The 144,179-nt window shown below is 46.0% G+C and overlaps 1 protein-coding gene across 1 annotated transcript; it reads right to left on the minus strand.

Annotated features, from left to right (window-relative positions):
- Nucleotides 1–24,648: 24,648 nt before the first annotated feature.
- LOC144727499 (uncharacterized) lies at nt 24,649–81,233 on the minus strand. The gene is made up of 4 exons (XM_078606375.1): nt 80,462–81,233; nt 47,899–48,162; nt 33,102–33,304; nt 24,649–25,191 (listed from the first exon to the last, which is right to left on the minus strand). Exons 1-4 carry the CDS (start codon nt 80,787–80,789, stop codon nt 24,730–24,732), a joined length of 1,257 nt encoding a protein of 418 aa, XP_078462501.1. The 5' UTR covers nt 80,790–81,233; the 3' UTR covers nt 24,649–24,729.
- Nucleotides 81,234–144,179: the final 62,946 nt, after the last annotated feature.

Below are 144,179 nucleotides of genomic sequence, written 5' to 3' on the forward strand. Positions count from 1 at the left end.
TAAATAGGGGACTCAGTGTGCACTAAACAGTGTGCGCACTTGTACAGGATATTAACGCAGCAATGAGCAGCTGTGCATCCTGGTGGACAATATGCTCTAACACGTTCTCACTCGGTCAGCAGTTACACAAAACATTTCTTGGAGGAAATTATCAAAAGTGTACGGACATGCGGTGGAGGTTACAGGGTCAATTCTTCAACTTTTCTGGCTCGTGCCACTGCTGGCGGAAAGGCTTCCACCTGGAGAGCGCCCCCACCGCCCCCCCCCCCCCCCATTGGTATTTTGGCCAAATATTCCAAGCTGTACAAACCTCTTGGGAGTGACGAGAGGACCCTCACCTTACCCCACCACCTGTGACCTGCCGCTCGGCTGTGGGGCTTATCCATTAATGCCACTAAACACATTTTTTTGGTATTTTTACCAGGTCAGGCCCACTGAGCTGTATAGCTCTTTTTCAGAAGCGACCTGGCTAGCACAAATTATATTTTAGCGACAACAAAGTGGCTTATCACGTGGAAATGTATCGTAGCAGAATACTCTTGAAGGCGCGTTGATGCTAAATGCGGAGGGAAAAACCGGAGCACCTAGAGAAAAATTAACGCGACCACGGGGAGAGAGACACACAGACTCGAAATATACAGCAGGCGTCAGGTTCGGGATCGAACCCACAACCTCCTCTATACCAGGCGAGGTAGTTAACATCTCGCCACCGTGGCGCCCTTTAGTGCTGAGATAAAAAAAACAACAGTTTTAACGTGTAAATCGTTGATGACTTTTCTGCGACAACCAAGGGCACTTTCCTCGGCAAAATCGATCAGTGGGCCTGACCTAGGAACACCTCGGATCTCAGCAATCCTTGCAACCCGTTATGGTCGAACCCACGACTGCCTTGGAAACCAGGCGAGCTAGTTAACAACTTATCACTACTGCTGGATGAATAAAGGCAGCTTTAGGGGGGGGGGGCGGTCCGGGGGGGATTTATGAAACTTGCCACCTGTGGTTCAACGGCCACGCCAAGAGATCGAAACGAAGCTGCGACCTCCGAATTGCAAGTCCGGCGCGCTTAACGTTCGCAAGGGGCGGACGCGTCCCTGCCTGCGCGAGTCGATCGGAGCAGCTCCATTTTTTTTGTTTAAAAAGGCTGCGTGTAAAAACGAAAAAAAAAAGTTTCCTCGTGTTCTCAGGGCTAAGGGGAAGTGTGCAACAACTGGGCCCGTGGTCACGACTCAATTATTGCAGCCTTTTTTCAACGTACCGCGAGCAAGCAACCGAATGCTTGGGCGATCTAAAAAAAAGACCCGGGTTGGTGAGTTGCCAAACAGCTGGAATAATGCTTTCATCACCCCCCCCCCCGCATTTCTTTTACTTTACAAGGAAAGAGAGATTGAATATTCTTTTCCTCTGAACCACGTGCGCTCCTTGGTGTTAAACGTGGTTGCGATATGCAATCGTGAGGAAAAGACAATTGTGAGGAGCGGCACTGAACTGGAATCCCCAAAAACTGTGATAGGACCGGTCACGTGACTGCCATCCGTGGTGTTTGCGGAGAAACGGACGGGCGACCGGCAGAGAGCTCCACGAGTCCGTGAGTGAGAGAGTCCGTGTGTGAGTGAGTCCGTGCGAGTGAGTGAGTCCATGTCAGTGAGTCCGTATGTGTCAGTGAGTCCGTGTGTGAGTGAGTCCGTGTGAGCGAGTCCGTGTGTGTCAGTGAGTCTGTGTGTGTGAGTGAGTCCGTCCAGAAAAAAAACAACCCCCTACCTCCTCGTGGTGCCGGACGGCAACGTTGTGGTGGGCAGTGCTGTGGGGGGAAGGCCAAATTAGATTGGCCTTTACCTTCATGGCGTTTGTAACCACCACAACGGCCAAATGGAGGCTCTGGACGGGTTTGAGGTGCTGGTAGCCCCTCCACCTTCAATTCACTACCACTAAACTACGATGTAAAAAAAATATTAAGCTTGTGCCGGAGGCTCCGGGGGAACAGGCATCGATGACGTCTCCTGGCCATACCCCATTTGGCGGAGCCAGGAGACTGAATCCTTACCCTCGGGGCTCCTCCAGAAACAACAAAAAGCCACTACGGAAGGCCACGTGGAATGTTCGAATGCTCACTGCGGAGGAGAGGCTGCCACTCCTCTGTCGAGAGCTGGACCAGTACCGTCTGGATCTCTGTGGTATTCAGGAGGTCCGGTGGACCGGCTCTGGCTGCTGCGACCATGAGGGGTGGACAGTCCTCTACTCCGGGCAGTAGTCTGCCAAACAACAAGGAGTGGCTCTTCTTCTGAACAAAAAAATGATCGGGACGTGGGAGCGTGGCGGTGAGGTGTGGGAAGCTGTAAGCCCCAGGCTACTTTGGGCTTGCCTTCCCATCAACCAGAGGTGATGAGTGGTAGTCATGGTTACCGAAGACGAACATCCGTGGAGGGATGCAGGCAAGGCCGATGAGTCAGATGCCTTCTATGACCTCCTGTCACAGGTGCTAGCTAAAGTGGCCCCTCGGGATAGAGTTATCTTGTTGCGTGACTTCAATGCCCGAGTTGGTCATGATACTCGCACCTGGTCTGTAGTAATTGGAAAACATGGGCCAGATCAGCTCAATAACAGTGGTAGGAGGCTGCAACAGCAACATGCTGTTCTGGCATCGGCGCATCCACACAATATCATGGATGCATGCCGGGTCCAAGCAAGAACATCTGCTGATGGAACAGCAGATGTGGGCTCATGTCCTTGACACCAGGACCTACCATGGAGCTGATCTGCCCACTGACCATTGACTTATCATCTGTAAGATGCGCTTGCCATTCTTCGACTCTGGTGGTGGGTATAGATCCAGGACCCCATTCAAACCCATAGTGGCATGGTCTCAGCTAGCTGATGAAAGTTGCAAACGAGAATTTCATCATCGCTTGCGGCTGGGGTCTGCATCGCCCCCCACTCCTCCTGAGGTCGAGGGGAAATGGGCGAGGTTTAGGACTGTGGCACGTGCAGCTGCAAATGCTGCTTTGGGTACGCGGTCCAGACCTCCTCAGAGGTCCTGGCGAGGGGAAATCCCTCAGCCAGGAAAACATTGTGGGACAAAGTGGGGAACACCCTGCCGAGGCTGCGGTGCCTCAAATATTGGAAGAAGTCACCCCCTGTGAGTGGCTGGCTGAGGTGCCATCTGTTGAGGAAGTACTGAAGGCGATCCAGAGCCTGAGACCAGGAAAAGCACCGGGCAGAGATGATCTCCCAAGCGAAAGGAGGGTGCGTTTGTGCACAGACTGCACTACATGACATCATAACAACTGTCTGGACCACTGGACAGGTTCCGCAGGATTGGAAGGATTACCTGGTGATCCCCTTCTTTAAGAAGGGGGACCGCACAGATTGTAACAACTATAGGGGAATCTCACTCCTGAGTGTGCCGGGAAAGGGTCCTGGCAATGATTAGTCAACATCGCCTTGCCAGGCACGCTGATGAGAGGCTTTGCGGAGCACTAATGTGGTTTCAGGAAAGGGTGATCCTGCACAGATGCCATATTTTCTGTCCGTCTGCTACAGCAGAGGTATATGGAATTCCAACAAGACCAACATCTCTGCTTTATTGACCTGATCAAGGCCTATAATACCATCAGTAGGCCTGGGCTCTGGGTTGTTCTTCGTGCTTTCGGAGTTCCTGATCCACTGCTCACGATCATTAAGGACCTTCATGATGGTGATTGGGCCCGGGTAAAACTACAAGGCCGGGAGTCGGAGCCATTCCCTATTCACTTTGGACTGCGACAGGGATGTCCTCTGGCTCCCACATTATTTAACATCTATTTCGACCACGTGGTTCATGAAGCCTTCAATAGCTGTGCCGCAGGAATATTCATCTGGTACAGATACATTGGGAGGCTGATCGATGCCTGGGTGCGGTCAAGGGATGGCTCCCTATTGCTTAACCATGTCATGTATGCCGTTTATCTGGTAATTGCTTCTCAGAGGACAAGTTAGAGGTGCTGCTGCTGAACTTGGAGCTTGCCACTAAGAGGTGGGGCCTTGCCATCAGCCCCTACAAAACTAAGCACCTGCCTGAGTATTTTGTACCATCAGACTCTCTATCCCCACAAATCCCAATTGATGATAGGGCAGTTGTGGAGAGAGTGAAGAGTTTCCCATACCTGGGCAGTGTGCTCATAACCGGTTCGACAGCAGACGTCTCACTCCGAATCAGTCGAGCGGCATTATATTTTTATTGGTTGCATAACTCTGTGTGGAAGCTACCTGGTCTGCCACTCCGCACGAAGCTTCAGGTCTTCTCGGCCACAGTCATTCCATCCCTTATCTAAGCTTGCAAAATGTGGACCCCCCTAATGGAATATCATTGCCGGTTAGAAACATTTCGGATGGCCTGCTTATGATCCATCCTGGGCTTAACCAGACTGGATTGTGTGAGGAGCTCACATATCCTTGAAAGATCTAGACAAAGTCCCATCGGTGAGCTCCTCCGGCAGGCAAGGCTGTGTTGGCTGGGTCATGTAGCCCACATGTCCAGCTACCGCATACCTAAACAACTTTTGCTTGGAAAATCAAGGGGGCTAAACGGGCATAGCACGGGCTAGAGCAGAGATGGAGTGATGTGGTACAGGAGGATGTGGAGCTGAGTGGACTTGCCGATGACTGGTACAAGCGGTGTCAAGATCAGCCTCTGTGGAGGGACTCGTGAAGGACGCTACTGGGCAGTTGGAGGCAGTCGCCCTCCAACATCAATGGAGGGGGGAGGAGCGACGCTCATAACAACGAGCGGAGCGCCGGGTGGCTAAAGCACAGCAAGTTGGCACAGTAGGGGGCACAGGTGGTGCATCAACTAGTCATCTCAGTCATCTCAGTCGACCCCCCGTGGCACCAGGGTCTGCCCCGTGACCTCCTGCCAGCGGGCATTCGACACTTCACGTGGCCTCAACGTGCACATAGCCTGGCACAAGCGTCGTGGTGACGTCAGTTATTGTTGTGCCTCAGTGAGTCCGTGTTTGAGTGAGTCCGTGTGTGTGAGTGAGTCCATGTGAGGTATCAGCGCTCTAGGTGTGCACATTGGGTCATTAGCTGCGACGCGTCAAAGGACAGCACACGTCCCTCAGAAGGAGCTTCTGAAATGGAAGCAGCGATGTGCCAGATGAACATTGAGCATCCTATCTGTGGGGCATTTGTGGCCGGTTTCAAAATGATGATGATGAAAAGAAGAATAGGCTTTACCCGTTCTTGCAACAACGCGGGAAGTATTAAGATGTTCAACACACCAAATAGACGCACCTATTGCAAGGCATCGTCTGCATTAACCACACATACTTTTGGTAAAACATGAAAACAAACATGCTCTGATAATATATGGCATTGTCTTTGAAACTGATTGGCCTACACCAGAGACAGCAGCCTTTTTTATGGCCTAGTCACACCAGTGTCAGACCAGAGCATGTCAAAAGACAAACAGTACAAAAGCAACGCAAGTTTCAAATAATTAATAGCATGGGAGGAGCAGTTATATATATGGGACCTTTTCAAAGACAATATTTCCATTCCCCTTTTAGGTGGGCTTGTTTTTATGATCGTCTTTTGCGATCTCGTTTAGTTCTTCTCACCGTGGCATTCTCGCGCGTGTTAACCATAACCCGTGTCGCGTGTAGCTGAGGGTGATCGTTCACTGCGGTGGTTCCCGACCGATATTTGGCCACTCACATCCCTTTGTGGGCAACTCTCTGTGGGTGACATCTCTAAGACACAATCACCCTGTACTCTACTGGTGGCGGTCACGTGGGGGTTGTGGTCACGCGGGGTCACAACTTGCAAGCATCTAATTGCTATTCAGGTTGTTTAGTGTTAACTAAATACCGTCAGTTTTAACTATTTGTAAATGTAATATTACAATTATATAATTAGGAGCGTTATATGATGGTTGGAGTACGCGGACAGTTGTTATTTTTGGTGGAAGGGGGTACAACAGGTCCCGACTTTAATACTCAAGAATCACAATGCAAGTGAGTAAAATACTAATATAATTGGTATTCAGATTATTGAGTGTTAACTCAATGTGGTAAGTGTTAATTACTTATAAACGTAATTTTACAATTTTTTAATTGGGAGCATTACATGCTGGTAGGGCTAAGCGGACAGCTGATATGTTTGGTAGTAGGGTACATGACAAGCAAAGGGTTGGAAACCACTGGTTAACTGCAAACAGGTCCCCGACTTAAACATTCAAGAAATCGCATTGCAAGTGAATAAAATGCTTAGTTTAAGTGTAAGCTGCAATAAGGCGAATACACAGATAGATTTCAAAGTGAAAAAAAAAACACTCTGGAGGCTCTGTTGTGGTAAGAGAAGAACAAGCAAGTTGAAAAAATCTATTCAGAGTTTGTTTTGATCCTGACGGGGAGGCTTTAGTTACAAATTGGCTTCAAGTTTTTAAAGCCCTCGCAGTCAAAACACGGCTCCTTAAATTGTGCAGATCTTTATTAAAGAAAGCCCGTAGATAGACTCTGCTCAAAGTGGACATCAAAGCAACCTTTTAAGATTTCCACTCTGCTGCGTCTGCTGCATGTTGGCCACTCGACACCATCGCATATCAGATCACCATTTATCTGCCTCAGGTATTTTAAGACACTGGGACAAACACGCATTCATTTAACTCTCCCCGCGAGGCCCACTTCCCATTGGCTGAGAGTCTGGAGGGGCGCCCACATTTGACCTCTGCCAACTCCTGTTTGGCACATCACCGCCAAGCGGCGGACACCAAAAATAAATACGCGCAGGCAATTGCGGAGCCTAAATCCTGTTCGAATGTGTTTAGTATGCGTTTTTAATGGCCTCTCTTTTTTTTACATTTGGGTAGAGAAAATCGCGGGTTGATTTGTTTAATTTAGACGTCTATTCGTAGGCGTTTTCCAGTTACATTCAGTTCAGCGCACTTTTCGTGACGAGCAAGAGGCTGTTATGATGAGGCATTTTATAATGATCTAAACGCACGCTGTATATACTGAACTCTTTCTGCGAGCACAGTATTGCAGGATGTAGCGCGCTGCGCTACAAACCCGGTGTTCGAGTTCGATTCCCGCTCAAGGCCCAGTCCTGGGCCTCCCCTAGATCGACTCAGCCTCAAATGAGTACCTGGTGCCATGTCTAAACATCACCACTGGCAAAGGCGGCCCGGTGTGGTGCTGGCCACCCACCCCCTTAAGCGCCGTGCCGGCCTTCATATGTGCTCGCGAACAGCACTTGCCCCAACAGTCTGTTAAGGCTATATGGGGGATTTTTGTCTTTGTATTGTATACTGCCGATGACTGGTACCAATCGAGTCAATGCCGGCCTCTTTGAAGGAAGCTCGTGAAGGACAGAGGGCGGCAGGAGCGATGCTCACTACAACTAGCGGAGCGCCGGGCAGCTGAAATGCAGCAACAGGGGGTGCATCTGTCGTTCATCTCGGTCAGTCAGCCCATGACAGTTGGGTGTGTCCTGTGACCTCCTGCCAACGAACCGTCAACCCTTCACGTGGACTCAACGTGCACCTAGCCTGCCACAAGCGCAGTGGTGATGTCACCGCCAGTTTGTGGCGAATAGCGGCTGTTGTTGTCTACACGTGTGTGTGTGTAGTGGGGAGGAGTTGAAGTTTACTACACTGCTAAAAAGCCCCAAGAACATAATGGTATGCTTCTGCTGAAAGTACATCTTGATGTGCTTAATCGCTGGCATTGTACTGCAACGACATAACGCCCACCTCCACGCCGGGACATCTCGGAGCACATTACATCGTCGCATCTCATCTCAAGCCAACGTGACACGCCTGCAATTGGGTAATAGTCTGCCAATAGAGGGCGACGATGATCACTGTTGTGTGTGCGTGTGTGTAGACTGTAATCCCGACTGAGTAATTTGCGGTGTCATTAATCGAATTTGGCAAACTTTCGACCATGACGCCGACAGACAAAAAGGTGCCTCTTTTAACATCTGCCGTATTATGGTGAATACGCCAACGGCAGTAATGGGGGTGGCCGCTGGATTCGAACCGCGAACCTCTGCACCGCCCCATACGCTGCGCTCCGTACAACGCCTTCCGACTCGCTGCGAGACTCGCGGTGTCCGGTGTTGGTTCACCGGGGGTCATATGGCGGCATAAGGAGGCCCTTGCCATGGGTCTAAGAGAGGAGCCGGGAGTCACGTGATGGAGTCAAGGTTGCCTCGTGTGTTTTTTTCTTTCGCCAACGAGGAATTTAATTGACAGCGGCCGTCTGGGGAGTCTTGAGAGTTGTTCACAGGCGGCGTTGGTGAAACTCACAGAAATTAAAGTGTAAATATAAGCATGGGGGGGAAATAAAAAAAAATCCATCTCAGATTCGCTCTTGGGCGTGGAGCGATGCATGCTTGGAATTGCAAAGATAGGCAGAAAGAGGACGGCCGGCGACGTATGGTGAGAAAGAAGATCAACGTCAAGTCTGTTCTCTTATAACGCGTGTTTTCATAACGCGAATTGGATGTAAACGCGATTGAATGTGTTAGAGAACACATTTTTTTTTATAACGCAGATGCGAATTGGATATAACGCGATTGAGCGAACATAACTACGTCACGCAAGTAAAAATAAGCAGTTGTGCGGCTGCATCACACAATGCAGTGGGATGCTGCTGGATGCTTCTAGATGCTACCCACAAGCCTCGGTCTTTGTTCGGCCTGCGTTACGCATCACACGTGTTATCGCGGACTGTGCTTTACCCCCCCCCCCCCCCCATATTATATATTTTTGGCATAACGCGATTTTTCTATAACGCGGTGTTCTTCAGGAACCCAACTACTACCGCGTTATAGGAGATCAGACTGTAGTAGACTCTACGCAAGTTAGAGACGTCATGTAGACATGGTGCTTCGCAAACCGGTGTGACGCCGTCGCCTTGACAAGAATGCCCACGTGCCCGCAGTAGTTTTTGGAATTATGGGAAAGGAAAGAACCTCACTGTTCGCAAGTGGAAGACAGACAAACTCTCTTCCGTGCCGTTCAGTGGCCGATCCAATCACAATAATAAACTAGATTTGTAAGGCGCATTTTAACCGTAGATCCCAATGCATCCACCCTCCACCCTGCCCTCTCCATTAAACTATAAACTACCAAACTATATTTTTATTTTACAAGATAAGGCCCACTAAGCTTTGTAGTTCTTTTTCAGAAGCGACCTTGCCACAACGAAGCGGCTTATCCCGTGGAAATGTATGTGTTGCACACTCGAAATTAAGGACGTGGGGCAGGTGCTCCAAATCGAGGGCAAACACATTTATTGTGGTCAATCTGTAAAATGCAACAGCACGTGTGTCACACACAGCAGTCCTCAACCGAGTCGCCATTAACCACGTGACTGGTGTACAAGTCCGGTTAATTCAATAACCCTGCCAGCCACCCACAGGCCCAACTCAGTCATCGCATGCTGGTGTACACACGTGCATTAATGTACTGCACAGCACATCAGGACTTTCACAAAACCACACTTTACTCCCTTGCTGCACTAGGAAATAATGAAAAGAGTGGTCCATTCCTAATGTGTCACATATGGTAGCCAAATACTCGAAACGCGTGACGTTGATTCTAAATGTGGAGGTCAAAACCGGAGGACCCGGATAAAAATCCACGCGACCACGAGTAGAACGAGAGAACACGCAAACTCCAACTATATAGGCATCTCGATTTAAAGCTTTCGTGACTGCAGGGATTCATCTTCTTGGTTCTTTCGGTAAAGTCACGTAGAAGGGAAGTAATAAAATAATAAAAATAAAATAATATAATAAAATAATATAATATAATAATTCTCAATTATTTTATTATGTTTTATTTTTATTATTTTATTACTTCCCTTCTCCGTGACTTTACCGAAAGAACCAAGAAGATATACAGGCATCATCAGAGTCGTGGTCGAACCCACGAAACCTCCTGCATACCAGGCGAGGGAGATAACATCTCCTTAGCACACCACGGCGCTCGGCATCTTCGGTCGCGCGTGCGCAGTGGGGCGGTAGACGTCCGTCAGCCCCCACCCCCCGCCCTCTCAACTCCCTCGGCCGTGCACACGCAGTTTGGCAAGCGTTGTGCCACGAAAGAGTTGTAAAAGCGAGCGTCGTGGAGTACCAAAGAAACGGGTTGAGCAGCGCGGGCGTAGACCGTTTAAGAGATGCACGTGGGCTTGTCAGCGGGGGCATGTTCAGAAATGTTTTGAATGCTGGTCGTCGAGACTAAAGAGTCGAGTAGTCGCCAAAGGAAGGGATCACGCGTCGAAGAGGATGCCCAATGTGGGCATGGCACAATGAGGTCAGCTCGTTCGCAAGAGCTATAGATGGGAGTATTGCAACATAGGACCGCGAGTGGTGGCGCCAGTGTTGGGGAGGCCTTCGTCCAGCAGGGGATAGATCATGGCTGATGATGAGGATGTGGTCATGTTATGTTTAAGCTCATCAAGCAAATAACCGGACAGACGAATCACGAAAGAAAGTGTGGCACAGTACAAACGAGATGGTCAAAATTAGACGAACAAAAAATTGAAATGATTTAAAGCTTTCGTGACTGCAGGGATTCATCTTCTTGGTTCTTACGGTAAAGTCACGCAACGCAAGCAGCCGTGAGGGCGACTGCTTGCGTTGTGGCCGAAACGTCGTTTTATTTTTATTATTTTATTATTTCCCTTCTACGTGACTTTACCGAAAGAACCAAGAAGATGACTGCAGGAAATCAGACTCTTTGGGTCTTTTGGTAAAGTCACCGAGATAGAAAAATAATAGATCACGACGTTTCGATCGCAACACAAGCAATCGTCTCCACCTGAAGACGATTCTTCACCTGAAGACGATTGCTTGTGTTGCGATCGAAACCTCGTGATCTATTTATTTTCTATCTACGTGACTTTACCGAAAGACCTAAAGAGTATACAAAATGAAATGTTGATTTGAATCGCAGCCTAAACCCGACACTAGCCCCAGTTCGTTCGAATGGCTGTGATCGCTTTCGATTGTCACGATTCTCACGTAGATCAAGAGCAATTATATATACACACGGAGTACATTGACATTGTTCGTAATGTATAAATAAATTGACGTGCAACGTTTGAACGAATATTATTGTATTGTGTTTTTACGATCAGTGCTGGCCACACCATCTCATTTGCACTGCCAATCCTCGCAAACAACACGGGCCCAACAGTCTGTTGAAACCAATGGTTGTGAGGAGCGGTGGCGCAGCGGTTAGAGCGACGCGAGTTCAATTCCCGCTCACTTGCCAACACCAGTGACGATTATCTGAAACCGGTCCTGGGCCTCCCCAAGATTGACTGGACACTAGGGAGACAAAGGCGGCCTTGCGTGGTGCTGACCAACCAACCCATCTTCGCGTGACATGCCCGGCCTTCACCGATGCTCGCTATAACTGCACTTTCCCCCCAAAAGCACGTTAAGGCTATACGGAGGATCTTTGTCTTTGTGCATTTGGTTGTCTTCACGCAGCTATGGCCTACGGTTATGAAAAAAAAGCAGGCTTGCGTGGATTGCTTTATACTTCTGGACAAGCAATATTGGTTTTGGACACAGCGCAATGTAAACCAATTGGTTGAGATCAACACCACATTGTTCTAATGGCCCGTGAATGATGAATGCTCTAATCTAAAAAAAAAAACGCAACATTTTGCGTGTTTTTTAAATGTTATTTTTATTCCCCAGAGGGAGGAAACATTGGTTTGCGCTCATGGATGTAATGTAAGTATATATGTAATCATGTATGTGTGCACATTCAAGTATCTGTGTATAAATTCAAGTGTGGATGTGTGTGTGTGTATGTAAAAAAGTATGTTAGTTTCATCAATGCAATACACACACACACGGACGTATATGCGGCACTTTCATTTCTTGCTCACGCCACTGCTGGGAGAACGGCCTCCACCAGGGGGAGTTCCACCACTCGAGAAGGTAATTGGCCTACTCTTCCACATTGGCCACATATCGTGGGAGAGGTACACACGCCTTTCATTTTTGTTCACGGCTTCCACTCTAGAAGGTATTTCACCTCCTCTTCCACGTTGGTCAGATATTGTGGGAGAGGTGGAAGTTGCCCACACTTTACCCTATCGTGTACTACCTCCGGTTGTCAACGTAGGGTGCGAAAGAACTTCAAGATGCAGTACGTGTGTACCCATGCAAACACTTGCCCATTGTTTCAACTGCCGCGCCAGGAGATGGGATCTAACCGCTGACCTCTGGATTGCAAGTCCAATGTGCTGACCACTACACCACGGCAGCATCCGCATGCATGAAGTACAATACAACTAATCATTTAGGTCAGTGTTTAGCCACCCCTTATATGTTGCCCATTATAGTGTATTTTATTATGGGCCGTAATTAAAACATTTTTGGTTTTTCCCAGAATTAGCACCTTTGATCTGTTGGTAGCGAACGCGAAAAAAAAAGTTTTCATGTGGGAACAGTTACATATTTGACATTGCGAAGTCGTTCTGCAATGCAGGATAATGTGCCGGGTGTGCACAAAGCCAAATGTACGGCATCACAGTAATGTGTTGTTGTGAGCTTGACCGGTTGATTCTCCACGTGAATTCTATGCATCTCATTAGGGGTCACTTTGCTTGGCTCTCCGAGTCCTTGCATCGAGGCATTTCCTCCATGTGGCAGAAATTCCAAGAATCCCTAAAACAAAAACAACAAAAAAACTCGTAAAAAATTATTCTTCCTCGCAGTTTAAAGGTTACTGGGAAGTGAGGTGACAAGGCGTTTGTGGGGCTTGGCAAAGGTTGCGCTGCTGCTTCTGCTAACGGGGACATAATTCCTGCTAATTGGACAGGTGTGTGGTGTCGGGTGTTGGGTCAGAGGGGTCACACGCCCGCTAATTCCCCATCCCCAAGCCCACTCACCGCCACTCTCCCACTGGAGCCCTCCACCCACGCCCCCGCCCCTCTGCCCCCTTCCTTCTCTCTTCTCTCTCGTCCCTCCAGGACGACAGCAACTTCAAAACAAAAGATCCGCGGAAGCCAAGGTACAACCGATGGCATCTGCAGACGTTGGGTGAATCCGAAGCGTGTAACTCGAATGCGCGCAGCGGTGCCTCGTGGGCTCCGGACGGGCGTTTTGCGTGTGTGTGCTCGTCCCTGGGCGTAAAAGTTCCAAAGTCGATCTTGGTTTTGACCAGCCGGGGGACCCGCGGGTTACAAGGGGAGAGGCTCGCTCGTTTCGCAAGGGTCGACCTTCGTCACCAAAAAATAAACAAACAAAAGCAATGAAGCAACACAAAGCGGCACGATTGAGCGAATATAAATCGGAGCAAGAAAAAACAGCATTGCAGGAGAAATTGTGAATACTGCGCGAACATAAACCAACATTAAATCAGTGGTAGATATTGTAATATATTTTAAAAGTAAGGTTTACTTTCTCGAGTGAATAACTACAGTTGACCCCCCCCCCCCCCACCAAATGCTACTAATTTTATGAATCCCAAAGGGAGAATGGAGCAGAGTTGACCCTCCAAACACTTGGCTGGATTACGAAGGATTTAAGACCTTATGCTGTTTAAGATCTCTGTGGATGGCCGGATAGGCGAGTGTTCGGCACACTTGCCACTTAGCAAGTTAGAGTAGATGTCCATCGCTCAATTCCTCAGGCTGTCCAATTAAAGCCTAGAATTGCCTAAGCGTGCCTTAACGCTGCGTAGGGAATTTAATTCAAGATTCTGTTTCCTCATTGCTAAGTATAGGCTCTGGCGGGCTGAGGTCATCAGCCAAGCTCTCCACTCGGCGACGGTGACCCAGATTTGTCTTGCATAAGCTTCAAACAATCTAGCGCAGTTTTCACCCAGGTTAAATAATGGACGTTTAACCACTGGTCCTTGCGCGGAGTGATCATTCCAGCGGTGGTTCAAGTCTGAGCCCCAACAAGTTGCTTGCCCTCCACCAACTGGCGGCAGCACGCCCCTGCTGCTTGGTGAGTGGTGTTTGGCCTACTCCTCCAGGCTCGCCAGACCTCTTGGACGAGGTGTGAGCACAAAAACGTCACTCCGTCGTTCTGCCGATCGACGAACTGTGGCATACTTAGACTGCTGCGTCTGCAGATGTCCCTTCTGCATAGAACGCCCGATGTGTTATGAAGAACTATTTAACAAACAACTTTTATTTTACCAGGTAAGGCCCACTGAGCTTTTTAGCTCTTTTTCAGAAACGACACTGGCCACAATTGATAGCTCAACGAAATGGCTCATTATGTGGAAGTTTAAAGCAGCCATATACTCTAAACACATGTTTATAAACGTGGAGGGTAAAACCGGAGTATCCGGAGACAAACCCACGCGACCACGGGGAGAGAGACATGCAAACACGCCAAAATATTCAAACTTGATTTGAAGCTTTCGTGACTGCAGGGATTACTCTGGTTCTTCTCGGTAAAGCCAAGTAGAAAAAATAAATATTCAACAGGCGTCAGGGTCGAGATCGAACCCACGACCATCCTGTATGCCAGGCGAGGTAGTTCACATCTCGCCACCGTGGCGAAGGACCAACGTGCCTGAAAAGGCACGCGCGTTATTTATACCGTATACAGTATATGTTTACCTATTAAGGCAGCGTTATTGGCAAACGCATGGCGTATGTACACTTACAGGGTGGATCGCTTCCCTCGTTGACAGGAAAATTGCCAAAGATGCTGATACGATTCTTTAAACTTGTTAGAGGAGATAGATAGACTGTTTTTTTTTCCGCCATAGCAACGTGGAATTGGCAATTTCTCATCAGCGGCTGGAGACAAGCCAACTCGGCGGGGCGGCAACACGGCGCTCAGTCGCGGCACGGATCGCTTTGCTTATTAATAGGCAAGTATTAATTGTTGGGAACATGAGTGTTTAAACGTGGCGGGGTGTGGTGGGGGGGGGGCAGCGGGGGGTGGTGGGGGATCGCGTTATAAGCTGGTGCTCAGGGCACCGAAGAGGAGGCGGATGGCGAAGGGGACGTTCAGAAACGGCGTGCGGCAGGCAGGCAGTGCCGTCGAAGAAAAGAAAACAAACAACAACAACAACCTTGTGTGTGTGTGCGTGACTGCTGTTGTTAACCAACGCTGCCCTATGATTGAACGCGCGGAGGCTTTCGCGAGCAAGCTTTGCGGGTTAGATCGCGTGAATATGAATGTGATGATATAATCTTGCTCTATTTCAGAGGGGAAAGCAGGACGTCTTCTTTACAATCATGGGAAATCGCCTGATGAAGCTGGTTGTAATGACCAGCGAGCGAAACGTCGTTACTCAATTATTAATGTTGTGTGTTTACTCGCGATCACACCGATGTGCTGAAGGAACAGCTCATACTGGTAGGAACCTCCTGGTTACACCAACCCACAGGGGGTTATTGTGTCCGTCCGTCGAGAAGGGAGGGGCTAGGTGGGGAGGGAGGAGCTGGGTGGAGAGGTTGGGGTGGGGAAGGGCTGGGTGGGGGTGGGAGGGGTGGGGCTGGGTGGGGAGGGGCTGGTCACCCCGTGGTGCCCTTATAAAACTCAACGTTTAACCTACTCACGCCGGCTTGTGCCCACCCTCACAGTCGGCCATATTTGCAGAATACACCACGCCGCCGTTGACCCTGGCCATTGACCGAGCAACCCAACGTTCCTACCAGCTCCCTCCGCAGGAATGTGTTTTGCACGCTTTGTTCACGTGACAACCCTTAACGACCCTTTCCCGTTCCGAGACGTCTGCAAGTTGCGGGGTGGGTCCCGTTCACCACTGAATCTCGGAACGTGCAAGCGGTAACTTTTCTTTAGAGAGGCAGCTGCCTGATGACGACCCTGCTGATAACCAGCAGCGAAACGTCGCCTACACAATTGTGAAATGCGCGTGGATTGCTCTCCAGCAAACACGACGTTGTGCTGCAGCTATTTTTTTCACGTCGCAACTTTATTGATTGTCGGGTGGCGGAGGGCGTACAACACACGTTTCACTCACGCAATCTGACCCACGAATCAATTATCAATCATGATATTTGGTCTCGAAAGCCTTCGTGTTAATTTTTTTATTGTTGTTTGTAAATGTTTGTTTAGATATTGTTTTACATATAATCAGTTTCAATAATAGTAAATTGAAATTATTATTATTATATACTCCTTTTATCCTTATTTTCATCATTCAGATGCAATTCATATTATTTTAAGAAGCAGTATCTGAAAAAAAATCGCTTGTATTTTACTGACACATCGTTCCACATTGTGTATGTTCGTGTTTTGACTGAATATAATTTCGGAGTTGTAGCAGTCAGACATTGGTTCACACACACACACACCGCACTACGAACCCGGTGACTCGAGTTGTATTCCCTAGCCACAGCTGACATCAGCGGTGAGCTCCACTGCGTCACTTTTGTTTACGATTGTGCGCAATAAGCTCTGCATGCAGTTGCTGAACACAGGATCGCAGCACGTGGCAGCGAAACGTCGGACACCGTGCCCAACAAACAGCACGAGGCCCAAGGCTGAAAAGAAACAGGTCAGCCATCACCTTGGAGTAGTTTTAGCTCCAACCGGTCACTAACCCCGCACTGACCAGCATGCGAAAGTACGGTCAAAGTGTGGTCAAACAACCCCCCCCCGCCACGACTAACGGGGCATGGAGAGGGTTGATCTTCATCCACAGCGGAGGAATATTTTTTCTTTCTTAATATTTTTGTTAAAGATCTCCATATTATTGTTATTATAAATACAATTGTGCAATGGTAGGCGCAAGAATGTATAATTACTAATTCGGGACTGATGCCAGCGAAGCCTCCCCCCCCCCCCCGAATCAGTTGAGTAAATTCCGAGTGATTACGCTCAAGCACTTTATAATGATTTACAAATGTTTAGCAGCCAAAGGATTTGCGCGCAATTATACAAGAGACCCTCAGAGACAACCGGAGTGCAGTAATTACGGCTACGCTCACGCGAAGGAAATCTGTCACTTTTATTATTTTTTAAATAGTGTAATGTCTTACATAAATCATTACGTGTTTCGTTGTTCGTTGTTGTAGCGTCAGCACATTTAAATATATATCTTAACGCATGCGCACACACACACACGCACAAAAACCCGATTACAAGATAGTTTAAAGTTGCGGTGAACATTCTTGAGCGAGACGCGGGGTTACGTCCGTGGACACGAAGCTGTCATGTTGATTACACTGGTCAACAAAAAAAAAGTATTTTTCTGGCCTGGACTTTTGCAGCAGTTTTAGACTAATTTCAGGGTGCTGATTCCAAATCTGATCTCATATTTGCTCTATCACATCTAATCTTTTATGCTATCGGCATACCCCATTTTCATTGATTTTACCCGAAATTAACTGTCACTTATGATTGCAAGTTGTTGCGAGTCAGTGACTGCTTTAGTGTTAAAATATGGTGCTGTATTTTTAGGATAGTGTGTTTATAATATCATTTTATGTAGATATCCACATTTATTTAATATTTTTCAACTGCAGTTTTGATTGAAAATGCAATATTTGATATCTCAAAAACCTGATGTGATAGACAAAAACTGATGCCAGATTTGGAATCAGCACCACAAAATTACCTTAAACCCGTTAGAATACCTTATGCCAGAAAAAGTGTGCTGACCAGTGTTATCCCTGCTGGCGGGGTGACTCCAACAGTGGAAGCTCAAAGTTCAGAATTGCACCTGACCTCAATCGGGTGACTGGGCCCAATGGCGGAGCCAGGATTTTCAGGTAGGGGGGACGGGCAACCCCTCCAGCAGTGAAAAATGATAGAGGAGTTGTTAGGAAGTAAAGACTTGTCCCTTGCTTTTTCTTCGACGCGTGTGCGGCGATGGCGCAGCCATCGATCGAGGGTCCAAATCGAACTGTGTGTGATCGGCATCGCGCTCGCTGAAGGTGAATGCCTTCAGGGAAGTCGTGTCCTGTATACGCAACTGCACACAATTCTGTGAGTCACTTATAATTGCTTTGCCGTTACTTATTGCCAATTATGGTCTCAGACTATTGTCCTATCATCTCATAGAGTCCCTGGCACGTAATAATATGCTACACAGTTGCAGTGGGGTTCGCAAAATGCCGAAATATTACTAATAAACCCCAATGATCCGATCGAAATTAGGGATTTCTATCGGCTCATTGGGGGGGGGGGGGCACGTACCACCCCCCCCTCCCCACTGGCTCCGCCAGTGACTGGGCTTGTTGAGGGCATCGGGGGCGCTGCTACGGCGTCGGCTCTTGCGGTCGCGCCTGTCGCGGCTGCCCGATTTTGCTCCGCTGGGTTGGGCCTCGCGACGTTCGGCACGCCGCCTGACGTTTCTGGCTCCGTAGCTCCTGAACAAGGTGCCAGCGCATGCGGTGGAACGTCGGGCACCGTGCGGCACAACGGCCCAGCGCTGTGCCTGAGTTCGTGGCTTGGGATTTGGGATCCCCACCAACCAATGAAGTCAGGATCAGGCTCGTTGCCAACCGATGGCCATGGACAAACAATAAGTCCATCATTTACGGTTTGCTTTTGCGCTTAGCTTGGCTTTGTCCAGCTCTGCCTGCTATATATTGGACAGTCAGCATCTTTGAATTTGCTTTGTGCAGAATGGTTGCATAATATAGAGCCATAAAAGAGACCGGCTTAAGGCGCATGCGTGGTACTTCAGAGTCACTTTTGAATGAGATATGTGTAATAGCAATACCTTGGAGGCTGGATAACACATCTAATAGAAGCACAGTTCTGAGAATAACAACACATGTTTACATTGTATGTTGTATGTATGTTGAACTTCTTTCGCATCGTGCAAATCGGAGATGCGGGGGAAGGAAAACAAACGGAACACAAAAAAGTGCATAGCACCAGTGGTTTCTTGATATTGGAAGGAAGAGCGTTCCAGACGGCCCCAGAAGCGTATCTGCAAGCGCTGCGATACGGTGGCCATCTTTGTTCGATAGTTAGCCAATGTTTCCCCAATCCACCCCTTGGCAGCAAGATCCGGAGTAGTATGCCCATATCAGAAGTCGCCCCTCACCTCCCCACCCCACACTGGTGGGAGGTAAGGGGCGGCTGCCCAGATTGATACAGGCACACTGCTTCGGATATAAGCACAGCCGGCCTTGCTCCCAAGGGGGTGGCTTTATATCCAGCCTCTTGCGTATCACAAGTAACGACTATCATCAACCCAGGAATGTCTGTCCTTAATGATCGTGACGTCACTGCACATCGACCAGCCCCCCTCATGAATAATCATGAGCAGGTGACGTCCTCCAAACGGACACCCCCTCACCCCTCCTCATTAATAATCGTGAGCATTGTGACGTCACTCCACATTGAACAGCCCCTCTCATGCATAATCATGAACAGGTTACGTCCTCCACATTGACCCCCCCCCCTCATTAAAAATCATGAGCAGGTGACGTCACTCCACATGGAGCACCCTCCCCCCTCATTAATAATCATGAGAAGGTGACGTCGCTCCACATCGAACAGCCCCCTCATTAATAATCATTATAAGGTGACGTTCTCCAAATGGACACCCCCCCCATTCATAATAATTAGCGGCTGACGTCACTCCACATGGGGGGCCGAGGCGCCTCCTACCCCCTCCTCAGCGTCAACTTACAACCCTCACTACAAAGGCAGAACCCTCACGTCACGCAATCTCCGTAACGCTGTTGAGACATCAAAGTAAAAAGGACGTCGTGATGAACAAGGGATTATAACCTTAAAATGAAATAGGTCTGTGTCACCGTGCCCTTACAAATTGCACACGCATTAATGCAGTGAATATCACATCGCGGTCTGCTTTTCGCTTGCAAGTTTCAGATTTACTGCAATCCACCCGTCCTTGGACGGGCAAAAGGAGAGTTGTACATAACAGTGAATAACATAATGGCAAAATAGCACAGAGGGTTTACTTACATTTCAAAAATATACCTGAATCTAATTTAAACCTGTTCAACAATTGCAAATAATAGTTTACCTTGATGGCTGTAAATGCGGTTGGAATGTAATTGTTAAAAGAGGACTAAACTCTAATGTGATATAATTAAATCGAATTAATTATACCGCAGCAAAAACATGGATGGCAAAATGTCCGCCTTTGTAGTGTGGTTTGTGTTTTTCTGGAGGAAGTTGATATTTTTCTCTTATTCTTAGGTTTTTTCGGTAAAGTCACGTAGGTAAAAAATTAAAATTAATAAAAGTAAAATAAAAATAAAATAAAATAGAAATCACGACGTTTCGGAGGCAACAGAAGCCTCCGTCTTCAGGTGGAACCGTCACAGCACGATTGCTGTATCAAGTAAGCGAAATTCCAAGAAAACCGTCCTTGTATATATACTGGTTGAGGGTGGAAGGAGCCAAGGCAGCCTCCTGGATATTATTATTGTGAGGTTCGTGCGGCTGAAGCCGCTGCTAGGAATGAGCCTTTGTTGTGTAGACTGGTTGAACTGGGAGGTTCCAAGAGTTGTTAAGGTGCGGCTGCTGTAATTTTTTTTTACCTACGTGACTCTTGTGATGACGCCTTCCATGGGCCACGTGCTCCTGCATTGCTCACTTCCAAGATGCTCTATGTAAATGTATTTGATATGAACAACACCCACGTGACCTCTCCACGTTGATTACATGCGCACCTGCGCGTGTGTGTGCGTAATCATATGCAGTATTGTGCATCCCAATGTAATGTCTGTTATTTAATAGGATGACAACCCATTGATTTATAATATATCTTTCAAGAGGAGACCTTAAAAACCGTACACACATGAGATCACTTCACTTGTGTTTTTGTTTTTTTATTTGCAGGCCGTTTTCAGATGTTGGATTTGGCCAGTAACACACACTCTTCACCGTCTACTTTACAGCAGCCGCTTCCGCATACACAGTCTCGCTTTCTTACGACGAAAAAATGAAAATATCGCTCGCTGCAAACGCAGACCCACTGCGTCCGAGTGGTTTGAGGATTTTAAATGACCTGGCAGACACACGAAGTGAAAGGCCTCTTTGGGTGAAATTCCTCGTTTGTTTTTTTTCTCCCCCGCCCCCTCTTTAATTCACACCGCGATGCAGAGAGGTTGTGAGTAGCCCCGTTAACCACGCGCGATATGCATCAGTCAGGCAAGCCTACCACCGTCGTTACACGCGAGTGTCAGCATGCCATTATGGAAACACAGGTGGTGGTAATGTTGGAACACATTCCAGGACATTTCCATGTTGTGGTTCGTGGGTGGAAGTGTGCACCCGAAATAATTTTTTTATAAGTGCCCAAGCATTCCCATCATTTTTTATTATTATTTTATTTTGAAACGTAAGTTTTTGTTCGGAAAGTTGCATGCAATGTTTTCGGGATCTGTCAATGTTGTGCTGTAGGCAACTCTGGTTACAGTAATTCAACATTTCTGAATGTTAATATATTGCAGTCGATTACAAATTATTTTCACAATTTCTAGAAACTCAGGGTCCCTTTTTGTACGTATACCCCTTCCCCACTGATACTACCAAGCCATCGCAGTACAGTTGGGTTTCCACTGGCTATTTGTCGTACCGAGCCTAAACCAAACCGTGGTACGCTGGGCTCACAAGAACCCGTCTAAATCTGACTCGGGGCCAAACAGGGCCAGCGTTAATGATGTGTTCATTGCATGTAGACCGTCAGAACAGAGCATCACCGCGACTGTGTGCTTGTTATGCTTTTCATTATACTTTTAGTTCATCACAATGTTACGTCTTTTTTACGTATCAATCTTCTTGCTGTTTAAATTGTGTCAGTCGCTTTGAATGTGCCTTGTAAAGCACTTTGTATTGCATTTCATGCACGAATTGTGCTAAAAAGTAAAGTTTGTTTTGATTTGACAAGAAAATACAGCAGTTGAGGCATTACACAAGTTTTAACAAAAAAACAAGGCCCGAAATGTGAAATATTTAAGGATGCGTTTTCCAACTCAATACAATCAAATTAAACAAATTTACGTCCCAGCATACAATTTTCAATATTCGTTTTTTTTTGTCATAGCATAGGTGCTGCCCTTGACAAACCCACATGACCTCACGCCAACCAATCGCAGGGATGTTCCACATGTAGGGGCAGCAGTTCCGGCATGTTCCACAGACGTGAGCGACGTTGCTGCCACAATTGTATTTCCCCCACAATGTTGCAGCCCGTGTTGAAAACGAGGGCTGTTTTTTTGACAGTTGCGCTCCTGGCATTTCGTCCACCAGCTATAATGGAACAAGAGACATATTCAAAGTGTTGTTGCTTGCTGTAGATTGACTTAAGGCACGAACATACGAATACACTGACATGATTGTGACACACTAGTGCATTTTGTAAAATTGGGGAGAAAAAAAAAAATCTCAAAATAAAAAAAAATGCACTCGCACACAACATCTGCGCATGCACGGGGCTGTGAAAACACTAAACGCAGGAATTAACGTCTTAACACATGCGGCGCTAGCGTTTCCTCTCATAAATAACTCTCTTTATGTTTGTCTGCATGCGCCATTCACGGGGTGAATGTTTATGACTTTAAATACACTCGACAATTCATCGCGTCTAAGGCTCCCCATTGACGCCTTTACAACACACCGACCACGTGTCGCCCTGTTGTTGCGTAACGGCTTGTACGGGAACGTCGTCGGAACGCGACCCGTGAAAACTTCCCAATGCACGGATGCAGCTTCGATCTCTCGACGGAATAATCAGACCGACCGGGCGACCATCGACGCATAGTTTTCAACAACAACAACAACAATTTTAACTTATTTCGTCGCCTTTCACAACGTCTCAAGGCGCCACACAAAAGGGATCCGTGGCGATGTCCGTGGGAAATTCAGCGAATGTAATGAAAGGCCGTCGGTTGACAACATCGTTCGCGAAGGAACAGCCACCCATTGCTGTGCCTCGGTACTTTGAGAGAAATTTCGCGCAACTGCAAGAAAGAAACGAAACAAAAGGAAGATCGCAATCGTTGCCACACGTAACTGCGGTTTCCCGGGGCTCCCTTGCGCACGTGTAGTGAATGTGAACGGGTTCTCACTTGGTTAAATAAAGGACGATGACTAGAATATAAAGGATATATATATATCGCTTGCCTTATGCTTGTTTACGATCATCAAAAAGCCAATTAAAGGTTAGTAGGGTAGGGTAGCCACTTGTGGGGAGCGGTGGCACAGCGGTTAGCGCACTGCACTATGAACCCGGTGCCCCAAGTTCGATTACCGGTCACGCCAAAACCAGCGACTATTATCGTAACCGATGCCGGGCCTCCCCTGGGTCGACTCAGCCTCAAATGAGTGTGTAAATATCGCCACTAGGAAGAGACAAAGGCGGTCGGGCGTGGTGCTGGCCACCCACTCCCTCGTTTACCGTTCCGACCTTCATAGGCAGTCTGTGAAGGTTGTGATGATGAGGGGGATTTTTCTATTTGTCTTTTGTGGCCACTTGATATGCGTATGGAAAAAGGTGACGTGTCAGTCCGCTGGGATCACTCCCTCTTCTCGGCTTGTTAGTTTTTGGTTGTAAAACTCAACAGCGGAGGATGTAAAATTCTCCTCGGTTCACACTTACACGTTGCTCGCTGCCCCCTCCCCCACCTCCTCCTCCTCTCTTTCTCCTTCTCTTACGAGCCGATGCTTCTACTGCGTGACTCCACTCGCAAGGTGCATCCATTCCAAACTTCCGTTGAGCCGGCCGGTAGATACTGAGGCATCGTCGTCGCCACACTGATGGCGGCTTCCGTTTAACAGGCAAATGGAGATACGCCACGGGAGGTCGGGCTTGAGAATAAGCAAACGTGAATTTGTGTTGAGTGGCAGCTGTTAAAGGTCAGTTGGTTTTTTTTGCACGCCGATGTCATGACCAATTTTTGCAACATTACCACGAGAAACGTTTTATTTGTGTAATGGCCAGGACGCTTCTGAAAAAATGACACATCGGTGGGCTTGGCCTGGTAGGATGGGGATGGTTTGGTTGTATCTGTGATTTGTTTATCTTTTAAATCATGTTTTTGCTTTGTTGTTGTAACGTTCTATGAAAAATAACTTTATAGCTCATCAGATTCCTCCAGTAGAAAAAAAATATCCTGATTCTTAATGCTAATGTGAGAAGAGACGGGCCTCTTGTACGTTACGGCGGTCGATTTGTTTCGTGTAAAAACCTCCTCGACATCACAGTCGGCTTGTGAATGATGGCGATCGTGATGATGATGATGATGGTGATAATGCTCACAAGATAGTTTGCGAAGTGGCTGGCCTGCTGAGGGACATCACGCTACGTCCGTGTTCGAGACACAGGAGCTGTGAGTGCTCCTCAGATCCCGCCTTCGAATTGCACTCGAGATTAAACCAGGCGACAAATTGTCATTGTGAAATACGTGGTCACAGTCGCCTTGATCGCGAACGAATAGACGCAAAAAAACGCGTAAATTTAGCTTTACACTTAAATCGACTTGACCCTGTTCCAAGGGCTACATTTGCACATATATATTTGTGATTACAGATACGTAGCAAGCAACTGTCGAGGGACTCCGGTCTTTGGGTTCTCGTAAGGCAGACGTAAAAACAGCGGGAGGGGGGGGGGAGAAAAAAAACAAAACACCTCCGTGGTCGCGTCACCTCACCGAGAGGCCATTCCTCGACATCACAACGTTGCCCTGCTCGCCACAGTTCATACGGCAATCGCCGCCACTTCCCCTTCTTCAGCTCCGTGTACGAACCCCCCCGCCCCCACCACCTCTCGGACTAAGCCATCGTATTCGTGTCGCGACCTCAAACTCCGGCGTGGCTTCTCTCGTCCGCTTTCGCTGGACACGCGAGGAGCGGCTCGGGGCGCCCGTGGACCGCGTCCTGCGGAGCGTCGTCGTCGCCGCCGCCGTCGCCGCCGCAGCTGCTGCTGCTGCTGCTCTCGTGCTCGTGGTCATCGGAGTTCAGGCCCTCGCTGTCTCCGTCATCTCGGCCATCGCAGTCATTGTCGCTGTCAGCCGTGTCTTCTTTCAGGTCGTTGTCGTCGTCCTTGTTGTTGTTGTTGTTGTCGTTGTCGTCGTCGCGATCACCGCGTACGACCACGTGGGCCGTGCCCCCAGCGAACGGCGCCTCGACGGAGCCGGCCACCTGGGCACTCTCCGCGGGGACGTCCTTCTCCTTCTCCTTGTCCTTCTCCTTGTCCTTCTGCGCCTCGGCCTCCTTGGAGTGACGCCACTTCATGCGCCGGTTCTGGAACCACACCTTGACCTGTGCGGAGAGAAATGTAGCGACGTCGAGGTTTGGCCGCGAGCATCGTTGCTTAACTTGACCGCCCAGCTGGAGCCACGGCGATTTGCACATTCAACGCTTGCACACGCGACGATTTAAAGTGGTTTGGGTATGTCGGATGGTGGACGGTAACAAGACGAAAATGTGGCCGTGTTGTTAAGAGTCCCGACCCAACGATTTTATTGTGAATTGTTATATTGGCTGCTTAACATATAAATGGTGCTATATATTCAATAATTGTATTGCAGAGTATTTTTTCCCAACTAAAGAGAGGCAATTCCTGCTCAGGCAATCGTAAATACGTTGAATATATTTGAGAGAAGTGGCAACTTTTATTGTTCATTCATTTATGCAATTAATCATTCATATTCCACCATTAAAGTTTGTACAATATTAACTTCATTATGCTCTAACATAGCACCATTTTTATTGTGTTCTCGGAGGTCTCTCTCACACCACTCAATAATGTGTCCCCTGACTGCATTTTCATTTTAGCGCGAATATTTTTTTATTTTTACGATTCCGAAGTGGCTTCAACAGCTTGGAATTCCTTGCGCAAAAATTACGCCTAGATAAATTGGCACCTACTTGCAAAAAAGTGCCACGGATTTACGGTGCACATTACGTTCACTTCAGGAGTAAACTTTTATATCCCTTCCCAGACACGAGCGCTACCAGGATCCAAAAAAAACGCGCCACATAAACATAACGCCCTACTGCACATTCACCCCCAGAGTAAGCACACTTTGTAATTATTATAATTAATTGCACTATTTCAAAAGGGTATAAATTCACTTGAACTTGATTCATAAACCTCTTGTCCAGCATTACATTCCGCATATTGGGAAACAACCACTTGTTATGTATATAAATGCTGAATTCTGTCGTGTGCGGTGCGTGTAAGTGTACACCTGCATTACATAAATAGATGCCGAGCAGTGCCTTGCTCTGACAGGCCAACACTGGGATTGTGCGATGTGTTTCAGAACGTGGCCACATCAATTAATGATGATTATTGACCTTATTCGACTTCAACTGCGTCGTTACGCGTGGTGCCTCCTAAAATAGATCCACCCTTAATCTCTGCAATAGCAGACGGAACTTTTTTTCTCTATTTTAATATGTTGTTGTTATTGTTGTTGTTGTTGCAAAAAGTTGGGAGGAGTGCATCTGATAATCCGCTAGCCGTGTGTGTGTGTGTCACCAGATTTGCATGACATTAACATTATTGGCAACCGGGCACAGGTATGGGGTGAGTATTACTTTACAGAGTGGTTTTTTTCTTTAGAATACGAAGAAAACGGTGCTTATACTGAGACACGGTTTTAAAATAAGTGCAATTTACTTGTGTAATTGCCGGTGAAACGTCACGGTACTCGAATTATAAATGTTACTCACCAACACACTGATCGGTGTGCTGAACCGGCATCTCATTGGCCACGTTGTGGTCACGTGACAAACCTTTACTTATTGGCTGTGTCAGGTGGTGACCGGTTTAACAACACATTTATATTTACGCGATTTAATCCCTCCCGCCCCGCCAAAAAAACCTATTATGGATAATACAGGGTGTTTCAAAAAATTGTTTAACACTTATATGGGACTATCGTTTTTAATGGAAAAATAACGAATAATACACTGTAACATGATAACAAATGTAATGCTAATAGCTTCAAAAAGTCAAAGAGTCTGCCACTCGTTCGCCATCGTTGTCAACGCGTGCCTGGAATCTTCTCCAGGTGGTCTCCAGAGCCCGGAGGCGGCACATTTCTCGTGATGTTGTTGCAAATTCTCGGAAGTGTTCACGTTTTTTTGAAGCACCCTGTATTGGTCGCGAAATCCTCCTGGTACATGTTAAACCGAAATAAGTACAGTTCGGTTAAATTACGCTTTATAGTGTACGTGACAGCACTCCATACACACACACACACGAGTGTGCTACGGCCATTACACGTACTTAGATAACTTACGGGGCTTTAAACTGTGGGTTGCATTGAGCTCTGAGCTATAGACATCAATTAGCCGTAGAGTGCGGCGGTAAATTACGAAGGGGCTAAAACCGCAAGCGAACAAGGGTGCATTGCTGCCAGCCCGCTTGGGCTCTCGCGCGGACGAACGGTGTGCACAATAGATCCGTATGTTGGGCCTGCCAACGGAATGATGTGGGGCTTTGGCGGAGTGGGGGGGGGACCGGAGCCTTTTACGCTGGTCAACACAGCCTTCGATCGGGCTGCTTGCCGCTTCATGGGGGACTGCTGTTGGTGGTGGTGGTGGTGTCCGTCGGTTCCACGTTCCGTTCTCTCCGCAAACAAAGGAAATATCGACTCGGTTTCGCATTCCTGGGGAGGTGACATCCAGACGTCGTTGTGCCCTCCTCTCACTTGTGGGTTTACAAATCTGCATGAGGTAGCTTCGTTCTTAGGGTATGCACTTTGCACCATTTTACGAAATCACGGCTCATCAATCAGCTGTAAAAGAAGATGGATTTGTAAAATAACACTGAATGAAACTATGAATGATAGGCGACGTTTCGGGCAAAACTCCTTCATCGCAAATTATATTATATAAAGAATGCCATGAAGCTTTACAGTAACATCTCAGCCAGCTTCTCGGTTGTGTATATATGCATGCACGTTGAAATTCTTTCGCACCGTACGTAGTCAACCGTGCTAACCGGAGGTGCTGGGGGAAGGACAATAAACTGAACACACAAAGCAGTTCTCAAGAAATGAGTGCGTAGCTCCAGTGGATTCCTAATATCGGGGAGAAGAACGTTCCAGACGGCCCGCAGAAGTGCATCTGAAAGCGTGCGATGCGGTGATCATCTCTGTTCGTTTACAGAGAACTGATAACGGAAATTCGTTCCATTCGTCTTGGGATTAAACACCCCATGAACAGTGGTGTGTGCTATGAAAAAGTACCATTGCCCGAAACGTCGCCTGATATGTATTTTTTTCGTTTAAGGTCACAGCGTCATTTATAAACGTTTTGAGGGTGTTTGTTTTGTTAATTATGCTTGCCCACCTCCGTCAACGCAGCAGCATCACCAAATAATTTTCCGAATCATTGGCCATTGCGTGCCGCGAGTAGTACAAAACCAATCCAAGCCTTTGCTGCAAAGAGGCAGAGTTGCAAATGGAATGTGTGTCTGTTTTAAAACCTTGTTAACCAAATAAAAGGTGTTCTTGTATTCTCTCAGGGAAATGTTTATTGACGTACAAAAATTAGGCGCCATATGAACTGCCGAGGAAACCCTCACCGCGCCCCAAGTAGTGTTTAAGGAGGCGGCCTACATTGGGACATTTGCCAAAATTCATTTTCAGTGTTTTGGATGTTTTCAATGAGAGCGTTTTTTAAATTTACAGTTTGTTTAACTGAGACAAAACACAGACGATACTCTTTATAGAGGTAGAGCTAACGAGTTCGGGGGTACTTATTCCGCATGTATTTCGGACGCGTAGGGTTTCCGTTTTTTTTATCTTCGTTAAATAGATATGACTGGGCAATCTCATCATGTTCGCAATGTCCGTGAAACCGCGTACGTCGTGCACACACGTTGCGTCAAAGCACTTGGGAATTTGCACGATAAGCCACTTCGTTGCGCTATCAATCGCGGCCAGGTCGCTTCCGAAAAAAGAAGCTAATTTCTCTCAACGGTCCGCTAGCTGTATTTGGTCACCTGAGGACGATCGCTTGTGTTTCTTTTATCTTTGTATTATTTTCTATTTAAGAAAAAACCAAAGAATATAACTCTACTCGTTCTTTACGCCGAGTGAACCTAGGGGACCTCCACGTCAGGTTTAGATCGTTCTACCGGTTGCTGGCACTGGTTTGGACATGTACTGTAGGGTGGACAACAACGGCAACATTAAAAGGGTGTTGTTCGGGCAAATGGAAGGAACCGGAAATGGAGGAAGACCTAACAGAGAATGGCTTCACGAGGACATAGTGAAGCCATTGGTGCCAGAAAAAAAATATTAAAAAATACTTTTAAAAAAAACCACGCTTTAATGAAATGTACTGTCCGAGCTGCCCCTCCCTCTGCCCCCTTCCCCTACGCCCCTTCCATCCTTCCACATCCCCCGCCCCTGGGCGTGGCTCCCCGAGGCTTGCCGTGACGTAAGGGACCACGTGGTGATTTACAGGCAACGTCAGTTGAGCGTGGACAAGTAGAGCCGTTAAAAAGATTGTTTAAAAAAATATATATTTTATTTTTAATGATAGAATATAGTATTGTCATCAGTATGACACAGCTATACGAAGTTTGCAGTTGATACGACATTGGGAATGCGGTTGAAATTGAGCTACACGATTTTTGGATACAACACATACAATAAGTTAAATAAAAGCGTGTAAAAAGTTTTTAAATATATGTTTTGGATTTTTTTATGATAGAACATCGTGTTGTCATCAGTATGACACACCTATACCAAGTTTGCAGTCGATAGCACATTGGGAAGTGTGTAAAAATTAAGTTACAAGATTTCTTTTTTGAGGATACAACAGACGAAGTGAGTTAAATAAAAGCGTGTAAAAACGTGGCAACTACTCGAGAATATTGGCACAAGGCAAAGAGGAATTTGGAAACAATTGACGAGATATGCAAGTGGACACTTACGGGGCTATTTCCCCATGAGTCGTGATGATGATGATGTTGACCGGTTGCTATCGGTGTCGTAATTAACGTAGAATTGTAACTTTACTGACTGTGGCTTATTATTAAAATCTCACACGAATGCTCTCTCTCATACGTGATTTTTTTTCTGATGGACGTAAAACACAACCAGCTCCCCAGTTTATTCGATGAGAAGACTGCATTGGGAAAGTGTTGTTAGCGAGCACCTATTTAAGACGGGGAGGGGTGGTGGTGTGGGGGAAAAAACCCATTCAGCCAAAATATTCCTTCCCAAGCGCTGCACACGTCCACAGATAGACAAAGATCCCCCGTATAGCCTTGACAGACTGTTGGGGCAAGTGCTGTTAGCGAGCACCTCTGAAGGTCGATAAAGCACAAGAAGGGGTGGCTGGCCAGCACCACGCCCGGCCGCCTTTGTCTCCTAGTGGCCATTTTTATACATTGCACACACACAAAATTAGATATTTTTGTTATTTTACCAGGAAAAGCCCACTGAGCCATATAGCTCTTTTTCAGACGCGACCACTGGTCCTTGCGAGCAATAACGGTAAAAGTTGAAGCCCCAACAAGTTGCTTGCCCTCCACCAACTACCGGCAGGACGCCCCTTCTGCTTGGTGAAAAATGTTGGCCTACTCCTCTAGGCTCGCCAGACCTCTTGGACGAGGCGTGAGCACCAACACTTCGCTCCGTCGTACGCGCCCTTCCGATCGAATAACTGTGGAGTAACCACCATTGGAACCTCATTTGCCAGTAAAAAATATGATAATTGTTTTTTTTACCCTTCTATCTGGCAACAAAACTGACACCTTTTTTTTACAAGGAGTCATGTTTGCATAGACCACAATACCTGCAGTCTTAATGCAAACAAAAAACATAACTCTGATAATGTATGCACTTTCCTTGAAGTTGATTGGTCCACACTCGAGACAGCTTTCCTAAGGACTTCAAGGACAGTGCATACATTATCAGAGTTATGTTTTTGTTTGCATTATGACTGCAGGTATTGTGGTCTATGCAAACATGACTCCTTGTAAAAAAAGGTGTCAGTTTTGTTGCCAGATAGAAGGGTAAAAAAACAATTATCATATTTTTACTGGCAAATGAGGTACCAATGATGTAAATGCTTTACCCCGAGCTCTCATACTCTGATGGTGCATTATCTTTGAGTTGTGCGCCTTTTGGGGTCATCTGGTCCAACACCATGTGAGACTAGGCTCTAAGGAAAGTTTTCTCGGGTGTGGACCAATCAACTCCAAGGACAGTGCATACATTATCAAAGTTATGATTTTTGTTTGCATTCCGACTGCAGGTATTGTGGTCTATGCAAACATGACTCCTTGTAAAAAAAGGTGTCAGTTTTGTTGCCAGATAGAAGGGTAAAAAAAACAATTATCATGTGGAGTAACCAGTTCAACTATATATGTTTTATTTCAGCAGGTAAGGCCCCACTGAGTCTATATAGCTATTTTTTCAGAAGCGACCTGGCGTTTCATTTGCTCAAATAATTGCCGTTTACTCAAATGTAAAATGTTTGCATATTAAATAAATTCTGTCATGAATATTAAACGTTATGCCACCTTAAAAAAAGTGTCCGTCTTAAGACCACGGTAATTAAATTGCAATTTCCTTCTTATGATGCGGTCACTTTGTATTTGTGCGAATGGAGTCGTTGTACTACTTTTATTTGAAGGAATGTTTTAATTTCAAAATTAAAATTAATTGAAATTAATCAAGTAATAAAATTCATCAACATTTGAAAAAAATAATAATATAAAAATTGGCCAAATATGCCTGTGCCAGCACCCTTCTTGACAAATGAGTCTTCAGACTTGGCTGAAATACATACGAATGAGTGGCGGTGTTAATTAGCTACCCTGTGATTAATGTCAGTGACCTGGGAATCAAACTCAGGTTTGCCAAGATCATGAGTGCAAGTGTGCAAAACACTGGACTCCCACGAGATACACACTGAGAGTATGAAATGTATATCTCTCACACACACACACAACGATCCCCCGTGTCGCCTAAATATCATTGGAACAAGTGCTGTTAGCGAGCACCTATTAAGGTACACGATTGTCGACTGGCCAAACCATATCCGACTCATTTTACTTCTCTATCGCTGATGTTTACACACTTAACCAGTTACTCATTTGAGGCTATGTATACATAGAGGATATCCAGGGTGTTTGTGCCACTCATGTTAGCTCTGGACAGGCATGAAACCCAGCCCTGCCGGGTGTGCAATGCAGTGCGCTAACCACTGCGCCACAGCTCCCAACCACACACGTACACACAATCCCCTGTTGTATAGCCCAGCGGTCCCCAACCTTTTTGTCACCAGGGACCGGTTTCGTGGAAGACAATTTTTTTCACGGACCGGGGGGGGCGGGGGGTCATCATTGGGTCCTTCTCCCTTTTCAAAGAAGCTCTCCAGCGACGTTTGTTTTTTTACTCATGTTGCCTACTAGAGGTTAGAGCTTGTGGGCTGACCAACACTGTGACTGAGCCAAGAGTGCAGTGCGGGAAAGAGGCGCGGATGGAAGTGGTCAATAATAAAACAATGGGGGCGGGCCACTCGCGGACTCACCGCTCTCACCTCCTGCTGCTGTGCGGCCCGGTTCCTAACAGGCCACGGACCGGTACCGGTCTGCGGCCCGCGGGTTGGGAACCCCTGTTGTATAGCCTACATAGACTATCGGGGTCAAGTGCCATTCGCAAGCACATGTGAGTGGTGTAGCAAGTACTGTACCACACTCGGCTACCTTAATCTCCCCATAGCAGAGGTCGACACACTGCATCAGATACTCAATTGAGGCTGAGCCGACTTAAAGGAAGCCCAGGACCCGTTCAGATATTCGCCACTGATGTTGATAGTGAGCGGGAATGGATCTTGGGTCCCCTGGGTTCATAGCGCAGTGCGTGGACCACTAACCACGACCATGCCCCAATACACTTGCATACTACATCAGCCGCCATTCACTACGAAGTGGCGGTGATGTCACCACAGCGATTGTGCCAGGATAGGTGCACTTCGAGTCTATCACGTGAAGTGTCAAAGGCTCGCTGACAAGAGGACAGACCCAGGCGCCATGGGTCGAATGAAAAATGAGACGACCGCCAGATGCACCAGCTGTTGCCCCCTTACCGTGCCAACATTTTCGCCACCCAGCGCTCCGCTCGTTCCTCTGCCCGCACACCCACACGTGCACACACGGAGCGAGAAGCCCCGCTCGCCCCCCCCTTCCTCACCTGCGCGTCCGTGAGCCCCAGCATGGCCGCGAGCTGCCGGCGGTCGGGCTTGGTCACGTACTTCTGCACCTGGAAGCGCTTCTCGAGTCCCTTGCGCTGCAGGCTTGAGAAGACGGCCCGGGACCAGGCGCGCTTGCGCTTGAACGCGGCGCCCTGCAGGCACGGCCCGCCCGCGTCCCCGCGGCACAGCGCCGCGTACGGACCTGCGCGGACGTCGCCACGGGTTTCGCCACGGGGGTTTAGCGGGCCGGCAAGAATGTGCGGGTACGGCGCAAGGCGTGTGGGACTCGTGCCGTCCTGTCCCCCTTCCGCGTGGGAGAAAGGTGTTGGGGACGTTCGCGTGCGTGTGGGAGGGGGGGCCGGGGGTGTTTACTCTGGGTTCATCGGTGTCTTTCTGCCACGCGTATAATGAACACCACACGAGTTGGCCGAAAACATCTTGATGTGTAGAGAATTACAGATCATATTCTTAGGTTTTTTCGGTAAAGTCACGTAGGTAAAACATTAAAAAATAAAAGTTAAATAAAAAATAAAATAAAAATCACGACGTTTCGGAGGCAACACAAGCTTCCGTCTTCAGGGGAATCGTCACAGCACGATTGCTGTGTCAACCTGAAGACGGAAGCTTGTGTTGCCTCCGAAACGTCGTGATTTTTATTTTATTTTTTATTTAACTTTTATTAATTTTAATGTTTTACCTACGTGACTTTACCGAAAAAACCTAAGAATATGAATCCTTGCAGTCACGAAAGCTTCAAATCTAGAATTACAGATCAATTGTTGGTGCGGGCTCACCCGCCTGGCATCCTTCCAGCTTATCCCTCAGCGATTGTGAGATGCAATTTGCATGAACGACGCAAGATAAAATTCGTCACTTGGCGGTGTATTATATAAACCTTTTATTTTTGAACTTTCAATTCGGTGGTCGCCGGTTCGTTTGGATCTCTTGGCGCGGCCGTGGAAAGAAACGGTGGTAAGTTTCGAAAAAAAATCTCTCGCATTCCGGCCCCACCTCCAGCATAAATACAAAGTCACAATCGGGAGAGATCCTCCCCTCTCACGCATGTCGAATTCAATTTGGAGAGGCACAGCCCAGCGATTGCGTGTCCATGCCACTGCTGGCAGATCCGTCTCTGCGGTTTGGCTACGCATGGCGCGAAAGAAGTTCAACATTGCATAGGACAGGGTCCAGCTAGTTTAGCCTATTCTTCCATGTTGGCCAGACGCCTTGGAAGCAGTGGGAATTGCCACCCAATTCATATTGTGTGGCGGACAGAGATGGTGGGTTTCCACTATTTCACAACTGCCGTGCCGGGATATTGAATTAAAAACTGCCAACCTCTATAAAGTACAGTAAACTAAACTACATTTTTTTTTATCAGATAAGGCCCCACTGGGCTATATAGTTCTTTTTCAGAAGCGACCTGGCCACAAACGGTAGCTCAACGAAGCGGCTTTTCACGTGGAAATGTATAGCGGCCAAGTACTCTTAACGCGCGTTTCTAAATGTGGAGGGAAAAAGGGGAGGACCCGGAGAAAAATCCACGTGACTACGTAGAAAACACGCAAACTCCAAATATACATGCGCCGAGGTCAGAATCGAACCCACGACCTCCTGTATACCAGGCGAGGTGGTTAATCTCTCGTCACCGTGGCGCCCGTATTGCAAGACTAGTGTGCTAACCATTACACCATGGCAAGGCCATAGCCATGGAGTCAACATTGGGGGGGATAAAATCTTCCAGGGTGTCTGGGGGTCCAAACCGAGAAAAATATCTAACTTTGAAAAGTCAATTTCCTGCCTAAAATATTAAAAAATTCACTAACACATGGGATGGACTTTTTATTTATGTTTTACAATAATGTATAATAGTGTATTATATTACATTGCTCTGTTTTAACTTTTTTACCATTTATTGTTTCATTGTATGTAATGGCAGAGATTAGGGATGAATAAAGTACAACCATAACCACAATCAAGTCCAGATATTGTGGCCAAGGTTTAGCAAATTGTTGTTTTTATTTACATAGCATAGCAAATTTTTTTTATATATAGCAATATATTGGGGGGCGGGGACATTTTGAGCATATTTGAACACTGGGGGGGATGTGTCCCCCCCAATAGATATTATAATTACGGCCTTGCACCATGGGCACTCAGCTTCCATATCCTACATACACGAGATTGTAATCCGCTTTGGATGCGTTATATTGTATTCACATGTCGCACATATTTGGTCTTCGAATACACATGGCACATCTACAGACAACTATCATCGGAGCATCAACATCACAGTTTCACAATTGATCAATATACGTATAATTACATATGCATTCGTACATTTGTGGCGTAAATATTTTGCGACGTGGACATTCACGAAGAATATACTGTAGCAGAAAAACTAAAAGTGCACGAAGAAGCGTGGAGAGACGCAAGTCTTGGAAGTTGGAATAACATGGGAGACAGAAAGATGAACACGAAGATTGGAGAGCATACACCGGTTAATGATGCATCATTCAAACCGGTAAGCAAGTGCGTATGTTGAACTGCATCCGCGCCGTGCATAGCCAACCGTGCTAATCGGAGGTGCGGGAGGTTGGACAACAAAAAGGAGTTGGAAAGAAATGAGTTTTCAACCTAGATGTTTTAAAAGTGCTGAGCTCCAGCGGTTTCCTAATATCGTAAGGAAGAGCATTCCAGACGGCCGCGGAAGAAAAGTAAGTCGGGGACTTGGGCCGGACACCGTCGCAAGATAGAGTTGACGATGGCCGATGGTCCAGAATAAACAACGGAGTGTAAGGCCAAGGAATGGAACGCGACCCAAGGGGACGTCCACCGAGGAGATGGAGCGGTCAAACCAGTTCATGTTGCAAGGCGCCAGGTGGATTATTGGACAGAAGGATCGTGAAAGGTGGCGGTGGCTTGGGGAGGCCTTCATCCAGCAGTGGATTGACCATGGCTGATGGTGATATGTCACGTGCTCTATGCATAGTGCCTACAGGAATATATGTAGTGCATTGACACATACAACCACAGTGCACACATACTTGCATGTATCTACACATATGTAGTCTATCCTTCGTATATTTAAATTATATCGTGTGTTCGCGTGTTTGGCTGCTGAATAAATGTCCACGTGCCAAGCCACTTCGTTGAGCTATCATTCGTGATGGCCAGCTCCAGAGCTCAGTGGGCCTTACCTGGTCAAATAAAAATACAAGTGGGAATCATGTTGCACACATTGTAATCGGACTTCACGGCACACTTGGTCCACCGATTAAACGGGATTTGTGCTGTATTGATAATGGGAAGTAATTGGCTTGTGATCAAAAACAGAATCGCTCATCCTTGGACAAATATCTCAATGCTAGACCTTCGTATAAAATGCCACGAAACTCTGGAAATCGGAAATACACGTTTCATTGCGCAATCAGTTGGTTGATGATTTGTTATGATGAACAATATACTAACGCCACATTGGCGTTATACCAGACGTGTATAACTAACCTGTAGCAGAACATGATAACACTATTGCTCACACAGCGAATGACCGTGCAATCCGATAGACTCGCTCCTCTATCGTTTGCAAGAACTGCTCTTCATGTCTTTCGAACAGATTGTTGTATTTCGTTTGTTTGTCCTTCCCTCGCACCTCCGATGAGCACGGTTGGCTCCGTACGGTGCGAAATAAGTTGAACATACTAATTGTGCAAATGCCTAACATCACAAAAACACACATTGAGAGCGCACACTGTAGTATGTGCGTCACGTGCATCATTTTGTTCGCATTAATGCACGCAATTGCGTGGGACGCGCCATTCACTTTTAGCAACGTGTGCATATCGAGATGGCCTACAGGATTTGCAAGTCGGCTTACGATCTCTCTACACCGGATCGCGTTTCAACCGAGTTAAGCCCCGTGGCGTTGTTACCAAGCCAGGGAGCATGCCGCTGTAGCAGAGCTAAACTACTACACAGGCTGCCTTATAGCAGCAGACAAACACTTGGGGCGGGAGTCATAGCGACATGGAACAACAAGCACACGAAGCTGCCACCCCCACGACCTGCTCCTGCGTCTGCTGCTGCTACTGCTGCTTGAGGTGGTGGTGGGTAAAGCTGTGGGCACTGTGGGACACGGATTCATTCACGCTTTCCATTGCGTAGCGGTAAACAACACGCGCTGAAGAAGCTCCTCATTATGAGCAACAGCACGTGGGCACGAAACGTCAGGCATCGTGCCCAACAACGCACGCGATACAGGCCGTGAACACATCGGTAGAGCGCAACAGCGAGATACTCATATTCTTAGGGTTTTTTTTTTCGGTAAAGTCACGTAGGTAAAAATTAAAATTAATGAAAGTAAAATAAAAAGCGAGATACTCCGCGGTTCAGTATAAGTAGGTTCCGAATGTTGAATGCTACGCCCATGTTGTGTGCATTCTACGTTGAACTTCGTTCGTGTAGCCAACGGTGCTAATCGGAGGTGCTGATGGCCTCTATTACTGCATCGTTCATGAACACGCTGCCCTACGATGGAACACGTGGTCAGTGTTAAATTACGTAATCTACACTGACTGTTATATAAAAGCGAAGTCCACTTTCTGTCCACGCGTCTAAATACCAAATGCTTTGTGTATGTTTTAAGATATTTTAAGTGCGTCGGCATCTTGGCTTAGGCAGCCCATTATTATCAAGCGGCATAATTTGTTTAAGTAAGCAAACTCTGAACCGGTTTCGACATTTCGGGTAGTCATCAGCACTCTGATATTCCACGTAAACTATGTAACAAAATTCAGTAACGAACTCACTCATGGCCGTGGAGCAGACACCCATTTAACATTTGGGCACGACGTTTCGCTGGTACATAGTTACAACCAGCAGTATGTACCATTGTGGTGTCACGGTGGCGAGATGTTAACGACCTCGCCTGGTGTGCAGGAGGTCGTGGGTTTGACCCTGATTCCTATATAGTGTGTGTGTCTCTCTCCCCGTGGTCGGGTGGATTTTTCTCCGGGTCCTCCGGTTTTTCCCACCACGTTTAGAATCAACAACATGTTGTGCTTCGAGTATTTGTCCGCTATACATTTCCACATGATAAGCCACTTCGTTGGGATTTCATTTGTGGCCAGGTCGCTTCTGAAAAAGAGCTATAGAGCTTCAGCGGGACTTGCCTGGTAAAATACAACACCGTTTTTAGTCATGGGACCTTCATTGCTAGTAGTTTTCCCCTTTTTTCTGGTAACAAAACAGGTGTTAAGATGTTAAAACACCGAACTGAAACCTTTTACGAGGAAACATGTCTGCATTAACCACAATACTTGTGGTCAGAATGCAAACAAAAACATACTCTCATAATATATGCATTGTCGTTGAAACTGATTGGTCCACACCAGAGACAGCTTTCTTTCAAGCCTAGTCTCAAACGGTGTTAGACCAGATGCCAAAAGTCCTTTTGGCGTCCTCTGGTCTAAGTATGTTTTTTGTTTGCATTCTGACCACAAGTATTGTGGTTAATGCAGAGATGATTCCTTGTAAAAGGTTTCAGTTTGGTGTTTTAACATCTTAACACCTGTTTTGTTGCCAGAAAAAAGGGGAAAACCTATTCTCGTAGTTTTTAGTCGTAGGATTGCTCTCCACCAATACACTGAAGCAGTCACAGATTGCAACGTTTGTTCATCACGTGACAACTTTATTAATTGGCTGTGTCGGGTGGAGGAGGGTGTCCGACACACATTTTCTGATGCTCGCCAAGAGAGGGTGCTAAAATCAAGTAGATTAATAATTATCCGTCTGTTTCCATCTGTATGGGGATTGAGTGTTGCTCCCTCGTGCGTGCTTCGGGTTTATTTTCTGCCGCTCCGGTGCCCTCCCCATTTAATGCAAACTAATTAATGAGCTCAAAACATCAAAAAAAGCACCAATCCAGGATCTTCCCAAAAAAGAGAAAGTGTGGTTTTCTTGAATAAATAAGTAATATTATATAAAAGTGAAATCGTACGTACTTATCTTTATATTTTATGCGCTAAAGAGACCCATATGCCTGCCTGCAACAGCACTTAGCAACGTACGGAAAAATCTAAGAGTATCACTGGATACAGTAAATCTAGCTGTGACGGTCCCACCTGATGACGGAGACTTGTGTTGCCTCCGAAACGTCGTGATTTATAATTTTATTTCTATTATTATTTCCATTATTTTTATTTTTATTATTTACTTTTACCTACGTTACTTTATCGAAAAACCCCAAGAGTATGAATACTTGCAGTCACGAAAGCTTCAAATCTAGAACGTAACAACGTTTGTTTATTAACAAGCCTCACTCTACTGATGAGACCCAAAAGGTCGAATCCGGGTCAGTGTTTGTCTGCTTGAACTAAGGCTGTCATTGAAAAAGACTCAACCTAAGTCCAGAAGCCCGCTGGATGATTGACTCGGACATTTACATGTTCTTCACGTGGAGAGACTGGCTTTAATTCATCATTTATTCAAGTCCTATCATGCACATTTGGCCATGATATTAAATCACAGCATGCCTTATACGCTGTAATTTATGTTCCTCAAATGTGGCTATTTTTGTATTGAGTCCGTATGTTACACGTGTAACATATACCTGTGCTACCACAGTTTAAACCCGAACTATAAATACACATGATGATGTGCCTATTTGTTGCTGCATTTACGCAGAGCAGTATATGCACTTACCACTATAAATACCTTCAGTGGTTCTTAATTTATAGACTTAGTATAGATCCTACTATAACTGCTCTATGTGCACGATGACTGCCGAGTAAATGTACAATGCTCAGTAAATGCCATCCGCTGTGGTGAGTCAGGCTGGTGTAGGTCGTGCACTGATTGCAGCAGCGACAGCAGAAAGCCATACGCTTGGCCGTGTCGTGTGTATTGCACTCAATAGAGCAGCGGTTCTTAACCTGGGCTGCACGCTGTACCCCCTGGGGGTGCAAGATTACCTTTCTGGGGGTGCGAGACATGGCCAGACTCTTTTTTTTATAAGGCAAATCATCGGAAACACAAATTGAGCACGGGGACGTTAAGTACAACTAATTTATATTCTTGGTTCTATCGGTAAAGTCACGTAGAAGGGAAATAATAAAATAAAATAAAAATTAATAAGAAAAATATATTAATTATTTTATTATTATTTTATTATTTCCCTTCTACGTGACTTTACCGAAAGAACCAAGAATATGAATCCCTGCAGTCACGAAAGCTTTAAATCAAAATGTATAACTCCATTGTTTCATCAAACCCTACGTATTTATTAACATTGTACAACGGTTGAGAACCAAAGGGGTGCAAGTCTGCAGTGAAGGGTAAGAACCCTTGCTATAGACAATTGTGATCGGCTCAAGTTCCAAATTATGTTCTAGAAGCATTAGACTCTGGAAAATCGCGCACAGTCGATTATTTGCTGATTTATAAAGCAGCGGTCTTCATTGTAAGGCCACCGCAGGCCACTGGACGGGCCCCTGGTGGCCTCGAGTGCGGCCCACGACAATACACAACGTGTGAATACACCCCCATCATCATCGTGCTGCTGTCAAACCCCCAATGGTTTCAGATGTGTGACGATCCTTACAATGGTGATGTCTTATCGGCGAAAGTAGCCCCCCCTCTGAAAATGAGTGAGGAACGCTGGTTGTAAAGCATTACAAATAATGAAAGCTAATGTTGTTGTTGTTAAGAATTGGTGCCATCCACAATAATCCTGAACGTGGGTTGATTGACTTCACTCAAAGGGGCAGCGTCTGCCCAAGCTAAACACTTACGAAGAATACTGCACGTTGTATAATTCAATGTCAATGTAAAAAAAAACACACACACACCTTTTTGTGCGTAGGCTTTCACAACCAAAATTACGATTCGTAATAGTTTGATTTTTTTTTCGGTTAAATAAGGGGTCGGAAAACCTGCGGCTCTTTGAGGATCAGAATGCACGTTAATACGAGACGGTGTTCACGTGCATTGTGGCTCTTGAAATATTGAGAGTGTTTTTTTTTTACCGATTTCGAAAAAAGGAATATGGCCCTTCTTATTATTTTGGTGGTCGACTCCTGGGTTATATCGCGTAGAGGTGCAATGTAAAATTGCTTCACTTAACCATCCGCCAACAGACAGAGAATGATCAAATCCAACTTGCCACGTGGGAAAATACGCCAAATAATAAATGCCGATCAATCATCGTGCAGACAGGGAGCAGACGCAAACTATCGTCTGGCGAGGCAAGTGCACGTTCCTTGAGAAAGGAAGCACCGCACGTACCACTCGCGACGTTCCGAGGGGCTCTGCTCACCAGGTGGTACTCGTTTTACCGACCCTGTGGGTATGGGGGATAATGATGAAGGGCTGAGTCAACACTGACTCCAATTAGAATTTCCGTTATTGCTTATTACATTTCAAAAATTCTCTGAGCTTCAATCTAAACACTGAACGCCAAGGCCCAAATATCAATAAATGAAGGAAGAGCTTCGTGAGTCTCGTGGCAAAGCTGTTGCCGTGCCCAATCTCCAAGCGAGAACAAGGCAGCGAAGTGGGCCGGCATGAGACATTTCTCCAAATAACCTTCATAATAAATGTTTTTTGGGGTTCGGTGATGTAAATGTAAATGTGTCGTTAAAGCCGCCACCAGCCGACACAGCCACTTAGTAAGGTTTGTGACGGAAACAAAATGTGACCTAATTTGATACAACTTCAGCACACCAGCGTGTTGGAGAGTAAACCAGCTTCATCAGGCGACTTTGCTAGAATTGTGGGTTCACGGCGCATTCACATTTACGTGATTTAACCCATAAACGACGTTATTCTGTGTAATACTGGTCGCGAAAGACTGCGTGTTAAACTCATAACATCCCAGTCCAGGCTCAAGAAGAACGAATCCTTTATTCCTCTGCCTCCCAATGCCTCCCCTCCCTCCCTCTCTCCTCTTTTTTTAAATATAAAATAAAGACGGCCCTTGTCTCTGTGCAGCTTCTCGAGATGTGGTTACATTTAGGCGTGCGCAGTAAATCCACTTAGGAGTGTGTTGGTGTATTGAACTGTCAATCGGTTGATGTAGCGTGCATATTTTGGGCCAGGATGTTTACACTGGACGCTAATAATATCAAGGAAGTTGATATCTTTAGTTTGGCCGAAGACAGCTTGTGGCAAACTCGTGGCATCTGAAGACGCAAATCGTGAAGACGTGACTTTTCCCTTTAACACGTAGCCTTTCGTGACCAATATTTCGATTGACATTTGATTAGCGGATAAGATGGCGTGGGTAAATTGTGTGTCGTGCACCCTCCTCCACCCAACACAATTGATGAATATGGTTATCACGTCGCTAGAAATGCTACGGTCCCCGCACTTTCAAGGGCCCTTTGCTAAAGGCTTTTCAAGGTATCAATTCCGGTTCAGTGATTCTGCACTTGCTCTATTAGTATAGTACTATACTGCCTTCAACTTTTATGAACGACTGGGTGTTTAAGGTTAGCGATTTGTCCTATTATCTTTTGTATACAAGTAAAAAAATGTGTTTTAATATGTAAGTGTTTATTTATGTATTTAGGACCCCTTCATAACATATGCTACTAGCTGAATCCGGTACTGGTAATACACTAGTGCGTTTGTTCATCATGTAACGACTTCATACATTGGCAGTGCCGGATGGTGTTGATGAATCTTCATTTTACTCCTGCCATCTGACCCTAAAGTGTACGATGAAGCGAATATTTTCTCCATTGTATTTCTAATAACGTAAACAATTTCACACAATCCTGTTCTCACGCTATTGCAGTGCTATAGCGTGATGTTATTCATTTCTATGTTTATGAGTTCTTCAGAGCCATTCAGTGGTAGCAGAATGTTCATATTGGAGGAATCTGATGAGCTTTGAAGCTATTTTTCACAGGTGCCAAATATAGTTGTTCTAAATAGCTAGCTGTTGTTTGTTAAGGGGCCGTCCATAAAAGCTCTGCCCCCCCCCCCCCCCCAAAAAAAAAAACATGCTTCAAATCGCTTTAAACTATTGTCATTGTAGTGCGTATTTAATGTGGCGCTGCACTCTGATGTTGTAGGAGAAAACATTTATTAAAAAGTCGATTTAATTAAGTAGAACGTGTTGTCTACATTTATTTAAAGTTGCGCATTTTGATGTGACGTCACATTTCTCAACCCCGTCCCCCCTCGTCACAAATGTCTGACTCCCCCCTCCCCCCCCAGGTGCGTGACGTCATTTATGGACGGCCCCTAACCGCATGTAAGTATAGCGGTAAGCCTACAGAGATGTGTCCGACACCTACACGTAACAAGACCGGAGATTGCACGATGCATATTTTCTACGAACCACATTACAAGGACAACTTCTTTCACCATCTTTAAATGTTTAAAATAAATCCAAGTTGTGCAACGAAAATTGATATTAATCTTTAGTTCGGTGTTGATGAACCTTCAGTTCGGTGTTAATGAACCTTCAGTTCGGTGTTGATGAACCTTCAGTGCGGTGTTGATGAACCTCCAGTTCGGTGTTGATGCACCTTCAGTGTTGATGAACCTTCAGTGCAGTGTTGATGAACCTTCAGTTCGGTGTTGATGAACCTCCAGTTCAGTGTTGATAAACCTCCAGTTCAGTGTTGATGAACCTTCAGTTCAGTGTTGATGAACCTTCAGTTCAGTGTTGATAAACCTTCAGTGTTGACGAACCTTCAGTGCGGTGTTGATGAACCTTCAGTTCGGTGTTGATGAACCTTCAGTTCAGTGTTGATGAACCTTCAGTGTTGATGAACCTTCAGTTCAGTGTTGATGAACCTTCAGTGTTGACGAACCTTCAGTGCAGTGTTGATGAACCTTCAGTTAGGTGTTGATTAACCTTCAGTGCGGTGTTCATGAACCTTCAGTTCGGTGTTGATGAACCTCCAGTTCAGTGTTGATAAACCTTCAGTTCGGTGTTGATGAACCTTCAGTGCGGTGTTGATGAACCTTCAGTTTGGTGTTGATGAACCTTCAGTGCGGTGTTGATGAACCTTCAGTGCGGTGTTGATGAACCTTCAGTTTGGTGTTGATGAACCTTCAGTTCGGTGTTGATGAACCTTCAGTGCGATGTTGATGAACCTTCAGTTCAGTGTTGATGAACCTTCAGTGCGGTGTTGCTGAACCTTCAGTTTGGTGTTGATGAACCTTCAGTGCGGTGTTGATGAACTTTCAGTGTGATATTGATGAACCTTCAGTTCAGTGTTGATGAACCTTCAGTGTTGATGAACCTTCAGCTCAGTGTTGATGAACCTTCAGTTCGGTGTTGATGAACCTCCAGTTTGGTGTTGATGAACCTTCAGTTCGGGGTTGATGAACCTTCAGTGTTGATGAACCTTCAGTGCGGTGTTGATGAACCTTCAGTTCTGTGTTGATGAACCTTCAGTGCGGTGTTTATGAACCTTCAGCTCAGTGTTGATGAACCTTCAGTTTGGTGTTGATGAACCTTTAGTGCGGTGTTGATTAACCTTCAGAGTGGTGTTGATGAACCTTCAGTATTGATGAACCTTCAGTTTGGTGTTGATGAACTTTCAGTGCGGTGTTGATTAACCTTCAGTTCGGTGTTAATGAACCTCCAGTTCGGTGTTGATCAACCTTCAGTTTGGTGTTGATGAACCTTCAGTTCAGTGTTGATGAACCTCCAGTTCGGTGTTGATGAACCTCCAGTTCGGTGTTGATGAACCTTCAGTGTTTATGAACCTTCAGTGTTGATGAACCTTCAGTTCGGTGTTGATGAACCTTCAGTTCGGTGTTGATGAACCTCCAGTTCGGTGTTGGTGAACCTTCAGTGTTGATGAACCTTCAGTTCGGTGTTGATGAACCTTCAGTTCGGTGTTGATGAACCTCCAGTTCGGTGTTGATGAACCTTCAGTTCGGTGTTGATGAACCTTACAAGAAGAAAACGCTTCCCTCCCAGCTACAACTCTCACACTCGATACGCCCAGTCTCGTCCGCCTGCTAGCCAGCGGTCCCACGTCAGTGTCCAGAGTTTACTCATTGCAACAACAACAACAACAACGACAAAAACACGTGAAAGTCACTTCAAATGCTATTTGATTGTTTCATTTTTTATCACAAAGCCTCAAACTTGTGTCGGACAGCCCTGTCCAAATAGCCTCGGGCATACAATTACATGAAATACAAGGATCAATTGGATTTCGTGTCTGTTTGTTTAATAGTCTCTGAGTAACAGAATGTGAAATTACCGCTGCGTGGTGGCCCTGTAATCCAGCACTGTTGAGGCAGCAGCGAGGGTTGCCGGGTCGCACAGATCTTGTTGTGAAACTGCCTTCGCGTAGGCGTCGAGGATGCAAGCCATACACCCTGACTCGCCAGGAGATAGGCGGTACAACAGAGACGTGGACTCCACCTCTTCTGCCTCTACTGGATACAATGTTGTCCCCTCTCATGTGTGCGTTTTCTCCGGGTTCCTCCAATTTCCTCATTCTTTTGCCGACACCACCTTAATATATAGAGGACCGCAGAGCCTGGGCAATCGTTGGCGCCTGCTCACCGCGTGGCCGCTGCCTTCCCGCTCGCCTGTGGTTTGTCGCGCCTCTGAGTCATTCTCTCTTTAGGAGAGCGAGCGACCACCAGGGTGCTGTTATCGACTCCTTAAAGTGCAAAGTCGGCAAACGAACCTCAATATGCTCGCTAGATGCCGCTGCATATGGCTTCTAAAGTCTTCAGAAAGGCCACTCTTGTCTTGCTCACGACATTGCTGGCAGAAGCACCCTCGACGTGGTGGATGTCTTGAGAGCGCATCTCACAGGGTTTTTGGCCTACTCGTCCACGGCGGAAGAGGTGGAAGTACCCACACTCTACGCCATTGACACGGGAACCCCCCGACGACCGAATCACTCTCAGTGTGCCCAATTATACTGCTGGGTGGACAAATGTAGGATTTAAAAACAGTGGATGGATGTAATGATCCTCAATGCACAAGTGCAACTCGCCGCTGAATCCGAATCGTGTCCCTCTCCCCAGGTAGTCGCTGGATGATAATAATAATTAACAGATGTAAATTGCCGCCACCACGCGGCATTCTCTCTCGTAGAGACAGAGCGACTCAAAGGCACGCACTAACAATTGTCCAAGCTCTGCCGTCCACTATAAATGAAGGTATTATACACCAATTAATGACTGTGTACATGTGGCAGGAAATATGAGCACCTGGAGAAACTCCACACGTGCGAGGGAGCAACGCTCTATCCCATACAGATGGAACAGGTGGGAGTTCACATCTTTGCTGTACTGCCTCCTCCTGACCATCCGGGGTATGACACCTCCTTAACGCTCACGGGAAGGGAGTTGAGCAACATTTGTGCGGCGATACGCCAACCCTCGCAGCCTGCACAGTGCTGGACGACAAGCCACATGCAGCGTAGCCACCACCACGGCCCGGATTTGTCGCTCGTCGCTTTTGACAACATTTTCTTGCCACAGAAAATGCTAAAGTTCAACGTAGATCTGGTCACAGAATCGTTAAATCAGCAACAATATTTGGCAGACGATGGAGAAAAGGTTACAAACTGGGGTGTTGGTACCACCCAGAATGGCAAATGCTAACAATTATTTTCTTTAACCATTGTGTCTCCAGAAAACGAATATGTATGATAACAAGGTCAAGGTGGTTGTTTTTAATGGTACAAATGCCATTAAAGAAGTATATCAGCATATGCATTAATATACGTAATAGTTTTTGGGGAAAACACGAATGCGCTATGAAACAACCACGGAATGCGAGAATTAAGAGTGTCCATGAAGCAGGATAAGGGTGTTGCTCACGGTGGAAACTGCCCATGATGGACACTGCAGAATCAGAATCTGTATTTATACCGGAGGAATCCGATGTGCTATAAAGCTCTTGTTTACAGATGTCCAGTTCGGGCAGAACGTTTCAACAAACAATACAAAAACACGATAGGAGTGCAAAGTTTAGGAAAGTTGAATAAAAGCACTTAAAATTACGCAAATAAAACTCTATTTGTTTGTTCTTATCAGGTAAAGGCCACTTTGCTATTAGCGTCTTTATCAGAAGCGACCTGGCCACAAATGATAGCTCAACAAAGTGGCTTATCATGCACATTATCAAGTGCTTTGATGCTTAATGTGTGTACGACAAACACGGAACCACATACATAGCAACAATACAAAATCTAGATTTGAAGTTTCCGTGACTGCAGGGATCCACACTCTTTGGTTGTTTCGGTAAAGTCACGTAGGTAGAAAATTAAATGAATAAAATCACGACGTTTCGATTGCAACACAAGCAATCATCGTCATCAGGTGGGAAAACCACAGCAAGAAAATGTTTGCTGATGTGGGAGAGAGAGTGGCCGTGGTAAGAGGTTATATAGGTGAGGAAGGGGGAGGAGCAAGGGGGGGGGGGAGAGGGAGGGGGTGGGGGCGTGGGGTAGGGGGAGCGCTGCGTGGAGTAGTCGTACCCGGCGGATAGGATAGACGACAACCACTACAAAGCAGTTAGGGTGTTACCTGGTTAGGAGTAAGGGATGAGAGGGAGTACAAAATATAGGAAAGGTAAACCAATCGCTTAAATAACATATATATAAATAAAACGAAACAGTTTAACACATATGCTTTCGCGACCAATATTATCCATAATAGAGGCTTTTGGGGTCGATCGCGTAAATAGAAATGCGTCGTTACACCCGCCACAAAATTAAAACAATCGTGTTTTTTTAATATCTTAGCACGGTAACAATTTCTCCCACATAGTGGTAACCAGCCCAAAATCAGCCCCGTCACTCGTCACTCGGACGGGGGCTGACTTTGGGGCCAAGCGAGAGACCCAACGCGGTGACGCGGCTTCTCGTGGCGTACCGGGGAAGCCGTCGTGGTAGGGCAGCCCGAGGGAGGCGGCCGGGTGTTGGGTGGGCAGCACGTAGTGGGGGTCCGGGAGACCTCTCGCCCGTGGCCCCACTCCGGGCAGCAGTCGTACGGGGCAGCCCGCCGGGCCCGGCCCGGGGAACATGCTCGGGCACATGCGTTTGCCCGGGGCGCTGCATCCATCTGCGCAAACCACCCCCCAAAAAAAGAAAGACAAATATGATCATTGTTTTTTTTTACCGTTTGGCGTCATCTGGTCCAACACCATGTGAGACTAGGCTCTAAGGAAAGCTGTCTCGGGTGTGGACCAATCAACTGCAAGGACAGTGCATACATTATCAAAGTTATGTTTTTTGTTTGCATCATGACTGCAGGTATTGTGGTCTATGCAAACATGACTCCTCGTAAAAGGTTTCAGTTTGGTGTTTTAACATCTTAACACCAGTTTTGTTGCCAGAAAAAAAGGTAATATTTTTTTTTACTGGCAAATGAGGTACCAATGGAAGAAAGACAAAGGTCCCCCGTATAGACTTTAACACGGTGCCGAGTAGATGGCAACTACCTCGCCCGGGATACAGAAGGCCGTGGGTTCGATCCCGACCCCGACGCCTGCTGTATATTTGGAGTGTGTGTGTTCTCTCTCTCAGACCGTGGTCGCGTGGATTTGTCTCCGGCGCCTCCGGTTTAAACCCCCCACATTTAGCATCAATACACCACGAGAGTAGTTGACTGCTAGAAATTTGCACGTCATGATACGCTACTTCGTTGAGCTATCATTTGTGGCCAGGTCGCTTCTGAAAATAACAAAATACCTTAGTGGGCCTTACCTGGTATCATCAAAAATAGTTTAGTTTAAGTGCTGTTAGCGAGCACCTATTAAGGTCGACGCGGCACACGAGGGGGTGGGTGGCCAGCACCACACCGTTTTTTGTCTCTCTAGTGGCGATGTTTACTACACACCGCACCAGGTACTAATTTTAGGCTGAGTCGACCTAGGGGAAAATGCACTAAGTCCTGATCGTGGCATTGTTTTTGTGCCGTTCGCCTTTTGGCGCCCTCATAATCTAACACTCTTTGAGACGAAGAAAGCTGTCTCTGGTGTGGACCAATCAGTTTCAAAGACAATGCATATATTATCAGAGTATGTTTTTTTCCGTTTGCATGTTCACCACAAATATATGTGGTTAATGCAGACATGATTCCTTGCAAAAGGTTTCAGTTTGGTGTTTTAACATCTTAACACCTTTCGATTTCAAGCTTTCGTGACTGCAGGGATTCATCTTCTTGGTTCTTTCGGTAAAGTCACGTAGAAGGGAAATAATAAAATAATAAAAATAAAACATAATTTTAAAAAATGTTATTTTGTTACATTTTTATTATTTTATTATGTTTTATTTATATTATTTTAATTTGTATGTAAATTTTGTTGCCAGAAAGGGTTAAACCTATTATTATACTATCAATTCCGGTTCAGTGATTCTGCACTTGCTCTATTACTATAGTACTATACCGCCTTCAACTTTTATGAACGACTGGGTGTTTAAGGTTAGCGATTTGTCGTATTATCTGGCTGTATAGCAAATGAAAAATACAATTACTTTACTGTGCAAGTAAACATTTAACGTGTTTTTATTTATTCATGGCCCCTTTATAACATATGCAACAGGCCCTGCACTCGCTTCATCGGGCACTGGATCGACGGGAGATGGAGTGACGTGGCCACGCGTCACTACATGTAGTGACGTCTCCACGCGTGGGGATTGGAGCGCGACGCTGAAACCACGTGTCCCCACCGCTCCACGAACGCGCGTTGTCTGGACCGCCTGATAGAGCATTCGCTGTTTGCGAGCACCTATTAAGGCTGGATAACGTTGTCACACGAACTGCAGGTGGAGGCACACCTTACCCCAGACACCCGGCCGGCTTTGTATTCCTGACACAGTACCTCATTACTTTTTTTGATCGCGTGACTAAACCAGCTCCTCATTTTAGGCGAAGCAAACTTAGAAGAGAGTCAAACCAGAGCCAGGTTTGTATTACAATCAGATGGATCAGAACTGAACTTTATTCGTCACCGATGTCGGAATCGAACTCGGGAAAACCGGGTTCGCATGGCTTACCACTGCGCCACCTTCCCTCACCAAAGACAAAGATTCCCCGTATAGCCTTAATAGACTGTAGGGGCAAGTGCTGTTAGCGGGCGCCTATAAAGGCCGGCACGGCACACGAGAGGGTGCGTGGCCAACACAACGCCTGGCCGCCTTTGTCTCCCGAGTGGAGATGTTCACACATACTCTTAGGTTTATCGGTAAAGTCACGTAGGTAGAACATAAATAATAAAAATATAATTGAAATAATAATTGAAATAAAATAATGTGATTTATTATTTTATTTCTAATAAAAGAATGTGATTTTTATTTTATTTCTATTATTTGTTTTTTACCTACGTGATCTTACCGAAAAAGTTTAAGAGTACGAATCATTGCAGTCATGAAAGCCTCAAATCTAGAATGTTCACACATCGCACCAGATACTCATTTCAGGCTGAGTCGACCTGGAGGAGGGCCAAGACCGGTTCAGATAATCGTCACCGGTGTTGGCCGTGAGCGGGAATCGAACCCGGGTCGCCAGGTTCGTAGCGCAGCGCAATAACTGCTAGGCCACCTTTCCCTCGTCAAAGAATGCTCGTGCACACACACCCACACACACTGGACGACTAATTAATTACCAGATTAGGAAAAATGTGACAAATAGTTTACATATTCTTGGTTATTTCGGTAAAGTCACGTAGAAGGGAAATAATAAAATAATAGAAATATATAAAACAATACATTTTTATTGTTTTATTTTTTTTTGTATTTTTTTATTTCCCTTCTACGTGACTTTACCGAAAGAACCAATAATATGAATCCCGGCAGTCGTGGAAGCTTTAACTTAAAATAGTTTACAGTTAAACAACTAGAAACTATTATTTTGTATTCATCTACGAACTATTTGTTATGAAACTACAAACAATTTTTTTACCAGGTAAGGCCCACTGAGCAATATAGATATTTTTCAGAAGCGACCTGGTCACAAATGATAGCTCAACGAAGTGGCTTATCATAGGGGAATTTATAGCCGCCAAATAGCCTAAACGCGTGATGTTGATTTCAAATGTGGAAGGAAAAAAACCGGAGGACCAGGAGGAAAATCCACACGACCACGGGAAGAGAGACACGCAAACTCACAATACACAGGCGTCAGGGTCGGGATCGAAGCCACGACTTCCTGCATACCAGGCGAGGGAGTGAACATCTCGCCACCGCTGCAACCCAACACACGCATACAGGCATTGCTTTTAAATGACAGAAGTCCATTTAAATATAACATTACATAGATCACATTGCCATTTGAACACTACACAGCGCATTAATGCTTCGGATGTGTTTGTTTAGTGTTATCAATTCATCAATTAAATTCCCTTTTTCGTCCTTATTCCAACACGTGCAGCTTGTTGAGATTGATTTGCCGATTCGAGTCGAGGGTGAGTGCTGCAGTGGTTGCGATGGTGAGCAACGCGCTTGCCTTGTAAGATCAACGTCGCCGGTTCGATAGCATTGAACAGACTGTTGGGGCAAGTGCTGTGAGCGAGCACCTATGAAGGCCCGCACGGCACACGACGGGGTGGGTGGCCAATACCACGCCCGGCCGCCTTTGTCTCCCCAGTGCTAATGTGGCTGCACGTGCACACACACACACCGCACGTGATGCGTTTAAAGTGACGTGAAATGTTTGGAGAAAGGAGAAGTGGCGCAATGATTTGCACCAAGGCCGTAATTATAATATATATTGGGGGACACACACACACCCCCCCTAATATTAAAATATGCTCAAAATGTCCCCCACCCCCAATAAATTTCCATAAAATATATTTCTGTTTATATGATTGTGGTTATGGTTGTACTTTATTAATCCCTAATCTCTGCCCTTGCATACAATGACTCAAGAAAAGGTAAAAAGAAAAGAAAACACAGAGCAATGTAATACAATACACTATTAGACATTACTGTAAAAAATAAAGAAAAAGTCCATCCCATGTGTTAGTGAAATTTTTAAATATTTTAGGCAGGAAATGGCAGGAAATTCGTTTAAAAATTCTGATTTTTTTTTATCTGCGGGGGGACCCCCAGACCCCCTCAAACATTTGGTCCATCCAATGTTGACTCCACGGCTACGGCTGTGCGGTGTCTGAGCCGGCCCTTGGCATCCCCTCTTCGTCGCTAACCCGCACTGACCAAACGTGGTGAAGTATGGTCAACCACACCCCCACGAAAATTCTGCAGAGGGTTGACAAAGAGCTTCAATGTTTAAATTAAATACCGTATGACTAGAGATGTCTTTATAAGGGGCCGTACATAAATGACGTCACGCGATTTTGAACAATTTTTGATCCCCCCCCTCGTCACACGGCGTCACAAAAAGTCAGACCCCCCCTCAAATATGACGTAACAAAGCTCTGCCCCCCCCCCCCCCAAATCATATTTCCATTTTTAAAATAAAACATGCTTCAAATCGCTTTAAACTATTGTCATTGTAGTGCGTATTTAATGTGCCGCTGCACTCTGATGCTGTAGGAGAAAACATGTATTACAAAGTCTATTTAATTAAGTAGAACGTGTTGTCTATATTTATTTGAAGTTGCGCATTTTGATGTGACGTCACATTTGTCTAACCCCTCCCCCCTCATCACACATAGTCACAAATGTCTGACCCCCCCCCCCATGTGTGTGACGTCATTTATGGATGGCCCCTAAAGAGTCCTGTATACGTTCAAAAGTTGGGTCCTTACCTCCTCTGCACAAGGTCGGTGTGGCGCAAATCCATCAAATCATCACATCGATATTCTGCTTTTGATGGCCGATGTGGATGTGTACACAGCTTGTTGAAATTGCTTCGCACCATACGTAGCCAACCGTGCTAATTGGAGGTGCGGCGGAAGGAAAACAAACTAAACATGAAAACAAAAACTTTTCTAAACAAATTCGTTTTCAATCTAGAATAAAAGTGCATAGCTTCAGTGGCTTTCTAATATCTGAAGGAGGAGCATTCCAGACGGCCGCAGACGCGCATCTGAAAGCGGGCGATGTGGTGACCGTCCTTGTTCGATTGCTCGCCAAAAGCCGCTGCGAGGATGACCGGAGTTCGCGTGATGGGTTATGCTCCCTAGACGATATCAGCAAGGTGGTATCGTGGTTCATTTCTGGCAAGCACTTCGCGTGTAATGAGTGCGACCTTTCAAAGAGCAACACCTGAAATTTCACATTGAGGCGGCTCAGCCAGATGATTGCGTCAGGAGTAGCCAAGTGGAACATCGCTCTGACGAAGCCTCCTCCTTCTCCTCCGTAATTTCTGAACCGGGCAATGAATAGTCAATGACATGTATCAGCTCACAATACTTGTACCGAATCGTGTGTGTGTGTATAATTGATTCGTATATAGGTCGATCTCAGCCTCAAGTGAGTAGCTGGTGCGGTGTATAAACATCGCCACTGGGGAGACAAAGGTTGGCTACGTACGGTGCGAAAGAAGTTGAACATATATACATACACAGGCTGTCGGGCGTAGTGCTGGCCACCCTCGTTTACCGTGATGGCTCTCGTAGGTGCCACTCGCTAATGGCACTTGCCCCATCAGTCTGTGAATGCTGTAGGGGAGTTATTTGTCTTTGATTCGTATATACGTCACGTCACCCCCTTGCACCACTACTTTTTGTGTGAAGTTCATTGTCCTCCCCCCCGCACCTGCCATTAAAACACGGTTGGCTCCGTACAGTGCGAAACAAGTTCAAGATACATACATAATGCACTCACTGTGTTCCACTACGGATCCTGCATCAATGAACACGTGTTCAGACTTGTCCGTGACCCCTTCGAACGTAGCTGCAGACACTTTCAGGTGATATTAATTAAACGCAGTGTGTGTACTTAAGACCTGTTTTTTTGCTTTTTAAAACATTCGGTGCAAATGTCGCTTTGAGAACGAGACTGTATGTTTTATTATATATTGGTATAGGCTTACAGTCAGAATGTCTACGCTTGGGTGTGATGGGCAATATGTTCAGGAGATAATTGTCAATGTCGAGGCGGTCTGCTTGCCACATTACCAATGATTCGCGCAGATGTAAATAATTAGTTCTACTCAGAGGTACACAGTTATATGCACACACTTGCAGTGTGTAAATATCGTATAGAGCACTTTACTGTAATTGTACACATATACAGGATGTGCCAATAAGAAAGTTGAAAAGTATTGTTATTCGGGATACTGGTATAAATATGATATGAATGTATGTATGCATTCGACTTAGAAAATGTATTGGTACGTTCTGTTTCAGGAGAAACCCCATTTCCTGATATCATCACAAGCCCGCAAGAAAAAACAGCAATTGTGAGATTTGTACACGAACGCTGTTCAATAGTTCAAGTCCCAAAGCCCTTTCCAGCGTGAAATTAACATATCAGCGCCGCACGATACGAAGATGGGTGAATCAGTTTGAGGCCACAGGATCTATCCTGAAGGGGGACATCTTGCAGATTAATGACAGCGAATGATGGACGAAACGTTGAAGTTCATCAACAATTCGAGAATATAAAATGCACATTCAGCGATCTCGAATGACGACACCACTATTCGACGTGTTTCTGTTGTTTGGCACCTACGTTTTGGGACGCATCGTACAACGACCCGATTCGTCGAGAGGTGGAACGCTTCCCACCGCAAAACGCGGACACGGCTTCAATGGCCGCGCGTGTGGCATTGCTGCTTTGTCGGCTCGGTAACGCGGTCACTGGCTGCATAACACTGGTCAACAAAAAAAAAAGTCTGGCCTGGACTTTTGCACCTGTTTTAAACTAATTTCAGGGTGCTGATTCCAAATCTGATCTCAGATTTGCTCTTTCACATCTCATTTGTATGCTATCGGCATACCCCGTTTTCATTGATTTTACCCGAAATTAACTCTGTCACTTATGATTGCAAGTTGTTGCGAGTCAGTGACTGCTTTAGTGTTAAATATGGTGCTGTATTTTTAGGATAGTGTGTTTATAATGCCATTTTATGTAGATATCCACATTTATTTAATATTTTTCTTCTGCAGATTTTATTGAAAATGCAATATTTGATATCTCAAAAACCTGATGTGATAGACAAAAACTGATGCCAGATTTGGAATCAGCACCCCAAAATTACCTTAAAACCGTTGGAATACCTTATGCCAGAAAAAGTGTGTTGACCAGTGTAATTCGCAAGGTCACCGTATATAGTCCACTTTATTTACACAGAGAGAGAGGGTGTGGGGTGGGTGTGTGGGGTGTGCGCAGTGCTATCCACACGCTAAACACTCATCGCACGCTGCACCCTCACTCCGTTCGTTTACAGAGTTATGTGAGACGGAGGCACGTGTGCAGGAGATGTTCTTTAATAGTAATACAATGATTAATTTGTACTTATTCAGTTGCTTATACACACCGTTGTTAAAACGTCGATATGTGTAAGGTTGTACGATACGGACTCGAGGCTGTGTGGATTCACTACGTCGAAGGATCGGGAGGGAGCTGTATGGCGACAGTTTGGGGAAGTCTTCGTCCAGCTGTGGATTGATCATGGCTACAGCTGCTACTGCTGATGATATAATAATGACAATAATGAAAAGAGATGTTGTTTTTCGATTTAAAGCTTTCGTGACTGCAGGAATTCATCTTCTTGGTTCTTTCGGTAAAGTCACGTAGAAGGGAAGTGATAAAATAATAAATAATTTGCAAATTATTTTGTCAAGACGCTCTTCGCCCCTCCATCCCAGCATAAATAGTCGCTCCAAGCCTGGAGCGTGCCATTCAGACTCTGTCTACCTGACAGACCTGCTCTCCACCTGAAGACGGCTGCTTGCGTTGTGGCCGAAACGTCGTGAGAATTATCTTGTTATGTTTTATTTTTATTATTGTATTACTTCCCTTCTACGTGACTTTACCGAAAGAACCAAGAAGAGAGATGTTGTTGTTTAGTGGGAGGAGGGGAAACGAGAACACAAATGCTCATGATGTACAGGTTGGCCGTGAAGTCAGGACACGTGCGTTTTAGTTCAACAAATCACGTTGAATTATATCATTTGTTTTAACAAATGCGCAGACTGATTGCAATTAGCATCAAGTCAGCAATGCATGGATTCTCTTTTGACACTAATTTAGGGCTTTATTTAACATTTGCAGCTGCCTTATTTAGCACGCTTACAAACGAATGTATCTCGTTCGTCTTTAGTCAGTTTTATTACCATTTTAAAAGTCATCTGAAAAGCAAAAACAACAATAGGCATTCATAATACATCACGTATTTACCTTAAAGAAAAAACTAAATGTGTTCGTGCCAGTGTTAAATTAAAATAACCCCATGTGTCCTGTCTTTTGGGCCACCCTGTACAACGATGAGTGCCAGCTACTCTCAATGGACAAGGCCATCCAACCCCACGTCATGTAGTAGTAGGCCATCGGGGTGTTTTGTACATACTTCACCACACCGGTCATTGCGGATTGGTGAAAGGGAGGAGAGGAAGGGGACAGCACCGGTGCCGATATTACTCGTCGCTGATTGTCAAACTGCGGACAGGAATCGAACTGGGAGCCCCCGGCGGTTTCATGAGCGCCGTATACTACCCCGCTCATCGTACCATCACTCCATGCACCCTGTTGGAGACAGAGGGGGGTAGGATTCCGGGAGGGGGGGGGCGTAGGCTGCAGCATACATTTCGAATGTGTTCAGGGAACGACGCTGCGACTCGGCCTCGAATGAATGAGTACCTGCTGCGGTGCGTAAAAGAACATCGCGGCCGGGAGTGGTGCTGGCCACACACCCCCTCGTGTGCCGTGCCGGCCTTCAATAGGTGTTCGCTAAAAGCACTTGCCCCAGCCAATCTGTTGAAGGCTATACGGGGAGATTCTTCGTCTTTGTTTGTGTGTACCGAATGAGGCAACGGTCCACTCGTATGAGACGCGCGGAGATGGATGTAGGAAACCTGCCGCTTTATTTGAACGGCCGCGTAGAGAGAACGCACCGGCGAGCGAGCTTTGCATTGCAATGTACACAACGTACCCTCTGCCGAACTTCTTTCGCACCGTACGTAGCCAACCACGCCAATCGGAGGTGCGGTGGGGGAAAATAACCAAGACAACAAACTAAACGCAAGCAGAGAACATTTCTCTAAAGAGGGCAATCTTTCACAGCGCCGCTGTTTAGAAACGTCTCTTTGTGTGTTTGTTTTACGACGTTTCCACAGTGGCCAACCCACGCAATACGCAAACGACGGGTCTGCGGGGCCCAATATAGATGTGAGGGTTTGATAGCGAATGTGTCCGCGGCACAAGCGTCCCAATGTTTGCCGTTGCTTTTCCTCGACTCGAGAGCTTTCGAGTTTCCGCGGCTGATGATGAATGGCGAGTTGATTGTTATTCGTGTTGTTGTTTTTTCGCACGGTCAGAGGGTGTCGGATTGATGTTTAGCCCCGGATCGTTAAGTTATTGCCATTGCAAGCAAAGCGATGGCGGTTTCGCGAAGATAATGAGACGAACGAGAGTGACTTCATGTTAAAGGAGCGATACGCTGTTTAGTTAACGGGTATGGGACAGTCCATAAGTGACGTCACGCGATATTGGACGATTTTTGACTCCCCCCCCCCCTCTCGTCACACGGCGTCACAAAAAAGTCAGACCCCCCCTCAAACATGACGTCACAAAGCTCTGCCCCCCCCCACCCAAAAAAATAAAACACGCTTCAAATAGCTTTGAACTATTGTCATTGTAGTGCGTATTTAATGTGGCGCTGCACTCTGATGTTGCAGGAGAAAACATTTATTAAAAAGTCTACTTATCTAAGTAGAACGTGTTGTCTATATTTATTTAAAGTTGCGCATTTTTACGTGACGTCACATTTCTCACCCCCCCCCCCTCGTCACAAATGTCTGACCCCCCCCCTAGGTGCGTGACGTCATTTATGGACGGCCCCTATGTTAAAATATAATATGCTCTCTGTTTGAATATAATGTAGCCCGTATCCGTCGATCAGCATCGTCGTGAAACAGACACGTGCTTTTCATACTTCTGCCTTAAAAGAGTGAAACCGAATATATAATAGGCGACGTTTCGTGCAATGGACCTGTTATAGGTGCGTTCTATTTTCTTTCTTGTAAGGCCACAGTGTTATTTCTGAATGTATTTTATTGTTGTTGTTGTTGTTAATTGTGCACCACTGCCATCGCAGCAGAAGCAGCATCGCCAAATACAATTTTAGTCATAATCAACGTTTTTGGGTTTAGATCGCGTTATTTATAAATGTGTCGTAACCCTCCACCACCCGACACGGCCAATTAGTAACATTTATAAATAACGCGATCTAAGCCCAAGAACGTTGATTATGAATAATATTGGTCGCGAAAGCCTACGTGATAACATTTTAGTGCGGTGTTATTGAGGAATGCGTTGAGTTGTATTATCATTATTATATCATCATCATCATCAGCAGCAGCAGCAGCTGTAGCCATGATCAATCCACAGCTGGACGAAGACTTCCCCAAACTGTCGCCATACAGCTCCCTCCTGATCCTGCGACGTAGTGGATCCACACAGCTCCGAGTCCGTATCGTACAGCCTTACACATATCGACGTTTTAACAACGGCGTGTTTAAGTTACTGAATAAGTACACATTAATCATCGTATTACTATTAAAACATAATCTACGTCTCGAGTTTCGTGGCTGGCTGCAGGCAGGGCATCCCAACAATAACAACTCTGCTATTTGTAGCTGGCTAACTGGCTAAACGGGATTTTTTTTATTTATTTTCCGTGTGACAAAATAAATGTCGACTTGAGTTGAAACGGCGGAAGACGTTTGGAAGATTTCTTCACAGATAGTGCCACCGAAGAGGTAGGTGGAAGCAACGAATAAATCAAATATTTTTTATTTAAAATCGCTCCATCGTTCAAATTTGTGCTCCTACTAATGCAATGGTTTCGCCAGAATATCCTTTAAATACGAGATAATAATAATAAAAAACGTCGCAAAACAGTACATGTTATCTTCGCGTTTTTATAACATAACATAGCAGAACACTTGCAATGCTCCGACTTCAGGAGGATTTAACAAGTAGGCTTTCGCGATATCAACATCATTCAAAATACAGTTTTGTTTAGGGTACGATCGCGTATTTACAGGAGGATTGTGAGAAGAGTGGCATCACAATGACAGCTGTCTCTTTGTTTTCCGTTGCAGAGGAGCGAGTTCTCTCTGAGTTTATCGATGATCATAATACGAATGATGATGAATAATATAATAATGGTGAATAATATAATATAATAATGATGCATAAAATAATAATACTAATAATGCATAATATAATACTAATTATGAATAATATAATATAATAATTATAAATAATATAATATAATAATGGTGAATAATATAATATAATAATGATGCATACTATAATATAACTATGATGCGTAATATTATATAATAATTATGAATAATATAATATAATAATTATGAATAATCTAATATAATAATGATTAATAGTATACTATAATAATAATGCATAATATAATATAATAATGATGCATAATGTAATATAATAATGATGAATAATATAATAATGATGAATAATATAATATAATAATTATGAATAATATAATATAATAATTATGAATAATATAACAAAATGTTGGTGAATGTATCCAAATCCCACGCTGCGCGCGGTCGTGTGGCTCCGTCTGACCGTGCCGCACCATCGCTGGTCACTGCGGGTCGGTCTGTGTTGGTATAAGTTACTAAACACATTTATTAGACACCAAACTCAATTAAATGTTTACACGTTACGTAATATGTAGTTTTTTAAAGCATACACTGTGCATACATGGCATTTATTTACACAACGGCCTTTATGTTAATAAGTATACGATACCGATATCTTTTACAGCAAAGACAAAGATCCCCCCCCCCGTATAGCCTTAACAGACTGTTGGGGCAAGTGCTGTTAGCGAGCTCCTATGAAGGCCACAGTGAGTGGAGAACTAAAATAGAACGCCACGATCCACGGATGGAATGTGTTACAATTGTACTATTGGCGTCGTGGTTACCAGATCGTGGAATTCGTTCGGAAATCTCGCCCCAGCTCGTCGGAGGAGCTGCTCAGGGTGAAAACTCAATCATTCACTTGAACTTCGTCGCATTTACACATTCGGGGTCACACTGCCACACAAAGACACAGATCCATCATATAGCCTTAACAGACTGTAGGGTCAAGTGCTGTTTGCGATCACCTATTAACGCCGGCACGACACACGAAGGGGTGGGTGGCCAGCACCACGCCCAACCGCTTTTGTCTCCCCAGTGGCGATGTTTTTTTTTGACACACCGCACCAGGTACTCATTTGAGGCTGAGTCGACCTAGGGGATGCCCGGGACCGGTTCAGCTAATCCGTCACCGGTGTTGGCCGTGAGCGGGAATCGAACTCGGGTCGCGTCTCGTGTCTCTATATAAGACAGCACACGCATGTTCACCGGCATGCTGGCTAATATAGAGTAGTTAGGGTTGTAGAATGGCATAGCTCCAAGTGTGTGTTGACTCTCGTTGTCATGTCCTATTGAGTTATTGCTCCAGGCTAGGCCGTCACTGGTCGGGGACTGTCAAACGACACCACGAGTCACCCGGGGGGCAACAGGAGCGCACAGCTTTAGCTCATTATTGATGTATCGCTATCGGAACATCAAACAATGACATCGATTTGAGGATGTGCAGTTTCTAACATAAATGGCGCAACAAAGAAACAACGAAGAATGATGATTGAAATAACATGAAAATGCAACGTGAAGCTGTTATGTATACAGATATATACTGTATGCGTGAAAATATACAACAGACAAAGATCCACCCGTATAGCCTCGTTAGACCTTTGGGACAAGTGCTGTTAGCGAGCAGCTATGAAGGCCGGCAGGGCACGCGAGAAAGTGGATTTTCCATCACCACGCCCGCCTGCGTTTGTCTCCCCAGTGGTGATGTTTACGCACCGCACCAGGTACTCATTTGAGGATGAGTCGACCTAGAAGAGGCCCAGATGAGAGAATCACTCGTCTGGGCTGTGAGCGAGAATCGAGCTTGGGTCACCGGGTTCGTAGCGCACACACTACCGCTCCCCATATAATATATAAGTATATACCAGTACGGTAAATACACGTGTATACATGACGACGTATTATTTGCTGTATACAGCCATATACTTTTACACGTCAAAATGGGGGAGACCTACATAGTGCATGGACAGGTCGACGGATAAGGGAGTTAAATGCTATGATCGCTAGAACAACCAACACCACCAACCACAATAATGATAGGGTACACACACGCCCATTTACATTTGCGTTGTTAGTGCGCTATATGAACTCTGCTGTGGGTAACACTATATGCATAGACGCAAATTAAACAATGCGCTTTCTGCAACAAGACATCGATTCCCTCCTGCATCAGCATAAGACTGTCGGAGCAAATGCTGTTGGCGAGCACCTATTAAGGCCAACACAGTGAACGATGATATTTTACATCAACTAAGCGCAGTGGTGTTATGATCCCATAACGCTCTATCATCACGATGTGTGCAGAGGAGAGTGGCTTGTGCGTGAAGCCGCCTCCACAACAGTCGCTGGTATTTAGTTTGTTGTCCTTCGATTAGCACGGTTGGCTCCGTACGGTGCGAAAGAAGTTCAACGTAATTCAATATACACATACCTACGATGTAAACACGTGTTGCTTATTCCAGAACTGTGCTTACATTAGCTGTGCTTAAATCCAGATTCCATTGTATTGGTATCACATCGATCTCTTTAAACAATGACTCAGAATGATCATAAGCTCGTCTCTTTTCTGTCTCTATGTTATTCAACCATTCTGCAAAAGACAAGGTCAAAGATGCTGCCTGTCTGTCCAATATTTTGAAATATACATACGGTGTTGATACATCCATCGGAATACCGTCTTCTGCGGATTATAACACGCACAGGACCTCAACACGTGCCCTACGTCAATACACTAACACATAGTCTCGCACGCAGACACAGCCAAGACAAAGATCCGCCCCCCCCCCCGTATAGCCTTGACAGATTGTTGGGGCAAGTGCTGTTCGCGAGCAACGATTACGGCACACGACGGGATGAGTGGCCACCACAACCACGACTGGCCGCCTTTGTCTCCCCAGTGCTGATGTTTACACGCTGCACCAAGTACTAGTTTGAAGTGGAGTCGATCTCGAGGAGGCCCAGGATCGGTCCAGATATTCAGAATGTTCAGGCAAGTGCTGTAAGCATTTGGTGGCCAGCACCACGCGTGGACACCCTGTCCTTCACGAACTTCCTTCACAGAGGCCGGCATTGACACGATTGGTGCCAGTCATCGGCAGTATACAAGACAAAGATCCCCCATATAGCCTTAACAGACTGTTGGGGCAAGTGCTGTTCGCGAGCACCTATGAAGGCCGGCACGGCGCATAAGGGAGTGGGTGGCCAGCACCACACCCGGCCGCCTTTGCCAGTGACGATGTTTAAACATGTCACCAGGTACTCTGTTGAGTCTGAGTTGACTTAGGGGAGTCCCAGGACCAGTTCAGATAATCGTCACCGGTGGTCGCCACGAGCAGGAATCGAACTCTTGTCGCCAGATTCGTCGCGTGGCGCACTAACCGCTGCACCACCGCTCCCCACGCACGCACGCTCGCAAACGCACGCAACTGTACCGGATTATTAGACGCACCCGCCCAAACCTTTGATGCACGGGCAAAAGCGCGTCTCTTATAATGCGGAGAATCAAGTAGTTGAGGTGAGAGCCACGGTGAAGTCCACTGCGTCTCTGCGCGGGGGAGGCTCGGCGACTCGTCAGATGGGTCATCATTTTGCTCACCGCAGTTCATGGGATTCATCCACGTTGCTGATAGATATGTCATTTGTATAATATATAGACTTATTGAATCTATTATTATTAATAAATGTACGTTCATATTCATGTACGTTAAACTTGATTATACGTTGAACGTTTTTTGCACCGTACGTAGCCAACCGTGCTAATCGGAGGTGCCTGGGAAGGACAACAAACTAGACACAAAAAGCAGTTCTAAAGAAATAAGTTTTTAATTTAGATTGAAAATATGGATGTAAATTATTAAATGGTAATCACGCAAGTATTTGTTTTTACTGCATTTACAATTTTTTTGAGAAAAAAACCACGCAGATACGTTTATGTTAATGAATTACGTAGCTAGGTTATAAAATTAGAACGTGGGATGTTGGCCAACACAATTGCCCTGTACCATCCCACGCTCGTGATCGATGCTATTGGAGTATGTATCGCCGACTGTACCAGTGAACTGCGTGCGTGTGTGTGTGCGAGCGATGGACTTTTCATGCCTCGAACAAATACAAGCCAACATATTTACTACGATTATCAAACAAAGCTTTGATGTGGTCGTCGGCGGATCAGAGCGCTGTTCCGCACCTCTGTAGGACCTGAGTTCGAACTTGGGTGTTTAACTCCCCGGGATTATAGCCCTCGAATGTGTCGCTGAGTTCACGTCTCAACCTAAGGTGCCAATGGCTGGACGTCAACACAAAAAATCCACCTTATTAAATGTGGAAGTTTCGCTTCACTTGACCTAAATTCCAACTGTGAAATGCATCCGTTTCAATGGTATGCGATCATCTCAAAGAGCGTGCAATGTGTGTCTGTGTGTGTGGCAGGGTGGGAAGCGCAGTGAAGTAGTTAGCGCGCTGCGCTACGAACACGGCGTCCGGGCGCCAGTGAAGATTGTTGGAACCGGCCCTGGGCCTCCCCAAGGTCGACTCAGCCTCAAATTACTACCTGGTGCGGTGTGGCCACCCACCTCGTCGTGTGCCGTGCCGGCCTTAATAGGTGCTCGCAAACAGCACTTGCCCCAACAGTTTGTTAAGGCTATATGATGGATCTGTGTCTTTGTGTGGCAGTGTGACCCCGAATGTGAAAAAGCTACAAAGTTCAAGTGAATGATTTATTGTTCCCGTGAACATCACCCGTAGCTGCTCCTGCGCCACACGGGGCGAGATTTCCGAATGGATTCCACTCTGTCGTAACCACGACGCTGAAAGCACAATTGTAACCAATTTCATCCACGGATTGTGGCATTCTATTGTAGTTCGCGACTAACTTTTGATTACATTTCATTCTCTGCGGTTGGTAATGTAATTGGTAGTGACGCCACAAACAAAGATGTCCCGTGTAGCTTTCGCAGACTGTTTGGGGCAAGTGCTGTTAGCGAGCACCTGCGCTGTCCGGTACGGCACAAGAGGAGGATCGCGTGGCCGACATCACGCCCGGCCGTCTTTGTCTCCCTAGTGCCGATGTTTACACACCTCACCATGTACTCGTCTGAGGTTGAGTCGATCTAGGGGAAGCCCAGTACTGGTTCGGATAATAGTCGCTGGTGTTGGTCGTGAGCTGGAGAATCGAGGTCGGTTTGCCGGGCTCGTAGCGCCGAGCGCTAACCGCGACCCCTACCGCTCCCCAAACACAACACTCCGTGCGCTGTTTGGCGTACACACACGGCACCTCGGCCCTGTGTCCACATCACTCCCGGGGGCCACGAGCGATCTACGAACGCTGAATGCGTTTGTCCCAACGTCAATTCAATGACCCCCCCCCCCCCAGCAGCATCCACCGTTCCGCCGTTTGCATTTGGGGCACGCATTCCGTAACGCGGCGGTGTTGTCAGCGGTGGCTGATCACCGCCAAGGTAGTTCGCGTTTACACGCGCACGAGACCGTCGAGATGCTTGCGCGTGTCACGTTTAATTAGCCGTCGAGAGAACACGATGCATAGGCGCGTCGGGTTTCGTTACCAACTCGCGCGGGGTCTCCCTTCTCACGTGCGCGAATGCACATTCGCAGCAGCAGACAGGCAGACAGACGGACGGACGGACGCGTGTGTCGTCTGTGTCGTTCGTGAGACGTCGCCGGCTCGGCTTTGTTGTGTGCACTCTTTGCCCGTGTTGTATTACAGCGGCGTCAATTATAGCCGGTAATGAAAGAACAAGGGATGGACTTGTATGTAATTTGTCTGGAACGTGCTACTCTCACCCCCCACCCCCCCGCCGCTATGTATATATAATTCGCATCGTGTTCTGTGTTGTAAGATAACGCTTCGACCGGACCCGCTGGATAAAGCGGTAGAAGCGAGCGGCTCACAATAATGGGAAGGTCTGTGTGCGAGTTAAACTCCTATAGTTTGTGGGGGGTTGGCTGAGACTATTATGCCGCCTGGTATGCAAGAGGACCTGAGTTCGATCCCAACTCTGACGCCTTTTGCGTGTCGCGTGGGACTTTTCTCCGGGTTTTCTGGTTTTTCCCTCCACATGTAGAATCAGCATTCGTTTGGAGTATTTGGCCGCTACACATTTCCACGTGATGATGATGATGAGCCACGTCGTTGAGCTATCATTTGTGTGACCCACGTCGCTTCTTAAATAGAGCAGTATAGCTCAGTGGACCTTACCTGGTAAATAATTTGTATTTTATTTTATTATCCACCCGAGTTGGGAGCTTATAAATTTAGTACCACGCTGTGAAGGAAATCTACAGTGATGATTCGATGGATAGACTTGCCGCTGCTATATGAATGTGGAATTTCGCCCGCTGGCTTTACAGGGCTGTCAACGGAGAGATGATCACCCTATGAATGCATCGATGTTTATTTTACGGAGTTCCGGAAAATGATTTTATTGGAGGGCAATATCCATGATTCGTTAAGCGTGTATGAATGAGCTGTTTGGACGCGTAAACGAATTAACTCCGACAATTGGATTAATTGACACAATTAAAAGATTCGATTATTGATGCTTAACTCGTTAGTCCTGGCGCTCTTGTTTTGTGTGTTCGTGTATGTTACGTCTGGTTTGATCTAATATACTTGATCTAACGTTGGTATTATATATATCAAAGGACAGAGATTCCCTGTGTAGCCTTAACAGACTGTTGGGGCAAGTGCTATAAGCGAGTAGCACCTATGAAGGCCGGCACGGCACACGAAGGGGTAGGTGGCCAGCACCACGCCCGGCTGCCTTTGTCTCCCCAGTACTTATTTGAGGCTGTGTCGGCCTAGGGGAGGCCCAGGACCGATTCAAGTTAATCGTCACTTGTGTTGGGTGTCAGCGGGAATCGAACTCTGGTCGCCTGCTTCGTAGCGTAGTGCGTTAACCACCACTGCTCGCGCGCACACACACATTGCCTATATATAATGTACATGTAAAACATCGCAATTCATCGATATTTACACACTCCGTTCTCGAGTCTCCATCGCCAGTGTCGGATTTCTATATCAACCGCTGAATTGATGGGTGACTTGTTATATGATTAGTGTGTACGACGCGGTGTGGGTGATTGCTGAACACGTGGATACATGATACGCGAGTTTAATTGCCTTTCTATTCAATTATTCATTATTTTGCGAACCGCCAACTGGGACAATTCACGTCCCCGTCTGTTCATACATAAGACCGCTTGCCAACGCACGTTTTTTAAATACATTGTATTGGAAGATGTACACGTCATTAGTACAAATACGCAACACACCACTAGCGCATACACGGCACCGTATATGGCTGCAGAGAGCACGTGGCATGCAAACCTGCCATTGTTCATTCACTCGTCATGGCGCTCTATACATTCCGTTGATACGCGATAAGATAACAAGCACGCTTACTGTGGCACAGACGAATTTGTAATACCATTACGAGATAAACCAATGAATAAAGACACGTTTTATCGATAGGGGGAAATGTCACCGGACTGTTTTGGCACGCCGATGAGTGCTTCCGAGCACGAAACCAATCCCGAGATAATCATGCATCCCAATTGTCAATGGAGAGTAAAAGTGTTCCTTTTTTAAGGCGTGCCAGCTGAAAGTTCATTACAGTTTGCATTCAGTGAATGCGTTTTCATCGCTTGTCGTTGGCGAGCCATCGAACAAAGGCGGTCACCGCATCGCGCGCTTTCAGACGCGCTTCTGTGGCCGTCTGGAACGCTCTTCCCTCCGATATTACGAAGTCACTGGATCTGTGCGCTGTTAAAACTAGATTTAAAAATATATTTTTTCAACTGCTTTTTGTGTTTCGTTTGTTACCGTCTATCCGCACCTCCGATGAACGCGGGTTGGCTACGTACGGTGCAAAAAAAATTCAACACACACATTCATACATGTGCATTCGATACATTATCTGCTCATGCTGGTGGTGTCCATACTGTACATTATGATATCTTGTCGTTGCATGAACACATAGTGTATATGTGTCTATACATTTGAGTCTTTCGCTGTTTAGATACACTGCGTATGCGTCTATACATAGTAGTTTCTTGTTCTGTCTACACATTGGGTATGTGTCGATAAATTGGAGTCTATTGTCGACGTATGGACACAATGCATTCGCATGTCAATGTATAGACACTTACACAGTGCACGGATGAATGTCAGCCTATCCTCACTCCGACCCTACTCAAACTCAACTGCAGTATATATATATTTTTTTCACCGTTTCAGTTGCGAAGTTATTCGTAGTGCATTACGAATCGTCACCGCCGCACGAGCCTAGACACAGACGCATGGAACGCGTGTTTAAACGAAATATATAGCCCCGTAATGAACGGGACGGTGGCCTTAAAACACAACCCGTGCTGTTCCCCCTCGCATGTGCAGAGTCCATATCGTTGTGTTGCGTGTGTGCGGTGTCAGATTATCCTCGCAGCAAAAGTAGCTACATATGAAGAAGCTAACAAATGCTACGGGCCCTGCACTTTCAAGGGCCTCGCGCTAAATGTTTTCAAGCTATCGATTCCGGTTGAGTGATTCTGCATTTGTTCTATTGCTATAGCACTATACTGCGTTCAACTTTTATGAACGACTGGGTGTTTAAGGTAAGCGATTTGTCCTATTATCTGGCTGTATAGCAAATGAAACAATCTAATGACTTTACTATGCAAATAAAAAACTGTATGTGTTTAAATTGTTATTTAATTTAGGGCCCCTTTATAACATATGCAACAGGCACCTAACTAGCTTAATCGGGCACTGCGTGTGTGCAATAAGCCACAGCGCGAGTCCTCCGTGTACCGTTGTGGATATGCCTCGGGCAAGGTTTGGCAGAATGCATAAAACTATCGTCACTTGAGACACACACGCCCCCTTCAAGCTATTCATCTTTACACGATGATTATCATGACTGTGCGCAGAAGCAATCGACAAACACCCATCAAGGACACATTGACCTTAAAAATAAAACAAATGTCATCGGCGACGTTTCAAGCGATGGCCCTTTTTCGCAGCGCACAACATAGGTGCCGTGTGTCAATATCCAAAACGATCTGATCGTCTGCTGTGATGAAGGGTGGTCATTGCCCAAAAAAATTGCCAATTGTATATTTGATTACGTGTATATATATATTATTCCAAGTCAGTGTTGTTGACAAGTGTGCTGAGTTATTTTTTTTTGGTTGTTGTTAATTATACTCGCGACGTTTCGAACCATGGACCTTCTTCATAGCACTTTAAGAACGGCCCCATTGCCCGAAACTTCTCCGATTATATTTTTTTACTTTAAAGCCAGAGTGTTGTTGACGAATGTGATTCGTTTTATCCCTTATCATTATTATTATTAAAATGAATGTTGCTTGTACACCACTGCCATTGCAGCAGCATCAAATCACGTGGTGTGTTATACGCACAGTGCGGAAATATGATATTTGTCTGTACGTATAAAACATAGCTTAAACCCATCACTCTCCGTCACTTGCTCACAGGCAGTCAATCGCCTCCTTATCACTCGTCAATCGCTACCACTGCGACTACTACCACCATGGTTCCTGCACTGGTTCCTGCAGTTGTGTTGAGAACCCTGCCTATCGAACTCACCCTTTCGTCGTATCCCCACTTTGTACAACTACCACCACCACACCAAGACAAATATCCCCCGTCTAGCCTCAACGGACTGCTGGGGCAAGTGCTGTTAGCGAGCACTCGTGAATTTCGGGACGGAACACGAAGGGGTGGGGGGCCAGCACCACGTTCAGCCGCCTTTGTTTCCCGAGTGGCGATGTTTACGCATCGTACCAGGTACTCATTTGAGGCTGAGTCGACCAAAGGGAGGTCCGGGACTGGTTCAGGTAATCATGACTGGCGTTAGCCGTCAATGGGAATCGAGCTCGGGTCGACAGATTAGTAGCGCAGCGCACTAGCGACTACACGACAGCTCCAACTAACACAGCCACTCATTCACACTCATTCACATTCATTCAATCACCCATCTACACACTCACTCAACAACTCACCAGCTCACTCACTAACTCACCCAGCCGCTCACTCACCACACTGCAGCTCAAAGGCTCCTTCTTCCCTCACCACTGCACCACTTTGGAATTCCCTCCTCCGATCGTTTACATTCTCAAGTCCTTCTAATAACCTTGTTCAATTCAAGGTTATAATGAGGCGGTGTCTGTAGGTGTAACACACACGCGCGTGTCACTATACAGATGATCTGTCTCTGTAGGTGTAACGCACGCGCGCGTCTGACTACATAGTTGCACTGCACGATCAACTGACTGCCTCGTCATCTGGAGGTTGAAGCGACGCCGGGAAAGCAACTCGTGTCGCGGGGGACAGCGAGTTTAGGGTCACACGTGACGGCAGAAAGTAGGTAGGTCCTCGTGTGTGTGGAGAGGTGGGGGGGGGAGCGGTGGCGCAGCAGTTAGCGCGTGCCGCGCTTTGAACCCGGCGACCCGAGCTCGATTCCCGCTCACGACCAGCACCAGTGACGATCACCTGAACAGGTCCTGGGTCCATCCCCTAGGTCGACTCGGCCTTAAAACGAGTACGTGTGCCTGGTGCGGTGTGCAAAAAAAAATCGCCACTTGAGAGACAAAGGCGACCGGTCGCGGTGCTGGCCACCCCACCAACCCATCCACTCCCGTTGTGTGCCGCACGGACCTGATCGGTGCTCGCTAACAGCACGTGCTCCCCTCCCCACCCAAACGTCTGTTAAAGGTTGTACGGATAAGGGCGGGCGGGCAGGGGGGAGTGTGTGTAATCTTTGCCTTTCTGTTGTGCGTCAGGGTCACGGCTAAACGTAGATTGTGGTGGGCAGGGTCGGTGGGAGAGAGGGAGGGGACAGGGAGAGAGACAGCCCGCGTCGTCGTGAGTATACCACTGCGAAGGGACACGTCAGCACAACGGTAGCAGCAGCAGCAGTAGAAGCAGCAGATGTCTCGGGACAATTTTACACGTCGGCTTTCGCGACGAATATTGATCAAGCAAGTTAATTACAACTTGTTCACTATTTGGTTCTTTCGGTAAAGTCACGTAGGTATAACATTTCAATCAATATTCGTCGCGAAAGCCGACGTGCAAAATTGTCCCGAGACATCTGCTGCTTCTGCTGCTGCTGCTACAATAGAGTAGATATTCCTGCATTCACGAAAGATTAAAATCTAGATAGAACTTGTTTCTTTGTTATCCGCGTGTCCACTTCATTTGATTAGCTCCTTCGTGTGGTGGATGTTTATAAGTTAAAGCACATTGGCATTATAGCCTACAGGACGATTTCACTCGAAATAACCTCAGGAAAATAGCATGTAGACTGCACGCATTATGTATGTGTACGCGTTAGCTCTCAGACGCAATACACACATAATACTGTATCGCCTTATTTGTGTAGAGATTTTAATGCGTATGAAAAATGTTTTAATGGAATAACGCCAAAGAAAATATACAGTGTGTGTGTGAGACTCAACACGTGTCAATAACACTGCCCGAGAAAGGGAAAATAAGATAAATATTGTAATATGCGACGTTTCTGGCAATGACCCTTCTGCATAGCAGAGGGATTAAATGTAAGTCATTATTCATATCGAAATCAAAAGTGAACTGGCCAGATTTGTCGCTCCGCCAAAAAGCGATGTTGTTGTTGTTGAAATCGTTCGGGAACAGTTGTTTTTAAATCCTTTATTAAATCCTTTATATTAAGTTCGCTTGCGTGCTTGCTTGCGTGCTTGCTTGCGTGCTTGCTTACGACCGTGCAAATCTTTCGGTCGTTTTTTAACCCACTTTCCGTGATCCAATCGAGCTGACATTTTCCACACAGACTCGTTGTGTGAGACAATTAATGTTCGTGAAAAAAAATTCCCAAAATGTTAAATTTTTTAGGCAAATTTTTTTTTATTTAACATATATTCAAATAGAACTCATTCACAGTATAAGAGCCCAGAGCGTAACCCCTCCACAGGCCGTGGCGGAGTAGCGCAGTTGGTAGCGCCCTTGCTTCCCATGCCAAAGGTCGTGGGATCGATCCCCGCGTCCTCCACAGGCGAATATATTTTTAAATCCTTTATATTAAGTTCGCTGCCACGCATATAAAAGATTTATAGTGAAAAACTTTGTTTTTACGGGTTATTATACTTATATTAAGTTCGCTTGCTTGCTTGCGTGCTTGCTTGCGTGCTTGCTTGCTTACGACCGTGCAAATTTTTCGGTAGTTTTTTAACCCACTTCCCGTGATCCAATCGAGCTGACATTTTCCACACAGACTCGTTGTGCTAGACAATTAATGTTCGTGAAAAAAAATTCCCAAAATTGTACACTTTTTAGGCAAAAAAAAAATATTTTACATATATTCAAATATAACTCATTCATGTCTTTGGCTGAACGTCACAGTATAAGAGCCCAGAGCGTAACCCCTCCACAGGCCGTGGCGGAGTAGCGCAGTTGGTAACGCCCTCGCTTCCCATGCCAAAGGTCGCGGGATTGATCCCCACGTCCTCCACAGGCGAATATATTTTTAAAACCTTTATATTAAGTTCGCTGCCACGCATATAAAGGATTTATAGTGAAAAACTTTGTTTTTACGGGTTATTATACTTATATTAAGTTCGCTTGCTTGCTTGCGTGCTTGCTTGCGTGCTTGCTTGCTTACGACCGTGCAAATTTTTCGGTAGTTTTTTAACCCACTTCCCGTGATCCAATCGAGCTGACATTTTCCACACAGACTCGTTGTGCTAGACAATTAATGTTCGTGAAAAAAAATTCCCAAAATTGTACACTTTTTAGGCAAAAAAAAATATTTTACATATATTCAAATATAACTCATTCATGTCTTTGGCTGAACGTCACAGTATAAGAGCCCAGAGCGTAACCCCTCCACAGGCCGTGGCGGAGTAGCGCAGTTGGTAACGCCCTCGCTTCCCATGCCAAAGGTCGTGGGATTGATCCCCACGTCCTCCACAGGCGAATATATTTTTAAAACCTTTATATTAAGTTCGCTGCCACGCATATAAAGGATTTATAGTGAAAAACTTAGTTTTTACGGGTTATACTTATTTAAATCCTTTATATTAAGTTCACTTGCTTGCTTGCGTGCTTGCTTGCTTGCATACGACCGTGCAAATCTTTCGGTCGTTTTTTAACCCACTTCCCGTGATCCAATCGAGCTGACATTTTCCACACAGACTCGTTGTGCGTGCAAATTATTTTTTGTGAAAAATGTTTTCCTAAATTTTACACTGTTTAGGGAATTTTTTTTAAATATTTAATTACCAATTGCTTAATGCTGGCAGACAATCATCTGACCCATAGGTGGCAGCCATCTCAAGCCAGAGGACGAGAGGACTCTAGCCGCCACGCATATAAAGGATTTATAGTGAAAAACTTTGTTTTTACGGGTTAATTTTTTTGGTCTCAACTACAAAGGTTGCATGCAGAACGATGCCAACACCACACTTTGTCATTGCGTGAATGTGGCACGAGCGAACTTGGAGGGGGGGGGGAGATGCGACCCGCACAGCGAGACGCGCGGGTTGACGCAATCACGCGGACGGGCAAAGAAACGCCTTCATTCGCGACATCGTAACGCTGTTTGAATGTTCTCTTGAAAACCATCTACGATCAATATTGTCTCCCCCCACCACCACCAACCCTGTCTCTCTCTCCCTCTGCGTGTCCATTGTCCTTTCTCAAAGACGTCAGCGATTGTTGCCTTAATTACTTCCGTTTAGCACTGTCCTTGATATCACTCAAGGGCTTGTCACTCAAGGGCTTTTTAGTCTATGGGCAATGTTAGTCTATGGGCAATGTTAGTCTATGGGTAGTGTTAGTCTATGGGCAATGTTAGTCTATGGGCAGTGTTAGTCTATGGGCAGTGTTAGTCTATGGGCAGTGTTAGTCTATGGGCAGTGTTAGTCAATGGGCAATGTTAGTCGATGGGCAGTGTTAGTCTATGGGCAGTGTTAGTCTATGGGCAGTCTGAGTCTATGGGCAGTGTTAGTCTATGGGCAGTGTTAGTCTATGGGCAGTGTTAGTATATGGGCAGTGTTAGTCTATGGGACAATGCGAGTCTATGGGCAGTGTTAGTCTATGGGCAGTGTTAGTCTATGGGCAGTGTGAGTCTATAGGCAGTGTTAGTCTATGGGCAGTGTTAGTCTATGGGCAATGTTAGTATATGGGCAATGTTAGTCTATGGGCAATGTTAGTCTATGGGCAGTGTTAGTCTATGGGCAGTGTTAGTATATGGGCAGTGTTAGTCAGAGGTGGGACAAAGTCATTGTTATGCAAGTCCAAGTCGAGTCGCAAGTCATCAAATTCATGACTCGAGTCTGACTCGAGTCCAAGTCACATGACTCGAGTCCACACCTCTGGTGTTAGTCTATGGGCAATGTTAGTCTATGGGCAGTGTTAGTATATGGGCAGTGTTAGTATATGGGCAGTGTTAGTCTATGGGCAATGTTAGTCGATGGGCAGTGTTAGTCTATGGGCAGTGTTAGTATATGGGCAGTGTTAGCATATGGGCAGTGTTAGTCTATGGACAATGTTAGTCGATGGGCAGTGTTAGTCTATCAGCAATGTTAGTCCACGTGCAATGTTAGTCCACGCACAATGTTAGTCTATGGGCAATGTTAGTCTGTGGGCAGTGTTAGTCTATGGGTAGTGTTAGTGTATGGGCAGTGTTAGTCTATGGGCAGTGTTAGTCTATGGGCAGTGTTAGTATATGGACAATGTTAGTCTGTGGGCAATGTTAGTCCATGTGCAGTGTTAGTCTACGTGCAATGTTAGTCTATGAGCAATGAAAGTGTATGGGCATAGTTGATACATGGGCAGTGTTAGTCCATGGGCAATGTTAGTCTATGGGCAATGCTAGTCTATGGGCAGTGTTAGTCGATGGGCAATGTTGGTCTATGGACAGTGTTAGTCTATGGGCAATGTTAGTCTATGGCCAATGTTAGTCTATGGGCAGTGTTAGTCGATGGGCAATGTTGGTCTATGGACAGTATTAGTCTATGGGCAATGTTAGTCTATGGGCAGTGTTAGTCTGTGGGCAATTTTAGTCTACGTGCAATGTTAGTCTATGGGCAGTGTTAGTCTACGGGCAGTGTTAGTCTATGGGCAGTGTTAGTCTATGGGCAATGTTAGTCTATGGGCAGTGTTAGTATATGGGCAGTGTTAGTATATGGGCAGTGTTAGTCTATGGGCAGTGTTAGTCCACGCACAAAGTTAGTCTATGGGCAATGTTAGTCTGTGGGCAGTGTTAGTCTATGGGTAGTGTTAGTGTATGGGCAGTGTTAGTCTATGGGCAGTGTTAGTCTATGGGCAGTGTTAGTATATGGACAATGTTAGTCTGTGGGCAATGTTAGTCCATGTGCAGTGTTAGTCTACGTGCAATGTTAGTCTATGAGCAATGAAAGTGTATGGGCATAGTTGATACATGGGCAGTGTTAGTCTATGGGCAATGCTAGTCTATGGGCAGTGTTAGTCGATGGGCAATGTTGGTTTATGGACAGTGTTAGTCTATGGGCAATGTTAGTCTATGGCCAATGTTAGTCTATGGGCAGTGTTAGTCGATGGGCAATGTTGGTCTATGGACAGTATTAGTCTATGGGCAATGTTAGTCTATGGGCAATGTTAGTCTATGGGCAGTGTTAGTCTATGGGCAGTGTTAGTTTGTGGGCAATGTTAGTCTATGGGCAGTGTTAGTCTACGGGCAGTGTTAGTCTATGGGCAGTGTTAGTCTATGGGCAATGTTAGTCTATGGGCAGTGTTAGTATATGGGCAGTGTTAGTATATGGGCAGTGTTAGTCTATGGGCAGTGTTAGTCTATGGGCAGTGTTAGTTTATGGGAAGTGTTAGTCTATGGGCAGTGTTAGTCTATGTGCAATATGGGCAAAGTTTATATATGGGCAGTGTTAGTTTATGGGCGATGTTTGTCGATGGGCAATGGTAGTCTATCTTTTTCGCGATCATGGCCTTCCTTCCACTGATCTCTGTCCACGATATTTACTCAATAACGTAACATTCGCCACTTACTCCCAGTTGCATCCAATTGCTCATATTGCGTTTAATGTAACTTTATTCGCTGTCTTCCCCTGCTCGCCGTGACACCCATATTGTTCCAAGTCAAAGCAAGTGTGTATATATAATCAGTCTCTTAAAATAACGATCTCGTTAATTAGCCTCACATTTGTTTACACTCAATTATTGTTACATTTAATATAGATGTGTTACATTTACAATGCGTCTGTTTAATATCCTGTGCACTTAAAATAACTTAAGGATATAAACCAACAAATAATACTCAGCACATTCGTCAACGACAGTGCATGTGTGGCATTACAAAAAAACGTTTATAATAGGCGACGTTTCGGTCTATGGTCCTTCTTCACAGCACTGAGAGAGAAGCCACTCTACCACTGAATTGTCTATGGTGCTCTGAAGAAGGGGCATTGCCCAAAACGTCGCTTGTTATATACATTCATTCTTAAGGTAACGCAGCGTTAGTGACACGAAATTATTCTGGTGGGGGTTGTTGTTGTTGTCAACTGTGCTGAACGCCACAGTGGGGAGATGTTAATTACTTCGCCTGGTACACAGGAGGTCGTGGGTTCGATCCCGGCCCTGACGCCTGCTGCTGTATATTTGGAGGTTGCACACTCTCGCCGTGGTCGTATGGATTTTTCTCCGTCTCCTCTAGTTTAGGATGAAGCCAATTCGTTGGGCTATCACTTGTGGCCAGGTCGCTTCTGAAAAAACTATATATATAGCTCAGTGGGCCTTACGTGGCGAAAAAAATATGTAGTTTATAGTTTCGTTTGAGCTTCACTGCCAACGCAGCAGCAGCAGCAATGTCACCAAACGAAATGTGCTTAATTCTTGATGTAAACCTCAGGTCGCCGTTGCAAGAGGCAAACGTTTGATGGGTTTCTCAACGGGTTGATCTGAATCTTTTGGTTGAATGAACGGGACGAGATAGTTTCCATAATCTACACAGAGCGAGCCCTGGAAGGCGTTGACGTGTCTCACGCAGTCATCCCCTGCGAACACCTCCCATGCAGTCCATTATTGAGGCCCCCATTTCATATTTCTATCCACGTTCGACACGAATGAATAATTGTAATTATAGAATTAATAACTCATTGCATAGTCTCCAAGCTGAAAAGTTTCCGGTGTTCTCGCCTCTGTGTTGCGATTTAGTTGTGGTTTTGTTTTGCTATTAAGATGTAAGACTTTAAATCAAACGAATATATATTATAAAAAAAACAAAACCCAACACGTTCGACAATAGCACTGATGTGAATAAAATATATCACAGCTGTTGCGTCTGATGATGGACCCCTTGTTCATAGCAACGAACTTAAGAAGGGCCGTTGCCCGAAACGTTATCTACGTGGCGAATGTGATTGCTAACCCAACGGCAGCAGCCGCACCACGTTTGTTCTTTAAACCAAAATGTATCTGTACAGTGTATTGATTTAGTTCTGAATGAGACATTCATTTACATTAATTCTATGTTTGTTGTCACGTAATAAATAAACAACTACATTATATTTATTCATTGAGTCAGAAGAGAGTCCCTGTCTCGAACCAAACTGCGGCGAGGCAACATTTTTTTTTACAAATAAAGCAGTGGATTGTAGCAATTATACATTGATATCTAAACTCATATACGTTATATATGTGTGGATACGTGTTGCTGTTAAACTTGACTATATTGCGTGTTAATATTGCTTCATGTACGCACATTTATATATATATGTGTAGTCTAACGAACTTGACTGCTGATGAGAATCGAATGTCGAAACCGGTTCAGAGTCTGACTGCTTAAACGAAAGAATGCTGCTTGATCACGTTGGTCTGGAAAGCCAATAGGGTTGACGGACTAACATTCATATTAACATGTATATTTACAGACACGGAGTAGAATTATTGCTTTTAAATAAAATACAAAATTGCTGCACGGCACTGCATAATGAATGTGTAAAATACATTACTGGACGTTGACCTATGTCGCCTGTACTGTGCTGTGAATAAGGGTCATTGCCCGAAACGTTGCCGATTAAATATATATATATTTTTTTATTTTAAAGGAGTATTGTTGACGAGTGTGTTGAGGTTTTTTGTTTTTTCACGTTACATATGGTAAGACATCATATTAACTTTGTCGAGCCTATGTCCGAACAAATGTAACTCATTGTGTGCCTGGCTTTAAGAGCTGCGATTATGGATTTGCGCTCCCCGAATTCCAGCTATGGTGGTGAATCGAGACATTCAATGGAGGCGTGCACTTTGAACTTCTTTCGCACCGTACGTAGCCAACCGTGCTAATCTGAGGTGCGGGATGCTTTAAATGTGAAAGGTTATTTTAGTTTTTGTTGCATCGACGGAGCGTGAACCAAACATGCTGAATCGGCATTTTAATGGGAAATATCACTTCCATGCCAGGAACGAGTGTGTGTTACTTCTATGCACGGACCGCGTATGCACACGTGTGCACACGTGTTTTGTGGCGGCCATGCAAGCCAAACTGTGGGCCGTCTCGTAAACTCGTAGAGACTCACAGAGATACATAGAAACTCACAGAGATACATAGAGACTCACAGAGATACATTATAACACAAGCTACAGCAGTGCGATTTTGGCCATGCAACCCAAACTATAAAACGTGTCGTAAACCCACTGCGGTCTGCGCTCCTTCAACAGAGGAGGAGGAAGAGCAAAACGACACAAACTCTCTCTCTCTCTCTCCTGAATCCCCTTCGCCGTGGCCAGTAGCAGACCTCGACATTGGCACTTAGCACGTGAAAATAGTGCCTGCCATACGCGATAATATAATAGAACATGTCTATTCAGGCGAAGGTCCGTGGTCCTCTATATAAACAGACACGTGGGCTTTTTATATATATGTATGTGTTTGTGGTGTATTAACATGCATATGAGCAATGCATCGTAAATTCGAAAAATGGACACCGCAAATTACTCAATTGGGATACGCATCTCAATGATCGCTCCTCCTGATTTCCTGACTAATGTAAATTTCATTGTGGGCCACGTGCTGAGCCACCTTGTGCCGCACAGGGACAGCTGCCACTGGGTGGGGGGGGCTTTCAAATGTGTTGGAAATGAGACGCGATGGAGGCATGCGGAGCTATTGTACAAGGAACGTTAAAGACCCGCGTGTGTCGCCATCGCAGGCATCGTGAGAAGACAGGCTGCTAGGGCTGCGATGTGAGACGACCCGCCGTGGTATAATCGGAGAGCGATTGCATGAACAGCAAATAATCGTAAATCGTATCGTTACAATGGCATATTTATCAACCGCGTGGGTAGACCGATCACCGCGTTATCTATCAATATAACGCGAACTTAACATTTGTGTATTGTGGCTAGCAGTGTACATTACCAGCACGCAGGGTTCGGTGTCTCTCCGTGAATAGAACATGTGATCAAGCCCTTTGTTTTATTTAAACAAAGGCTGCTGAGATAACTTGGTCCGGAAGTGCAATAAATATGCCCATGGACTAAATATTTACATTTACTCGTAGAAACAAACAAGAGAGTTGCGCTTCCATACACGCACAGACATTTATCAAGACGTGCTGACATGTTTTTTGCATTTGTTTTTATAACGATAAACTATAATAATAATCATCACTTTATAATCCAGGAAAGTCGTACGACTATTTTTCGGTAGGGTATTGCTGCTGCAGTGGCTTTATAGTTAAGATGTGTTTCAGTAGATTAATGATGAGCGTTTAACTTTTTGCACAATTCATGGCTGCGATGTAAAGTGATATGCACGCGCCGTTTATACTGTACGATACAATTATAATGAGAGGTCGTTAACTATGACACGGGCATTCCCAGCACACACGATAGGCCAGTAATGAACCTTCATGCATTCTCAGTGCGCTACAGACTGTGTATATACGTACACTGTTTGCATTTTTATTCATCAGGCAGAGAGCCTTTGGAGGAGCCATGCAACGCCGGCTTTTATTTCCACAAATAGGGTTACGTAGCCATGGGGCGCACGAAACACAAGATCAGATAATTGCGATTGTTTTTTTTTTGCAAGTCCATTGTCGATCCACCGCTGGATGAAAGCCTCGTCGGTTACGTCGGTTCTTGGAGTATTACTTCACCAAATTTGGGTGGTGGCGAGTTGGTGAGCGGAGAGATGCCCACTACCGGTGCAGATATCACTCGCCACTGATGTTTACGCGTGGGCGAAAAATCGAAGTAGGGATGCCTGTTTCACATAGCGCTGTGCGCTAACCACTGCACCACCGCCGTTCCCAATGCCATTCTTATTTTAGTTGAGCGATACATTTAGAGTGAGATCGTAATGCTCTTTCATCGGTACGCAGTGGCCTAAACTCAGTCGATTACGACACGAGGTCTTTAACGTTTCGTTTTACTGTCGGCTGCGAGCTTTAACTCGGAGAAACGTCCAAGAGAATGAACGCGCAACCGGTCGCACAGAACCGGGCGACTCGGAGCGAAGTCGCCCAGTGATGGAGCGAACTGGTGAAGCGCCATGCACAAACAGCTAACATTGCTCTATTCATCTACTGCTAGATGAGGAGGAGGGGGGGTTGTTTGATCATACTTCACTACACTGGTAAGTGCAGTATAACACAGTGCAGTACAATGTGAAATCATAAATGCCACGTCTTATTACAGTCCTAAGAAATACATTTTAAAAGGGTGCATCGAGACTGAGAAGTGCGAATTTCCGTGGTAAATAAAGGGTATAGTAGCTGCAACTACATTGCCGTGGTATTATTCGCTTTATAATCATCATCGGAGGAGGAGCCGTGGCGCACTGGTGAGCGAACTGCGTTCGACCCCAGACCAGTTTAGAACATCACGCGCAAGCGACGATATCCGTGCGCTCGCTTCTCCAACAGCTCGCACCGACCTCGAGTGGCGAAGTATGGTCAAACAACCCCCCATGACCGAAAGGTGCGGTGTGGGGGGGGGGGAGTTCTTCATCCAGCAGTGGGTTGAGAATGTGCTGCACATGATCATCACACACACACCAAAACAACCCACGCGGCACGCAACGACACACCGAGACTCACCTTGGAACCTCAGGCATCCGTCGGCGGGCCGCGAGTGGATGTCTCCGGATAAAATTCGCTCAATCCCGAACTTGAGTTCCTTGCTACATGCGGGGGCCTGCCAGGGACCACCCGGTGCAGCTCCCGCGGCTGCCGGAGCCAGCACAGCTGAGGGTCTCGGCAGGCGAGCCGGCAATGGAACGACCCCGACACCACCACCGCCGCCACCACCACCACCACCGCCGCACCCGTGCTTCGCTGCCCGTGCACAGTCGGCGCCCTCCGCCGGGCAGTAATTGACGCCCCACACCCCGAAGCCGTGCAGGTAATAGGGCACGAAGGTGTACATCCTCGCAGGAGACAGCCCGCGGCCACGACTTGTCACTACGCGGCCGCGAATTGCTGTCGATGTTGACAGTCGACGCTGGCTGGCGGGCGGGCGAGCTGGTCTGCTGGCTTCGCCTGCGTCACACGCCGCTCTCGGTGTGTGGGGACCCTGCTCTGCTCTGCCACCAACTTGCTCCGGACCTCAACGCGAGGTGGGAGGAGTGAGACAGCCTACAGCGGTGTCCCGCATATCGGCTGTTGTTTCTGCTACTGCGGTTTGTGACAGTCGACAACGACGCTTTTGCGCATTCTGCGAGCGAGCGAGTGAGTCTCGATTGACGTTTTGTGGGTGTTGTTGCTGTTGTTATTTTTTATAGCGGAATTGTGAGAAGAGAACTGCCCCACCTCCCTCCCCCCTCGCTGACCAGGTCGGTAATGCTGCGGCAATGCAACAGAGCGTTGTTCAAGTCGGTGGCTATAACTGTGGTGATGCGTGGCTGGTCCGCATGCAAACCGGGAGTGTTTTGGTGGTGGTGGTGGGGGGCGGAGTGGGTGGAAGGGAGAGGGTGCGAGTGGGGGTGAACCTCCCACCCCCATCATCATCATCCTCCTCCGTGTGGCCGCTATTGGCTGCAGCGGAGAGGCGCGCGTGTCCAATGGCCACGAGCACCACTCTCTTCAAGCCCGTCGGCTCGTCACCGGCACCGGCGTTGGCACCGGCCAGGGGTTGTTCTCGCAGCAGCCGGCGGGCATTGCAGGGCCATTGCCCGAAACGTCGCCGATTATATATATACATATGCACAGTGCGTATGTTAAAGCCACAGTGGTGTTTGGCGAGTGCGTTGAGTGTGTTGTTCGTTGTGTTTGTGCGGTAACGCAGCGGCATCACCAATTAAATTGCTTCAAATTGGCGAAAGGGCTTTGTCGATAGAGGGAGCTCTGGATAGCCTCCCTGGAGGGTTGTGTTGGGTCTACTCTTCCGCGCTGGGGCGGGAGTTAGCCCACACTTTTCCCCACCCCGCGCGACCTGCCGATAGACTAACTGTGGTGTAACCCATTTATATATTTGTAATACAGTATACGAGCACTGTGTATATGTGTGTGTGTGTTTGTGCCACGTAATGATGAACAAAGACGGCCACTGCATCGCGCGCTTTCAGATGCGCTTCTGCGGCAGTCGTGGAACGCTCTTCCTTCCGATATTCGGAATGCCACTGGAGGTATGCGCTTTTAAATCGAGATTGAAAACTGATGTCTTGAGAATTGCTTTTTTGTGTTTAGTTTGTACGTACATTGCATGCACCTCCGATGAACACGGTTGGCTAACTTACCGTGCGAAAGAAGTTCAACGCGCAGTACATGCATACAGATACAACTGATCTATAGCCCGTGTTTCGTATAATTTCGATATAAATGATCAATTGCTTTGGATATTGGAAGGTAAATGTCGATCACGAATTACAAATGTCCTGAAGGTACGTATTTAAATTTCTTCTACCTCTGGTTTAGAGCTCTCTCATTTAAGTGGCTATGGAAATGTATCAGACGATATACTATTTATACCAGAGCTGCGCTGTTTTTGTATGAATATGATGTCTTTGAATAACCATAACATCTTCAGATTCGTTATTTCATTTTTAACTGAAGATCTGATCAGCTGCATACTGTACATGTTTCCCTGGCTTCATGCGGGTTCGGTTTGTGCAATTTCGCGTATGTGCGGCGTACCAATGTCTACCCAAAATTCGCTATATGCGGTTTGAATTAACTCACTTGCTGCTACGCGGCCGACCTCGGACTAGATTGCACTTTGCGAACTGTCTCGCGCTCGTCGGCAGGCAGCTGTTTCGTGCGGTTTCGCTTTGTGGGCACTTTTCTTGGAACGCATCTACCGCATAAAATCAAAGGAAACGTGTATATATGAAAAAAGAAAACATCTGGCAACTCATGAGATTTTTCTTCAACAGACCTCGCTCTGCTGATGAGACACCCAAGAAGCGTTGAAACCGGCCCAGAGTCTGCTTGTTTAAACAAACGCTACTGGACAACAGTAGTCCAGGAAGCCAATGATTTACACCGATGGCTAAAAACACACGAGTCATTAGCAAGCATGTGCAGGCAGAGTTGTGTTCATACATGTTTAAAAAAATTAACTTTGCTTAGAGGCGCGCACATGTTACGAATATGTGTAAGCGTTGGAGGCGGGGGGGTTGGTGGATTATGCAGGGACGGAGCCTACACGAGACGCTCACCTACAATGTTAAGATGTGTCTGTGAGAGGGTAGTACAGCAAGTGGGTTGCTGGTCCTATCTTGAATTATTATTATTCTCCAGCGGGCGTCGGTTTTCTCTGGGAACTCCGGTTTCCTTCCGCGAGCAGAACCGCGGTTTCTTATAAACGCCACAACAGGAAGGACGCTACTGAATAATGAGCGTTGAGCGTCAAGGAGCATTTCCTCAATTCTCTGCGTAAACAAAGGAGAGTACATTGGTATAATGAGCATTGTTATTTGTTAGGGCGCCTGACTCACAATCTAGAAGATTCTTGAGTTTCAATTCCAGTCAGGCGAAGATTGGCTGCTGCACTAAGCCTACGACTGTGTGCCACATCAACCGCCTTTGTTTTACGCATAGGCCGATCGTTGTCATAATAACGTGGAAATGTCCACGCCTGACTCACTACCGCCGAATAAAACGACAATGGGAGCTGATTACTTAATTATCGTTGTTCGATATTTGGAACATGGCACCAGCGCCATCTTGAAATTGTAATTCGGAGTCATCTACCGATGACAAACATGGACCACAAGATGGATCCTGTACGCAGCCCTTCTCGCTCGATATCTTCCCGATCACTTTGAAGACTGGCTGGGAGTAGGAACTAACGGTATAAGGCACTACCACTGGGAGTGAAAGGTACTCTCTGCACGTGCTAATGTGTCCTGTCTCAAAGACTTCGGCGATCATGGCCTTCTTCCATTTAGCTCGGGTTCATGATATCACTCAACAACTTTACATTAAAAACTCAACCCAGTTGCATCCTAATGTTCAAATTGCGTGTGCAACTTCTGTCACTGTCTTCCCCGGCTTCTTGTGGTACCTAAACATTTCCCCCAGCCAAAAACAACATTCATATTCAGTCTCTTGTTTTTCTCCTTACACGTACAAAAGAAAAACATATAACTTTGCCTTTTTCGAATTATTTTCATTGTTTTTTTTCTATCTGCTATCCTAAATGATGATAATAATTGTTTACCACTGTACCCGTTGTTGCACGCCACGGCACACACACACCGCTGCCTTATCAGGAGGACAGAATGAGTGACGTGAGATGAATGCGGCTGGCGTGGTGTGAATGATTCTAAGACACAGAGTTTTCTGGATTATCCTGGCCGAAGTTAAGCAAGGAGGCGAATGACTTCACCAATAAACAGCCAGGTAGCATCGTGTTATTCATAATACATGTGTTTGGGTCAGATCACGTAAGTATAAATGTGTCGTTAACCCACCACCATCCGACACAGCCAACCAATAAGGTTTGTCACGTGAACAAAACGCACCAATTCGTTTCCACTTCAGCCTACCGGTGTGTTGGAGAGTAAATTGACAACATTTACAATTTGAGTACCGGGACGCTTCGCTGCTAATCACATGCGACATCATCGGGCGATTTTTGCCAGAATTCTTAAACCGAGCATCATGTTGAGCACTGAAGTTTGGATCTTGCAGCGGCACTCGACAGGGTTTGCCGCAGTGAGTGCCGAGGCCACGACGCTGTCCCACGTTCATCGCGTTGCGCGCAAAGTTGTCAGTGGCAATTAAACAAACCCCCAAACGAAAATTTAAGCTCTTGTCAGCTGAGAGGTTTGCTATGGGTTTGTTTGGTTTGTTCAATCAGAGAACGTGCAATGTACTTGCTTTGCCGGATCACCCACAGACGATGAAGATTGCAGAACGCGTCAAACAATTGTATGTAAAAAATGTTCAACGTTGAAAGCCGTTGTCTTCTTCAAGGATTATATCAAGTCAATGGCAACGACTCTTAATTAGTCTGCCTATGGTGGATTGCTACTTCTGATTTGGATGCTGTGAGTGGTGGTGTAATGGTGAGAACACAAGACTTGCAATCCAGTTAGATTCAATTTTCCAGGCGAGGCAGTTGAAACAACGGGTGCGAAGTTTATTCATTCGATGCCCACGTCTCTGTACACTCGCCGCTGCTATAAATGGGTACAACCGCAGGCGACCGGCAAAGTCGCGTGTGTCGGGATAAAGTGTTGGGCAATTCCCTCCTCTTCCAAGATCCCGAGCAAGCATGGAAGAGTCGGTCAACAATACCCTCGAGAGCGCCCTCTCGCGGACGCAGCTCCCCTTAGCAGTGGCAGTTGGGAGGGCTGCACCTTTATCTTTTATAAAAAATCGATCACGAGTCAACTCCTAAAAATTAGTGGATAATGAAGTTCACTCTCTGCATTGGGGGCAATGAAAGAGTTACGGAAAATCCACGTTCCTATGGCAGGGTCTGTCTCCCGTAACTGTGGTGATGTGCCCATGTATAATGCTGGGCGGATAGAGGCGGTCGAGTTGAAGGGACGTGTCGCTTGCTTCCAATGCGATCGAACAGACGAACTCTGGGTTGCAAGTCCAGTGTGTTGGATGTATGTATACCTTTTTTTCGCAACAGTACGTAGCTGACCGTGCTAATCGGCTGTGCGGGGAAAGGACAACAAACTCAACTCAATAGTGGCTCTAAAGAAATGAGTTTTCAATCTAGATCATTTAAAAGTGCATAGCTCCAGTGGCTTCCTAACGTCGGAAGGAAGAGCGTTCCAGACGGCCACAGAAGCACATGTGAAATCGCGCGACGCAGTGACCGTTTGTTCGATGGCGATGCAAACCATTAGCCTGTACCACACTTCAATTTGACAGTCATAGAGATACGAACGTACGTGTCACATAAGATACGTCATTTTGCAAACTTAGCTCCGTATAGTCAAGAGAGACGCTCGAATAAAGATGCCCTTTAGGCAACTATTCTATGAGCCGTATGCCTATTGTGTCGGCATCGCGTAACGTTTGATGTCTATGGAGGATGAATCAATTCAACTTCACTTTATATCGCGCTCATCACAATTCAAGTAAACGTGACGTTACATCAACAACATTTGAGTTACACGAAACAAAAAAAACGTATAAACGGGTCAAAATATGTGTCCAAAAAAGAGATGATGAAATACATCCAGAGCCGCCGTTAACAAACCCGCAGCACCTTCGTTACTAGCTGCACCATGAGCACTGTGGACGCAAAAACACGTGACCACAAAACCAGCAACCTCGTGGTGTGTGACTGGCAAATACCTCAACTCTGTATGCAGAGGAGGGGTGAGGCTGAAATACGAGAGGGAAGAGGCGTGGAAAGAGAGACTGCAGACAGACATCAAAGATCTGATTAAAAAAAATGTGAGCAAAGCGAAAGAGAAACAATGCTTAGAGACATCTAGCAAGATATCCCATATGTTATACATATATATAGACCAATGGGTCCATGGGTAGTGGTGATAGACAGAGACAAGGCTTCCGAATTCCCCATGGAAGGGGGGCAGCGTTTGATGCAGTACAGATCTAATGGAAGTGGCCGCTAGCTCGGCCGGTGTTCTGCTGTTCTTGACACTGAACTGATGACGGAGACGGTGTGGGGTGGTGTGAGTGGGTGAATGGGTGGGTGGGTGGGTGAGTGGATGGGTGAGTAGGTGGATGGGTGAGTGGGTGGATGGGTGAGTGGGTGGATGGGTGAGTGGTTGAGTGGGTGAGTGAGTGGGTGAGTGAGTGACTGGGTGAGTGAGTGAGTGGCTAAGTGGGTGAGTGAGTGGGTGAGTGAGTGGGTGGGTAAGTGGGTGAGTGGGTGGATGGGTGGGTGGGTGGATGGGTGAGTGGGTGAGTGAGTGGGTGAGTGAGTGAGTGGGTGAGTGAGTGGGTGAGTGAGTGGGTAAGTGGGTGAGTGAGTGGGTGAGTGGGTGGGTAAGTGGGTGAGTGAATGGATGAGTGGGTGGGTAGGTGGGTGGGTGAGTGGGTGGGTGGGTGAGTGAGTAAGTGAGTGGGTGGGTGGGTGGGTGAGTGAGTGAGTGGGTGAGTGAGTGAGTGAGTAAGTGGGTGGGTGAGTGGGTGGGTGAGTGGGTGAGTGAGTGAGTAAGTGAGTGAGTGGGTGAGTGAGTGGGTGAGTGGGTGAGTGAGTGAGTAAGTGGGTACAACCGAAGGTGTAATGAAAGGCTACGGGCAGGCGATGCCGCAGCTGTAAAAACACGGCTAATTTTAGTCGACACGGCGGAGGGGGACGCGCGTTGTTTTTCTCAACAGAAGTTTGCTCAACTCTGGCCCCGGGCTGACCTCGTATCGCGGCAGCGCATCTGGCCGGTAATTATGAATGAAATCACTCAAATAGTGCATCCTGTTTTTTTGAGACGCTTTTCGACGTAAGGCGGCGAGCTACAGGATTTACCCAAAAATAGTTTCGGCGCTGTGGACGCTTACACACACGTGTATATATATCTTCCTGGCAGCTGGCGCGGGAGGGTGCTGGAGGGGGTTGAGGCAAGGGGTTATATGAGCTCTGCCCGTCTCTATTATACACTCCGAGGCGAACTCGGAGTGGATAATAGAGACACAATAGTGGAAAGATGTTAACTACCTCGCCCGGTATACAGGGGGTTGTGGGATCTATCCCGACCCTGGCGCCTGTTGTATATTTAGAGTTTGCGTGTCTCTCTCTCTCTTTCCCCGTGGTCGCGTGGATTTTTCTCGGGGTCTTTTCCCCTCCACATTTCGAATAAACATTCGTTTAAGAGTATTTGGCTGCTATGCATTTCCATGCGATAAGCCACTTCGTTGAGCTGTCATTTATGGCTAGATCGCTTCTATAAAGGAGCCATACAGCTCAGTGGGCCTTACCTGTTGAAGAGTTTACTTATTTTACTGCTGCTGCTGCGAGACGGCTCTCCTACATGGGCGTTCCATTGTGTGGGCAGCACATTTCGCATCGTGCGATGGAGCCGATTTGTCCGCACAGGATGATGATGATGATGATAGAGTCCGCAGCTGAGTTCAGATCTCACTCGCCACTTAGGGAAACGTGTTCCACACGCAGTGGGTTCGAATCCTGGACATCCGTGACAAAGAGCTGCATAGCTCATCGGATTCCTCCAGTATAAGTACATATAGCGATACGAGACACAATGTGGATCTATACCGGCAAAATTGTAATCATACAGTCGTAATAATATCCATGGTTTCGATTTAAAGCTTTCGTGACTGCAGTGATTCATCTTCTTGGTTCTATCGATAATTATATTATTATATTATTTTACTATTTTTTTTATTTTTTATTTTATTATTTCCATTCTACATGACTTTACCGAAAGAACCAAGAAGAAAAATATCCATGGTGTTGTACAGCTTTATCAATCGAGTGCTACATGCCATGTCGGCCATATTTGATGTGCTATCACGAAAGGGCATTGCCCGAAACGTCGCCTGTTATATATTATTTTTTTCCTTCTTAAGGTCACGGTGTTAGCAACGAGTGTGTCGCGTGTGTATTATCATTAGTGGTTACTGGCGTATGTCGGCCGCGTGCGTTGTTCGACCGTGCACGAAAGTTACCCTGCGCCTTAGTAGTAAGGGAAGCGGGAAAGTGGCGGGGGGCTTGTGGATGGGGGATGTCTGTGACTGGTTCGCCAGCTGACCTTCGCCGTGGCCGGAAACCGAACTCAGGTCGCCGGGTTCATAGCCGCAGAGCGCTAAAAGCCCTTGCGTCGTTAGCCGACCCTCGACTAGGATTCCAACTGGCATGATGCTGATCACGGGTGCTGTAAGGTTTTCACCCCCCCACCCCCCCAGCTGATCATCCTTAACTGCAATGAGTGATGCATGTACTGTTGTCTTCTTGGTTCTTTCGGTAAAGTCACGTAGAAGGAAAATAATAAAATAATAAAAATAAAACATAATAAAATAATTCTCATGACGTTTCGGCCACAACGCAAGCAGCCGTCTTCATGTGGAGAACAGACTTTACCGAAAGAACCAAAAAGATGAATCCCTGCAGTCACAAAAGCTTTAAATCGAAATGTACTGTTGTGTTTTGGGGAGCGGTGGCGCAGTGGTTAGCGCACGAACCTGGCGAACCGTTTTCAATTCCCGCTCGTAACGAACAACAGTGGCAAATATTTGAACCGGTCCAGCGCCTCTCCTAGGTCGACTCAGCCTTAAATAGGTACCTGGTGTGGTGTGTAAACATGAGCATTAGAGAGGTAAAGGCGGCCAGGCGTGGTGTCGGCCTTGGTGTGCCTTGTTAAGCTAAATAGGCTCGCTCGCTAACAGCACTTGTCCCAACAGTCTTTAAAGGATATACGGGGGATCTTTGCTGTATTAACCACAGGATTCGTTTTCTCGATCCCTCTTCAATCGTGAAAACGAACTGAAGCACAATTAACGAAACAACTCAACGTATTACATCGATAACACTGCCACAAAAACAAAAAGAAAATACCGTGTGTAATCGGAGACGTTTTGGGTCAATGGTTCTTCCGCACAGACAGAGATGTCGAGTAGATGAGGCGATTAAAAACAAAGAACTGGTCATCGTAAAACGTTTACAAAAAAAATCTGACATCGAGCTCCGTGGTGTGAAGGGCGGTCTACAATCCTTAGCCACTCCCGGACGAGTTGCCCTTTAAAGAGATTCTTAGCTCAATGGACTTTACTCGGGAAAAACATTTCTCAATTCCGAATACGCTATCTTTCTGGCCTCGTTATGCATGTGCTAAAGAGGGCCATTGGCTCGAAACGTCGCCTCTTATGTACGTATTTTTTTCCCATTGAAGGCCGTGCGCTGTGTCATTGACGACCGTGCTGAGTTTGTTTTGTACGACTAAAACTATGAAGCTAAGCTCAACATTTTGTTTCTATTTTACCAGGTAAGGCCCCACTGAGCTATTACGAATGAGAGCTCTACGAAGTGGGCTTATCATCATCATCACGTGGAAATGTGGAGCAGCAGCCAAACACTCTAAATACTCTTGATTTGAAGCTTTCGTGACTGCAGGAATCCATACTCTTTGGTTCTTTCAGTAAAATCACGTAAAAAAAATAATAGATCACGACGTTTCGATCGCCACACAAGCAATAATCCTCAGGTGGGATAGACGAGCCAGACTAGGGATTGCATCGTCATAGGTGAGTGATCAATAGTGTTACCATTTTATACTGACGTATACAGTATATCATGAATATAACGTAACGGTAAACATCTACAAAATAAGCTACACTGTGTGCTAAGTGCCAAGTAACATACCTATACAACTAAAATAACATATTTAAAAGTAATATATAACTTCAAGTACACGTTCATTGTATACTTAATTATGAAATAAAATATTGTTTATTTAGGAATAATATATGGTAGGGGAGGAGGGTAAGGTGGGGGGAGGGGCGAAAGGGGGCGAGGGTTGGGGAGTGGAATGGTTAGCGCACTGCGTTACGAAACCGGCATCCTGCGTTTGATTCGCAGTCACGGCTCACACCAGTGGCGAGGGATTATCTGAATGGGTCCTCGCTTGGCGCTCCCTTCGAAGAGCAGCGTGGTGAAGTATGGTCAAACGACCTCCACGGCTGACACGGCGTCGGTAGAAGGATGACCATCATCCGAGCAGTGGACTGACAGCGAGGTTTCAGAATAATACGGCAACACCCCGACTTTTACGCCTCTCCCTCTCACGCCGTTTCGCAAGTACATCGTCGTCGCTTTAATAACACCGCAACCCGATTTGCGTCGCCTCGACCCCACACTTACGTCGCTGACAGCAGCGTCGTTCGTCTCGTTATCCGTCGCCTCTCAGCCTTTGCCTCCACCAGCACTCACCCTGTACATCGCTTCGATTTACGTCGTTTCGATATTCGTCGTCGCACTTTTGAGGAACGCCTTCCCCGACGCTGAGCAGGGTACATTCACTGCGCGTCGTTTAGCGGTGCAGTGCTTTCGACTTCGATAGGGGCACCCGTACCCGCGGAATGCGCGCGACTGGCCAAGGCGGGACGCGAAGGTAATTTGACGATGAGTGTTGCTTTCTGAAGAGGCCTTAGCAGGGGAAAGTAGCGACTCCAGATGCTTAGCGAGACGTTTATTTCGTGCCATGGTTTCGAGGCAAACAGGTGCGCGCGAGGGCTTGGGAATGAAATGCCGGACGTCGACCCCTGGAATTATATGAACCCGAGTGCTGAAATAAAAATTGCCGCAAAACTGGAATGCGTAACAGCAGATGTATCGCTCAATTGAACTAACATCGAATAGTCACTGTGCTCGTATACGCCGGCTCTGCTGATGAGAGCTGTAGTGTCGAAACGGGTTCACCTAAACAACAGGTGCTGCATGATAATATTTGTCTGGAAAGTTAATGGGTGGAATAATGTATGCACGTTATATTTATATGATTACCGTAAAAAAATATTAATGTGTGCAGGTGGACGCTATTGTATAATTGTTAGCCTGCTGCAAAATGAACCCGTTAATTTGGAGTTCGAATCCGGGCCGGGGCAAAAAAAAAAATCAGTGGCACGCAGTGTTAGCACCCCTCCCCTCCCCCCATTCAACAACCCACACTGACCCACGTGGTGAAGTATGGTCAATAACCCACAATGACCGATATGGCGTAGGGAGCAGGGGCGGTTTCTTCATTCGGGCGATTGGGCGACGCACCACCAATGTCATTCAACCACAGAGTCACGCTAGCCGTCACTGTGCCTCTGGATATAGTCCAATCAGCGTCATGCTACGTTCTGTGGAGTACCGCCTCTTTCTGGGCGATTTCCCTCCGGCTGAGAATCGCCCCGAGTGGTCCCATAGACTTACATTCAAAGATGTTTTTTTTCGAACGGGGGCGCTGCAATGCATTCTCTATGGCTTCCGGGAGGGCTCGCCCTAACGTGCTTACGTCATCATACGTGCCTACGTCATCATACGTAAGCACGTTTCATCCAACAATATAATTTGTCGCCACCTAGTGGAATCTTTAATAAAATAAACTTGAGTGGTTTGTTTTAATAGTGAGTATAGAAACAAACAAGATGTATTGTAAGAGTCACTTTATTTTTCATTAATATTAAAGAAGTAAAGTTGCCTTTACATGCTTAAGCTGTTAATTTATCTATTGCATGGGTGGACCTTATCCTTATCAATCATCCAGACATTTGCCCCCCCTGAGAGATTTTGCAGGAGCCGCCAATGGTAGGGAGGAAGGCCTTTATCAGTTGTTGGTTTGAGCGCGGCTGGATGATTGTTGTCTGAGTGGTGACAATCTAAGGGCGTTCTATCTCCGGCTAATCTCCGCCGATAAGACAAAATAAATAAGCGGACAATGCCCCTCCCTCACACATATCCGTCTCTCCACACTCAGACATGAAAGTCATTATTACACGGCCCATCAGCCGCACACACTTCCTTCTGGGAGTGCATCATTTTCGCCTGTACGGCTGGAAGCTACAGGCAGGCTGGGCTCTGCTCGCTGTGTGCAGGCCGGTCCACAGAGTTGCACTTCTCTTGACTCAAGGCTGCTGAAATTATGCACTCCCGTAAGGCCGTGCGGCTAATGGGTTGTGTAGGATTTTAAAAATTTATATATCAATTTGTTACGTGGTGGAGAAACGTATACGTGAAGGAGACATTATGTATTAATTGTGTTATGTATACTTTACCACAACGATGTTAGGGCGCCATGGTGGCGAGATGCTAACTACCTCGCCTGGTATACATGCAGAGGGTCGTGGGTTTCGGTTTCGCCCTTGACGCCTGCTGCTGTATATTTGGAGTTTGCGTGTCTCTCTCACCATGCTTGCGTGGATTTCTCTCCGTTTCCCCCCCCACCCCACCCCTCCACATTTAGAATCAACATCACGCGATTAGAGTATTTGGCTGCTCTAAATGCACACATGATAAGCCACTTCATTGGGTTGTCATTTTGTAACCAGCTCGCTTCTGAAAAGGAGCTATACAGCTCAGAGAGCCTTACCTGATGAAATCTATTTTTTTTAGTTTATTGATTAAACAATAGTCAATTCACGCGTGCGTTGCCGATAGAGCAGGCAACACCCGGCGTCTGCAATCTAACCCCAACACCCCTCCCATACCCTGCCCTCAAGCCCCTCTCGCTGTGTGTATGTGTGTGCACACACAGAGAGAAAGAGAGCTATAAATGTGTGTTATAATTAAGGGGGGCCGCTTCCTTCGCCGGGACCTCTCCCCGCCCCGTGTTATCGCCGTGTCGCACGAGTGTATTGCGCGCGTCCGCTGACGCAAATCCTGGCTGCGTGCGCTGGCGCTTGCCACGGAGTGTTTTTTGTGAATGTATCGGGGCCGGCGCAGATCAAAACAGGATTTTAGCAGTGAGCGGCGACCGACGTCACGCTTCCAAGCGCGTATTATTGTTTTCGTCCATGAGTGTGCGTGTGTGCGTGTCATCTCAAGTCAGTCGACCCATGGCACCTGCTGGGTCAGCCCCGTGGCCTCCATGCCGGTGGGCGTTCGACACTTTCACGTGGCCTTAACGTGCACGTAGCCTGGCACAAGCGCTGCGGTGACGTCAACGCCACTTCGTGTTGTTGTTGTGGGTCAGTCAGCGTGTGTGTGTGTAAGTGGAGCGGTCAGCGCCCTGCGCTACCAACCCCGGCCACCCGAGTTCGATTCCAGCTCACGGCCACCAACACCGGCGACGATTATCTGAAGCGGTCCTGGGCCTCCCCTTGGTCGACTCAGCCTTAAACGAGTACCTGGGTGCGGGCGGGTGTGGTTCTGACCACCAATCCCCTCCTTGTACAGTGCTGGCCTTCATATGTGCTACTCTCTAACAGCACTTGCCCCAACAGTCTATTCAGGCTATAGGGGGGCTTTCTATGTAAACGTATGTGTGCGATTACATTGAGAAAGTGAAAGTATGCGTAAAAATAAGGCACGCGTGTGGATTTGTGAACATACCCCGCAGGTTAAAGACGCAACTTCAAAACTCTTTTGAAAAGTTCGTAGCTGGAGCTTGGAGCAGGCAGGACGCGTTGTTGCTGGGAGGGGTAATGGTCCACGTGGTTGGAATGGAACGCGTTCTAGAGGGCGAAATGTATTCGATAAAGTCACCTCGTATGCACGCCCGAGATGGATTTAGGAAACCTGCCACGTTGTTTGAACGACCGCGTCGAGAGAACGCAGCCGGGGGAGCTTTCGATTGCAATGTTGAACTTCATTCGCACCCGACGGAGGCGACCGTGCTAATCGGAGGTGCGGTAGAAGGTCAACAAACTAACAGAACGCGTTTCACATGCACAGGTGCCGTGTGCTGACCGTTACACAACTGTAGCAGCTCTCTTCGATACAATGCAAATCCCTTTGCCTTACGCAGCCGACGAAGACATTTATTTAGAGACGGAAGGACAGGATTGCCCACCCGAACGCAGGAACAGCGCCCTTGTTTGTCTCTGCCCCCACGACTGCGGGGGGACAACTCTCAACCGTGTCCCCACAACAACAACAACCCATGGAGGAAAGTGTGTGGGTTAAAGATCATACATCAGTGGGAGACTCAATGACTCCACCAAAAAGCGGTGTGGTGCAAATCCGTCGGGCGCAGTGCCGGATTACCCCAGTAGCAAAAGTAGCTACATATGTAGCAGTAACTACATATGTAGCAGTAGCTACATACGTAGCAGTAGCTACATACGTAGTAGTCGCTACATACGTAGTAGTCGCTACATACGTAGTAGTCGCTACATACGTAGTAGTCGCTACATACGTAGTAGTCGCTACATATGTAGTAGTCGCTACACATGCTACAGGCCCCGCACTTTCAAGGGCCCCGCGCTAAATGCTTTCAAGCTATCAATTGCGGTTCAGTGATTCTGCACTTGCTCTATTACTATAGTACTACACCGCCTTCAACTTTTACGAACGACTGGGTGTTTAAGTTAGCGATTTGTCCTATTATCTGGCTGTACAGCAAATTAACAAATACAATTACTTTCCCATAGAAGTAAAAAATTCGTGTTTTAATATTTACGTGTTTTTTATTTCATTTTAGGGCCCCTTTATAAACATTTGCCACAGGCCCCGCACGAGCTTAATCCGGCACTGGTCGGCCGTGTCTACCACCGACGACTGTCCTAACACGGCGCGCTTGTCCGGCGGCCGAACAAAGCGAACTCCACTTCGGCCTGCCCGCACTTGATGACGCCGTACAGACGCAACAAATTACGAGCACAAATTGTACTCTCGTTCCTTTTTTTGTTTGTTAACCACCAAACGAAAGAAGAAGTCGGCGAATCAGAGGGCTTCCAATGACTCATCCACCACCCCTCCCCCAGTAAAAAAAAAGTGGAATTCCTTATTGAGTATAGTTTTAAAGGACATGTGATGTTTTTGGCAGCCTGTGGAGTGACCGGCTAACCTCTGCGAATCTTGGGTGCGCGCCCAATTTATAGGTTGCACCTGCACCGTGTATTACGAGCCTCTTAGTCATGCGGGGTAACACGTGTGAGCGATCAGTAGCCCAGCATTCCGCGTGCACAAGGGTTATTTAATCAGCAATTAGCCTACCACGTAACTGTACTGACTCTCTCACACACGCACGTGTATGTATATATATAGGAATCAGTTCAGGATCATAATGGAAACATTTCCCCCCCCCCCCCCCCGCATGACGGTTCAGCTCCAGCATTCTCGCTCGGATATTCAAGAGAAATTAAGCATCTTCTTGGTTCTTTCGGTAAAGTCACGTAGAATGGAAATAATAAAATAATAAAAATAAAACAAAATAAAATAATTATATAATATTATTTAATAATAAAAATAAAACATAATAAGATTATTATATTATCTTCTTGGTTCTTTCGGTAAAGTCACGTAGAAGGGAAGTAATAAAATAATAAAAATAAAACATAATAAAACAATTCTCACACCGTTTCGGCCACAACGCCAGCAGCCGTCCTCAGGTGAAAACCAGGTCTGTCGAGGCGACAGCGTCTGAATGAAACAGCCCACGTGCTTGGAGCATATATATAAGCTGGGTTGGAAGGGGGGAAAAGAGCACCTTGACAAAAAGAATATGCATATCAAGAGGCATTTAGCATATGTATGCCTCTTGATATGCATATTCTTTTGTCAAGACCCAAGAATATGAATTCCTGCAGTCACGAAAGCTTTAAGTTAAAATGTTACTTCCTCTATAATACCTCCTACTTGTTTTAGTGGAATATATATGTAGACGGATCACCCTGTATATACAGTATACGGGGCGCTACGGCAGTGAGATGTTAACTATCTCGCCTGGTATGCAGGAGGTCGAGGGTTTGATCATATTGACGCCTGTATATTTGTAGTTTGCGTGTCTCTCTCCCCGTGGTCGCATTGGATATTTCTCCGTTTCCTCCGTTTTTTCCCCCTCCACATTTAGATTCAACGCGCGTTTAGACTAAAAATGTCCACGTGATGACGCACTTCCTTTGAGCTATCATTTGTGGCCAGGTCGCTTCTGAAAAAATATATATCTATATAGCCTTACCTGGTAAAAATAAAACAAATTAAAGTTCATTGTTTAGTTTTAATGTGCGTGTGTGTGTGCATGGCACCTGTAGCGATGTCAAGGTCGCTCTCTGTGGCACAGTACACAGAGAGCCGGTGACGTGCACGTCTTCTTCGAACGCTGGGGAGCCGGAAAAGCCCTCTGTACCAGCGTGGACGGCACCCTCGTGTTCACCTTCTGAAGCGCTCGCTCGTCGCCGTGGCGTGCGCGATGACCACCACGACAACCACGTAAATTTTCTTTCGTGTTGTGCGCGGTGCTTTTAGCGCCACAGCGCGTGGATTTGTAGCGTTTATTTTCATTTGTGTGCTGGTGACTTTGTGTATTTCATATCGAAATCACCCCCAGTGCTTTTGCTGCTGGCGGCAATAACAGTTGTTTAAAAGTCAAAAGTCGGTGGCACAGTACTTACAATGTGCTACTGGGGGCGACTGGTGGCATTTGCCCCAAACGTTCAACTCGCGCGTAGTTGTGTTTTTGTTGTTGTTGCAGCCACTTCAATTCGGTTATTATTTTGCTCCAATTTCTCTTCGCTTCATTGCCGTCACGTGATCCAGGTCGCTCGTGCAAATGCGACGAGATCCTGGTCTCTTGAGGCTGAGCACGATCAACTTGACTTCAACGAAGAACGTGCAGAATCTTCCAGGTGGCTAAATCGAGAGCGTGCTGGTTGCAGTCGGGGGGAGAGTGTGGGTAAGTGCGTCTGGCTCGTCACTCCGCCTCCCCTAACCCACAACATCGAAATTCCTTCCGTGACCTGCCAGCGAGCCTTCCACCACTTCACATGACCTCAAAGTGCACCTAGCCTGGCATGAGCGCCTCGGTTATGTCACTGCCACATAGTAGCGAATGGTAGCTGCTGCTGTTGTTTTATGTTGTAGGGTTGGAGTCTGCTTTCGTTCACCGTGTCCCAGCAGCAAAGAACTCGGGCTCACAGCCTCCACCGCGTGTAAAAAGTGGCAGGATATTGGTATTTGAACCCTACTTGCATGGGTTATCGCGAGATCGGCTAAGCCTCGAATGAATACACGGTGTCCTGATCGTAGCAGGCAGCCTGGTCGGTGGTGCCTCTGCACGTGGCATGTAATCCAGCACTGTGCAGGCAGCGAGACAGTTGGTGGATCGCCACACAAATAACAATATGTTGCGAAACTCCCTTCCCGTGGGCATCGAGGTGCAATGCCCCTGGCTTTCCAGCAGAATGCAGTACAGAAAATCAGGACCGATATCATCGGTCCCTTCTGTATGGGATACAGTGTTGCCCCGTCGCATGTGTGGGATTTTTTCAGGTGCGCGCGTTTCCTTGCACACGTAAAGCTCATTAATTGTCCGATTCCACCTTCATATATAGAGGACTGCAGAGCTTGGGAGCGTGTGTTATGCACCGGCTCGTCGCGTGGCTGCTGCCATGCTCGTTCGTCTGTGCTTCCACCTCGCGTCTCTGAGTCGTTCTCTTTCTTTGAGAGCGATCACCTCCGATTAGCACGGTCGACTGCGTACGGTGCTAAAGAAGTTCAACATACCTACATACATACCAGCCAAGACTGTGCGTTACAATCTGAAGTTAGAGTAACGAATTACCGTCGAAAAATGACTTGTACGAAACGAAAAATCTAAAATATATAAAATTTTCCGCCGGCAAAGGCTCACAGAGCTAATTAGCTCCATTTCAGAAGCGACCAGGCCACAAATGACAGCTCAACGTAGAGGCTTCTTGTGCCGAAATGTATAGAAGGAAATACTCTAAACGCCCGTTGATACATTCTGGAGGGAAAAACCGGAGGACCCGGAGAAAAGTCCACGCAACCACGAGGATAGATACATGAAAACTCCAAATATGCAGGCGTCAGGGTCGGGATCGAACCCACGACCTGCCTCGCCTGTATACCAGGCGAGGTAGTTAACATCTCGCCACCACGAGATGTTGGCTGGCAGGTCACGTGTGGCGGGGTACAGCGTGGCTGCTTCCACCTCTTCAAAGACGTTTGATCATTTTTCGATTTAAAGCTTTCGTGACTGCAGGGATTCATCTTCTTGGTTCTTTCGGTAAAGTCACGTAGAAGGGAAATAATAAAATAATAAAAATAAACCATAATAAAATAATTCGCCGAAACGTCGTGAGAATTATTTTATTATGTTTTATTTTTATTACTTTATTATTTCCCTTCTACGTGACTTTACCGAAAGAACCAAGAAGACGTTTGATCATCTGTGGAAGAACGAGCAAAGGGAGAGGTTGTTTTCTTTAAACCGCATCTCGTAAAGGTCACTCAACCAGCAATCAATTGCAGGGCTGCGCCTTTAACTTTTATGTATACACAAACATTCGGAATCAGTATTCTTGGTTCTTTCGGTAAAGTCACGTAGATAGAAAATAAGAAAATTAAATAAAAAAAGCTTGTATTATTTTCAATTACATTCATTTTATTTATTTTATTTTATTGTTTTATTTTCTATCTATGTGACTTTACCGAAAGATCCAAGAATATGAATTTCTGCAGTCACCAAAGTTTTTAGTCAAAATTTTAATTCTGAATCAGAACAATTATTTAACTACTTAGACTGAGCTATAAAAAGTGATTTTTCACAGATGTCCAGTACGGGCGGGTCTGAAAGTCACAACAACAAACAACAGAAAAATAAACCACGACGGGAGTGCAAAGAATAGGAAAGGTAAGCAAATTGCTTAACAAATTAAAGTAAAAATAAGTAATATTTAAAAATATAAAAAAAACGCTTTAATGAAATGTACCCTACTAGTGATGGCAGAACTCCACGACTCCAGGAAGTGGCCCCGAAGCTTGCCATAACGTAATGGGCCGTGGTGATTTACAGCCAACGTCAGTTAAGCGTGGACAATTAGACCAAAGCCGAAACATAACATATAAAAATGAATGTTTAAAAATACTTTTTTTATATAATATAGTATTGTCATCAGTATGACATAAGTATACCAAGTTTGCAGTCGATACCACATTGGGAAGTGGGTTAAATTGAGTTACAACATTTGATGATACGACAACAACAACAACAGACAGAGTGAGTTAAATAAAAGCGTGTAAGAAAACGAAACTAGGTTTTATTCTACCAGGTAAAGCCCACTGAGCTATTCCATTTTGGGGCAGTACGCTCCGTTAGCCAGCACATGCTATCCTGTTACCAGGATCATGGTCACCTCTTCAATGTCAGGACTGCCTAGTGTGGTTGCCATTGAAGGTGTGTGCGTCTTTGCTCGCTAACAGCGCTTGCCCCAACAGCCTGTTAAGGCTAAACGGGGGATCTTTGTATGTAAACGTATGTGTGTGATTACATTCAGAAAGATACAATTACGTGTATGTATATATAAGGCACGCGTGTGGATCAGTGAACATACCGCGCAGGTTAAAGAGAACATTTCAAACTGTTTTACAAAGTTAGTAACTGGGGCTTGGAGCAGGCAGGACGCTTTGCTGGGAGGTGCGATGGCCCACTTTGCGTGTTAAGAATAAGTTGACCCGGATGATGGGAACGAGACCTCTTTCGGGTTAAGATAACAATCTGAACCCGAAAGAGGTCCAACTTGTCAGCGACAGACGGAACATTATTTGACATAGCGGGTGGCTTTTGTGATTGAATGAGCCACACGCTATTTGTCGAAACTTGTGATTGAGGGGCGAAATATTAAAAGACAATCGTGTATGAAGGCGCATTGTAAGTGCTGTACGCGTGGGAATGTATTGACTACATATCCCAGCAGCAGCACCAGCTGCGTGGCACATGCATGTATACGTGCTCAAAGCTCACCTTTTGTAATCCGGGAGGCCAAAGCAGTCGGCATGAGACGGTTCTGAGCCAATCCCGTGGCAGCGTCTGTCCGTGTTGGGTCAACGGTTTGATTCGCTCGAATACTGCAAGTCGCGTTACGACCACACTCACGTCCCCACGTACATCTCCATGAGATATGCTCAGTGCATGTCACTTGTTGGGTTTGAAGGCAGCTGTGCAAAATACATTGCCCATGCTTGTGCCGTGACAGCGGTGTTAGAGCGGTGTGGTTATTGAAGAGTGTAATGTATTGTTTTTATTGATGCCAAATGGATATGTTACTTTGAAGGACATGGCAAGACAAGTACAACGATGTTCCATTTAGCCTTACAGACCAATGAGGGAATGTGCTTTTAGCGAGCAGCTATTAATAGTTGCACACAAACGTACACAGACAAAGATCCCACATATAGCCTCAACACACTTTTGGGGCAAGTGCTGTTCGTGAGAATCTATGAAGGCATGCATGGCACACGAGGAGGTGGGTGGCCATCACCACGCCTGGCCGCCTTTGTCTCCCCAGTTGCGATATTTACACATCACAGTAGGTACTCATTTGAGGCTGAGTCGACCTGGGGGAGGCCCGGGACCGGATCAGATAATCGCGTAACGGTTCGCGCGCAGTGCACTAATCACGACACTACCAGTCCCCACACACGGTCACAAACACGCACGCGAATGCGCGCGTTCATCTATATACATATAAGGGATGTGCAACATGAATCAACATCAAGTATACACGAATTGCAGAGCTCAAGAGTAGCACTTTTATAGGAACGGGTCTTTAATGTGGACACACGGAAAGAGCAGCTTCCAACTTGTTTTTCATTTTCGATGTATGTCCACAGAGTCCAGTAAAAATTCCACACCTGCACACGCACACACATCCACAGTTGTGTGTGTGTCTAACAAGGTGGGGACCGGTAGTGCAGTGGTTAGCGTGATGTGCTACAAACCAGAGTTTGATTCCCGCTCACGGCCACCAACACCAGCGATGATTATCTGAACCAGTCCTGGGCCTCCCCTAGATCGACTCAGCCTCAAATGAGTACCTGGTGTGATCTTTCAACATCATCACTGAGGAGACAAAGGCGGTCGGGCGTGGTTGTGGCCACCCACCGCTTCGTGTTCCGTGCTGTCCTTCATATGTGCTTGCTAACAGCACTTGCACCAAAATTCCGTTGTATTTGTTCTCCACAAACGTGGACGTTCGAAATGTGAAATTGTCATTAAAAGAGTGCCTTTGCTAACAGGATGTAAAAGGTGAAGGCGCAGCCCTGCAATTGCCCGCTCACGCCACTGCTGGATAAAGGGCCTCCAATTTAGGGGGAGCTTTCGAGGGCCCCCTTTCTAGAGGATGTTTGGCCTACTCCTCCATGTTGGCCAGACGACATGTGCGACCTGCAGGCTGACTTATCTTTGGTGTGTCCATTCATACTTCTGGGTGGACAGAGGTGGGGAGGGGGGGGGGAGTCATTTAAGAAATGCACAAATATTTCCAACTACCTCGCTCTCAGATCTAATTAAACCTCTGCTAATGAATTGGCTCCTTCGTTTATAGATCAGTGGCTTACAATTCACGCCATTCACTTTCTCACTGACGGTCTGTCGCCTCCCAATCACTCCTGTGTGGCTACTAACATGGTTACTGTTCCCTTAAATTTTACTCATCGTTTGTTTTTGTTTTAATCACCCACGTCTAAGACTCGATGGAGCAGACTGGCTTATTTCATCTATTATAAATCAATTTTGCGGATGACACACTGTGCATCGAAACCAGCCCAGAATTTGCTCGTACTGAATCAATGCTGCTGCCATGACTGACGCACTCGCAGATGAGAGTGCCTTGTGTAAAAAAGATAGTTAATATTCTTTTCACGTGGGAATTTTTTTTTTGCTTTTTTCATGCAGAAAACACAGATATAGTTATTTTTTTCAGGCAGAAAAAATATGTAGTAAACACAAATTTCATGCTAAAAAAATAGATTGTTTATTTCTTTTCATGCTGAAAAAAAGACATCGTTTCTTTTTATTCCATGTTGAAAAAAATAAATAGTAACAAAAAATTCCATGCACATAAAATATCTCGTTTCTTTATTTATGCGGAAAATATGTAGTTAATTTTTTCATGCCAAAAATATATATCCTTTCTTTTTTACATGCGGGAAAAAAATATGTAGTTAATTTTTTCATGCCCAAATAAATATAGAGTTTATTTTTTCATGCAGAAACAAGTATAACCCGTAAAAACAAAGTTTTTCACTATAAATCCTCTATATGCATGGCGGCAAGAGTCCTCTCGTCCTCTGGCTTGAGATGGCTGCCACCTATGGGTCAGATGATTGCATGGCAGCATTAAGCAATTGGTAATTAAATATAATATTTTTGTCCTAAAAAGTGTAAAATTTTGGAAAAACATTTTCACGAACATTAATTGTCACGCACAACGAGTCTGTGTGGAAAATGTCAGCTCGATTGGATCACGGGAAGTGGGTTAAAAAGCGACCGAAAGATTTGCACGGTCTTAAGCAAGCAAGCAGACTTAATATAAAGAATTTAAAAAAGCAATTTTTTTTCATGCAGCAAAAAAAATATATTTTTATTTTCATTCGAAAAAAAAGATATCTAGTTTTTTTTTTTTTCAGGCCGAAAAAATATACTGTCAAAAAAATGTCATGCCAAAAATGTTATTGTTTCTTTCTTTTCATGCGGAGAAATATATAGTTTATTTTTTTCACGCGGAAAAAAATATCTCGTTTTTTTTCATGCAGAAAAAAAGATGTTTATTTTCTTTTCATAAGGGAAAAAACGATGAAGTATATTTATTTATTTCTACGCGTGTAGTGACAAATTTGTGGAAGAGATGTTGCGTGCGCTTGTTGATGTTGTGACTTTGTGCTTCCATGTCTAATACCCCCACACCACCAGAGCAAGCTGGTCTTGACACAATTTTATATTCATTTTCATGTGATAAGCCACTTCGTTGGATTATCATTTGTGATAATCATGTCGCTTTTGAAAAAAGAGCTACATAGCTCAGTGCGCATTAGCTGGTAAAATAAATAACAGTTCGTACACGTAGGACTGTGTAGTTATATTCTTGGTTCTTTCGGTGAAAGTCACGTAAAAGGGGAATAAGAAAACAATAAAAATAAAACATAATAAAATAAAATTCTCACGACGTTTCGGCCACAACGAAAGAACCAAGGATATGAATCCCTGCAGTCACGAAAGCTTTAAATCGAAATGTAACTGTGAAGTTAGTTCATGATGTGGTCAATGTTGAAAGTCATTGGTAGCGATGAACTTGCTGCACGTGATTGATAACCTAGTTTCTATTTTCTTGGTTCTTTCGGTAAAGTCACGTAGAATTGAAATAATAAAATGATAAAAATAAACATAATAAAATAATTCTCACGACGTTCTCAGGTGGAGAACAGGTCTGTCGAGAAGACAGAGTCAGACTCTGTCTTCTCGACAGCTCTATTCTCCACCTGAGGACGGCTGCTTGCGTTGTGGCCGAAACGTCGTGAGAATTATTTTATTATGTTTTATTTTTATTATTTTATCATTTCCATTCTACGTGAGTTTACCGAAAGAACCAAGAAGATGAATCCCTGCAGTCACGAAAGCTTTAAATCAAAATCTAGTTTCTATTGTTGTGGGGGGGGGGGTCAGGACTCCCACCCACGGAACCTTGCCAGTGCGGGCTCAGTGGCTCAGTGCTCTTAACAACGGCGACATAGCATTGGCCCCATGAGGCACCCTGGTCACTTCCTCTGAACTTACATCAACAACTGTTATGGCTGGCAGCACCCTCAGTGATTGACGACTCTACTCGTCAGACACAATGGAATTTTACTCCTCGTGACAGATATCAGTTTTCCAACAGCACTTCCATCCTGCTTTGGTCTCTCTCTCTCTCCTTATTTTATTTGGAACTCCCTCCCACGACATTTATTTTTCACCAAAGTTCTCATGAACAGCACGTGCCCAATTTGAAGAGACGTAGTTAACACCCTTTAATGGTAGGAGTTTTATCCGGCTGCGTGGAATTTGTTTGATTCTTTCGGGCTGTGTGTTGAACGACTCGCGATAAAAAAAATATATTAACCAGTGCAGATTTTAACAAAACATGATTTCACACGAGTTCACACATTGCTGATTAAGTGTTAAGTGACCACATTTTACAATCGCGCCCTGTAACAAATTAAGTTTGACTCAATTGCATCAACATATGTTGCGCCGCAAACGTCTGCCAACGGCTCTCTCTGTCTGCTCGACACTCCGCCACTGAAGCAAATGCTGGGGCTTTTTTGTGAATGGGTATTTTTAGTACAGCCACGGTGTCCACAATTCATTATCACCACATTTTCACCACATGGTAAACCACTGGAGTCTGCACGCTCCTTCAACGGAGGAGGAATAGCAAAGCCGCCGCGCAAACTCTCTCCTGAAGCCCTCTCGTCGTGTCGAGAAGACCTCGACATTGGCCATTTAGCTCTTGAACATATTGCTGCCATACGCCAAGATATAAAAAAATTGTCCTCACATATGTGAGATACTCATCACTATCATGCCGGGACATAGCTAATTGCCCGTTATTTAAATGCGCAGACGTTGAAAAATTAGACCATTTTTGTCAAGTATGGAAGTGCCTCTACATTGACAAAGTGTTTAATTAAAATGCAGATTTAATTTCTACATTGAGAAATATTGTAACATATAGAGAACGTTTTTCTTATACATACATAACATATTTGCAAAAATCATAGTAGTAGAAGACAAAATCTTTTTACATAAATTGGAAATTACACGCGTTCATGTGGAAAATGCAAAAGTTTATGTGCATTGTTAAATGTACACACGTATTATATATAGTGCTCCAAGTCGTCTTGACACTCATAAGTATGGGGCCCAGTGCCTCTGGTGGAATCACCACATTGCTAAGTTCGTGCCCAGTTTCTCCGTTACACAAAAGTCACGAGTGCTGACAAATAAACGCACGTAAACATATATATAACAAATAGAACACACTTCAGGACACACGGTATTATCATGAAATACAACATCACCTTATCAACATAACCAAAATATAACCCCCCCCCCCCCCCCCAAAAAAAAAAGAGCTCAACCGACTTCGTGGCTGGCAATAACTTCCGAGGATTCTCATCTCTCCCTTCGGTCACGTGACCGCGGTGATGGCGAGACGGGAGAGGAAGCGAGACATGTCATCAAGTCCCGGACACATGGCGCTTGATTCCCTTCCCCCCACCCCCACGGGCTCGCTGTTCGCTCAGCCTCTCTCTGCCTCTCTCCAGGGGCAGGGCTTCCATCTCCACTCCTCGCTCCCTCACCAACCCAGCCTCCTTCCCCCACCCTCCAGCCACGTAACCTGCCGCCCGCCGTCCTCACGCAACAACGCCGGAGCCGCCTGCGATGAAGAATGGGAATGTTTATTTTTTATTGGAGGAATCCGATGAGCTATGAAGCTCTGTCTCGCCGATGTCCAGTAGGGGCGCGTTCGGAAAGTCACAACAACAAAACAATTGTAAACGACGATGGGAGTGTAAAGTATAGCAAATGTGAGCAAATCACAATTAGTTTTTTAATCATGTAACGCCCACTGAGCTATTATCTTATTTTTCAGAAGCGGGCCTGGGCACTAATTATAATAGCTCAACGAAGTGGTGCATCATGTGGAAATTAACCGCAACCAAATCATCGGAACCATAGCATGGCCCCCGGTCTTTTTTTCTGGAAGATTTTGCAGTTTTTTTCCTGGATTTTTCTGTTGCGTGTAGTCACTTTAAGATGTTTTTTCGTCCATGTTTTTGTTTGTTTATACCTAATAACTGAAACTGAGGTTTAAACATAACGTGCACGCCGCCTACGTTCTGCCAATTGAAAGCTTTGCCGGTAGGCACAGCCGAAATAAAAACCGGACAGGAATGGACTCGTCGTAAAACATCGTACAATAGAGTGTTGGAAATTGCCATACATAAGGGTTATACTGCCGTAAAAAATGTGCATCGTACCTACACGACAATATAACCCCAAAATAAACGATGTCTTATATTAATCCTCACGAGTGTGTTAAACAGCAAATTCGAGTACATTTGATATATGCGTACAAAGCCTTCGCCTTTATTAAACAGCTGGTACCACGGGTGCACAGCGGAAGTTTGTGCTTCCGCGATCATCTCGCTGGGAAGACTCAGCTTTGGTGTCAATATCCAGATAAGGAACTCGATGCTATCTCGCAGGAAGTAGCATCTTGTGACGCAAAACCTGCCTCGACCGCCGTTCAGTGTCATTTCAGATGCTTTTCTTTGTCGCTGACGTGCGGAAAGTCGGTTGGCACTTGTTTTACACTGCCGTGAGCCGTGATAGCAAGTTATATCCGTGCGCATGGCAGCAATATGTTCGGGAGCGAAATGCCAATGTCGAGGTCTGCTAGCCACGAGATGGCTTCAGGAGAGAGTTCCCGTAAACCAACTAAAACTATTAAACTTTTTTTTTTATCTTACCAGGTAAGGCCCACTGAGATATACAGCTCTTTTTCAGAAGCAACGCTGGCCACAAATGATAGCTCTACGAAATGGCTCATCACGTGGAAATGCATAGCAGCCAAATACTCGAAACGCACGTTGTTTCTAAATGTGAGGGGGAAAAGCGGAAGAGCCGGAGAAAAATCCACGCGACCACGGTTCTAGAGACACGCAAACTCCCAATATACAGCGGCCGTTAGGGTCGAGATCGAACCCACGACCTCCTGTATACCAGGCGAGGTAGTTAACATCTCGCCACCGTGGCGCCCTGTAGTTGTATGCTATTCCTACTTTGAAGGTAAGCAGACTACAGTAGTTTACGATACAGTCCATAGTTTGTGTGGTATGGCCACAATCACACTCTGGTGGCTTTGTCTGTATTTTTTTCCATTCGCAAAGGAGATGTGCGCAGTGGCCGGTTGATGTTGTGATGCGGTTGATAGTTACACCACCGGTTCTTCGAGTAAAGTAAAAGGCAGGAGGTGCAACCTTTGTGTCTTGAATGAGGTACTAGTGTGGTGAGGTATGGTCAAACAACCTTCACAGCGAGTGGATTGACAAAATGAGCATAAATTACAATAATATTACCGAATTTATATTATCCTAATGTATACATTACTTATGGCGTGTCTGTCATGTTCCAATCTATGAAGGATTTCGCGGCGTGCTGACTGGACATCTGTGAAAATATCAATATAGCTAATCGGATTCCTCCTCCAGTAAAAATAAATATTCTTAATTCTGTTGATGTCCTGATGCGGCTGATGGTCACACCAACAGTGTCTTCACGGCTGTTAGAAAGTCATACATTGTGATTATATTTACAATGTGACAAAAGTATTGATTGTGTTTATATATGCTAGTTAACATTAATAAAATGTTACTCCGAGCGCCAATGTTATTAAGGTCTACAGTTATAAAGTAAGGCCGTGGTTAATAATTCCATGTTCAGCTATATGGCAGTTTTCTGTATTTTCTGGAAAAAACAAACCCAACCATTAAATTGGTTCCACTTACTGCTATTAACGAAGCAGCATTTTAGATTGTTTTATAAGGGGCGGGGCGAAGGTTGATTACCTTACTCGTTAATGAATAAAACAAATATTGAATTCTCACAATTAACCGCACTTTGAGATACACCGAATTTAGTACGTGCGCTGTGCTTAAATAAGCAGTCTTGTGGAATGAAGTGTCAAGAGATTTCATATTATATAGTTCTTTCGGTAAAGTCACGTAAATAAAAAAATAAAAAAGTGATATTTTTATACAAAATAAAAATAAAGTCATATTTTGAATAAAAAATAAAGTGATATTTGTAATCACTTCATGTTTATTTTTTATTATAATTTTGTCTATCTACGTGACTTTACCGAAAGAACCATAGAATATGAATTCCTGCAGTCACGAAAGTTTGAAGTCAAAATATCAAGAGATTTGTTTCCAAATCAGGCGACACCGAGTGACGTGAATGCGAGATGTCGCGCCCATTGAATGACGACCCCTTCAAAGTTGCCGGTCGGCCTCTGTTCTGTTGACGCTGTTGGCGAATGCCGAACGGACACGACCCGCGAGCGGGCGAATGTCGTGAGCGGTACGGTTCGGGGCACACCCAGAAAACGGCGAGAAGCAGTTAACGGTTTCTTCTGGTTTCAGAACGTTCGGCTTGAAAATGTTCTCTAAGCCGGTTACAATTTGTGACGTTGTCGCGAAATGCGATGTAGGCTACGCGGGAGGTCTTTGATTTGCTACGTTTGCTATGTTCTCTTAAGATAATATGCAATGTTTATTGTTGAGTTGAATTGCTTTTCGTCTATGTCTTGTTGCAAGCATAAAATCTGCGTGCCATTATTGTGTCTCTGTGTGTACTGCATGTGCATTGTGTGTGGCTCTGTATGTGTGCGTACTGCATGTAATGGGGAGCGGTAGTGCAGTGGTTAGCGCGCTGTGCTACGAATCTGGCGACCCGGGTTCGATACCCGCTGACGGTCAACACCAGTGACGATTATCTGAACCGATCCTGGGCCTCCCCTAGGTCGACTCAGCCTCAAATGAGTACCTGGTGTGATGTGTAACCATCGCCACTAGGGAGATAAAGGCGGTCGGGCGTGGTGCTGGCCACCCACCCCCTCGTGTACCGTGCCGGCCATCATAGGTGCTCGCTAACAGCACTTGCTCCAACAGTATGTTAAGGCTATACGGGGGATCTTTGTCTTTGCTGTGCGGATTGTGAGCGGTAGCGTAGCGCTACGAACTCAGCGAGTTCGATTCCCGCTCATGGCCAACAATAGTGACGATTACCCGACCTGGTCCCAGGGATTCCCCGAGGTAGACTCAGTCTGATGCGGTGCGTCAACATCGCCACTCGTGAGACAAACGTGTTCGGACGTGGAGCTGGCCACACCACCTCGTGCGCCGTGCCGGCCTTCATAGGCGCTCGCTAACATCACTTGGCCCAACAGTCTGCTAAGGCTATACGGGGGGAGCGTTATAATTGCCTTGTGTTCATTGTTGCTGATGATCGGCTACCGCATTAACATTGCATTACAAACCAAGGGCAACGTGGGGGTTATTCACTTGCGGAGGCCAGGATGATACTACCGATAGAGACACGATGTGCCTCAGTGAGCCGACACTTTGTCTAGAATTTGATTTGAAAATGTTGTTCTGTTTTATTGAGACTAATGCAGTCAACTGAACCACTGCGACGAACTACTTGGCCCACCCATGCTAAATGAAGATGCCTCTTTCACAGGACATGGGATATGCGTTGTCCCCTGTGGTTCTAAATCAACACGATAAGCTACCAACCGATCACCACGCGATGTTCCCCCGTGTGCGTGTCGGTGTGATTGCGTGTTTCGCCATGCTCTCGTTTCACATATATTTGTTTGCGTTGCCGACTTCCGTCCCGAAAAATCCACAAACACGCCGGCTCACTTTAGCCGCCACGACAAAAATAACAACCGGGGGGGGGGGGGGGGTGCGCAAAATCAAGCCACGTTTCATGAAAAAACAAAAACAACTACAGGGACTCTTCTACTTACGAACATTCGACTTACGAACTGTTCGGGCCGAGAGTCGTAAGTTCAACCGCCACGCAATAGATGGCGGTGGTGGCATCTACATCTGCAGAACGTGAACAACCAGTGGCATCTACATCTACAGGAGATTATATATCTTTTAAATCCATTCCCCGTGTTTAGTGTACACGCCGTACACCATGTTTGGAATCGACAGGAATAACTTCGGACTTACGAACAAATCGCCTTACGAACAGAACACTGGAACCTAACTAGTTCGTAAGTAGAGGAATCTCTGTATTTCCCTTTTGCTTAGTAGCATCATCGTTAGCCATGCTCAATCCACTGCTGGATGAAGGGTCTCCCCAAGGTGCCACCGTCATCCCTCAAAGGACCTGCTATGTAACAATTCCACCCAGCAGCTGCACACCACGAGCTGATTTCATCGCTCCATCTCCATGGTGGTTGTGATCTCAGATGCGCTGCATATCGTGGACTCCCGCTCCGTTATTATCTTTCACCATCACCCATCATCATCATCACCATGAGCGACGTCCTGCCCAAGTCCGACTTACCCTTCTGAACAGTTTTTTAAGAAAGAAATAGCATGGCTGTACTTTGATGTTTGCAGGTGAGAAGAGGAGATGCGTACACTCCTTTTGTGTCCCACTGTGACATTCTTGCGATATAAAGTTGACTTTCCGATAATTGTATCATCCTCACCGCGTCGTCCCTCACCACCGCTTTGAAGTCACACAAGCCCTTTTGGACCCAAGTGCTTAGCCTTCAACAATGACACTTAAACCCTGATGTATGCGCGTACGTGCTAATTGGAGGCGCGGGGATGGATGCTTGGAAAGCCGAATGGAGTTCGTCGCAGACAAATTGAGGCAGATGCCCACGAATCCTTGGATTCAATGTTCCGTGAAGCTTCAGGGTCGCAACCCACAAACCGCATCCACTGCCCAAACCATGGCAGCGGCAGCTGATGTGGATACTTGACGCACCAATGGAAAATGCAACATTCTCCGGCGTGCGACTGTGGTCACGCAGACCGTGGAACATATGAACGAAACTATTTGTCAGTTTAACACGTAGGCTTTCGCGACCGATAATATCCATGCTAGAGGTGTCTGGGGTTAGATCGCGTAAAAGTCAATGTGTCGTTGAACCCGCCACCACCCGACAGAGCCGACTAGTAAGGTTTATCACGTAAACAAAACGTGGCAATTCGTTACTAGTACAGCACACCGGTGTGTTGGAGAGTAAACCCACAACCTTTACATTTGTAACCGTTCGGATAGCTACGGGCTTAGTGCTGATTGGAAGCGAATTATCAAGTACTACACTGTTTAACTGCATGCCTATACAGGTCACCCTACGTAGATGGTGATTAACTGTGAGCACACAATAACAGGTAGTGCGATTTCTTTCACCAAAAACGGCAGGATGTACATGCATGGAGTGCACGCATAATGTGCATGCATAATGTATGTTGATTGCCCCATGAATAACCCAACCGGTAACGGATATCCATTTTAATTTATATGCATACATTAGCCCCCCACCTGCCCCCCCCCGGTCTTCACACGTGATTGACACACAGGTGATGAGACATAAAATTTGTCCTTCTATTTAAGAACACAACAGGAGGATTTCTCCACAAATCTGGCTGTCGCCTGATGGTGCTAGTTGTAATTACTGGCGAAACATCGGACTCCAATTGTAAATGCTGTGGGTTTACTCTCCAACACACCGGTGTATTGTACAAGTGTAATGAGCGACTTCTCGTGTCGAGGGCTTCTTCTTAATTATTCTCACACTGGGCACAACACTGGGTAATAGAAATGCGTCTCTACTTCAGCTACGCACAGCCGACCTCTCTACATAGTCCCATCGCCTACATCCAACCACACGGCTGACTGACTGGTGTGACGATGACGGCGCTGGGAGCCGTGCGGAGGATCTTCCATGCAGCCGGACCACGGAGAGAGATGACGGCGAGCAGCGACGCAGCCAGGACCCGGGACCCCACAACAACCCTGAACCCTCGGGTCCATCCCCCTTTTATACCTCAAGAAGGGGGCGTGGCCTCTGTCCTCTGGCCACTCCCCCTTCCAGAACCTTTGAGCAGGTTCCCGGAGCTTCCCGACTAACCCCACCTTTAACCTTTACCCCAGATGAACCCCCCTTCCGATTGGTTGTTACATAACACTGCCCATGCCCGTGATTACCCGTCCAGGCCAACAGGTGTCACCCTGTCATTACACTCGTAACAAATTGTCATGTTTTGTTTACGTGGCAAACCTTACTAATTGGCTGTTTCGGGTGGTAGTTTCAACGACGCATTGTATTTACACAATATAACCCAAACATCTCTATTATGGATAAACTTTTTTTTATTTTACCAGGTAAGGCCCACCGAGCTATATAACGACTCAATGCCCAAATTCACAAATACTAAGGAGGCATCACCACAGCGATATGCTCTGACGCTGACGTGGTTTAACAGTGTGAAATTAAAGCTGTTGCTCTCCGTCAACATCCACCGTGCGAAAGAGAAGAAGACGTACAAGGTGACTAATTAGCATCGCCTTGTCCGTCTCAGCTCTGATGGGAAACACGGGGCAGCCAGCTGTGCTCCGTGTGTCTTGATGGCCTTAATTGGTTCTCACTAAAAGCACGCTCCCCGCAACAGCCCTATACAGCTAAATATGGGGGGGGGGGGCCCTGAGCGTGCGTGTCTGCGCGTGTCTGGTGCGGAGTGGTCGATGTCGCGGTGAGCGCTACGCTGCGCTACGAACCCCGCCACCCGAGTTCGATTCCCGCTCACGGCCAACACCCAGTGACGATTATCTGAACGGATAATGGTTCTCCCATAGGTCGACTCAGCCTCAAAATGAGTTCCTGATGCGGAATGTAAACATCGCCGCTGGGGAGACAAAGGCGGCCGGGCGTGGTGTTGGCCACCCACCCGCTCGTGTGCATTGCCGGCCTTCATAGGTGCTCGCTAACAGCACTTGCCACTACACTTTGTTAAGGCTACAAGAGGTTTCTTTGTGTTTGTGTCTGCGTGTGTCTGCGCGTGTGTCTGCACGTGCATGTGTCTGCGTGCGTGTGTGTATCTGCGTGCGTGTGTGTATCTGCGCGTGTGCGTGTCTGCGTGCGTGTGTGTGTCTGCGCGTGTGCGTGTCTGCGCGTGTGTATGTGTCTGCGTGCGTGTGTGTGTCTGCGTGTGTGTCTGCGCGTGTGTGTCTGCGTGTGTGGGTCTGCGCGTGTGCGTGTCTGCGTGCGTGTGTGGGTCTGCGCGTGTGCGTGTCTGCGTGCGTGTGTGTGTCTGCGCGTGTGTGTGTCTGTGTGTGTGTCTGCGTGTGTGTCTGTGTGTGTCTGCGCGTGTGCGTGTCTGCGTGTGTGTGTGTCTGTGTGTGTGTGTCTGCGCGTGTGCGTGTCTGCGTGTGTGTGTCTGCGTGTGTGTGTGTGTCTGTGTGTGTGTCTGCGCGTGTGTGTGTGTCTGCGCGTGTGTGTCTGCGCGTGTGTGTCTGTGTGTGTGTGTCTGCGCGTGTGTGTGTGTCTGCGCGTGTGTGTGTGTCTGTGTGTGTGTCTGCGCGTGTGTGTGTCTGCGCGTGTGTGTGTGTCTGTGTGTGTGTCTGCGCGTGTGTGTGTCTGCGCGTGTGTGTGTGTCTGCGCGTGTGTGTGTCTGCGCGTGTGTGTGTCTGTGTGTGTGTCTGCGCGTGTGCGTGGCTGCGTGCGGCTCCGGAGTGCCTTCTCTTTAGCCACACCACAACAGGTGTAATGCGTTTGTAGATTTGTTAAGTTTCCGCTTGCCCTGGCTCCGTGATCGACAAACTTGACGTCTGTCCCTGGGGTCTTTAGAGGAAGAGACGTTGGATTCCTGCGCTAGAAAAACACGTGTGCTTTTTTGTTGGGGCGGGGGGGGGGAGTCGTTAACACATCTATCCGTATCTCTTTTGCAAGGCCGCTATTAAAATGCAATGCGCGTGCATTTTAAACCGATGTGCCGTGTTTACATTCGCAGTTGCGCGAGTGAGAAATGCCGCGAATGAGCACACGCGTGTGAATGCGGTTAAAAGGTTACACGGCTTAAACATTTAAAAAATCATTGGGATTACCTTTCAACTGATGTGCCTTGAACAGAATGGGAGAATTACGCAAATAAAGATTATGGCACGAATTGTACAAATATTATTACTTATTAATTGCCCTTAATTTTCCGAGATGAACGTTGTTAAGATTCATGATCTCTTCTGAAAAACAGCACTTCGGAAACCGCAGTTATGCAATGACGGTTTGTAAAAAAAGAAAAAATCTCCCCCAATTATATCTTCAAGCAATTTGCAAATTTACCATTGGGCTATGACTGCAGTAAATTTAATTAATGTTGAATCAGACAGCAACGATTTCCCCCATCCTATAGATATCTGTTAAATGCAAGATGACGTAATCTTTCTTGTATAATTTATTGCCTTTGGCACCGCATGTTATTAATGACTTTAAATTGGACAAACTCAGCTTGGCTACTTGGCTTGGCGATGTTTTTTTGCTGGGGCCCATGCTCAAGAAAATTTGATCTGGGAGGTTAGCATTTAAAGTTCTGTCAGTCTCTAGCCAAATATATAAATTCCACGTTTCCATGGCCGGAAACCAGTCTTTTCCATCATTGAAGTCAAGCACCACAGTTTGATTCCCACCATGTGATGGTGGCTGCCATATGATAATCATTTTACTGACCCCAGAATGATAATGAGCTGAATTTACCTAAGTTTGGATTGCTGACTTCCTCAACTGGTATACAGAAAACTCATACTGGTAGGAACCCACTGGTTCCACCAGCCCACAGGGGATTATTGTGTCCGTCCGTCCATCGTGCAGGGAAGGGCTGGGTGGGGAGGGAGGGGCTGGGTAGGGAGGAGAGGGTGGGGAGGGGCTGGGTGGGGAAGGTGGAGCTGGGTGGGGAGGGGAGGGTGGGGAGGGGCTGGGTGGGGAGGGTGGGAAGGGGCTGGGTGGGGAGGGTGGGGTAGGGCTGGGTGGGGAGGGTGGGGCTGGGTGGGGGGTGTGAGGGGTGGGGCTGGGTGGGGAGTGGCTGGTCACCCCGTGGTGCCCTTATAAAACTCAACGTTTAACCTACTCACGCCGGCTTGTGCCTGCCCTCACAGTCGGGCATATTTGCGGAATACACCACGCCGCCGTTGACCCTGGCCATTGACCGAGCAACCCAACGTTCTTACCAGCTCCCTCCGCAGGAATGTGTTTTATTTAGAACTGCTTTTTGTGTTCAGTTTGTTGTCCTCCTACGCCTCCAATTAGCACGGTTGATTACATACAGTGCGAAAGAAGTTCAACATACATACATGAGGTCGTGAGTTTGACCCTGACTCTATATTTGGAGTTTGCGTGTGTTTTCTCCCCGTGGTGGTGTGGGATTTTTCTCTTGCGCCTCCAGTTTGACCCTGTACATTTAGAATCAACATGCGTTTAGCATATTTGGCTGCTATATATTTCCAAATGATAAGCCACTTCGTTTAGCTATCATTTGTTGCAAGGGTCACTACTGAAAAATAACTGCATAGCTGAATGGGCCTTTCCCGGTAATATAAAACAAATCGTATAGTTCAAATTATGCTCACGGTTGGAAGCTTGCTGTGTCAGTCGAGTTGTATACCCTGGTCAGCTATGATGACGAAATTATGTAAATGCACATCAGATGGCAGAGGATCCGTAGGGAAAGTGCTCGTCTGCCCAGCACGAAGGTGATCCATCCCGTGGTTGTTGTGGCTATTGGTTGGCAAGGAGGGCCTGTTGACATTGCACGGTGCTCATATTCTCCTGGAGTCACTCCCCAAAGTGTGTTCATCTTGGAGGCAACAACCCTCGGCTGAACACACGGGGGGGGAGGGCACTTTAATGATGATGATCACAAGGATGATCACACGGCGGCATTGGAAAGAGGGGACAACTCTCTCCCTGCGTACCCTCACACCAAAGCTCTAAGGGAAGTGCTTCGCGTTCATGGCATTTCGGTGAATTGTTGCAATTCAGGTTCATGTTGTAATTTTAAAATCATATTTTTTCTCCTTACAGTGTGCTGATTGCAGTGTTTTTTGTAGCTGATGGGGAGCGGGTCACGTGAACCCAATACATTTAACATATATTTAACTAAACAGACGTTACATTTAGATTTAAAGCTTTTGTGACTGCAGGGATTCATATTCTTGGTTCTTTCGGTAAAATCACGTGAGAATTTTATTGTTAAATATTTGTATTATTTTATTATTTCCTTCTACGTGACTTTACCGAAAGAACCAATAATATAAACAGACGTTGATTATTGTATACTTGATGCGATGCATTGTGAGACCATTAGTCAACATGAATCTATTTAATGGATCATACTCTGTTCTGTACCAAGCTGTATCACACTGGTCTAGTTGTTGAAGGTGGGGAGCATATACATGGGGGGGTCATAGAAATACAGTACAATTTGTTCCTGCAATACCTTCTACTGCTCACCCCGTAGCATCGCAATAACCTATGCCAGCCTGTTTGTACATGGTGCTAACCCATGCAAGTACGATTGTGGCTCAACCACGCTTAGATTCCAAGGTCTGACGAGATCACGAAGCTGCTGGGTGATCTTTTTATACGATCTCACAACGCTCTGCTGTGTTGCTTATATAATGTTCATCTTAGCATGAATCACGCGTGTAAAGTATAATCTATGTTTATGTTTTTTCATTGTAAGCTGAACTACGGGACAATTATCCAAACTATATTGAGCAATAAGTAATATAAAAAAAAATGTAAACACGCTTTTATGAAATGTACTAGTAATGGAAGAACTCCAGGAAGTGGCCCCGAAGCTTGCCACAACGTTGGGGACCGTGGTGATTTACAGCCAACGTCAGTTGAGCGTGGACAATTAGAGCCATGCCGAAACATAACATATTTAAAAAAAAATGTTTAAAAAAATGTTTTATATTTTGTATGATAGAATATAGTATTGTCATCAGTATGATGTAAGTATACCAAGTTTGCAGTCGATACCACATTGGGAAGTGGGTTAAAATTGAGTTACAAGATTTGAGGATACAACAACAACAACGACAACAACAGACAGAGTGAGTTAAATGAAAGCGTGTAATAAAGGGACTCGTTCTTCCACTAACTGGTGAGTTCAACAATAATGGCCCGGCGCTTTGCACGCTTGTCTGCGTGACAATTTCATTTGTTTCGCTACGTCGGGTTTATGCAGGGGGGGGGGGGTAACCCAACAAAAAATTCGGTCGCATTATTACGGGACTGAACCCAAAAACATCTATTCGGACTCGTGATATTGGCTGCGGAAGCCTACTACACGTTAAGCTGAACTCTAAATGATAAACTAGATCAGTAACTGAGTTCATCATATCCGATTTCGAATGATCGACGTTCATTTCGCCGAGATATGACGGCGTTGGTTGTGTTCAAGGTGACGGGACAACTCGGAACAGGTGGTGGGACCCGGCGAGAAGGGGCTACCGTGAATGTTTAGTACCGTACGTTGAACTTCTTTCGCACCGTACGTAGCCAAACCGTGCCGAAGCCCTCTCTCTTGCCGTGGCAAGTAGACCTCGACAGAGGCGTTCAGCTCGTGAACGACATTGCCTGCTGCACGCAGATCAAGAATATAAACTGAACTCAGGTCTGGCTGAATGAAAAACCATTTCACACCCCCCACCGTCCGTCCCAAACCCTGCCAAAAAAAAAATCCCATGGTGTGTGGATCCGTTTAAACCAACGTTGCTCCCCGGTGGACTTCCTGCAAACTGTCTTCTCAATCGCCCCCCACCCACCCCCCACCCACCAACGCTGTTTTGCTTCAAACATTTGCGCATCCCCAGCGGTCACGAGACGGAGGAAGCGCTGGTGTTACCAGCCCGAGACACAATTCCCATCTTTTCCGGTCGCTGCCAAGGGGAATTTGGAAATGTTTAAAACAAATAGGCACAGATGCATTTTAAAGCTCGATGCGGTTTTCGCTTTGTTTCTTCGCGGTTTAGTGGTGGGCTTTTTATTTATTTTCTCCTCCTCCTCTCCTTGTATTTTTAAGAGCAGAACGCCAATCGCTTTGCCATATGCTCGCACTTGGCTGGAATTTATTGCGAGGATGAGGATGGAATCGTATTAGGCTGTTTCAACCGCGGGATATTTTGACATATGCGGGGACGTTCATCATTGCCGCTCATCATTCAGGCGGGGGGCCGCAGTTGTTAGGCGCCGCCCTGCAAGTCGCTCAGAAATGTTTAATTCTGCTGCCACCCGCTGATGCATCTGCGGAATGTGCTACAAAGTGGACATCGATGATCGTGTGGCATTCGTGATCCGTCGGGAAGTGCGTATCACGCGCGCGCATGTCCATAATAGTCATCATGATCACGCCAAATTCCGGGCATCCTCGCAGCAGCGGTTTTTTGCTAACCAACACACCAAGCGGTCATCATCTGGTGTACGCGCACGTTCGTATTTCTGTGGCGGTCAAATTGAAGTGCGGTGCAGGCTTGTGGTTCGCAAACGCTGACGTCCACTGCATCGCGCGCTTTCACGTGTGCTTCTGCGGCCGTCTGCAGCGCTCTTCCTTCCGATGTTGGGAAGCCACTGGAGTTCTGCACTTTTCAACCTCGATTGAAAACGAATTTCTTTAGAACTTAGTTGTTGTGTCTTTCCCCCGCACCACCGATTAGCACGGTTGCCTACGTACGGTGCGAAACGGTCAACATAAAAACATCATCACCCGCCTTGGTCTGTCCACTGCTGGATGGAGGCCTCTCCAAAGCCGCCGCCATCTCTCAGGGTTTCACGATGCAACAGGAGTCGAGTGTGGCTTGTTGAGATTGCAGGTCAGTGCTCCCACCACCACTCGCTATGCCATCATCAACAACCATGACCAACCCGCTGCTGGATGAAGGGTTTGCCCAAGGCGGTGCCAGCCCTCGCGAGTCTGCGTTGCAATACCCCCATCGGCATTTTTTTTTATAACGTACACAACTATACATCAACATCTCGACGTTTCGGGCAATGGCTCTCCTTTCATGGCGCGTCTTGTAAGGCAGTGAGCGTTGGTGAGTTTGTTTTGCTTGTGCACCACTGCCCACTCATTTGTTTATTTATTTCAAGTCTCGGATCAACCGTCATTACCGCTGCTCTTAATGAGCAACGAATGTCATCATCAGGCCAATTGCGAATTGCCTCCTCCAACAGAGGGCTCTCTCTCTCGTCAGTGGCGTGGCCAATGTCGGGCACCATGGTGGTGAGATGTTAACTACCTTGCCTGGTATGCAGGAGGTCGTGGGTTCGATTTCGATCTCGACCATGACACATGTACATTTGGAACTTTGCATGTTCTCCCCGTGATCGTGTGGATTTGTCTCCTGGTCCTCCGGTTTTTATCTTCACATTTTAGATACATGCGTCTCGAGTATTTGGCTGCTATGCATTTCCAAATGATAAGCCACATCCGTTGAGCTATCATACGTGGAAGCTAGGTGGCTTCTGAAAATGAACTATACATCTAAGTGGGCTTCCTGGTAAAAAAAAGTGAAAATATTAATAGTATCGAGGAGGCTGGTAATTATATAATTGCATTACACTCAGACCTGTCATGAGGCCCGGTCTGATGCAGCACGCTTATCCGCGATATATATGACTTCTTGTGCTAATAAACCACAGGCATTCGTATTAATTACACGGTCAGAGGGCGATTAATGCCAGTGAGCCATTGGTTCCCTTTGGAAGCGCACGTGGCAGCTGGCTGCAAATTGACATTTAAAGCGTCCCTCGTGGCACGGGCAGAGAGAGTTTGGGACCGTCCGAGTGCACTCCGACATTGCCTCGTATCGCAGCGCGCTGGTGCATTACGCGCAAACGCTGGGTGCAGTCGCGAGCCGCAAACCTCCCGCTTACGTGAACGGGAAAATGCAGCGTTCACATATTAGTGATGGGCAATCGGTTTTTTTTTGGGTCAGATCGCGTAAGTAAAATAAAATGTGTGTCGTACAACCCTCCTCCACCCAACACAGCAAATGTATAAAGTTGTCACGTGAGCAGACGTGCCATTTTATTACAGTTTCAGCACCACCGGAATTTTGGCATACTGCCTGATGATGCTGGTTTGTACCTGATTTCTTATGGCATTCCTCGACGACACTGGCTGTAACCATCCACCGAATCACGACATCAACAAGCCGATGCTGCACCGTGTCCCCTTAATGAACGGAAACATTCAAGACAAGCCAAAGTGGTACAACTGTGTCCATGAAACTCAAACTATGGACCTATAATAAACCGATAAAGACACACAGAGATACATCGAGACACACAGGGATGCATAGAGACCCATAGAGATACATAGAGACTCATAGAGGCACATTCAAGACAGGCCACAGTAGTGCGATTGCAGCCATGGAACCCAAAACTATGGACCACATAGTAAACCCACTGTAGTCTGCGCTCCTTCAACAGAGGAGGAGGAACGGCAAAATGACACGAACGCTCTTTCTCCTGAAGCCCTCTCGTGGCTAGCAGACCTAGACAGTGGCATTTAGCTTTCCGAACATATGTGGTCTTTTGCATCACTGCCAACGTAGCAGCAGCAGTAGCAGCAGCATCACAAAATATTTGTATTATGAATAGCCTTTTGACTGCAATTTTTTTTTGATATAGTTCAGTACAGTAGTGGCCTAAGGAATTAATAGGCTCCTGTTTATTTCAAAACCTTAATGCCCTTTGCATACCTTTGGCAGAGCGACTCCTTTATTATTGTTATGATTACGTCTTGGCAGGCCTGACAGCCATGGAATATGGACTGTTTTACAAACCGCTGCTCAGCAGTGATATTCTCATTAATATGAAACAAATTAAATGTCCCAACACCGGACAAATTAATACTTGAATAAATAAAGCAAGCATAGTAATGTTTTTACCATTTATTTCAACTGTAATTATTAGCTCGAAAATACAGCCTGCCATTGATTATAATTATTTGGTCAGTCCTGACATTTATTGTTGTGAATTCAAAAGTAAAACGCATCTCCATGCTTAAACACACATTTGATTATGTGTATCTCGTTAGGCTTCGCTTCATCCCGTGGTGGGAGATTCCACATTCCTTGAGTGGGGACCAGTACATTCATAAGATAACCACAGCTGATTGTCCAACAAAGAGGTAGTTGGAGGAATGGTGGGCTGACTTTGGAATTTACATGATATTTTTGCAGATGCGAATCGAGCGACCTAATCGCAGAGCCATTTGGCTATAGGAGACGAAACGAGCAAGGGATGGAGATAACACTGAAATAAAACGAGTCCTTGTAATTGCATTGAAAATAAGACTAACTTGCTTGAAAACTTGTCTATGCCTATTGAAATGATAGTTGGCCCCAAATATGAATCACGAAGTGGAGTATGCTGATGCTTTAATAGACCTCACGATGCAATAAGTTTACCCACAATTCAATGTGCCAGCAATATTTAATCACTCTACTTTTAATACAAATTCATTTCATTTCGAAGTAATACTGTTTCATTATTGAAGTGTGTCTGTTATTCAATAGCTACTATAGTAATTGATAACTATTAATATGTCACTTTAAAAACTGTTCATCAGGAAACCTTTAAAAATGTAAGGTAAGGCCCTCTGAGCTATTTCTTTTGCCCAGCCATTGAACAGAGATCGTTACGGCATCGCGCGCTTTTAGATGCACTTCTGCAGGCGCCCAGAACACTCTTCCTTCCAATATTAGGAGGTCACTGGAGCTATACAATTTTAAATCTAGATTGAAAACCAATTTCCTTATAACTGCCTTTTGTGTTTAATTTGTTGTCCTACCTCGCACATCCGATTAGTACGCTTGGCTACGTACGGTGCAAAAGAAGTTCAACATACACACGTAGAGTTCCTTTTCAATAGCGACCTGGCCACACACGAGAGGCCAATGAAGTGGCTTATCACGTGAAAATGTAAAGCAGCCACACACTCTAAGACGACAACAGCAACCGCCATTCGCCACTAAGTGGCGGTGACGTCATCACGGCACTTGTGCCAGGCTAGGTGCACGTGGAGGCGAAGTGAAGTGTCGCACACAGACCTACATACTACGCGCAAGCATTCGAAATCGACGTTGACGTGGGGCGTTTACTGCCACAGATGGTTGACCACTCTCTGCCGCTCACCGAACGCCAACGTCGAGTTCATTGTTGACGCGTTTTCCCCTCCCAAGCAACGGCACCTACATCACAAGCAGATGATGATTGCTTGATGTGTGCAGTACAAGGGGCTATTAAAGATGAAAGGGCGATAGAGCCGACTGTTTGCATTGGCTGTGGGCTCGAGAACTGTGCGTTCCAGCGATGAAAACCACATGTTAGGGGTTCAGGGCACGTGTCCTGGTTGCGGGCCGACAGTAGGAGTGGCAAGACAAGAGGGCCTTTCATAGACTGCATATTTTAACAAATCTAATTTGCCAAATATGTTTTGTTATTTTTTAATCAGAAAAAAAACCCGATCGCTCAAGTAAAAAAATTGCATGTACAAAAAATGTCTCGGCATTTAATTTTACCAATAAAGGCTTTTTTCGGGTAATAATTTGATGTTTCATTGAAAAATGTTCCCATCTGGGGATTTAGATTTTTTTTTTTTTAAGCCAAAGTAACAACATAGGTATTTAGCAAATGACACGTGCATGAAAGTGACTCTGACGGTGTTAGAAAATGCCCCGGACATCACGGCATTGTTATGCCACTGTCAGTGCACAGTCACACTTTGTTTGAAGCACCATATACATGCCGCTACCAAAGCGCACACATCAGCGATATATCAACTTCCAATACTCATCAACGCTCGTCCACGCAGTGCGTTTCCTCGCGAGCGGTTGGCGCAACCGCGCTCCGAGCCCAGCGACCCGAACACTGAGCAGGGCTTCGTGGCCAATAATGAGATTCGTAATTTATCTCTTTGGGTGAGGCCACTACGCAGTGCCCCTGACAATGTATAAGGTAATATATTGTATCGTAATTTTATAGTGAATATATAGCAGTGTGGTATACAGTTGAGTGGGTAGAATAAAACATAGTGTAATATGACAATGTATAGTCAATAAGCATATTAGTTGCTGCGGCGCCATATTATTAACATTCCTTCCCTTTATTAATTCTAACCCTACTCCCTCCCTTTGATACTGCTAATCCTGCATAATGCATGGGCATAATGACTTTAAACCCCTCGCCAAACCTCCTACGCATTTCACAAGTAGTACTAATCGCATATCTGCATTTCCCATAAATATGCTAAATTCCTCTTAATATGCAAATTATTTTGTCAAAGCGCTCTTCGCCCCTCCATCCCAGCATAAATAGTCGCTCCAAGCCTGGGGCGTGCCATTCAGACTCTGTCTACTTGACAGACCTGTTCTCCACTTGAAGACGGCTGCTTGCGTTGTGGCCGAAACGTCGTGAGAATTATTTTATTATGTTTTATTTTTATTATTTTATTATTTTCCTTCTACGTGACTTTACCGAAAGAACCAAGAAGATGAATCCCTGCAGTCACGAAAACATCGAAAGTTGCTACTCTTGGAGCTCACTCGCTGGCCAGTCGATGAGCACATTCTGAAAAACAAATGTAGCATTTGGACACGACGTTTCGTTTGGAAATACGCCAAATCAATCACACTTCCTTGATTTGCAATTGAACCACTGATGATGATGGTGGTGATGATGTTTGGCGTATTTCGCAAAACGAACCGTCGTGTCTTAATTGCTCAGTTTGGTTGTGAGGAACGTCTCTTCAACTTGCCGGCGAGCTGAAACAACAATAGTTGACACGATAAAACGTTTGTGCACCATGTGGCACTTGCATTTATTTGGCTGTCAGCTTGGTAGAGGGTTTCACGACACATATTTTCGCAAAATCATTATGTGGCCAATACAAAAAAAATTGCCAACCAGTGCACCTGAGTTTCATTCCTGACTATGGCAAACAAACAAAGCTTTGCTTCATTTGCGCTAGACCAAAATATGCTAAAAGGTGGACAGTATAAGGACGATGCAAATGCAAAAGCACTAAAATAGCTCGGATTAAGCAGTTACATCAATGGGATAGTTTTTCTCAGTATGCCATCATCTGAAATATCTTTGGACAATGCTGATTAAAATGTTTTTTTTTAAACACATTTGGTATTCGTGGCATTCTTTTCGTAGGCGCAAGGCTATCATGACGTCACTATACTTCACAGACAGAGTCTACAGTAGTTTGACAGTAGGGGCGATGTTGCCCCAACAATCTGTTAAAGTTGGGGTCCCCAACCCCCGGGCCGCGGACCGGTACCGATGCGTGGCCTGTTAAGGAACCGGGCCGCACAGCAGCAGGAGGTGAGAGCGGTGAGTCGGCGCGTGGCCCGCCCCCCCCATTGTTTTATTATTCACCACTTCCGTCCGCGCCTCTTTCCCGCACTGCGCACTCGTCTCAGTCACAGTGTCGATAAGCCCACAAGCTCTAACCCCTAGTAGCCAACATGAGTACAAAACAAACGTCGCTGGAGAGCTTCTTTGAAAAGGGGGAAAGACCCATTGATGAACCACCCCACCTCCCGGTCCGTGAAAAAATTGTCTTCCACGAAACCGGTCCCTGGTGACAAAAAGGTTGGGGACCGCTGTGTTAAAGGATATGTATGTTGAACTTCTTTCGCACCATACATAGCTAACTGTGTTAATCGAAGGTACGGGGGAAGGACAACGAACTAAACCCTCTATGGGGGATGTTTGTCTTTTGTCTTTGCACAAGAGGGTTGCCACTTCTGAAGTACAAACAACCAGGACATATGTGGAAAGGAAAATAACTCACAATACTCGACGGAGGAGAGAGACCTGCATGCACACGGATTGTCTTGAGTGGTGTGGTAATATGAATCTGTCAAAAAAAAACCAGGACTCCTAATGACCTGAGAGAAGACTTAGAGATTTGCCTGGAGAGCAACGCTGGTAAAGCCGTAGGCGCAAGATTAGTTTGATGCCTTCATCCTCCAGAGTTTCTGGCACTCTGCCAGCTGCTGATTTGGCTGCCAGGTCACGGACAAGATTGCTGCCCAAAATAACATCATCAATTTAGAGAAATCACTTTTCCAGAATTTTCATCGTTTGGCGCAAAATCATTTTTTTTTAGTGCGGGGGTCCTCAGACGATTGTCGTCCGATGTTACTGATATTTTTTTTTGGTGCAAAGTTTCATTACATGTTTAGCTACCGACGTCGAGGGCCCACAGATTCCTGTAGGCACGTGGGTAATTAGACACGTCTCTACAGTGTTTGATGTACGCCACAGCCACGGTTGGATTGAGTGTTGCGTTCAGATTTACCACCGATTTCTCTTCCCAGGCGTTTTGGGGTGCATTCATTAAATTCGTGCTCATCAGACAAATTAACTTAGATCTCTGATGCGCACTTGTGTTTCAGGGGTGCGGTGGGGGGTGGAGGGGTACAGGCTCATAGACATTTGGTTATAAATCATTCGGGTCGCCACCACACCGACGTTTGGCACTGTGTACGACGTTCCGCTGTGCTTGCTAGGAGCTTCTTCAGAAACTGATTTCTCAGGGCACACGGGGCGACATGTCGGACCCATATAGGTGGCGAGATGTTAACTACCTCGCCTGGTATACAGGAGGTTGTGGGTTCGATCCCGACTCTAATATCTGCATATTTTGAGTGTGCGTGTCTCACGCGTGGATTTTTCTACAGGCCCTCCGTTTTTTACCTCCACATTTAGAAACACATTCCTGCGGAGGGAGCTGGTAGGAACGTTGGGTTGCTCGGTCAATGGCCAGGGTCAACGGCGGCGTGGTGTATTCCGCAAATATGCCCGACTGTGAGGGCGGGCACAAGCCGGCGTGAGTAGGTTATACGTGACCAGGCCCTTCCCACCCAGCCCCACCCATCCCCACCCTCCCCACCCAGCCCCTCCCCACCCTCCTCACCCAGCCCCTCCCCACCCTCCCCTCCCCACCGAGCCCGACCCTCCCCACCCAGCCACTTCCCACCCTCCCCTCCCCACCCAGCTCCTCCCTCCCCACCCAGCCCCTCCCTGCACGACGGACGGACGGACACAATAATCCCTTGTAGGCTGGTGGAACCAGTTGGTTCCTACTCGTAAAAGAGAGCATTTAGCTGCTTTCAATTTCCATGTAAAAAGCCACTTCGTTGAGCTATCATTTGTGGCCAGGTCGCTTCTGAAAAGAGAGCTCTAGAGCTGAGTGGACCTTCCCTGATAAAATAAAATAAAGTTTCTTAGTTTTCAGTTCATATCACATGATGGCGCTTATGCAACGCTTCTGCGAACATCTACGCTTGAACAAATATTGAGATCTACTGCCACCCAGAGGCAGTTGTTAATATTGCTATCTTTTCAACTTAGTGGATGTATTTTGATTAAAACTTTGGTGACTGTAGGAATTCATATTCTTTGGTTCTTTCGGTAAAGTCACGTCGATAGAAAAAACAATAATAATAAATAAATAAAGTGAATAAAAATAAGAAAAATAAAATAATAAACAGAAAAAACACTCATGTAGACCGTAGCCTGGTTCTTAATCGGATTCAGTTTATTGCCAATATATAATGTAGACTGTAGCCTGGTTATTAAGTTTGTTGAGTGTACTGGTAGTCTATAATGTAGACTGTAGCCTGGTTCTTAACCTCGGTGAGTGTACTGGCAGTCTATAATGTAGACTGTAGCTTGGTTTTTAAGCTGGTGAGCGTATTGGCAGTCTGTAATGTAGACTGTAGCCATGGTTATTAATATGGGTGAGCGCACTGGCAGTCTATAATGTGGACTTATTACTGGTTCTTTCAGTAATTATTATAAAATTAAACAAAAACCACGACGTTTCGATCGCAACACAAGCGGTCGTCATCAGGAAAAGAGGGGTTAGCCTCTAAAGGCAAACTGTTTCTAAAGGTTTAGAGATGGTCGTAGCCCAAGTGTGTCAGCAGCACTACACCAATCAAAGGGCTGCCAGGCAATCATTGCACCTCGCTCTACACACCCACACTGCTGACGGTGGAGGTTGACAAGAAAACACAAATCAAGTCATGACCCAAAGTGGTTGATGACATCTTTCCAATGATTGCTGAGTTTATAACCAATCCTCTCGGTTTAAATTGTGTCTGTATATATGGATGGCTTCATGAACGAATCTTTGTTGATAGCCAGTAGGCTTGCAAAGTACCATCATCTTAGAGAAATACATTTCCTGTGAGCCAGCCGCATTAAAATAATGATCATCCACGGCAGAAGTATTGGTCCTACCGTGTTTCGAATCTACCTTATGCTCATGGACACGGTCCGAAACATATCGCTTAGTTTCCCCATTGTAACTGCTGCCACAGATACAGCTCAGTGTGTAGACACTGGGATATTGCATGTCAGGAATAGTGTCCTTCACAGATGAGATCAGATCACGAATTTTATGTTCTGTGTTAAATCGGACCAGGATCTTGTGTTTGTTCATGATTTTAGAAATATTTTTGGTTACCCCTGCTTCGTATGGCAAGGTGATGGTTTTGATTGTTTCCTCAGATGGCTCCTTCCTCACGGTTGGAGTGATGGCTTTGCAGATTGTGTAGTTGGAATATCCATTCGCCTTGAGAGCGTTGTGTACGTGTTTGAGTTCACTGGTTAGGTGTTCATGGTCGGAGATACATTGAGCTCTTTGGTGTAGCGTTTTGGTGAGGGAATTCTTCTGGGATTGATGGTGGTGGGAATCAGGTTTTAGGTAGGCGTCAGTATGGGTTACTTTCCTGTAGACAAAATGGCTCATTGAGCCATCTGGTCTCTTTTTGATTAGGACATCCAAGAAAGGTTGCATGCCATCCTTTTCCACCTCCATGGTGAATTTGATGGCTGGGTGTATGGAATTGATGTGGTTGAGGAATTGGTTTAGAGCCGGTCGGCCATGTGGCCAGATGACAAACGTGTCATCTATGTACCTCTTCCACAAGGACGGGCGTAGAGTGGATGCCTGGATGGCTTCCGTCTCATATTTTTCCATGAAAATATTAAAGAACCAAAGAATATAATTTGTGGATGTAGTTTTTTTTAAGTTGGCTCCCTTGGGTTCTGATGTCACTAAAGCTGTCTCGGCCTTTCAGTATACAGTTCGGGGCTCGTATGAACCTTCTGCTGAAATGTGACACTTAGCCGAGTTAGTTCTACGCTGTATTCCTGTGTTATGGTCACGAATTCATTAACTGAGAATATCTTTCACACACTCCATGAGCACGTTCCATATATTTTTGTCTGCTAAAAATAAAAAGTGGCCTGTTCTGGAGTATTGTACTGTATGTTTCATATATTAGTGGTTGTCAAACTACCTAAAAATATACATTGTTTTATGTTTCTTTTTACCCAAAATTTTCTTTTTATCCTGACATGTCACCACGAAGCTGCTTAAATATCAAATCCCGCACCTCCAATTAGCACGGTTGGCTACGTACGGTGCGAAAGAAGTTCAATATACATGCGTACGATCGGTAATCAAGTGTGTGTTGTTGTTGGCTTCATGAGGAAGACATTGTGCTGCATGTCGTTGGGGACATTTGAAGACAAATGCTGGCGTTCTCATTCTTCATCGTGATTTTTCATCTCATTGAACAACATACTTTTACCTCGAGATGGCAGTATAGTCTGTAAAATCGTGTAGAACACGTGCCGTTCTCACAGAGGCGAGATGATCTCTGCAAGCCGTGCACAGCTTTTACAAAGCTACCATTTGCCTTTCAGGTGAAGGTGAACGTGTGAGATCAATTAATATTTTAATTAAAATGTGAGATGATAATCGCTGGAGGATGGACGCATTTGTAACTGTTCATGTCGCCATCTCACCCAGAACAGCTCTCTCTGCTGCCATCATCACGCAATGTGTGTGTGTGTGTTAGCCGCAGTTTCTGTTCATCACCATCATCAGATCCAAATGAGAATCGATACGGACAACATGGACATTATTTATCTGCTGGTGGAAATGAGGCAGTACCTGGCAATTGTCGATGGGGATCGCTAAATTTGCAGGAAATAGCGGCCATTTGGGACATTTATTTTGGGCCAATTATAAGCAAAAATAGCCTCTTTTTTTTCTTCATCGGCACATGAATCAGACTCTCTCGGCACTGCCTTGCGGGTCTCGTCTATTCAAGAGAGATCAGGGGGAAAAAAACATTTGGTGGCGCGTGAAAAATGTACTTCTTATTTGTGGCTGCGATTGTGAGGGCCCCACGGTGACACCGACCTTACACATATTTGAGAGAGAGAAAAAGACACCCATGATAACAGACTGTCAGAATAAAAGGGGATCTGTGCTTCTGTTCTTTTAGGAAAGTGTGGTGGTTATTATGCTGCGTTACGAACCCTGGGACCCGAGTTCGATTCCCGCTCACGACCAAAACCAGTGACTAAGCTATTATCTGAACTGGTCCTGGGCCACCCCGAGTTCAGCCTCAAATAAGTACCAGGTGCGGTGTGTAAACATCGCCACTGGGGAGACAAAGGCGGCTGGGCGTGGTGCTGGCCACCCACCCGCTCGTGTGCCGTTCCGGCCTTCATAGGTGCTCGCTAACAGCACTTGCCCCAACAGGCTGTTAAGGCTACACGGGGGATCTTGAGCTGCTCGTTGCAGACGTTCGCGGTTGAAGCTCTTGTCTCTCAGCTTTGGCTCGGCTCCGTCTCTTCTCAAATCACTCCGAGCTCAGAGTTCGGCTCCTGCACCTGCACTCAACCCGTGATGGTTGTTTTTGTCTTAGGGGCCGTCCATAAATGACATCACGCACCTGGGGGGCGGGGGAGTCAGACATTTGTGACTATGTGTGACGATGGGGGGGGGGGGGGGTTGAGAAATGTGACGTCACATCAAATTGCGCAACTTTAAATAAATAGAGACAACACGTTCTACTTCATTAAATATACTTTTTGAAGCATGTTTTATTTTTTTTGAGGGGGGGGGGGCAGAGCTTTGGACGTCATATTTGAGGGGGGGGTCTGACTTTTTGTGACGCCGTGTGACGAGGGGGAGGGGCGGTCAAAAATTGTCTAAAATCGCGTGCCGTCATTTAAATCGCTTTAAACTTTTGTCATTGTAGTGAGTATTTAATGTGGCGCTGCACTCTGATGTTGTAGGAGAAAACATTTATTAAAAAGTCTATTTAATGCAGTAGAACGTGTTGTCTATATTTATTAAAAGTTGCGCATTTTGATGTGACGTCACATTTCTCAAACACCCCCCTCCCTCGTCACACATCGTCACAAATGTCTGACCACCCCCCCTAGGTGCGTGACGTCATTTATGGACGGCCCAATAAAGTAATCGACGAAGACTGCGCCGTCGTCCCCGTCAGAACCTTGTGCTTGCTGTGACGTTGGCTGCACAACCAACTGTGCTCACGAGTTGATTTGCTCGAGCAACGGTGGTGGAGAGAGGCAGAGGGAAGGCGAGCCGGCAGATTTAGCTCCGGTAACGTGTCGGCGAGTGCAAGCAATTTCGATGAAAACAAAGCATACGCCAAGTAGTATGTGTAATATAGAAATGCTCGTCCATATGGTGTGTAAATGCCGACTACTTAGAAGCTATCCCCATCATTGATTCATGTCCACGCTTTGTTTTAAACAACTTTTAATACCTGCGGCTGGGTTCGTGAGAGAGCCGTAAACATGAGATATGGTTGGCTTTGGCATGATGCTGAGTTGCTGACTAATGCAACGCGCGCTGCCTGTGGTCGTGATACGGTGGGTCTCTAAGAGTGCCACCCACACAGACGAGCCTCACTGGGATAGCGCGAATATCTCTGTGGTTTCGATGGTCATGCTGTTCATTAAGCAGCCACGTATTAATCTCACCGAAGTGGGCATCTTTGTTTGCGATTTGTCTGACGATGTGCATTCGGGCGCTGCAAGGATCGAGCCAAAGTATTTGGACTGTTTGGTGCATATATATGATGATTTTTTTTACCAGGTAAGGCCCACTGAGCTATGTAGCTATTTTTCAGACGTGACCTGGCCACAAATGATAGCTCAACGAAGTGGTTTATCACGTGGAAATGCATAGCAGCAAAATACTCTAAACGCACTTTTGGTTCTAAACGTAGTGGGAAAAACGGAGGACCCGGAGAAAAATCCACGCGACCACGGTGAGAGAGACACGCAAACTCCAAATCAACAGCAGGCGTCAGGTCAGGATCGAACCCACGACCTCCTGTATACCAGGCGAGGTAGTTGACATCTCGCCATCCGCGGTGTGAAAATAATGATACATTCCCTGAATGGTGATGGACAATTGTCACCAATAATGACGGATTGGTAACTTGGTCAAGGGAACACGTCTGAGAGAACTTCCATTGAGGTGGATTTGAGTGATGAGATCCGTTCAGGTGCTGGGTGGATTACTGCATCGCAACACCATGAGAGGCGGTGGTGGCTTGGAGGGTGGCCTTCGTCCAGCAGTGGATTGACCATGGCCGATGGTGAAATTACATTCAAGTGCCGCGTAGGTTTTCGTTGTTGTGCCGTACAACTCTGTTCGGCGTGACGATGTTCGACGTTTTGCTGCATGTGCTGGGAGCTTCTTCAGGAATTGGTCAGTGTCTAAAGCCACGGAAACTGAGTAATTGTCCCCGCTTACGCTGGACATAGCTGGGAATCAAAGTCAAGTGGCCGGGGTACTGCAAGATCTGAAATGTCCTTCCAGTGCTTGCCCACCTGCATTGGCTTCCGGTTGCCGAACTAATTACACACAAAGTGCTTGCCACAAATGAACCACATTTGTGGCAAGGAGCATAAACCATCACGCGTACTCATCTTCGCAGCTGGCCATTGAACAAAGACGGTCACTGCATCGCGCATTTTCAGACGCGTTCCTGCGGCCCGTCTGGAACGCTCTTCCTTCTGATATGAGGAAGCGACTGGAGCTATGCACTTGTAAATCTAGATTGTGAACTCATTGTTTAGAGCAGTTTTGCGTGTTTAGTTTGTTGTGCTTCCCCCGCACCTCCGATTAGCCCGGCTAGCTACGTACGGTGCGAAAGAGGTTCAACGTACATTCACAGCGCAGTTGTGCTAAGCACTACATTACTGCTGCCCACAGATACTTAATATTGCATACAATATTAATATTGTATGCGCCCCAAAGACAAAGATGTCCTGTATAGCCTTCAACACACTGTTGGGGCGAGTGCTTTTCGCGAGTGGTACCTATGAAGGCCGGCGCGACACAGAGAGGGGGCAGTGCGACCCACATCATGCACGGCCAACGTCGTCTCCCTTGTGCTGGGGTTTTTCACCCACTGCACTTAAGGCTGAGTCAACCTGCGGGAGAGGGCCAGGACCGCTTCAAACACTTGCCACCGTTTATTGGTCGCGAACGGGAATCGAACTCGGCTTCTCCCCCACGCACACACAAACTGCGTGCTTGTTTAAAAAAGAAAAAAAAAACGATGTAAGTATTCCTTTCCACCCTCCCGTTAGCAGAGCACTCGCGTTGGCAGGAAGGGCTGGCGATCGATGGATCTGTATTCAGAGCCGGGAGAGAAAGGGAAGGTCACAGGTGCCGGAACCCCAGCGAGGACTGCTCGTTGCGTCTCAGCCGTCAGACGGGAGCGAGCACAGGTCCTTCCCGTGCTCACATCATCCTTACAAAACCACTCACACACGCCCCTCCGGAGAAGGGAGCGGGTGGGCGAGTGGCGAGTGAGTGGGCTCTTTTGCGGCATGGAAGCTCTTACAACTCCTTCTGGACTGCGGTTGGATGTTGGGCCAGGAATTGTGTTTTTTCGGGGGACCCCAGTGGGAAGCTACTGGTGCCCTATCTCTATCATTCTCTCTCATCACCTTTGGCTGTGTGTGTATCTCTATCTCTCTCTCGCTTGCTTTACTTTGGCTGTACCCTATCTCTTACCTCACTCTGATGGTGCTCTCTCTCTCTATGACATCACTTGACTGCCGCCGCTGAATATGTATTTATTTCCATTGGAACCTCCTTTGCCAGTAGCGAAATATGATAATTGTTTTTTTACCCTTTTATCTGGCAACAAAACTGACACTTTTTTTACAAGGAGTCATGTTTGCATTGACCACAATACCTGCGGTCGGAATGCAAACAAAAAACACAACTCTGATAATGTATGCATTGTCCTTGAAATTGATTGGTCCACACCCGAGACAGCTTTTTTAGAGCCTAGTCTCACATGGTGTTGGACCAGATGACGCCAAAAGCGCATTGTCTTTGAGTTGTGCGCCTTTTGGCGTCATCTGGTCCAACACCATGTGAGACTAGGCTCTAAGAAAATGCTGACTCGGGTGTGGACCAATCAATTTCAAGGACAGTGCATACATTATCAGAGTTGTGTTTTTTTTGTTTGCATTCCGACCGCAGGTATTGTGGTCAATGCAAACATGACTCCTTGTAAAAAAAGGTGCCCGTTTTGTTGCCAGATAAAAGGGTAAAAAAACAATTATCATGTATTTATTTATATCTGAAATGGAAGCCCTTTATGACTCCGCTACTGAGATGAAGTTCTAAATGCGGTTTTCGTCACAGGCGGTTGTTTTGACCGTAGACTTCACTGCATTGGCCAGCGTGAGTTTATCCAGGGGGTTTGCTCCAGCACCCGGTGCAGATGTCCCTCGATTGCCGCCGATGTTTGTTTGGGGCCGAGTAGTGTGCCAGAGGCACGATGGGCACACGCATACATGGGGGCCGTGCTCGTGTGTTGCCTACAGACCCGACCTCCTTGCTCAGTTTAATGCAAACACGCAAAGAAGTCAACACGTTCATCAATAACACTGTGTGGCCTTGAGAGAAAAAAAGAAATGTCATGTCAGTCAATGGTCCTTCTTCACCGTGCATGTGCTATGAAGACCGACCATTGCCCTGAAACGTCACATTATATATAGTTTTATTTTAAGGCCACACAGTGGTATTGCCAAATGTGTTAAGTTTTTGTTGTTTGTTAATTCTGCTTGTGGCATCAGTGCCAACGCAGCAGCACCACCAGACACTTTGTTCAAACTCCTTGTTGCGGTGTAGAAAATAGAAGGGAGCAAACTTAACGAGAGCATATCAACGTAGGCATGCAATAAATTACGCGGAATTTCTTATATTGCTTTAACAAAACAAAAAAGAGTTTATTTCAGAAAAACAAATTATTCTGCAGCCCGAAATTGTCGACGTGACTTTTTAAAGTGTAGTTTATTCGTGTCAATCCCAACCGTCTCCAGTATTATTTCATTTTTGTATTATCAAAGTGTACTTTAAGCATTACAGAGTGTATTACACTAAGGGGGCAATACTCCCACGTGCGTTACTGGAGCCAATAATAGCATTAAGGCGAGCCATCGGGAGTGCGCATAGGTGCCTGGGAATATAGCCAGGATTTTTTTTTGGGGGGGGGGTTAATAACTTCTTTCATATTCAGAGAACTGATAATACCACCGCTGTGGGCTTCTCCGCTTTATGTTAAACCCATTACACGCACAAGAATAGAAACAAAATTGAGCACACAGCCAAGCGCTGCGATTTGTGTCGTCTTGAAATCGCTCCCTATTTAAAGAACCCTTTTAAAATTATAATTAACTTAAAAGCAAGGATAGTGAAATTGGTTTCCAAACGTTATCAGGTTTATAACGTTTATTTCATTCGGTCAATTTCTCATTTATAACAAGTTTTTTCTTTTATTTTAGTCTCTCGTGGTTATGAATTGCATTTGGTGGACAGACGATCTGAGATTCGTAATAGATTTTGGGTAAGAGTTCTATAAGTAAAATGTGTGTCGTGCACCCTCCTCCACACGACGCAGCCGGTTGATAAAATGATCACGTGAACAAAACGCACCAATTTATTGCTGCTTCGGCACCACCACTGGTGTGATGGAGAGCGATCCACGCAACATTTAACAACTTTGTACCCAAAGGACATCGTTAAAAGCCTGCTTGGCCAGTGCACTTGTGAGGCTGTATGGCTCAGTTGGTAGAGATGATGCAGAGCTCCTGATTGTGAGGACCGTGAGTTCCAAACTTTCACCCATGGCTGAGTTGTCGCGAGTCTTCCAGAGTCAGTAGTGCGACAGACTGGGCCTCGATGGAGGTCACGTGCCTCTTGTTCTACGCAAAATGGCTGAGGTACTTTCCTCGCAGATAGATCGGTGCGGGGACTTTTCCGCCCGATCTTTGATTCCCGTCGATCATAATGGACGATCCATCACTGCTCCGAGACACACGCTCGGAAATTGTCCCCCCCCTCCTTGACACGGCACCGCCCAGTGATCATCGTGTTGGTTTGCATCGAAATTCTGGAACGTCACGAAAGCTGACCTGAATGATGTCAGGAAGGCGGTCAATACCAGCATCATCAGATGGATGCCCTCCAAGCCCGCGACATATTTACTGCTCCATCGGGGTCATTGGAGCTGCGGTAAAAGTGCGGGACATGCAGATGCACACCGTCAGCGGTTCCTGATGCGGTGCATTGTGGTCCTCGTGTCTTAGCGCACCCGTCACGTGCAAATGCGACCAACTGAGGCAACAGCGATGAGCGATGTATTGATAGACAACTGTGGACCAGTTTCATAGTTTTTAGGACTCATTAGCACAGGCTAGTCACCAGTGCTCACTGCTGCAAAGCCTACCTCTGGAAACCATATCATGTGCCGTTGGAAAGTGTTAAACAATTGTTTGCGTTGTTTTCTTCCACTGTTTTGTTTGGGATTTATACGTTGTTAATACGAAAAAGAAAATGCCGAAAATGTGTTTTTAATGGTTTCAGGACACATACGTGGTTGTGTTTTGTCTGCTATAAGTTTAAATGTGACAGCCGTTATCTGTAAGTTGCGCTGCCATTGCATTATGAGCGTGTGGTAATGTGGCGATTGATTTCTAAAGAAGTTTAAATTTGTCCCGGGCTGTAATATAAGACTCGTTTAAAACGCCGCATGAAGTAATTTGGTGGTCATTTAAATGCAATGTCCCGGGTGCAAGGGAAAAAAATATATTAAAAGAGAAAATGAAAAGTAGTTTTTAGACTTCCATTAAACATAGCTGTGACAACTACTGCCCACGTGAAAGTATGGACCAGAGAACTGGATCTTAACAAAGTAACTTATAACGACACTTATTTTCTTCGTAGGCACATGCAGGGCACACTAGGAATGAAATGGCAGGATAAGCAACCTGGAAGTTTGGAATAGACCATGGCAGGAAAGTATTGCAATCATCATCATCAGAAAGAGGAGATTGTGTGTGATGTGTGGATCATGAGAAGTGCATGGGAATGATACAGGAGTTAGGAAAGGTTCATTGCCCAGAACGTCACCGACGATATTTGTGTGTTTCCTTTGAAGGCGGCAGAGCTATTGACGAACGTGTTCGGATGTTTTGTTGTTTGAGAAAATGCACCACTGGCAACATGACTGTCACGTCTTACCCAGTAGATGTGGAACATTGGGCAAACGTTAGCCCAACATTCCAACCAAATGGCATTTAATGCACTAGAAACACGATGCAGGCATGCAGTTATAAACCGATGATTTAATAATAAAAAAAATCCCTGAAGGGTCGATAAAGTTGGTACCACTCAGTGGGACGTTAACAGGAATCGACCTATAAACTCCTGGAATGCATCATCCTCCGGGGAATCATCCCTCTCGTCGAGTCAGTGATACCCGAAGAACGAGCAGGATTCCGACCTGGACATAGCAGCTGCTATGAATAAGTTTTGGCCCTTGTGACGCACATCGAGGCTGGATTCCAGAAGAAATCTACGACGGGTGTAGTCTTTGTGGACTTGCTGTCGGCCCACAACACAGTCTGGATTCAGGGCTTCATGTTGAAGCTCGTAAGGACCATTCCCTGCCTCGAAGCAATTCGCCTGATGTGGACGATGCTGAGCAATAGGCGACTTCGCGTCTATATGGGCAACAAATCGAGCTCACCCCGGCTCCTCAACAATGAATTACCACAAGGGTCAGCACTCGCGCCAACACTCTTCAATGTATTCTAGATTTGAAGCTTTCGTGACTGCAAGGATCATACTCTTAGGTTTTTTCGGTAAAGTCCCGTAGGTAAATAATAATAATAAAATAAAATAATAATAAATGAAAATAACTAAATGAAATCACGACGTTTTGGAGGCAACACAAGTCTCCGTCTTCAGGTGGATCTTATAAGATATTGTCTCTTGGATTTCCCTTCACTTGATACAGTAAATTTGGTTGTGACGGTCCCACCTGAAGACGGAGACTTGGGTTGCCTCCGAAACGTCGTGATTTAAATTAGTTATTTTCATTTATAATTATTCTTTTATTTTTTACCTACGTGACTTTACCGAAAAAACCTAAGAGTATGACTCTTCAATGTCTGTACGAGGGACATGCCACCAGCCGGGTCACGTAAATGTGTATATGCCGATGATCTAGACCTGGCAAAGCAAGCAGCCACTTCAAACAACATCGAGTCCACTCTGAACCAAGACCTAAACACCACGGGGGAATATTGACGGAAATGGAGGCTCAAGCCAAATTTCCACAAGACACCAACAGCCACTGCATTTCGTCTTGATAATATGAGCGCCAAGTGACCTTCTGTGACAACACCGTGCGACACGACCCCACCCCAACCTATCTCAGAGTGAAGCTGGGCCGTACGCTAACCTTCCACGACCACCTGAGAAAGGTAGCTGCCAAGACCAAAGCAAGAGTCAAGCTGGTCCAGACACTGGCAAGCACAAGCTGGGGAGCATCAGCATCAGTGCTACGGACTTCAACGATGGCCCTTGTGGACTCGACTTGTCGATGTCCAACTCAACACTGGAACCCTCGAGTCGACCGCCAACGGCCTGGCTGCACGTGCTGTCACGCATCCCTCCCGCACCCATCCGCCGCAACGCCGCGACCTTCCGGGAAGTCCATGCGAATCGAGGCAAACAGTCGCCCCTCACCATTCGTCAGGAACTCGATAACATCGCTCGTCGTCGCCCGAAGTCACGCACGCCCTTTTGGACCCACGCGCTTAACCTTCAACAACGCAAGTTCGACCCCGATGAAGCCTGCAGAGCTGAATGGAGTTCAAAAGAACTCACAGACCTTGTGAAAGACCCAACGCAGAAGATGCCTGGGTTTGATCTTCCACGAAGCTCATGGTCTGCCCTAAACTGCATCCGTACAAACAATGACAGATGCGGATACCCGATGCACAAATGGTAAATAAAAAAACTCCCCGATGTGTTATTGCGGTCATCCAGAACAGACCATGTAAGAATGCAATTCCCGATCCACAAATACGAAGGGGACGTCACAGCGATACACTCCGCAACTTCTGACGTGGTTACTTGGCTTTGCAAAACCGTCGTTGTTGCTCTGCAACCTCAATCAGCCATGCGAAAGAAGACGTGGCCATCATACGGAGACACTGGGGCTCGCCACGGGAGCATAGTGCGGTGGAGTGTAGACCAGGGGCGGTTTCTTCATTAGGGCGATTGGGCGACGCACCACCAATGTCATTCAACCACAGAGTCACGCTAGCCGTCACTGTGCCTCTGGATATAGTCCAATCAGCGTCATGCTACGTTCTGTGGAGTACCGCCTCTTTTTGGGCGATTTCCCTCCGGCTGAGAATCGCCCCGAGTGGTCCCATAGACTTACATTCAAAGATTTATTTTTTCGAACGGGGGGGCGCTGCAATGCATTCTCTATGGCTTCCGGGAGGGCTCGCACTAACGTGCTTACGTCATCATACGTAAGCACGTTTCATCCAACAAAATTATTTGTCGCCACCTAGTGGAATCTTTAATTAAAGAAACATGAGTATAGAAACAAACAAGATGTATTGTAAGAGTCACTTTATTTTTCATTAATATTAAAGAAGTGAAGTTGCCTTTACATGCTTAAGCTGTTAATTTATCCTTTGCATGGGTGGACCTTATCCTTATCAATCATCCAGACATTTGCCCCCCCTGAGAGATTTTGCAGGAGCCGCCACTGGTGTAGACACAAGGGATTGGAGTCGAACCCAGAGTTCAGCCCACCAAAGAGGAAAACCTTCATCCACGCGATGGGAATCCGTACGAGTGGATGCAATCGTGGAATCTGGCTTTAGGGAATGAAGCTGCAAAAAGATGGGCAGCATCGACGGCACTTTGCTCCGAGCTTGTGCTCGAATTGACGTCGTGGCACAGAGATAGTCAGGGTCATGGGCGGCGGGATTTTTCGTTTTATGTCATCACAGCACAAGTGCACAAACGGGTTAAGGAGTGGCGCAAATTGATCTCGGAAGGCGTCCTCTGACGGCCCGCCGCTTCAGCGAGAAGGGAGGAGACTTGAGTGCCATTCCGGGAGCGAGCTGACATCAACTGCAGACGCAGCAGCAACGGCAGCAGCAGCAGCAACGCCGATCTCCGTGCCTCTCCGCGCACGCTTTCAGAGTATTTACCCAGGCGGTTGGCACTTTCGGGAGAACCCCCTCCCCACCTCCCCCAAAAGGCAAACGAAATAAGTAAATAATGCCGCACACAACACAACTTTACCGATGAAATGTAATGCACGTGGTAGTGCCACTTCACTTGTGCGTTGAGATTGTATTTGGCTTCATACTCTTAGATTTTTCGGTAAAGTCACGTAGATAAAAAATAATAGAAATAATAATAGAAATAAAATATTTATTTCTGCTGCTTGCGTTGTGGCCGAAACGTCGTGAGAATTATTTTATTATGTTTATTTTTAGCTCCCCGCACGTGATTGTGCGGTTTTGTACAGCAGCTACTACCTTTTTCTATTATAATATCAATCCGATTCTAGAAAAGACAAATTAAAATCATAATAAGAATAAATGAAAAATAACTTAATTAAATCACGTTTTGGAAGCAACACAAGTCTCTGTCTTCAGGTGGGACCGTCACAGCCAAATTTACTGTATCAAGTGAAGAAAAATCCAAGAGACAAGATCTTAAACACTGGTTCAGGGGAGGGGGGAGGAGCTTATCTAAATGTGGCAGTCAGGGACTGGGAGGGTGGGGGGGAGTGGGCGGCCTAGAAGGGGGAGGTGGGCGGAGCTAGAAGGGGGAGGTGGGCGGGGCTAGAAGGGGGAGGTGAGCGGGGCTAGAAGGGGGGTGGGCGGGGCTAGAAGGGGAAGGTGGGCGGGGCTAGAAGGGGGAGGTGGGCGGGGCTAGTAGGGGAAGGTGGGCGGGGCTAGAAGGGTAGGTACAAGTGAAGCACCTCCACAGGGATTACGTCCGATGTTAGCTTCCAACACTTCTCAAATGAGGTGTTTATTCTGGACGTCCACATTGTTCAACTCCGTTGGCCAGCGTCCTTCTGCATCGAGGCGAGATGACGGACATGGGATTGGGACTTTAGGTGGTGGCGACCATTCACATCGTATGCGTGTCCGTATGTGGAACTTCTTTAGCACCCGTGCTTAGCCAACCGTGCGACTCGTGGAGATTTTTTTTCTGAAAGTTGTAATGGAGAAATGAAGCGTAAGTATGACCGATTGAAGTATAAACGTTTCATATTCTTAGGTTTTTTCGGTAAAGTCACGTAGGTAAAACATCAAAATTAATGAAAATAAAATAAATAAAAACAAAAATCACGACGTTTCGGAGGCAACACAAGTCTCCATCATCAGGTGGGACCGTCACAGCCGAATTAGCTGCATCAAGTGAGGCAATGATTCAAGAAGTAATCCCTTATAATTGCCTCACTTGATGCAGCTAATTCGGCTGTGACGGTCCCACCTGATGACGGAGACTTGTGTTGCCTCCGAAACGTCGTGATTTTTGTTTTTATTTTATTTTATTTTCATTAATTTTGATGTTTTACCTACGTGACTTTACCAAAAAAACCTAAGAATATGATTGCTTGCAGTCACGAAAGCTTCAAATCTAGAATATAAACGTTTCATATTCGCTCATTCAAACAGCCGGCGGTGACGTAGCACGGGAAATGATTGAACAACTTTACAAATAATGCTGCAAAGTTGGGACAAACATTTTTTTCAGATTTTCATTCGTGTTTAATTTATTGCCCTTCCCTCGTACACCTCCGATTAGCGCGGTTAGCTAAGTACGGCGTGAAAGAAGCTCAACATACATGTAACCTGAGGCAAAGTCCATACATGTTGGAGGGACACAACTGGACAAAAACAAAACCACGGCAGAGTATTATTGAGTGCGTCATTACCAAAGCTGGACTCGTACCAAAGTGCTGAAAATAAAAAAAGGTGAAAAAGACCAAGCTGGAGTGCTCACGGAAACATTGTTTTTTGTATACCTAACGCAAGAGAACACGCCAGTGTACCTAAACCAGAAACTGTTCAGTCAAGTGCACATTGCCTGGGTCCTGGCAAACGGCATTGGGGAAAATCTCAAAGAGCCTGCGAAGAAAATCATGGGGGAATGCATGCGAACAGTTAGACTGAGAGGCAGGAAGATTACCGACTACGAGAGACCAATTGCAAATTATATTCTTAGGTTTTTTTCCGGTAAAGTCACGTAGGTAAAAAATTAAAATTAATTAAAGTAAAATAAAAATAAAATAAAAATCACGACGTTTCGGAGGCAACACAAGCTTCCGTTTTCAGGTGGAACCGTCACAGCACGATAGCTGTATCAACTTGATACAGCTATCGTGCTGTGTTAATACACTTGATGCAGCTAATTCGGCTGTGACGGTCCCACCTGATGACGGAGACTTGTGTTGCCTCCGAAACGTCGTGATTTTTGTTTTTATTTTATTTTATTTTCATTAATTTTGATGTTTTACCTACGTGACTTTACCAAAAAAACCTAAGAATATGATTGCTTGCAGTCACGAAAGCTTCAAATCTAGAATATAAACGTTTCATATTCGCTCATTCAAACAGCCGGCGGTGACGTAGCACGGGAAATGATTGAACAACTTTACAAATAATGCTGCAAAGTTGGGACAAACATTTTTTTCAGATTTTCATTCGTGTTTAATTTATTGCCCTTCCCTCGTACACCTCCGATTAGCGCGGTTAGCTAAGTACGGCGTGAAAGAAGCTCAACATACATGTAACCTGAGGCAAAGTCCATACATGTTGGAGGGACACAACTGGACAAAAACAAAACCACGGCAGAGTATTATTGAGTGCGTCATTACCAAAGCTGGACTCGTACCAAAGTGCTGAAAATAAAAAAAGGTGAAAAAGACCAAGCTGGAGTGCTCACGGAAACATTGTTTTTTGTATACCTAACGCAAGAGAACACGCCAGTGTACCTAAACCAGAAACTGTTCAGTCAAGTGCACATTGCCTGGGTCCTGGCAAACGGCATTGGGGAAAATCTCAAAGAGCCTGCGAAGAAAATCATGGGGGAATGCATGCGAACAGTTAGACTGAGAGGCGGGAAGATTACCGACTACGAGAGACCAATTGCAAATTATATTCTTAGGTTTTTTTCCGGTAAAGTCACGTAGGTAAAAAATTAAAATTAATTAAAGTAAAATAAAAATAAAATAAAAATCACGACGTTTCGGAGGCAACACAAGCTTCCGTTTTCAGGTGGAACCGTCACAGCACGATAGCTGTATCAACTTGATACAGCTATCGTGCTGTGTTAATACACTTGATGCAGCTAATTCGGCTGTGACGGTCCCACCTGATGACGGAGACTTGTGTTGCCTCCGAAACGTCGTGATTTTTGTTTTTATTTTATTTTATTTTCATTAATTTTGATGTTTTACCTACGTGACTTTACCAAAAAAACCTAAGAATATGATTGCTTGCAGTCACGAAAGCTTCAAATCTAGAATATAAACGTTTCATATTCGCTCATTCAAACAGCCGGCGGTGACGTAGCACGGGAAATGATTGAACAACTTTACAAATAATGCTGCAAAGTTGGGACAAACATTTTTTTCAGATTTTCATTCGTGTTTAATTTATTGCCCTTCCCTCGTACACCTCCGATTAGCGCGGTTAGCTAAGTACGGCGTGAAAGAAGCTCAACATACATGTAACCTGAGGCAAAGTCCATACATGTTGGAGGGACACAACTGGACAAAAACAAAACCACGGCAGAGTATTATTGAGTGCGTCATTACCAAAGCTGGACTCGTACCAAAGTGCTGAAAATAAAAAAAGGTGAAAAAGACCAAGCTGGAGTGCTCACGGAAACATTGTTTTTTGTATACCTAACGCAAGAGAACACGCCAGTGTACCTAAACCAGAAACTGTTCAGTCAAGTGCACATTGCCTGGGTCCTGGCAAACGGCATTGGGGAAAATCTCAAAGAGCCTGCGAAGAAAATCATGGGGGAATGCATGCGAACAGTTAGACTGAGAGGCGGGAAGATTACCGACTACGAGAGACCAATTGCAAATTATATTCTTAGGTTTTTTTCCGGTAAAGTCACGTAGGTAAAAAATTAAAATTAATTAAAGTAAAATAAAAATAAAATAAAAATCACGACGTTTCGGAGGCAACACAAGCTTCCGTTTTCAGGTGGAACCGTCACAGCACGATAGCTGTATCAACTTGATACAGCTATCGTGCTGTGTTAATACAGCTATCGTGCTGTGACGGTTCCACCTGAAGACGGAAGCTTGTGTTGCCTCCGAAACGTCGTGATTTTTATTTTATTTTACTTTTATTAATTTTAATTTTTTTACCTACATGACTTTACCGAAAAAACCTAAGAATATGAATCCTTGCAGTCACGAAAGCTTCACATCTACAATTGCAAATTCGCAAATTAATCACACGGCCTGCTCAGAAGAGTTATTTGGCCGACGCAGGACACACCGTGGCTGTGAGGGAAGATAGCAGCAGATCGTCGAGGTTGGAGAGAGCAAACTCCTGAGAAGGCGAACCTCCGTGGAGATGGAGCGACGCGATCGGCTCGCGATGCGCAGGAGTCAGCCGTGAATGTGGCATCGCAGGACCACCAGCGATGGCATCAGGGTGAGGAGGCCTTCATCAAACTGTGGATCAAATGTGGCTGATGATAATGATTAATGTGTTACTGATGACGACGATCATCATGGCTTAATGTGTTCCTATCGGTTTGAAGAATAAACAATTCTGCTTTTGACGCGATCACAATATGTAACTAACTATCAATTTTGATTTGAAGCTTTCGTGACTGCAGGAATCCATGCTCTTTGGTTCTTTCGGTAAAGTTACGTAGGTAGAAATAAAATACAAAATTAAACAAATCGCGACGTTTCGATCGCAACATAAGCGGTCGTCATCACCGCTTGTGTTACGATCGAAACGTCGTGATTTGTTTGATTTTATTTCTACCTACAGTACGTGACTTTACCAAAAGAACCAAAGATTAACTATCATTGTAGAAAAAACCCTCGGTTATAAAATGAAGCATCACATATCGCTT

Source organism: Lampetra planeri, chromosome 25, assembly GCF_965212315.1.
Source record: "Lampetra planeri chromosome 25, kcLamPlan1.2.h2, whole genome shotgun sequence".
Classification (NCBI taxonomy): Eukaryota; Metazoa; Chordata; class Hyperoartia; order Petromyzontiformes; family Petromyzontidae; genus Lampetra; species Lampetra planeri.

Coding starts and splice junctions, on each gene's coding strand:
- LOC144727499 (XM_078606375.1), bottom strand. CDS start 80,789: ATGTACACCTTCGTGCCCTATTACCTGCACGGCTTCGGGGTGTGGGGC. Junction 48,163..80,461: donor CGGATGCCTGAGGTTCCAAG/GTGAGTCTCGGT, acceptor TGGTTTGCGCAG/ATGGATGCAGCGCCCCGGGC. Junction 33,305..47,898: donor AGCCCCCGTCCGAGTGACGA/GTGACGGGGCTG, acceptor ACGTCCGCGCAG/GTCCGTACGCGGCGCTGTGC.